The following is a 134,576-nucleotide window of genomic DNA, read 5'->3' as shown; positions in this document are numbered from 1 at the left end:
TTACCATTTGTATGCGTTTTAATGTCTCACTGTACGGTCTGCGTTTGAACATTAGAAAAACCTACAGTGTGAAGAGAATTTCATACAGAAAACAGTATTAAAAAATGCACCCAGGGAAGGTAAATGCGATAAATGACCACAGTTATTTACTATAAGTGAAATGTTTCATGAATGATAAAAGATTTCCGGAAGGAGGGTTAGATGAAAACAAGAAACATATATGTAGATTAGAAATCGCACGCGGGTGATCTGAGAGGTCTTTGATTCAGTGAAAAGTATAATGTAAGCGGAAAAATAGAACATTGTGAGTGGATAATAGCTCTGCCTCGTGTAGGTAACACACCTTGATCTACACACGATATTAGCAAACAGTTCAAATAATATAGTTATAGTGTGAATGATCCATACGTGGGGTAACACATGCTTATATGCCCCATACTATCACAATAAAGAAAATCCATGTACACATGCACAAATAATTATATCAGCCGAACATTCTGTCTCTTTCCGACCTGGCCGGATGAGTGTGATGGGAGTCGAAAACCACAGCTCACTTCTCATCCTAATTACAAATAATTGCGGGTTCTTACCTTCCGATAGGATTTTCTTCTGGTCTCTAGCACCCTGGTATAAGCTCCATGCACATACAGACGGGCAACTTGCACGCTCATAGCAGCTGCTGAGAAAAACGGATGCGGAAACACAATAACACGATAGTGATTTCAATAATGATGACATGAAAATGGCCCTAATTATTTGGTAAACATCTCTCGGCTCTGTCAAGTTTGACTAAAGGTATCGTGCGTTTGGCCACGTTCTGTTTGACAAACATCTAGATGTGATTGTGTACAGAGAATTTCCATCAATATTTGAATAGTAAACATGGAAGAAATCAGGAGTAAAATGCATCGCCCAAAAGTAAAACAGACAACCTGTGGTCCAATCATTAAATGCACATTTTCTCACTAAGGAATTATCTCCTAAAGGGGCATATTCACTAAAGCGCGATTTGGATGTGATGACGTAGCCTGGCCTAGGGCCGAAGGTCAAGTGATGGCAGTCCATCTTAGGGTGATCCAACGCCCCCCGGTGTCTAGATAATAGTTCTGGGAATTATGGGCCAAATTTACAGCTTACTATTCAGTTACCAAAATTTCTCTAATTCTCAAACCTTCTAGAGCAGGAAAGATGGGCAGAAAAAATAAAGCCAGAAAATGGATGATGCAGTCCTATCCAAATCCCACTTACGGACAGGGAATACATAAAAAGCCTATAATAAGATCGCAGGTCTTATGGGAAAGTCCAAAACTCTATATGTAGAATTGTAAGTAAAGCACTCTACAAGGCTTTGGACAGTGGCTGAAATCTTTAAAACAGGATGGTCCAGGGAGTAATTGATTAATCGGCACAGATCTCATTTACGGGTGTGGTACATATAACCGATCTTAATACATATACACTGCCCTTATAGACACATACTGTATACACTGCCCTTATACATGCCTGCTGATATACACACACATATACACTGCCCTTACACATGACTGCCCATATACACACATCTAAAATGCCCTTATACACACCTGCTGATACACACACATATACACATACATTGCCCCTACACACTCCTGCCCATACACACACATATACACTGCTTGTACACACACACCTGCCCATACACACACATATACACTGCCATTACACACACCTGGCCATCAATGCACATATACACTGCCCTGAGGATATGACGGCGCAAAGTGCTAGGGAGCATAGAAGCCGATGTCTAAGGTGACAGACCCCAAGAAACTGGTCCTGCTCATTGGACAGCAGGTGCCAGACCAGTCAGACCATTCCATGCCTCGGTGTGGCCCCAGGTGTGGCCCTCATGGAAAGAATTTAAATATCAACACTTCAAATACCCTGGGGTGGCTAACTTTCAAAATTATACAGTATGGTTTAATGGGGTAAATTAGCCGGCTTTAAAGATGTCACAAATAGGACATGGGGCAGTATGACCAGGTTTGTAAAAATGGTTTTAAACCAGTAATACGCTACTTGCTTTTAAGACTCTATAACAGGGGCGTCCAACATGCGGCCCGTGGGCCAAATGCGGCCCGCGAGACCTCGAGGTGCGGCCCGCGTAAGATCGGCAGCCAGGGCAACCGATCTTACGCGAGCCGCACCTCAAGCCCTGCTACTTACGTGTGGGAGGGTCTTCTGGACTGCACAGAGGAAGCGGAGTTCACGTGACATCCTACTTCCTTTGTGCTTTAGCAGAGAAGGCAGAGGGAGGCCGTGCCCCCTGCTGAAGTCTGTAAGCGGCATCGAGGAGCTGCAGTGCAGGTAAGGGGGTGGGGAGGGTGTTTGAATGAGTGTGTCTGATTGAGGGAATGAATCTGTGAATGAATGATTATATGAATAAATGAGTGTGTGTGTGTGTGATAGCATGGATGTGTAAGTGCTGGAACCTAGGCATGATGGGACTGTGATTGCTGTTAGCAATCACACTCCTATCATGCCAAGTCAGCCAGTACATGCTGAAACCTGGCCAGCTGCCCCCCTTGTGTATTGATGCTGCCAGCAGTATGAGGTCTGCACTTACAGCCACCCTGTACCAGCATGTACTGGCTGACTTGGCATGATAGGAGTGTGATTGCTAACAGCAATCACAGTCCCATAATGCCTAGGTTCCAGTATTTACTGGATGGATGTGTAAGTGCTGGAACCTAGGCATGATGGGACTGTGACTACTGTTAGCAATCACACTCCTATCATGCCAAGTCAGCCAGTACATGCTGAAACCTGGCTAGCTGCCCCCCTTGTGTATTGATGCTGCCAGCAGTATGGGGTCTGCACATCACTTACAGCCACCCTGTACCAGCGTGTATTGGCTGACTTGGCATGATAGGAGTGTGATTGCTAACAGCAATCACAGTCCCATCATGCCTAGGTTCCAGCATTTACTGGATGGATGTGTAAGTGCTGGAACCTAGGCATGATGGGACTGTGACTACTGTTAGCAATCACACTCCTATCATGCCAAGTCAGCCAGTACATGCTGAAACCTAGCTAGCTGCCCCCCTTGTGTAGTGATGCTGCCAGCAGTATGGGGTCTGCACATCACTTACAGCCACCCTGTACCAGCATGTACTGGCTGACTTGGCATGATAGGAGTGTGATTGCTAACAGCAATCACAGCGAGCACAGTCCCATCATGCCTAGGTACCATCATTTACTGGTTGCCTGGGTTGCCAGCATTTACTGGTTGCCAAGTCATATTGCTAATTTTGTCCAGTTGTGTGTTACCTACTTTTATTAAAAATGTGAGTTTTTATTATTATTTTTAAAGGTGGGGGTCATTTTCGGTTTTGGCTAAGTGAACCCTGAATGTTTTGGTCCAGAATTTTCATTTTAGTTCATCCCTAGAATAAATCTAGGGAATCCTGAATTTGTAGTCGCAAAACTTTCTAGGCCCAGAAATCAGTGAGAGGAAGAGTAAAGGTTTTGTGTCGTTTACTTTATTTTAATCTGCATATTTTATTAAAGGCCATATTTTTTGTCACAGTGAAAAATGAGTGCGGCCCGCGCACGTATACTATTCTGATGAAGTGGCCCCCTGCAGAAAAAACTTGGACACCCCTGCTCTATAACTTACAAAAAAAAAGCGAAAAACATACAAACACTGGGTATTTCTAAAATTAGGAAAAAAATTAGAATCTACATAGAAGGATTTTTCTATCAGCTTTTGTAGACAAGTAAAAGATTTTTCAAATAAAAATCAGAAAAGGTGTTTTTTATTTTTTGCCATATTTTATTATAGTAAATTAGATGATATGATAAAAACAATGGTATCTAAAGAAAGCCTTTGTTGTCCTGGAAAAACAATGTACAATTTATGTGAGTACATCAAATGTGAAAAAAGAAAATTACAGCTAAACACAAACACCGCAAAAATGTCAAAAGCCATTGTTACGTACAGGTACAAAAAAAAAAATGAAGTCTTGTCACAAAGGGGTTAATTAATATTTGTATATGATATAAGTATTTATATCTATATCATAGAAATATGATTATACTTGCAACCAGTCCATTTATATCTTTGTGTTAGGAAAGTACAGAATATGAATCGGTCGACAGTTCGTTTGAAGAACTCGCTGTGAAAACATTGTAAACACCTGGAAACAAAAAGAAAAATGTATGTTATACTCACTTCCAGAAATGTAGATAAATAAAGACAAACACAAAGGCAGACATATACATAAATACAGACAGATACACACAAACATACATTTTGTGGCCATTTTATAAGGTAATTCGGCATTTAGAACACCGTTATAACGAGTGGTTATTTCAGTATCTGTGGCCTTTCTGTCAGCTTTATAGAATCTAGCCATTCTACTCTGACCTGCCTCATTAACTATATGTTTTTAGCCACAGAACTGACAATCACTGGATTTTTTTTTTTTTAAAGCATAGTTCTCTTTAAACTCTAGAGACCGTAACGCAGGAAAATCAGGAAGTCATGAGTCTGAGATGCTGAGACTCCACATCTGGCACGAAGAATCGTACCATGGCCAAAGTCGCTGTATGTGTAAAGAAGCAGCTATACCTAATAAAGTGTCCAGTTGATGTATATGGATATGCTGATATAAACAAACACATACACAAACCTATGGACACACAAACATAAAACACTCACACAGATGTACAGTGGCAAGAAGTGAGTGACCCCTTTGGAATTACCAGCATTTGTTTATAAATTTGACTGAACATACAAATTAGTGTATTGCTCTTGCCTATATTGAATACATAATTCAAACATTCACAGTGTGGGTTGAAAAAAGTATGCGGGCCCCTAGGCTAATCACTTCAACAAAAGCTAATCGGAGTCAGGAGTTAGTAAACCTGGAGTCCAATCGATGAAACGGGATTGGTGTGTTTTAGAGCTACTTTGCCCAAAACACGTGTAAACTGTTGGCAGTATTTAATTATTTTGCTCACTAAACAGTGTATTAACTTTGAAAAGAGCAAGCATGTAGAAAAACACAAGTGCTACTTAGCTTATCTCCCTAGCACCCAGCCAGGACGACTCCAAGGGCACAACTCAGAATGATCAATGAGATAAAAAAGAACCCTACAGTAACAGTTAAAGGCATGAAGGAATCATTGGAACTAGTTAACATCTCTATTCATGAGACTACCATATGCAAAACACTTAACAGGCATAGACTCTGTGGCAGGACACCACGGAGGAAACCAGTGCGCTCCAATTTAAAATCAATGTTCGTCTAAAGTTTGCCAAAAAGCAAAATGTTTTGTGGACTGATGAAACTAAGCTTGAATTGTTTGGGAAGAACACACAGCACTATGTATGTCATAAAAGGGCACCACAAACCAACATGAAAACATCTTCTCAATGGCTTAGTATGGTGTTGGGAGCATCATGATTTAGGGCTGCCTTGGGGCCTGGACAGCTTGCCATCGCCATCATCGAAGGAACAATGAATTGCTAAATTGATCAAGATATCATACAGGATAATGACAGGGTGGCTGTCCACCATCTGGTGTGATGCAGCAGGACAATGACCCTGAACATCGAGGTAAATCTACTACAGAATGGTTTCACAATAAGAAAATCTGCCTTTTGAAGCGGCCCAGTCAGAACCCAGATCTTAACCCATTAGAGAATGACCTCACACCAGACATTCTAGGAATATGGTTGAGATTAAGCTATTCTGTAAGGAAGAATGGTCTAAAATTCCTTATGAACCTTGTGCAGGTCTGATCTGCAGCTACCGGAAGCACTTGTTTGAGGTTGTTTGTTTGAGGTTGTGTTGCCAAAGGAGGTTCGACCAGTTATTAAATCTCGGGTTCTCTTACTTTTTCCACCAGTACTTTGAATGTTTAATGGGTGCGTTCAATAAAGGCATAAAAGATTACCATTGTTTGTGTGTTATTAGCACAGCATTGTTTGTCTATACTTAGATGTAGATCAGATCCCATTTTATGAATAATTAATGCAGAAAACCAGGTAATTCTTGGTTTTCCGGGATCATTAACTTTTTCTTGTCACTGTACATCCTTTCTTTAAGGTTTTGTTTAACATTTTAGGATAGTGTGGCCAGGTTTCAAGGAAACACTCCTTCCCCCGTCTCGCCTTTCACTGCTCCAATCCATTGTGAAGACCTGTGCCAAACTATCTTTCTTATCCATCGCTCTTCATATGTTGCCTCACTGTGCTTCTCTCTACTGGTTCCCCATACTCTCTAGGATAACATTTTAGCTCCTGACCCCAAACCTACAGAGCAATTAGCAACACTGTGCCCCACATATATCTCCTCTTATCTCCAAATACTTTCCCAACTGCCTTCTTCACGCTTCACGTGACCTACATATCCCTTCAACTGTAATCACCTCTTCCCCCTTGCATATTCAGGACTTTATCTGTCATGTACCTATTCATTGGAATGCCCTACCTATTTCTATCAGACCTATCTATCTGCCAGCTTATCCTAATTTTAAATACTCAATAAAACCCTCCTCTTGTAGCTTTCCTGCACCATAACAAATAGCCTGCTAATTACCATCTCAAGCCAAGCTTCTGCTAAATAAATAACAGACCCAGCAACAGCGGCTGAGAGGTAAATCCCCCAAATGGGTGAATAACAGGTAACCCCACTGAGTGGACAAAGGGTAGGATGAAAAAAGGCTACATCCAAAGACTACTTTACAACATACCACGTTTTGGAAATAGATTTTTCTGTCTTGGTCTTGAAGGTGCAGAGGAATTTGTAGAGCTTGTCTGTTTGAAAACAGTTCAGAGATTTTAATACAGTGAAAAACAGTGAAAAACTGGCTTTCTAGACTAAAATAAGGAATCTTAAATTGGCTTTGTAGAAGGTTTCTGCACTATATGAACAAAAGTATTGGGACAGCTGACCATTACACCAACAGGGACATTTAGGACATTGCATTCTAAATACATAGACAATCATATGTAGTTGCCCCCTCCATAGCATTGTCCAAAATATCTTGGTATGTCCCCTTTAGCATACCAAGACATTTTGGACAATGCTATGCTTCCAACTTTGTGGGAACAGTTTGGGGAAGACCCTTTTATATTCTAGCATGACTGTCCCAGCGCACAAAGCGAGCTCCATAAAGACATGGTTGGATGAGTTTGGTGCAGAAGAACTTGACCGGCCGCACAGAGCCCTGACCTCAACCCCATCAAACACCTTTGGGATGAATTCATTCAACATCAGTGCCTGACCTCACAAACCCTTTACTGGATGAATGGGCGACAATTCTCACAGAAAATATCCAAAATCTTCTGGAAAGCCCTCCCGGAAGAGTGGAAGCTGTTATAGCTGCAAAGGGGGGACCAACTTCATATTAATGTAGCTAGAATGCAATGTCATAAAAGTCCCTGTTGATGTAATGGTCAGGTGTCCCAATACTTTTGCCCATATAGTGTGATATTTTAGGTAAAATGCCTTTTTGAAATTTACCAGCACTTTTGTTCGAAGAGTAGACCAGTAGGACCAAGACATTGAGCTTCCTACAGCCATTCGAACCTGGAAAAATAAATAAAATAATAAGTGAGAGGATCCAGGATATTTCCAGTAGGTTTCAATTTAACCAAATAACAAATTGTACAACAAGAATAGGTATCTTTGGCTGACTTTCATTTTAAATGGTAGCTTCAAACAAACTTATCAATTTGTTTTATTGGGTCCCTTTTCCTCCTACTGCAGGAGAGGAGCCCTGTGCGCCCTGACACAGGTAGTGTATTCTTACTGTGCAGACAAACACCATTTACACTGTAACATCAAGAGCCAAGGGGCAAATCCACCACTGTGTAAGTGTCTACATCTAAGGGGGCACCATCACTAACCTTTTGGTCCAGTATCACGGTGGAGATGAGAATGAATAAGCCCTGGAAAGGAGTGGACGATTTCAGTTCTCATTTAATCAGAATGTAACAGCTGGGTTTATAACATATTTTTACAGTGACGTTTTAAAAGAATTGTAAACTTAAAATAAACTAGTCTACAAATAATTTTTAACCCGAACCCTTTAACAATAACCTAAGCCCGGCTAACAACATATACTGGCTGTTTCTTTATCAGTGTTGGGTGTGATGGGCTGTGCTTGAACTATATGCCAAACCTACTGATAAGACTTTGGTAAATACTGATATTGGAATTTGTCGATCAACCTAACCACATCAGCAACCGAAAATTAGGACACTATTTTCCACTATGTATCAGTGGAGAATAAATTGTGTTTAATAATCTTACTTATGGTATGCTGAATGCGGTCTGTGCTTCAAAATCCCACATTATTGTTAAGAACCAGAAGCTAATTACAGACTTCTTAGATAAAATTTAAAATATACGATCTGAGTCATTATTATGTGGACAGTAAAACAGTGTTAAAAGGGTTTTGTTTTTACCTGGAATGAGTTGAGAGCTGCAAAGATTCCATGGAGTACGGTATTATACGGGTTCAGGACTACACCAAGACCGAATCCCCAAGTGATGCCTAAAAGAGGTGTGAGGACTGCAATACTTTTAGCAATCTGAATTAGGATTGACCTGTCATCTTTTCCTGGTCTTTCTCCAATGGAAGGCCGCAGGAGCTTAATGATTACCACTACCAAAATCATGAAGTTAATAAAAACAATGGTTAGCGCGGGAATAACAAAAGCAAGAAAAGTTTTGGTTGAGTTATAGTCCAGCCAGCAGAATTTCTTACTGGTAAACCCTTGACTTGGTGCTGTAGACGCCACAGTGATTACAGATATGACTAGGGGACACCCGTAACCCAACGTGAATGCAACAACGATCATCGTTTTCCTGCTCATGTCATGCAAGATGTAAATCATCCGATAAAAGACAAGAAGACCCATCGTGAGCATCCAGAAGAAAAGAGCCAAGTAAAAAAAAAAGCTGAAGAAGGCTGCGGTCAAGCAGGCATTGGATTCGGGATGCTTCTCTAGAAATGCCCCAATGATAAACCAGATATCTGCCACCAGGAGTGATACGGCTACATTTACCAAACAAATATGGCGCAAGTAGGACGTTTTGTTTTTGATCACTGACCTCCACACCATGGCTTCAATTACCAATGTAATGAATAAGCAGACAAGTGAAATGCCCACCCCTGCATACGTAATAATATCCAAAAAAAGCTCTGATTTTTCTGACATCAGTACGGAAAAGGAGGTCAGATGGTTGCTGGTGCAAATTACCAAGCCATTTTCTTCCACAGGGGGGGATATCTTATTCCAGCCTCCAGCTTGGCCCAAAGTAACATCCCAGAAGACACATTGTGGAGAGACCAGAGAAGAATTACTCTTTGTAAATGTCATTAAAATGCTAAAATCTTCAAAACTTGCTTCTTTTTTCCGTACTGTGGAAACAACCAACGCGTTAAGGAATGTGCCATTTTCTGGCGGCAAAATGTCTTTCATAGTTGAATAAGCCACACTGATAATGGTGACTGGCTCCGCGGATAGCGAGTCCTTTTTTATAAGAACCTCGCCTGTCATATTGCCGAGGGCAAAGTTGACCTCATAGTCGGTGGATGAATTTACTGAATTTCCTTTAAGCTGAATATTGCTGTTAGATCCATTGGTCTCAAAGCTGTTTATGTCTTCAAGTTTCTTAACAAATTCCTCCACTGACAAAAGAAGTCTGGAACTTTGTGTTTTTAAACTTTGCCAGGCGGTTGCATTGTCCACCACGACATTTACGGCGGTGATAAAATTCTGGAAGAGAATATTGATGGGATGATACACTGCCTCTCTAGACTGTGGGTTGGAATGTTTGGTGTGTTTGGTTCTACCCCCTCCCTTCCCACTACCCCTTAAATTACACCCCTTCCTGCCTTCCAGCCAGGAGACCCCAATAATACCTGCGTTCATCTTTCCATTGCGCAAGGACAAGCGGTTATCTATATTGTAATAGAAAAGATATATTGCGTTGCTTCCTTACCTCCATCACTGCTGTCTTGACTGTGGTGTTGATAGAGGACACTGTGGTTATTATGTTGACCATCAAATCTATGTTTCCGGCTGAACTTGAAATGTTTCCTTTCTCAACGGATGAGACATCAGAAAGACTTGCAATGAAAGCTGGCAGTGTAGTTTCAGGCTGTGGACTGTTTACTACGTTCTGTATTTAAAAACAAAAAAGAAACAGAAATAACCACATGGAATCCAACGGGCAAAAATACCACTTAATAGTCATAAAATAGAAAAGTATAGAAAAAGAATTGTGACATGAGTGATGCATACAATGACTAGTCTAACCCAGTCCCAGCTCATTTTGACCCTAGATGACCTGGATATGGGCTACATAAACACTGGGCCTTCACTCAGACTTAGATCTTGGTTCTGGTGATCATGTTTAACTCTTGGAATCCGACCTGGCTTGTTCAGTGACTTTGTTCTTGTATTCAGATTTGGTTCTTGACACTACAGACTCTTGGTATTTGACTCAGCCTCATGTGGCTACGTCTTGGTCTCCTGGGTGAGTATGCTGACTCTCAGACTTCAGTCTCTGACCCTGTCCATTAGTTCCCTATGTCAAGTCAGTCCTAGGGCGGAAGTTCTTGTTTCTGGGGCAATATTGTTACACTGTTGTGGTGGGGTTATGTAAAGGAAAAGGCTCCCTCAGGGCTTGTAGGCATGATGAAAGAGAATATATTTATAAGTTAATAATTAATTTTTTTCAGATTTCTAGTTTTTACCACTTGACATACAGTCTACAATAGTTTCTTTGTGTGGGGATACAGGATCTGCCTCGGGTGCCAAATACTCCTACCAAGGTACGCCCCTGCAAGACCAAGGACTTAAAACTAATTGGGTTTAATTGTTCTTATCTGCCATTTTTTAATCTAACTACCATGGGTCATGGCTCCCATAATGTGTTTACTGTTTTTTACCCATTTCTTTTTAATAACTGTATTTTTACATTTTGAATGTCATTTTCACCACTTACCTGAACATCCAGCAACTGACTATATAATCGGGCAGAATAACAGTCTTTTCTAGTTTCCAATTCTCCATTGTTACAGGTGTAGGTAATATTTCCCACCTGATTGGGGTCCTGGCGCATACATAAAACTGAGTAATTTGTACCATGAGGGATAGTAATTGCTTCGTTTATTATAGTACAGCTCTTTTTGTTTTCATTATCCCCTGTAATCACAATAGCAAACATTTAAATGCGGTTATCCAGAGATTTTTTCAACTTCCACAAATAAATAAAATAACGAGGGGGCGGACATAGAAAAAAGAAATCCGCGACTAAACAAAACGGAAAACAGAGTAAAAGGTAAATAATGATACTGGACAAAATGACACCGGTCAGGGGCGTACCTAGAGTATTTGGCACCCGGGGCGGATCCTGTATGTGGCACCCCCCCCCCACACACACTTTAAAACTACCTGGCCGAAACTGAATATGACCCCCCCCACACACCATAAAAAATATAACACTTTTATTTAAATTTAAAGTAAGTAACACACCAAAATAGGACAAAACAATTAAATAACAATATATATATATATATATATATATATATAATTGTTAACAGCAATCACATTCCTATCATGCCCAGGCATACCCAGATTCCAGGAGGCACTCGCAGACTTGGCATGATAGGAGTATGATTGCCCTATCTACCTCTTCTCGCTCCCTTCTGCCCTATCTACCCCTTCTCACTCCCTTCTCCCTATCTACCCCTCCTAACTATCTACCCTCTCCCTCTTTGAAGTTCACTTACCTTTCAGGAGTCCTGCGGTGGGGGTGCAAGGCCTCTGTCTCCCAGCTCTGCCACTGTATGGAACAGTATAGAGTGATGGGAGTTATGATGTACTTTAGAGCATAATTATATAATGAAAAATACATTGGAAATGGTACAGCATAACACCCATCACTCTCACACACTTACCAATCCACACGCATACCAATCCACAGGCATACCAATCCACAAACACATACCAATCCACACACATACCAATCCACACACATATACTAATCCACACACACATACCAATCCACACACATACCAATCCACACACATGCCAATCCACACACACATGCCAATCCACACACATACACCAATCCACACACATACACCAATCCACACACACATACCAATCCACACACATCCACACACACATACACCAATTCACACACACATACCAATCCACACACATCCACACACACATACACCAATCCACACACACATACACCAATCCACACACACATACCAATCCACACACACATACACCAATCCACACACACATACACCAATCCACACACATACACCAATCCACACATACCAATCCACACACATACCAATCCACACACATACCAATACACACACATACACCAATCCACACATACCAATCCACACACATACCAATCCACACATACACCAATCCACACACATACACTAATCCACATACTAATCCACACATACACCAATCCACACACACACACCAATCCACACACACATACCAATCCACACACATACACTAATCCACACACATACTAATCCACACATACACCAATCCACACACATACACCAATCCACACACATACACCAATCCACACACACACACCAATCCACACATATACACCAATCCACACACATACCAATCCACACACACATACCAATCCACACACATACACCAATCCACACACATATACTAATCCACACACATATACTAATCCACACACACATACCAATCCACACATATACTAATCCACACACATACACCAATCCACACACATACACCAATCCACACACATACACCAATCCACACACACATACCAATCCACACACACATACCAATCCACACACATACCAATCCACACACACACACCAATCCACACACACATACACTAATCCACACATACCAATCCACACACATACCAATCCACACACACACACCAATCCACACACACATACCAATCCACACACATACACTAATCCACACATACCAATCCACACACATACTAATCCACACTAATCCACACATACACCAATCCACACACATACACCAATCCACACACACACCAATCCACACATATACACCAATCCACACACATACCAATCCACACACACATACCAATCCACACACACATACCAATCCACACACATACACCAATCCACACACATACACCAATCCACACATATACACCAATCCACACACATACCAATCCACACACACACCAATCCACACACATACACCAATCCACACACATATACTAATCCACACACATACCAATCCACACACACATACCAATCCACACACATACACCAATCCACACACATACCAATCCACACACATACACCAATCCACACACACATACCAATCCACACACATCCACACACACATACACCAATTCACACACACATACCAATCCACACACATCCACACACACATACACCAATCCACACACACATACACCAATCCACACACACATACCAATCCACACACACATACACCAATCCACACACACATACACCAATCCACACACATACACCAATCCACACATACCAATCCACACACATACCAATCCACACACATACCAATACACACACATACACCAATCCACACATACCAATCCACACACATACCAATCCACACATACACCAATCCACACACACATACCAATCCACACACATACACTAATCCACATACTAATCCACACATACACCAATCCACACACACACACCAATCCACACACACATACCAATCCACACACATACACTAATCCACACACATACTAATCCACACATACACCAATCCACACACATACACCAATCCACACACATACACCAATCCACACACACACACCAATCCACACATATACACCAATCCACACACATACCAATCCACACACACATACCAATCCACACACATACACCAATCCACACACATATACTAATCCACACACATATACTAATCCACACACACATACCAATCCACACATATACTAATCCACACACATACACCAATCCACACACATACACTAATCCACACACATACACCAATCCACACACACATACCAATCCACACACACATACCAATCCACACACATACCAATCCACACACACACACCAATCCACACACACATACACTAATCCACACATACCAATCCACACACATACCAATCCACACACACACACCAATCCACACACACATACCAATCCACACACATACACTAATCCACACATACCAATCCACACACATACTAATCCACACATACACCAATCCACACACATACACCAATCCACACACATACACCAATCCACACACACACACCAATCCACACATATACACCAATCCACACACATACCAATCCACACACACATACCAATCCACACACACATACCAATCCACACACATACACCAATCCACACACATACACCAATCCACACATATACACCAATCCACACACATACCAATCCACACACACACCAATCCACACACATACACCAATCCACACACATATACTAATCCACACACATACCAATCCACACACACATACCAATCCACACACATACACCAATCCACACACATACACCAATCCACACACATACACCAATCCACACACACATACCAATCCACACACACATACCAATCCACACACACATACCAATCCACACACATACACCAATCCACTCTCACTGTATGCTTTCCTACCTTTCCTCTTTTCTCCTTACAGCCTCTTTTTCCTGCTCTTCTCTCCTCTTCTTCTTCAGTTCTTCTTCCGGGTCAGAGGGCACGGACAGCGGTGGGCGCGGCTTCAGTGTTGTGCGCCGGGATCTGACAACAAGCCCCGGCGCACAACAGCTGTTGCCGCGCAGATCGCAAGGGAGCGGTATCGGAGATCCTTGAACCGGCTTAAAATCACTCAAGGGAGCCGGTGGTCTGTTAAAGACCTCCGATACCGCTCCCTTGCGAGCCTGCTCCTCCAGCGGCGGACATTACTGTCCGTCTCTGGAGGGGTGCCGGGTGCCGGCAAGTTGGCACCCCCCTGATGAGCGGCACCCGGTGCGGACCGCCCCCCCCGCCCCCCGCTAGGTACGCTACTGACACCGGTCCAGGCAGGTTTGTCACCCTTGGGTCATGGATAGTCTTTGAGGCCTCTCCTCTGCCCTTGGAGCACAGGGAAACTAGCAATCTCTCTGATTGTGAGCCTTCAGAGAGTACGCAGCAGCTTTGGCACCAGGATTTTAAAGGTCTGTACGAGCAACTCTACCGGTCGCTGGCAGGGGCCTCCTCTGCCGTCAACCAATGAAGTGCAGAACTGCAGACGAGATTCATAGAGTCGCTCGTACACATTTTTAAAATCCTGGCACCAAAACTCGGCCTGGAGAGACCACTGGTCTCTCCGCTCCAGGAATTAAAGGTCCGTAGGAGCGACCAATAGAGCCTGAAACTAATGGTCTCCCCAGGCCGAAACTAGGAGGATAAAGGTCTGTACGAGCGACTTTATCGGTCACCTGCAGGGGCCTCATTTAGCTATTGCCAGAGGAGCTTCCTGCTGGCGACCAATAGAGTCGCTTGCACCGACCTTTAACTCCTGACGCCGAAACTATTCCCGGGAGACCATTGTTCTCCCCACTCCAGGAGTTAAAGTTTTGTACGAGCGACCAATAGAGTCTCTCGTACAGACCTTTAACTCCTTATGGGAAACTTGGCCTGGGGAGGTTCCAGGAGTTAAAGGTCTGTTCGAGGGACTCTATTGGTCGCCGGCAGGGAGCTCCCCTGTGCTCATTCCTGGGAACTATCCGAGTTTCGCCCAGAGACTCCGCGTGAAGTGCTGCTTCTCTGGGTCTCTAGGTCCCTAAGGGGAAACTCTGGTGTGCAGGAGCGGCATTGTGGTACGCTCCACTCCCCACCCAGTTCCCCATTAAAAATAGTGCGTGTCCCATGACTTTGGTGGGACCCTCGGCGACATCAACAAGACTGCCCACGACATTAATGGGAGCTCCTTCCCGTATCCTGCGAGGGGGATAGCTCTGGGGCAAATCATTGTTAATCCAGCCCTCAAAAGCTTTCAGGATCTCACAGGTCACTTTTTCAGATGGAAGGGACCCTTTAATGAAGAGATATTTGAGCTCCCAAAAGCTTACATGACTTTACATATTTTTCTACACTGGCGTAACAAAACACATTAACTTTGTTAGGGATATTAATGAGACAAAATTGGTAAAACCAATATTTTATCACACACGTAAAATAACGACGCTACCAAATATTGTAGTACCACATCCACAATATAATTTAAGGAGATACCCTATATTTTATCTCCGATCCTAAATCCTTTCAGATCGCCGAAAATTATAATTCAAATTAGATATATATCACAATGATAATCAATCAAAAATAATATTTATTGTGAATACAATTTATAAAATCTATATATGAGTCAAACAGTGCAGAATATAAAATACAAAGTTCTTAAACATGTCAAATTGCAGTATATCCAAATACGGTATATTATCGAAAGTTATCAATATGAATTAATACTTTATGAGTCCAACACACAATTAATTTCCATCCCACTCAGCAACCAAAAATGATAATCAGGGCGGTAATAAAAAGATCACTAACTCTATTATATTAGTTTAACTAATATGACAATTAAAAATAATTTAATAATGTCTAAGAGTGTTTAGTGAAATTCCTAATGGATGCAAATAATGTCAAACTTCATCTACAGGTAAAAATACCTTTTCATTATTGTCATTATCACGGGTTATAAGCTGCAGTCTCACAAGCCGTCATATACAATAATGCAATATACTACCTCCCAGAAACAGGGAATTCTATATGAAGAAGACAAAATTTATCTCTATTCAGAATAAGAAAACAATTATATTTACCACCACTTGTTGCTGTTGTCCTACTGGTCCTTGTAGAAGTTAATCCAGGTTCAGTGGCAAGAAATTAAGTGGAAAGAAATATAACTTACTAAAAGTTATATAGGTGGGGACTCAAAGTAATTCTAAGAGTAAGATTATGGTGCCAGGATCTTGAGATTCCAATTCTTTGGGGTAAATTAAATGAAATGAGTCCGTCAGGGTCTGTCTTCAGGGTGAATTCTTTAGGTCCGTTTTTAAGGTGAGTCTTTAAATTATTAAAGACATAAGCTTTTAAAGACATAGCTTATTATCATAGCCTCCACCTCTTGATTGGAATTATCCAATCATAACGGTGGGTTTTACCCATTATAATTAGGACTTCTACTCATTTTTACACGTTGTAATTTCTTAATTTACCAGCGAGAGACGCTCTGGTCTAAGAAATAATTTAAGACCATTACATATGTGTTAGGAATTCATTCATGATCACCCTTATCTTTAGATGTTACCTCCTCGATAGTAAATCAGGTCTTTGTAGTCACCCATATCTCCAGACATTGCCTCCTAGGTAGTAAATTAGGTTTTGGTGGTCTTACGACGTATCCCCCATTCCAATTTACATTCCTAAGGATATGCAGTGTCTACTCCTTAACTTTCTCATGGAAGATAACATTAATTGGATCATATATACTGAATACTTCTTTGTTCTCAATTATAGAGGGAACAAAGACACACAGAAATAACCGTTATATGATTAAATAAAATAAAAATGGCTCTGACTCCATTTTGTGCTCATGTAAATAAAGAATACATAGAATACATGTTTTCTAGCATAAAATATCTGACAACTTCGACTATAGAGTCTGGTATAGCATATGGTACACGTATATTTGGATTTGAGAAATAGTTTAGCTTTAACCCTTTATGTGACATTTTCTTACCGTTCCTGGATCTAATGATCATTTGACGACTCCTGGCGCTATCGTTCAGTCGGTTGGTTACCTCGCAAGTTATGAACGCCGTTTGCGGATTTCCATTATCACAGTTAACGTTATAGTTTGCTTTGTAGCAAACCTGATCTGCAACATCTTCTTTCTCCCCACCTAAAACAGTTAGTTATTATTATCATTAATGAAATTGATATGCTTGCAACTGAACGAGTGCTTTGTGTAGCATTTGCCAAATTCAATGCATCAGAGTGCAGACCCCCATTTTATATTTATTATGGAGTACGTTTTACATGGAAAGAGCATTGGATGAAGAAAAGAGAGACCAAATAAGCAGATATGAGGACTAAATCACAGTAGCTACAACTAGCAGGAAAAAAGGCTACACAGGCAAAGTCCAGAGCTTGGCAACAATATAGTAACAGAGTATTGTATCCTGACGCCTAGGGTTCCATCTGCTGGACACATGAACCGTCTCTATACAGAGCTGTTTTTTCCCTCCCTATTTCTTGCATGGAGAAAGAAGCTCATTGGGTTCACATGACACAACATCACGTGACTGATAATGGTCAACTTGCATACAAGTTTTGCCTTAATTTCTCGTGCAGTTTCATCGGCTACGAACTGGAAACGTCAAAGTGAGGCACTGCTATACCGGACTTATATTTATACGCAAAACAAGGAGTAGTCCTACAGTAAAGAACAGGCAATACCAAAGCGTTTCACGAAACCATCAACTTTGCTTCCATTTAGAATGCACAACCTCAGCAGACGACCTGAACCCCAGCTAGTCCATAATTCAGCTTTTTTCTTCCACTCCATTCACTGAGTTTAATCTCACATCGCCAGAATTCTTCATTGGTCTCCACAAATGGAACCTTGATGGCTTATCCTTCACTTCACCAAATCGTGCATAATTCACCTTCATATCAGTGCTAGAAGTGACCAGTTTCTTAATAAATCTGCTGCTGTCTTACCAGGTATGGCCGTGTTACCATGGATGAACCGAACGGTACAGTCCTGTTTCTTGAAACAGCATGTCAGTCTTTGCCAAGAGTTACACAGACGAGTTACGTCAAGCGGCTCAACCTGGATCTCCTCGAGTTTGGGTAATGGTACAACAGTCACGTTTGCGGACCCAATGCTCCTTAAGTGTTTTTGGTGGATGAAACAGAAGTACACGCCTAGATGGGATCAGAATGCAATACTTAATAGTGAAATATGCAGAAACAGTTCAAGAGTCACAGTACACCATTAGACAATGGACCTTGTAAATGGTACAAGCTGACCTTGTCAGATGTTATCCATTCACATTCAATGATGCTCAAGATCTTAGACTATGTTTGAAGTTACTCCTTGGCAGATAAAGTGGTTTCTAACTTTCTACGCGCTTTAAAAGTCACAACACTTATGGATGTTATGGAGTTATGGATGCACCCCGTAAAAACATTACACATTAGATACTTTTATACTGAACTGTTCGAACTGTCATTGCCAATCCGAACACAGTCGCAACAGGGAGACCATAAAAATTTACAGTAACACTGAAACTGATAAGAATATCAACACACATTAAGGAATATTTGTACAGATAGAGAAATTAGGCTTTCATATGAATCCAAATTCATGCAACATTTGGTCTCAAATCTAAAAAAACATATTTTTTTTAACTTATTATATTCCAGATGCCGCTGCTAAAAATAAACATTAATTCTCCCATGGGTTGTTATATTTTGAAGGATAAACATGCTTCCCAAACCCAGTACGCTAGTTTTATTTAGTTTTTTTTAATTATATTTATATTGATAGGCGGCAAATACTTTTCCTTTCCAGCCAGTTAAATTTGTTTTCTCACTTTTGAATTAATTTATTTTTTATGTGCTGTACTACTTTTTCTCTGTTGCTTTTTTTCAGAGAGCAGCGCAGTATGTATACTGTTTTCATCTACTGTGATTGTAGAAAAACATCTCTTCTCATAAATGATGAAGTACAATTATAAATATAATTTCAAAAGATAGCTTTACTTGGCGCAGAGTATAGTGAGCTTATATTTTGGCCAAAAGGGAACACTGATGTATAATATTGACGCTGGAGTGTCCCTTTAAGAGACAATGGCATTCTACCGTCATAATGGATGAACGGGTGGAGAATGCCGGCGGATTCTTTAAGTTCCATACTGGCGAATTGGCATGTTGTGGCATCAGGCCTTGAAAGATCAGTTTCTGTTTTAATTAATTTTGCACTTTTGACTCCAAATACATTTTACAACACAAAAAAGTAAAAAAAAAAAACCCTAATTGTGAAATGTCCCATTACAGTTATAGACAAATATTTAAAGGTGTATGGCACATACCTGACCAACTCATAGTAGCGTTTGCTTCGATAACTTTGTTGGAGAATCTGTCATCTAGATAGCTATCAATTCTGTCTTTTGCCCACATTATTTTTGTATAATCGGTATCACTCTCACAAGTTATTTTAAGCGTCTTCCCAACTGAAACCGGCTCCGCTCTTACCGTAACATTTGCTTTGGATTGAAACAGAAAGAACGTTGTTAAGTACTAATTGCATGATTGATGCAGCAGCTTTCTCTCCCAAACAGCACATACGGTAGAAGCAACCAGCCCATAATGGCGGAATTGAGGAACAGGAGGCTGTGAAAAAGGGACCTCTGACAGGGGACAGTCACTTTCAGAGTTTTACCTTAGCTACTTGATATGGTGTGCTTTTACAAACTTAAATATGTAAAAAGTTACAATTTATGTACAAACATTTTGGCCACTAAACGACTCCACTAACTTTACTATATATAAGCAAAAGAGAGGAGACAAAGTGAAAAGAGGGAGAGCGAGCCAAAAAAGGAGAAAAGCCATTTTTGCTACATTTTAGTGTAAAAAGACTTAAATGGATAACAACATTGATATATTCACCCCATAGCTTCTCAAATGCATGGCCAACACCTACCTATCCTTAGGTAGGTCACGGATATTACCCTCGTGCCCCTTGCCCCGTATATTCCTTGATAAACGCACGTATAATTCGTAGCGGAGCCAGACTTGACTGCACGGCACTGTGTCTCGCTGGCCGTTATAGTATAAATACCGCAAGATGAGTTGGAGCTTGAGGTTCCTGGCAAGAAATCAATCAGTAATCCAAAAATAAATAACCTCCAACAACAACAAAACCCCCATACATGTATATTAATCCACCAAGCATAACAACACTCTGTAAACACTAATATTTTTTCAGTGGTTTTTTTTTTGGAACGTCCACGCTCACAGCTACTGTTTCCAACAACTTCAAATTGCCCGGGGGCAATTATTATATAATTATTAAGGGGATGCGTGAGTTCAGACTGCACGTTTCGTGTTTTATTACCAAGTAAACAAAAATGTCCAAATACTCAAGGTTTACCAGTTTATTTCATGCCTATTCATTTTTTTATATATGTTATTTATGATATAATACAAAATACATACTTATTTATTAATAACATTTGGTTCGAACAGCAAAATACAGTATGTTACATTGTTCATCGATTAAGTGAAAATTAAAAAAAAAAGTAAAAATACACTGAAGGTTTATAGTAAAATTGTGCTAGGAAAAAACATCCTTACCAGCGATGCTTGATGATCCTGATATTTCCCACGTGATGCCGAACATGCGAATGTCTTCGCTGCAACAAGTCAGTTCAAGTTTTGTGTTATTACAAACGACATCAGCGTCGGCCGTAGTAATAATTTCTAACTTTGTAATTTTCACCGGAATTTTCTGGACTTGTGATTCTCCGCCGGCTGTAACATCACAGGTGTACGTACCTAGCAAAAGAAGCGCCATTCCAAGGTAACAGTACATGATTTCTTTCTTGGGAGTCACTTAAACTATCAAAGCTGCTCTGATTCCGAGTGCCAGACACGGAATTGTATTTTTTTTTTAAATGTTAATGTTAAATTGGCAACAGTTCCCATTTATATGTTTTTCTGACTAGGTTGAGTGAAAGTTGTCGCAGCTTCAGAACTTCATGTGAACTGACCGTATACTCTTCTCCAGCTGCTTCTGTTGTTTTTTTTCCCCTGTAAGTCCAGATTGTTATTTTATGCAGTACTTGTATAACGTTTACCCATTGCACAGTGCTGGGGAATATGGCAGCGTCATATAAACCAATAAATAATAATATTTACATCCCCTGGCAGGCGGAAATACCCTCACTGCGACCACTTGTTCCTGTCTCTTACCGGTACAAAATCATATCTCTGACCGGCCAGGGTAGCTATAAAATTAACGAAAGGTCTGTGCTGTTGTTAATATTCTATAGTATGTATGTACATACCATTTACATCTGCATTGTTAATTGATACACTGTCGGCTGTTATTATCATGCCGCACACTAGGTGGCGCATGTTGCAGGTAAACAGAATGTGCTGCCTGTATAACACATGATGTGTCAGGTGAGGGCTGGCACCTTCTGCCCTGGGGGGGGGCAGGTACTGCTAAGTAATGCCTGGCTCCTTACCCCACCTCAGTAACCTACGCACTAGCACACACACTCACAATAGCACACATAAACACACAAACATTAACACATACACACTCACTCTAAAACACACTTACACTAAAACATACTTACTCCATCACACCTCACTTTATCAATCACACCTGTCACACCACACCCTTACCTGGCTGTTCCTCAGAGCTGCAAGCAGCCGTGATATTACTGTGGGGTAATACCGCACTATCACCAGAGACTCAGACATGCCCTGTTTCAAGAATTGTGGACCGGTCCGGGGGGGAACTTGTTAACTCTGCCCCCCCCCCAAGCCCACCATGATCACTAGGTATTTGCATGAGAACACTTAACCGTTCTATACATAAACTTTCACAGACTTGAAACAACAGTTCTTTGTACTGAGTACATAGTTTGGATTGAGATGGGGGGCAGATGTGTTGTACTTGGTCACCTCTTGGCCAATGTCCCTTATATATACATCACGGATTCGGGTTCCTGAGTGCCTGTCAAGGAATACTAACATAATCAAATAATGATTCTACGGGGTCACTGAAAGAGCTGCACCTCTAGGGGAATGGGTATGAGATATCAATCCATTCCGTTTACAGAACTGCCAACTGTCCTGACTTAGTTAGGACGCTCATGGCTCCTCTGTCCAAATTCTCTGATGGGTGTTTATGTATTTGTTGTAAAGTATCTAACTACCGGTAATATGAGTTTCCTGATCTGGGAAGCTATTGGAGGAATTTGATTCCATAGGCCTCTTACTCTTGGCAGACAAAATAAAATACGACATAAAATGTTTTAATCTGATGTAAAAATACAATCTATGGACTCAGAAATGTGTTTTACCTGCATCATCCATGCTAACATTGTTGATTGTAAGGATGGTATTTTGTTCGTTGTTAATAATAAGGTTTCTCGAGCCATTCAGAAGTCTTGTAGACTCATGTAACCAAGAAACGCTTGTGGAGGTTCCACTAAACAGGCACATTAGGGTTATACTGTCCCCAACGAAAGGCTTCTCTGGGGATAATTTGATGTTTCTTATAGCTGAAAAACAAATAAAGTCCTTTAAAGTCCTAAATAATATCAGAAAAAAATAAAAGATGGGAACGGATACAATTTTCAGGGTTTCATGGTCTTAGAGTAGACGGTTATTAGAAAAACTTCGTTGCCACCGTTAGTGAATCACTGGAAAATAATCTTTTTAATGGACCATGTCAGAGTTAGCTAATGTAGAAAGCGCCCATCACATGTAATATGGAACTCTAAATGCATTAATATTTGTATTTCTTTAATTATATTAGGCTAGTGCTTTTATCAAGAAAAGTATGCATATTAAAACGAAGGTAGAGGTTCCCATATCAGATAAAAGAGTAAAATGTAAGTTTTATTCACAATAATTAACGACGACCCACTCAGAGTTGAAGTAATAAATATTCAATGTGCAAACCGAAGCTTGGTCTGGCAGAATGTGCGATCCTAAAATATTGCTTCTCGTTGATTTCTTATTGAAAATGCACATAGTTAGCAATCCGAAAATTACCGCCACCACAATGTTAAATGAAAGAGCCCTGGGGAGGAATTATTCTCTGAATTATTCTGCCCGCTGAGGATTCCTGTACCGGCATAGTTTTCCTCTGTTCTGTCGACGGCACTCACATGTTTTTCGGCTATTGCTGTGATAATAATAACTAGGGAGTTGTCATTTTTCATAAGGGCGGGTTGTTACGATTCTACAGAATAAATGTCAAACAAAATATGTGGAAAATGTGCAGAGAGACAACTCGCTGTTTGTGTGACATCTCAAACATAAAACGATCTTATCTGTTCAAAATGTCGGCAAATACTAATGTATATTACTGTGAATGGTCAACCCAACCTCTCCTACGATCATTGGACTTATTCCACACATCCCTAAAATTCAGGGGTGAGAGAAGACCTATCCGAGGGTTAGTGTCCTGCGTCTTTCATTCAGAAGCGGTGGTGGGATTTAGGACACAGAGTGGGTGGGAATAAGATGAGATTAACATGAACAAATTTAATGAAACACGATAATATAGTGATTATTAGGTCTCTGGGGCATTGCTTTATTTTAAGATGGGGATGTGTGGTGTAGCCCACTTACTACCTGGTTCTGTCTGCCCCACCACCCTTTCTGATAATATTTGGAGGTAACCCTGCCTCTACATCTTATTTCAATTCCATGTAGCACCAATATAGAGGAGAGGAATGCTCAGATAGGTCATCTTGAAAGGCTCAAATTTATGGGAGGGGGGTGTTAAGGTTAGAGAGGTAGAAATGAGGGTGGGGGGCAGCAGGGAAATCTTTAGGCTGGGGCTGCCCTAGGTCCAACCTTGAGCAGTTCCCCAGCTGCCCCCAGCGCTGATGGGGATGATGTCATAACGCCTCACCTTAATGACATGCATCACTCGTAACACATTCTATAGAGGCCGTGTATAACCATTAAGTGGCATCCTGGGGTACCTGATCTCTCAGTAGGGTGATTGGCCCCTGATTTCGGCCTAGGCCAAAACATGCCACTGGTTATCAGGCTACCTTCTTTTGACCTATCTATAACAATATATATATATATATATATATATACACAGTATATATATATATATATATATATATATATATACAGTATATTTTCTTTTTTACAAAGACATAATAAGAAACATTAGATTTATAAAAGCAGCTCCTAGTATGCTCAGCCATCTAATGAGCATTATGCAAGTTATATTTGAACACCATAATTACCCCCGCAAGATTTTCTTACCTCTGCAATATTCTTCCGTAGGGAATGGCGTGATACAGTCGCATTGCGAGTCTACACACGATGTGACGCCAACACATTCATAGTCCTTCTCACAACGGCAGATTGCGTTCGTCTCATTCACGCTGCAGCCTTGTAAACCGAAACCAAAAATGGGTATTATAACTCAATATGTCTATTAGCAAAAAAAATATATAGCAGCACTTAAAGGGTGTTTGTGTTGTATGTGTTTTCACCTGATGCGGCTGCTGCTTGTGTGACTGTAATGGAAGGAGCCAGTGAGTTGTAAATGCTTGTGTCCCCCAGGAGGTTCTGTAATTCCAACCTCAGTTTAGGATCCTCAAAACTTATGTCGATGACAGCTGCATACGTTCCTGTCACGTCATCAGCTGGAAACGTAAGAAGCTGAAATCAGTAAGACCTCACACACAATCTGTAACGAAGTATTAGACACCAAGATCGCCGATTCCTAGGGAAGTAGATTAAATGCAACCTAAAGTCCTATTTACTCCGCGGAACCTTGTAGCCATATATAGAATTGCTACAAAACACTTACAAAAGCTTCACAAAGTCACCCAAAATCTTAAAAAAACTTGAAAAGCCCCACTTTCTCCATCACCAGCCCTCCCCTGGTTGGAGCCCTATCCCGGTAGCATACCCTCCAACATTTCAGGTATCCATAGACCAGGAGGAGCAAGGCTGGGGCTGACGATTATCTACCCACCTACAGCACCTTTCTGAAGTGCATGGCCAGCCTGCGGTGGTTTGCCGTAGATTGGAAACCTGACAGGTCTTAGAGATTCTGTAACCTGATTTTTATTTACCGTATCTCTGTTTATTATATCGAGAAACCATGATCCATTTACCTGCACGCTTCTCACGGATAAAATAATCATCATGTCCAGCTTCATCTCTCCCGAGTGTCTGGAAAAATAATTGTTAATAATAATATTTTTAATAATATTTTCCTAGATAAATCTGATCCATTACCACATGTTATTGGGGGGTGCTACAGTATCTGCCGGCTCCATATATTAATAAATATAATGTTATGAGTAGAGAGGTGGTCTCAGTGGGTGTGGCTTCCGCAGCCACATGTCAATCCAACCCTGCCACATGGTTTATGACTTCACTTTCACTGAAATTACCTATTATATGCATACAATACTTACCACAATGCACTTTTTTCTATGTACTTTCCATCTCTATTATGTATTGGACTCATATCTGTTGTATTTTTATTAACATGTCATTATTCTAAAATTGAATGACATGAAAATAAGGGATTTGTCTCACACAACACACAGGGTCACACAGGGTTAATTCAGGGCTTAAGGCTTCCTATTATGGGGATTCTACATGAGGCTGCAAGACAGCTCAGCACTGAAACTGTTAAACAGGGTGCTGGAAATGTATACGTTCTTCAAACTGGTTTACCATAACTTCTGAGTGAGGAGAGGTCATGCGTTCCAGCAAGGCAATGAAGTCAGGTGCCAAATGGTCATCCCCGCCATCCGGGAGTAGCTGGAGACTCTCTAGGTATGACCCAAAGCCTCTGGGTAACGTATTGCTTCCCGGGGTCTCTGGGTCCTTTAATGCAGCTTACTCTGCTTTTATGTGTCTCATCCTGAGAAAACCGGGGGGGGGGGGGGGGGGGTGAGAGAAGAGAAGGGAGGGAAAGAGGAAAGAAAATGGAAAGGAGAGGAGGAAAATAGCCGAGAAAAAAAAGGGAAGTAAAAAAGAGCAAAAAGGAGAGAAGGGATAGAGAATGAAACAGATAGAGAAAGGATAATGGAAAAAAAGAAGAGCTAAAGGAGGAAAGAGTTGAGACATCTAGGAGACCCTCTATCTGAATCAAATGGACACCAGACGACTTTTTATTCCCGGAGTCGTGGTTTCATCTGGCCAACCCAGTTATGTCCTGTATTTGGCCAGCACAGTATGTTTGCATGTCAGAAAGGAATGTAGAACAGTTTCGACGACATTCCAATATCAAGAAGAGTATTTTCTAAATAAATGGCATTTTTTACAGTGAGATTCTGAGTTTGTTATATAAACAGGTGATAAGAAACCATCAAAGTGGCCGGAAATCTGAGCTGTAAAGTGGGCCTGTGGGTCACTTTTCATAACCTAACTGTCAGTGATTTGGCCCCATTTTCTCTATTCCTAGTTGACATTTAAGACCAGTGGTGGCCATTTATTGTAGTTATGCTCCCATATAAATAAATGTGGATGGTCTCTTAAGAACGTACGCCAGGGTATACATCCTCAGCGATGACTATACCAACTAAAGTGAACAAGCTTGTAAAAGTAACTCCGACTTCTTTAAAAGAGCTGCTTTATAAGGACCAGCATCTCCTGCAGCACATGAATCCCTTACTGTTAAATAGTAAATATTTTTCTAAATGCATTAGAAATTAACACTTTTTAGGGGGAGCCCGTTTTGAATTTCACTTTCTGTAAAATGCGCCATTAAAGTATTTACGGAATGCGATTTTGATAACTTACATTTGGAAGGAACTGATCTTGTTGACTTATCGTTCTGATTTCAGACAAAAGGAAGCATAGAAGGACATACTTTATCCTTGGCAGCGCTGTCATAGTGCTGTGAGTACCTGCAACGAGATACACGATATTAATAGCGTAACATGATGGGGCTTCATTTGGTGAATAAAGGTGGAATTTGCCAGGTATCTCCATCATCTTGTCCATAGATGAGTGTCTTGGGAGTGTCATACCAAAACATGTTTTTTTTATTTATTAAGCGCTAACAGTGTTACAACATAACATATACCAACCCCCAGCATTCCAGGACACCAGTGTGTGTGTGTGGGGGGGGCAAGAGGCAGGGGCACGACCATACCAGAAACTGGCCATGATATCTTACCCATACATATGCCAATAAACTATCCTTTACCCATACACACACACTAATCTGCCTCCTGCTTTCTCATCCACGTAATGCCCCTTGCAGCCAGATGCTTACTTCTCTCTCCTTTTCTGTCCTTTTATGTTCCTTCAGACATCAATGCTCCCTCATGATGCAAGTAGCTTCAGTATTGAGTGTCGAGATATGACATTATATCCCAGTGCTCTTCATCAATCACTGGCACTCAGCTCGGGGGGGAACTCCAGACCTTGCGTTCCCTACATTATAGAGAAAAATCTGTGACCTCCCCAACACCATACTGTGGCATAATGCCTCAAAAAACCCTAATATTAGTTTTATGTTGAGAAAATCACTCCTTTAAGGTTTTAACCTACATTGGTACTTCAATAGATAAATAAAGTGATCAGTCAGACATCTTTAGTACCCTTTAATGTAGAAGTGTTTTCCAGTCCGGGGATGTGTGCACCCCCCCCCCTTCCATGATACTGTTACAAAGTTTATGTGATAATATAAGAAACGTTCCAAATACAGGTGTAACAGAAGGTTTCTGCTCAGCTCTTACCAAATAAAAAAGTAGGGTCACTCACAATATGATCAACCCTCAATAATATAGGGGATAGAATGCTTCTATATTTCACATAACAGGCTATTGGTGTCAGTGCACTTGATGTAGATGTCAGTCATTGACCCGATTGGATATTCATTGTATTTAAAGTGTAATGTTAGGTAGATAAGTGCCCTGAGTAAATGACACGTTGATAAATGGGTAGGAGATAAATAAATACGTGTGACAGGAGTTCACTGATGGAATGAAGGTATGGAGAGGGTGTGTTGTTAAAAAGGACTGAGGAATGACGGCTCAGTTACTAAACATTGCAACCTATGGATACAAATCTGATGTAGAACAGTGTCATGTTCTATACCGTATTTTTGTTTTGTGTAGTTTTCTTTAGAAGGTTGGTGTCCTATTTATTTAACAGCAAATGACCTATTTGCCAAGCCACCGCTGGCTACCAGATTTAGATCATTTTCTTTTGGGCAAATTCAATAAAATTTAGATGTGGTGCAAGAAGAGACTCGGCCAATTAACTTTTCATATGCAGGAGACTAATAAATGAAACTAAGAATTGTTATACTAAAAACATTATTTATTATTATTATTATTATTATTATTCTTTGGTTTTTTTTGTAATGTCGTTAACATGGTTTCTGCGAGTTCAACATAGTTTAGGGTGACCTTAAACATTGTATCTCACCATCCAATTAGCCGAGTTGGCCCAGTTTAATGCATTATTGAAAACCTAACTACACACCATATATGAAATATTCTTCTTCACAAAGAACAGAAACATTAATTTGTTTCATGTCACCTGCCATTCACAGTCAGTAATCGCCAAAGTATTTTCATTTCGAAATGATTGAACATGACTTTATCTAATAATAATTATTTCTCTTTCCCACATAAACAATCTATTTCATTTTTAACCCTTTTAGAGACATGGCGTTGTACAGGTATTATATTGTTGTGCTGGTATAAGTAATATATAAAATAAGACAGTACTTACTTTTTAGGCAAGAATTGTTTTAATTAGCGCTACGTCTGGAAGTCTCCCATTAGTTAGTTGGTACAATTTCCCATCTACAATCCCTGTACCGTCTACAGATGATAACCTGTGATATTCAGAAGTATTTTGTGTTCGGAGAACCTCCGGTCAGCCAGCATACAATCTGCTATTTTAAAGAACATTTCCTGATTCCACCTACATCTGCAGTCATTTTAACTGAAGATGTTTTGTATTTTAAGCTTGTGCATAGAAACCTAGAATCTGCTGGCAGCAGGGGTGTAACTAGAAACCACGAAAATTGCCCCGGGGTCCCACAACTAGCAACATGTCCCACAGTGCTATCTTTGACCCCCACACACTCTGCCTGTGCCATCTTTGCCCCTAACAGCTGGTCTGTGTCATTATTGTCCCTAAATAGCTACACATCCATGCTCACACACACACAATTCCACAGCCATGTTCACACACACATGCATTAGACATGCATGCTCACAGGCTTAGATTTTCATGCTCACATACATACAAAAAAAAAAATACATACCACTTTCCTCCCGCTCCTGTGCCCGCCGCTATTACCTCTCACCGTTCCTGCAGCTTTCTGTCTGACTTTGGTTTCAAATTATGGGGAAACAGCTTCTTGATCCAAAGAGAGATCTGACTGCCATTCTGGGATCAAGTAGGATTTTTTCCCCTAGTTTTTTTCCAAACGCACAAAAAAAATTAATCTTTGCATGAATATTGTAAACTGTATGTCAGCTGAAAAAAATAGAAATCTGAAATAGATTTGCTCATACGGACCTGGAGCGGTTATCTTCAAAGGCAGAGTTTCCCGTCATGAGCTAAAGATCTGTACGATCGACTCAGAGGAGCTCCCTACAGCGACCAATAGAGTTGCACGCACAGACCTTTAACTCCTGGAGCCTCCCCAGGCCTAGTTTCGGCATCAGAAGTTAAAGGTCCGTAAAAGCGACTCTATTGGAGCTCCTTCATTGGTTAATGCCAGAGGAGCTCCCTACAGCGACCAATAGAGTTGCACGCACAGACCTTTAACTCCTGGAACCTCCCCAAACCGAGTTTCGGTGCCAGGATTTTAAAAGTCCGTACTAGCGACTCTATTGGTCGCTGGCAGGGGGCTCGTCTGAAATCAACCAAATGAAGATGAACATGAAGAGTTGGCCAGCGCCCAAGTCTACTAGATAGCTAGCCAGACATTGACATGGTAGGCCTCTGCCCCTTAAGCATCATGCCTGTGCCACCTCTGCCCCTAGTACAGCCTTCTCTCTGCTGCCGGTCACATTCTTCCACACCAACATCCAACAATGTCTTTATGGAGCTTGCGCTGCGGCCCAGTCATGCTGGAATAGAAAAGGGCCTCACACTGTTCCCACAAAGCTGGGAGCATAGTGTTCGCCAAATGTCTCTGTATGCTGCAGCATTAACATTACCCTTCACTGAACTAAGGGGTCCAAACCCTGAAAAACAACCCCAGACCATTATCCCTCCTCCACCAAACATTGGCTCTATACATTCCGGTCGGCAGCGTTCTCCCAGCATCTGTCAAACCCAGATTCCTCCATCAGACCTCCGGATAGTGAAGTGTGATTCATCACTCCAGGGAACACGTTGACAGATCAACTTTAACCAGAATTTTCTTTTTGTGTTTTTGTTTTTGCCGGTTTTTGCTGCACTTTTTTTTCAGGGGGGGGGGGCAGGATTTCACCCTTTGCCCCAGGCAGCACGATGTCTTGGGCCGGGCCTGTAGAGGACGTGCCATTTTACACGTTACACGCTTCAGCACTCCATGACCTCGCTCTGTGAGTAGTCTACCTCCTTATGGCTGAGCTGTTACTCCTAGATGCTTCCACTTCACAATAATAGCGCTTCCAGCGGACCGGGGCAGGTTTATCAGGGCAGACATTTCAAAAACTGACTTGGGGCATTCTATGACAGCGCCATGTTTAAAGTCACTGAGCTCTTCAGTACGACCCGTTCTACCGCCGGTGTCTATAGAGATGGCTGCTTTTATAGTGCGGCTGAAACACAGAATTAGGGTTCAATAATCAATAATTAGGGGTGTGTGCATACTTTTGGTTATATGGTGTATGTACTCCTCTGTCATATTCTGTATATTGATATATCTCATGTGCAATTTTTAGTTCCATTCACTTGCCTGCCTGTCCTGTGTCACCTATATGACATTTAGTTAAATGACTTTCACACAGCCCTCTGCTGCCCCTAATGGCAACATGGGGTAAAACAAGCTCAGAATTTCAGATTAAAAAGAATCACCGGTGCAGCTCCACTGGGGTAAGATAGAACAGATTCATACAAGTTTCCCCGCCCACTTCCTCTCCTACCATGTTTTTTTAAATGAGCGAACTGCCCAATGACATCTGCGGATCACCCACCAGTATACCCTCAGTAGAAGGAGGGCTCCAGGTAGCCATAGCCTGGATGTTCCCTGGGATGCACATGGAAGCAGTGCTATAGGTGCTTTCCATAATTTACCCAGGTGGTGTGATCGACAGGCTTCATTTTCCATGTTAAGCGGCATATCACTACTATGCGGTGACATATTTATTGTTGGCCCTGGCCTAGGCCTGTCCAATGGCAGAGCCCCCAGTCTGCGTGCGTGGATATGACATCATATCCTGGCGATGCTATGCTATGGAGGACTCCATGGGGTAAATGGGCTGTTTAGGGTGATCAGAGATCTCCATTGTAAATAACCCATTGAGCACTGAGGAACCGGATCACCCAACGGGGCTATTAACCCTATGTGTACTTGAGGGGTAAGAGAGATAACATAACCTAATATAACTGACATAGCACTTTGTGTAGATCAACTTATATACCTTTTGATCATTAGTATTGTTTGGATGGCAGAGCAAGGATATCCAACAGAAAGCCTTTAAAAATTGTTGTGAAATATAAAATCTGACAACAAAGGCTAATGAACTGCTTACAATAAAAAACTTATTATTAAAAAACTGTATCAACCCCATCATATCCAAACATATCAGTTCTTAAATGATAATAAGTGATACTGGAAAAAAAAAAACATTTTTTTTTTAAAATATTTTTTTATATAAGATACCAAAACAGTTTGTAACGGAAAATGTATGTTACATTTAAAAGACAGCATATACATTTTTGAAACTGAGGAACAAAAACATAATAAATAGTATTATTCAGCAATTTCTGTGTGTAACAGTGCACAGAAGTTTGTTCGTTATAGCTCCATATACAAGCGACTTAGTCGTCTCAACAGCAAGCATTTGTATAGATCAAAAGTAAACTGGGTATTTGTTGGCTCTACTCCACATGCGCGTGGAAAATCTATTCTGCGGGGATAGATAAAAAATCATTGCGGTCCAAAATAATCAATTTTTTCACGTTAGCTAATTTGCATAACACATCTGGAAGTGATTTTGTGGAGCCAATCATTTTAAGTCCCATACAAGTCGCTTGCAATTCTACATATGTTTATGCAAAGCACACACTGCATTTACATAAAGGGAGACATAGTATCGCACACATCAGCGGTTAAAGAGCACAGAAACCATGTGTAAATAAATTATTGATATACTCATTTAAAGAGCTTTTGAGAAAATAGTATGAAATTTATAGTATTTGGTTATCAAATTACACTGAAATAAATATTTAATACAAACTGTTGCATAATTGTATAACTTTTGTTCGATAAAATACAGATAAATCCTCAAGAACCACCAACAAGCTGAATATTTTATTTCTTTTTCTTAAAAAAACCCAAACCTATATCTGAGAATGTCTGTATTTTAACCCCTTACGCTTTGTACTCCCGCTGGTTCTCTCATGGTTAAAATACAGCTTTGACCTCATGTCTATGTATAAAAAAAAACTGTCTCTGTACATTGTCGGCAAAAGCTGGCGTTCATATCCCCCTACACTTACTTCTCGTTCAAAAAGAAAAAAGGCATTAAAAATTGTTCAAAATAAGTTCTTGTTTCTAGTGGTCTTTATTCTTCTAGAGTCTTGAGAACCTGGCATCGTCCTGCTCTTATCTTGGAACTGTTATATGAAGTTCATGATGTCATAAGATGTGTAGTATTATACATGTAATTAGATAGCCGGATCAAACACTGATGTCATTGTAGAAGAGAAGTCCGGATATTCCATGTTAAGTTTATACAAACTTCTCATCTTGATCCAGAAAACGGCAGAAGACTTGAGGCAGGAACTCTGGATCTCCTATGATCCTCCGAGCTTGTAGAGCACCAAAACACTTTGCTTACAGAGCGGCACACGGGCCCCTGGGGATTATGTGAATTGTGGCAGTCGACGGCTGGACTGCCGGCACTTTTATCACTGGGCTACACCAGCTGGCGATGAATGCAATGACTATCAACACTGAACTTGGAGCGTGAGCCCAGTTATTGCCGCACCTAAAAGTTATTCAACCGTTGACGTCATTCTTCTGTAACACGGTGTAGTGGAGGGTTGATAGAGGCATTAAAAATATGCAAATAAAGTGCATTCAGTATATTTTACACAATGTCCGGACACACGCTGATCCGTGACACAGATATTCAACGTCAGTTGAGTATAGAATAGGAGTTTGACGCCATGTCACTCGAAGAACTCAGCTGTGCAGAAGAAATGTTGTAAGCTCCTGTTGACAACAAAACAAGAACAACCGTTAAGTTACTGGATCCATTAATGTAGCACTTCCGTAGTCTGTGTTTGCCCTCGAGCCTTGGGTCTAAAGCTCCGTCTTGTTTTGAGTGGTAATTAGTATCGGAGGAAGAGAGGCTTGTCTACAGGCAAGCCAATACCGGCTGTACACATGAAGCAGTATGCCGATAATTGCACCAAATACCCATAAGTTCACGCTTCAGTCATTTAAAACAAATCTAGGGAAATCGATTCCTGTTAAACCACGTTGAAAACCTTTTGTAACGTTGGACTCGGAGTCTCCAAGAAGGACTGATGTTTCCCAGCATCTCCGGGAAACTTTCCCAGTGGAAGGAGGAGCAGCGTTTAGCCATGCCCACTCCCCACCCACTTTTCTGCCAACTCAAGACCATCTGGGGGCTAGCCCTGCCCCACGCAGGACTAACCCCACCCACATGGCTTATTAGCCACACCTCTCAGTAAGTTCCTGGGTATACCTACCACTGACCTTCACTGTTAAAACTACCTGCAGTGTGAGATTTTCACTTTTTGAATCAATGCCTTTTTGGAGATAAGTAATGGACTATTTTACACAATATAAAAAATGTCCCAAACTCATCGGTATAAATATATACAGAAAAAAACTGTCAGGACTCACCAGGGTTACCAAGACCTGAAAAATATAAAGGGGGGGGGAATAATGAGTACCAAAATTAGTTAAAAACAAAGGTTGTGTGCGCACTGTGTTATGACGCAGAAATATCCCTTGGCAATTAATTAATTTTAGAATCAATTGTTGATATAGTTTGATTTGTTGGAAAATATTGATTTTATTGTTTTCTTGTATTCATCAGCAGGGTAGGATTTTCGTGGAAGAGACGTATAGATTCTCGAATTGCAAGGGCAGAGAATGCCGTAAAACGTACGATGAACCAGCCGATAGGTGCGCGAAAGCAAGTAGCGTTAACAATATATAAAAAGGGGCTATGTTTACACAAAGACAAAGTGCTCATCTTGTCAGGTACTGGGTCCATACAGACGACTGTAATGACCCAGAGCGCCTAAAGATGGAGTTCAGGAGGTCTTGCGCAGTAGCGGAGATGGACAGGGCCTGGTGTGTTGAGCACCTAGGGTTGTGCGGCATAGCATAGAACAAAACAAAGTGATATCCTGCAGGCACCCTGGAGCAGGCTTGAGACATAGCTTTCCAGACGAATATGCAGAATGTAAGCAAGGGGGCAGAGCAAGGAACAGCAGGAAACATAACCAGACAAGACATACATGGTACAGGACTCAACAGAGGACAGGGAAACAAGGAACGCAACGGATGGAGTGAGGAGCCGGGATCCTCAGACGCTTCTCCTTTAAGCAAGGATGGGATATCTTAACTGGGACATGGGGAGAGGAGAGAGGAACCGAAATCCTCAGATGATTCAGGAAAAAGAAGGCAAATGGAACTGTAGCGAGACAGGGGAACTATAGCGAGAAAGGGGAACCGAGAGACGAGCAGCTCCGCAGGCTGAATGGGGCGTGACAGAAAGCGGATTTATTTTGTTTATATTTCTACTGATGCGTTTGAGACTTGGATATTTTTGTTCTTTCCCTTTAGCGGTAACGCTTTTTGTTGGGAATCAACGGAAAAGATGAGACTGCTGCACGCTTTGTAACGTTTCCTTGGCTGTAATTTTCACAGGTGTCTTAATTAGCATACCTGGATTGGCCATAGAGGTGTATGGGTCTAGGGGCTACTCTACTTGTTGAGTAGTTAGTATTGTGCCCCCCTCTGAACCGCCTGGTATGCTAATTGAGCCCAGCATCATAAATAAAGTTGCCCAGTGTTAACACTTCCTATTTGCAATATCAAGATATATACCGGCCCCTTCAGAAGAGAGAGAAAGTGAGAAATCTCCACCGTAAATCTAGAACAGGGGTCTCCAACGTTCTTATGATTACAGGAAAGTTACCTGGGCTATCTGGAGAAAGGTATGGAAGCCAAAAGGAAACTTTTTAAATCTTTCACGAATGTAATATTTAGTATTTTCAATTTGTTCTTTGATGCTTAGTTCCATCGGATTAAATTGATCTACTCATTGGCCGCCATGAAGCTACCTGTTGGAGACTCCTGATCTAGATGACATTCCAGATTAAATCATTCCCAGAATAGTATCCTTAATTAGTTTATTCACTTTGCGATCAAGAGGTCAAAGTTGTCAGTTGATCCCAGCAAGAGCTCAATGACAAGCAGAGAGCATCATGGGAAACCAAACAATACATGCACAAACATTCTAAAGCATCGATTACTTGAATAAAACGGCTATTGTTCCAGTACCGCGCCGCTATATTACGGTTTTGTATAAAGTTTGTAAAGAAGATAATCCGGTGCATTAAAGCTTTTTTTTGCACGCTGTTGTATTTAGGTTAGTGCTGTTGAAAGTATCAAGTGCCCTAAAATGCGCTAAATTAACAGAGGCAACTTAAGGTGGGAATCTAACTAGAGGTGCATAGCTGCCGACACGCCAGAGTTTGCAATCATATCCTAACAAGCAGGCTAATGTCCTAACTATTGGAAGTCATTGCAGTTTTTCTAATTATCCGGACTGTTCCTGTCTTTTCCGCGTGTGATAAATTGGCACTGTCCATGCTAAAAGAGAAAGTGATGTGAGCAGACTGCAATGTCACATCACCCTTTGATGTCACAACCCTGCCCTGACAGTATAGGAGAGCTGTAATGCCTTAAGGTTTTGGATGGGCCTGTCATGTCACATGCTCTCAGGCGCCCAGTAAGTACGACAGAGCCGTTCCGCAAAGAAGGGGCCACAGTAACATTTTGAACGCCCATAAGAAGACTGTTTTTAAGCCCCTCTCCTTTTGATTCCCATGGTCCACCTTAAAGTAGAACACCACCTATGCTTGGCCTCTCTACCTCCGTATTATACAGCGCTGTGAACATGGTGATATCTAAATAAATAATAAAAATAATAAATATAACACAAGATTTTTTTTTATTTTTTTTAGTACATACCTTTTTTACCAAACGGGTTGATGATTCCTTTGCGGCTGCCCACTTTGGTAACGTTTCCTTTAGAGAACGGTGAATCTGATGAATTGGTATTGGTGCTCTGCAGAAGGTAAAAATTATTACATTTATGACTTGTGGGCTTATAATATATTACGTATATAAAAAAAAACAAAAAAAACTGCATACCCTGGTCTGTTGTGAAACCCATCTGGTCAGTGAGAATTTGTTCAGTAGGGCCTCTCGTACCTGTGTTGTTATAAAGAGACATAAGAGATACATTTATGACGGCTTATTGCGTTTCTCCATTGAGAAATTAGAGGTTGATGTGCGCTGTATGAATGACACCTACCTTTTTGTCCAACAAACATCCAAACAGCAGAATAAATAGACCCTGAAAAACATGGATAATTTAGGAATATTATTAAAAAGGTTCTAATTTAAATTTATTTAAAGATACATTTAATTGAGTTGTCTGCATTCGAGTAGGCATAGTAACCAAACACAACGGCGGTTAAAGCAGCCATTGGGAGTCTTATATATGATCACAGCAGTGCAGAATAAGGAGTCAGCTTCATATTGTGTGACCCTGAGAATCTGCCCCCACACCATGAGATTGGGGCATTATCCTGAAACTTTGGGTTCTCAGGTATGTAATATTTTAGCTCCATGTATACACCATGCATTGAAATTACACCCCACTCCCCAACGTCAGCCACCTGTAGAAGCACCGAAAGAAGGAAGATGGCCGGATAATCAGTGTGGGAAGCTCGAGTACATGGACCACACGGAATCCAATTTCTAAAAACCAAAGGGATTTAAGAATGCATGGGGCAGGCAAGAGGCAGGGCCTGGACAAGACTAGACTTTGGACCAAGGAACATTTGTGTTGTGTTGTGGAGACAGCGATGGTAACACTTTATCCGCTTTCCAACAGAACAGTTATTCATACATATTTCAAACACGCATGGGATAGGCGTGTGAGACGAGACCCACGACTGACTAAGGGCTGAGTCTTTACAGCAGGAACAATGGCTGACCAGATGGGCCGAATGCGTCTGATCGGCTGTCAAATTCTGTAACACTCGGTAAATGGTATTTTAAAAATCCTTAATCAGGGCTTGTGAGCTGGGCATTGTAATTAATAATAATAACAATAATAACAATACAATATAATAATAGATAATAATATAATATTAACATTGGAATATTAGTTTTGCTTACCTGAAGGGAGTTCAATCCAGCAAAAATGCCATGGATCCAAGCCTTGTTAACGCTCAATGTTCCGATGCCAAAGCCCCATGTAAGCCCCAGCAGAGGCGTTAAGATGACTATGCATTTTAGAATGTTATTTAACGCGCTCTTCTCCTCCTTTTTCGGTTTGTCTCCTATGGAAGGTCTTAGAATTTTAACGACAACCACAAGAACAATGAGGGTGTTCACAAGCAGTATGATTAAAGCGGGTACGACAAACGCAATGAACGCATTGCTCGTCTTGGTGTTGAGCCAACATGCTTCGTCTGCAGTATATGTTTTAAAGGGTTGGGTACTTGCCACCGTGATCACTGAAATAACGAGAGGGCAACCGTAGCCCAGAACAAAAGAGATGGTCATCATGATGGTTTTGCTCATGTCGTGTAAAACGTAGACAAGGCGGTAAAAGAGAATGAGTCCCATTGTTAGCATCCAGAAAAACAAAGACAGGTAAAAAAAGTGGGTAAAGAAAGTTACAGCCACGCAGGCATCTGAGACCTCCTTTGGCACTTTAGGAGCTAACGCAGCACCGATGATAAACCAAATATCCGCGACCAATAGCGAAACGGCGATGTTCACCAAGCACACGTGGCGCATGTACGACGTTTTGTTCTTAGTCACTGACTTCCATACTGTGACTTCAACGAAGATGCAAATAACCAAGCTCAACATGGAAATCCCAACGCCAATGTAAGTAATATAATCCAAAATGTCACGTTCGGTCTTGGTAAATTGCGTTTCGTAGGACATGAGGATGGAAAAGGAGGTCAGGTGGTCGCATTCGCATATCACATCGTCTTCGCGGGTCGTAGGACGGCACCCGTTACTATCCCAATTATTGGTTGTAAGATTCCAGAAAACACAGCTTGCCTTGTTTAGAGTTACGTTGCTTTTTCGGAAGGTCATGGAGATATTAAACGCTTCCATATTGGTTATATTAGCAACCGTCGTCATGACCAGGCCGTTCACGGTATTATTATCCTCCAAGGGTAAAACGTCCTTTAGCGTAGCGTACGCAATGCTGACGATTCTTGAGTTTTCCGCAATGGCGTTGAGGTTCCCAATTGCAACTTTTCCTGTTAAATTATTGATATTGTTAAAACTGAAGTCTTTTTTATATTCGGGGGTGGATTCCGTCCGAATGACACCTGCTAATTGGACGTTTGAGTTGTTCCTTATGGAAATACTTCCATTGAAATCTAATTTGCGTGCAAACTCTTCTACAGATTTAAGGAGCTCTGAACTTTGCCTTGTTTGGTTTTCGGCCTTTGACCAAGCCGCTGCGGACGAGCGATCGACAACAACGTTGACGCCCGTAAGGAAATTCTACCAAGGAAACAAAAAAAAGATATATATTATTTTTAAAAAAATACAATATATTGTCAAAATTAGTAAGTAATAGTACTGAAAATCTATTTTACGATATCAGGACCAGAATTAGTATAAGAAAAGGTAAATTCTGGCCCAGAGTTTTCCATTACTGATTTTTTTAAATTAAATTAAGAATCATTCGCATCAATGATGACGATGATTATTATTTATTGTTTTTGCATAGAACAATATAAAGTAATTTTACATTAATATTAATTCCTCTTTTTTTAATGATATTTTGGTTTCGTAGAGTAGTTCAGCATATTACATGTTTTGTTTCATGTTGTTCCAAACACATCTGCCATTGTAGTGACATTCGAGGGGCATTCTCAGTGGTAAGGGGTAGTTAGAGACTCAATGGATTGGGGCATTAATATTGTAGAAATAGTTAAAATAATGAGCGACCTTACTACTTTCTTGGTGGGTGTTCAGGGATATTTTATTAGGGGTAATACATTTTTTTTGGTAGAAATGGCCAATAGAAATTGTTGTTTGAAAGTATTATAGTTTTTTGTTCTGTTAAAAATGTTTTTTTTTTTCGTTTTTTTTTAAAACTTGCTATAGTTTTACCATCTGTTTTTATCAGACGCACCCAATTTACGATAAACTCTTACCTGCATCATTGCTTCTTCTACTGTGTTAGAAAGACGTGCAGACGCAGACAATATATTTAATACAAGTTGGATATTCCTTGGTGAAGATGTCACTTCGGTCTGTTCGCTTGTTACCGTACTACTCAGTCGTACAAGCAAATTTGGTATGTTTGCTTCAGATCCTGGGCTTGTAAGCGCCTAAAAAAACAAAAATAGAAGGAATTCTATTACATTACATACAGCGTAAAATTACTAACATCACATTGAGCTACAAAACCAATAATAACAAGTAATTGCTTTACTGCTACTGATTGGCTGCTTCAAGCTTCAGACCACAGAGGGGGCGTTGTGCTGCAGCTCTGCAGCTTCTCCCTAAGTATTTGAATTGTTTATTTATTTTTTATTGCACGTCATGACTTTAAACAGGTGAAGAAAGCAGTGTTGCTGTAATGCCTCGATGTCTGGCCCCTTGCTGGGGCATCAACGTCAAAGGTTATTTTTCTGAGCAAATCCTAAAATTAACGCTTTATCTTCACAAAAAATTCTTGTATAAAAAGAGATAAAATACCGGTATGTTAAATGCCCGTGGGGTGTCTAGTTTTACAAAAAATGTATGATTTGACGGGGTAAATTAAATTCACCGGGTTTAACAATGGCCCAATTAACACGGGGGGGGGGGGAAGGATGACCACATGTCTAATTTCCAATTTGAAAAATGCATCCCAAATGTGGCCTTTTAGCCCCCAAACAACCCAACAAACCCATGCATGGGGGATATCACTGTATTCACAAGATGTTGCTGGACACATGATATTAGGGTGTTGTGTGACCGTAAGCTGTATATACCAAGAGCTGTACATTAATATCTAACATAGAATGTGTGTGGGAAAAAAACACAAAAATACTAGTGCAAACTTTGACAAACGCTGGTGGTAAAATGTGTGCATGCAAAGAGTTAAAATACCAGCATTTGAAATACCCTGGGGTGTCTAGTTTTTAAACATATATGGTTTGATGGGGTAAATTGTATTGGCCGATTTCAAAGATGTTCAAAATAGCACATGGGGGCAGAATAACCAGATTTGGAAAACATGGACCTGAAATAGCAAAACGTTACTTGTACTTCATTGCCCCATAACATGCAGAAAAAAGCAAAAAAACATAAAAACTTAGGACAAATTTAGCAGTTTTTATCTATTACCTTTAACAGGGGCGTCCAACATGCGGCCCGCGAGACCTCAAGGTGCGGCCCACATAAGCTCGGCAGCCAGGGCAACCGATCTTACGCGGGCCGCACCTCGAGCCCTGCTACTTACCTGTGGGAGGGTCTTCTGTACTGCATAGAGGAAGCGGAACCTAGCAGAGTTCACGTGACATCACATGACTCTGCTCCAGTCCTGCTTCCTCTGTGCAGTACCAGAGAACGCAGAGGGAGGCCGCGCCCTCTGCTGAAGTCTGTGAGCAGCATCGAGGAGCTGCAGTGCAGGTAAGGGGGTGGGGAGGGTGTTTGAATGAGTATGCGTGATTGAGGGAATTAATCTGTGAATGAATTAATATATGAATGAATGAGTGTGTGTGTGATAGCATGGATGTGTAAGTGCTGGAACCTAGGCATGATGGGACTGTGATTGCTGTTAGCAATCACACTCCTATCATGCCAAGTCATATTGCTATTTTTGTTTGTCCAATTGTGGTGTGTTTCCTACTTTTATTAAAAATGTGAGTTTTTATTATTATTTATAAAGGTGGGGGGTCATTTTTGGTTTTGGCTAAGTGAACTGTGAATGTTTTGATCCAGAATTTTTATTTTGGTGCATCCCTAGAATAAATAGAAATATTTCCTTTTTAATTATCCTGAATTTGTAGTCACAAACCTTTCTAGGCCCAGAAATCAGTAAAGGTTTTGTGTCATTTACTTTATTTTAATCTGCATATTTTATTAAAGGCCATATTTTCTCACAGTGAAAAATGAGTGCGGCCCTTGCACCTATACAATTCTGATGAAGTGGCCCACTGCAGAAAAAACTTGGACACCCCTGACCTTTAATATGCAAGATGGTTGTTGCTAATGACCCAGTCTCACCCGCTGCCCTATGTCGGCTGCCGTTGGTACATAAGCCCCTGCACTGTGGCGGATCCCACCACCTTAACCATATTGGTCTTGATATTTTTAATGCTGGGTGTCAGGGTGCTATTGACAGGGCGCTGTCTTTGGGTGGGGGGCGCAGACTCGGGCCTGATGGGTGGTCCGGGTCTGCGATAGCGGTGTTGTCCCCCCCCCAGCCAGCGCTTATGAGTTTGTGATCCAGGAGTTTGTGTAGGCATGTCCTGAAGATACCTGATGGAGTCGGACGGACCCAGACTCATGGTGCACGTGGTACTGGAACTACCTACTGGGCCCAAAAGGTTTGGTAGCTGGCGGGTCGTTAAAGTTACGTGTTATTATTATATGATGTTATGTGAATGTTAATAAAGCTCGTGTTGGGTCTTTTATTCGGGGTATTGTGTGGGGTTACTCTTTGGGCTATAGGCATGTGTATTCAGGGCTTCTGTAAATTTGGATTTACAGAAACAAAAAACAACAATACATAAAAACTGTTTTTATTACCTGAAAATCCAGATCAAGTCCATTAAGGCTTGCCGAAAAACAGGTTATTGTTCCGTTCTTTGGGTTCCAAGCACCGTTTTGAGAGCACTCATATGTTTGATTCCCTGTCAGAGTCGCATTAATTGTCTCACATGAAACCGTTATCGCGTCTCCAATGCTTCCAATGCCCAGAGTAGTATTGCATGTAATATCTGCAAAGGTTTTAACAAGAGGTTAATCAATCAATGCTACTTTGAATTGTAATCATGATCTACAAACAAACACCCGAAATGCATTCTAATACCATTATCTTTCTATCGTACATTTCTCATATTTTTACAGTAACAAGGAGGCCAATACAAACTTAACCCCTTAGTCCTGAAAAATATATTTCTATGGCTGGATGGTAGAAAATGACAGATCTGCTTTACTTGTATTAGGCTGGAATGCGCCTCGTAGGATCGTGACTTTTAGCAAATAGTATTAATGACTACCAGTCTCATGTGAGGGGATTTAAACATGCAAGGGATAGACATATGGCCCCTGAATCTCAGACGAGACCAACGACTGATTCAGGTTTAAGACTTTACAGGAGGAGAAACGGGCGACGAGACGGGGAGAATGGGTCAGATCTGCCGTCACATTCTGCTTCAATGTCAAATAGAATGGAAGATACCGGACATAAATATACGGATTTAAGACAATTGGAAATGTACTATACTCGAGAAAATACTATTCATGGTAGTAACAATAAAGTATTCTTACCCGCAACATTTCTTGGGCTTAATGTCATTCTCCCGCTGGTAACGGTATCATTTATGCGATTAGAAATAGTGCTGAAAGCCTCTATAGGGCCAGTGCCAGCGCAGTCGGTAGGAGTGTACGTGTACACAAAGCAATTCCCGCTCTTGGCCATAGCTAAAAAAGATGCAACACGTTACCGTTGTCACGACATTTAATAACATATGATGTAGACACATATTTAGTTGTAGAATACTATCTGTAAGACGCTCTTCTGTCTCAGACACAGCTTGCGATCTCAGAACCAGCAAGTTCGGTGTGAAACGCGCAGGAAAATTCTGCTTAATAGCTCAACTCGGGACGCCAGCAGACACTCGGGGACAAACATCAAACAATAAGTACTTCACATATATTTCATTGTCATTTTTCCCGTATAAGTTCCTTTTTTTGGCACATGCTTTTGCATAGTTACATAGTTAATAAGGTTTTAAAAAAAGTCTAACAAATTAAACCCTTCCAAAATCTCTGATAAAGGAAAAGCCCTAATAAAGCTCTTAAGGACAGCGGGGGTAATGTTATACCCCCCCCCCCGCCTTGCAAAACCGGCATTTAAAGCCGAGAATGTCATCCGTTACTTTAGGGGCCTTTGGGTAATTCCGGGCTACCTGAAGACCTTGGCAGACCAGTAATGAGGTATTATGACATCATATCCTGGCATTCCGTACTATAAAAGTTGTGTTTGGGGGTCGCTGCCCTAAGTCACCCCTAGGGGAGCTCCAAAATACAACTTGAGGAGCCGTTCTGACAAACGGGAAAGGCTTAGCAGCCGTCCAGAGTGTTTCTTATAGCGAACAGGGAATCCGGGGCTTCTTTCTTAAAACAATGGATAAAATGAGGGGGGAAACCAAACTGGGGTAACACGTAAGCGAGTGTACATAGCGGGTACAAGATACCGTACTGAAAGGACCTCTACTGTAGGACCACTACACATAAAATACAATAAGATATGAAACGCAGAACGAGGTCTTCTGCATTAAAAACCACCGCTTACAAATGTTTCATACTGATGATCGCTAGTACCTTGGACAGAGCAAATATTTTCTTACCTTGTGAATTTTTTCCTGAAATGTTTATTGTTGCAGATGCGTACGCTGCAATGTCATCCACGCAGCACGTAAAAGTTATAGGAAAATTACAAACGTAAAAGGATCCCACCGGATTAACGTTAATTTGATCTGATGAAGTCAGACTGTACACAATAACGGATTTATTTACAGATATTGGGTTATTTTCTGCCGCACAAATAATAGTACCTGTTAGGGAAAAAAAAGAGAAAAAGACACGTATTATTTAATTGTAATTATTCTGGCATTTTTCACAGTTTTACTACATTAACGAGAGTAACCTAACAAAGAGGTATCAAGCAATTAAAAGGGACGCTCCAGCCATCATATTCATCTGGATTTACGTGATAGCTGAGAGGTTCCTTTAAATTATCCTGCTGTCCCCCAAAAATTCTTTTACTTTTATTGTGTAGTTTTTTTTTCTATTTATATTCTTCTTTACGTATAAGAAAAAGTAAGAGGGTTAATTAGTATGGGAGCTATTAAACTATTAAAATATTGCATATTTTAGACTATTACTGTAGTTGGGGTATTATCCATATATTCTAATAGTGAGCGCTGCTGAGGTTATTTTTAGTCTCTTTTACTATTATTTAGTGTTACAGGGGGCAGCACCCATGACACTGACCTCCAGTGCTAGGTTATTAGTTCTTGTATTTAAAAACCCCTATTTAAAATGAGAAAACCCCCCACAGGAATCCATCGATACATGTGTTACCTACCATTCCAGAATTTGGTTATCCTAGGTACATGGAGTATGGAACTGCGATTGGTTCTCTGGTTGTATAAGTTAGTTTGAACGGCTTCATCGATACCACCACTGCTAAACCTCCACGATATCTTGGTGTCCACATTACTTGAGCATTCCAAGAACAGTGGCTTCCCTTCCGACACATGTTTGCTGTCAGCCGTAGAATTTATTTGTAGAACAGCTATTTAAAATAAAAGGAGTGCAATGAAGTGAGATACGGCTATATTCAATTCATTCTGTTGCTTTCCTAAATCTTCGGTTTCACGCTTCAATATATTATGCAAGGGTGTTAGTAAAATAAGCAAAATGTATACATTGAAATCCTACCTTTTTCATGAAGCATGGAAGAAGCCATTCTCACCTGTTTTTAGAGGTCTACATGATTACCTGTTCCTATTAAGTTGTTGCTCCCTTATCGTTGTTAGGTTTTTCCGTTGATGGCAGGCTTTGTAAGTGCAGGCTCAAGAAAAAAAGAGGGCGCCTTCTTCACAGAAAACTAATTAACGTGCCCGGGAACTCTCCAGGTTTGGCCTGGATTCTCCAGGTGGAGACCTACTTCCCCGGGTCTGTAGACCACCTTCATCTGCTCTGGGCAGGGGAGCAGCATTTGATCGTTCCCACCTTTCTTACCACTTCACCCCCTAGTCCTCCTTAATGTCAATCTAACTATGCTAGCCACACCTTTATGTATGGATAACCCCGCCCCCACACAGGCCACTCCCCAGAAGAGTGAGAGCTCCAGGTGGCCCAGCGTGGGACGTTCTCCTGGGTAAGTTAATAGGCTAATTTTGCCACAGATCTCAGATCCCTTGTGGTAAGCGAGTGTTTCCCATTTAGATATAGTTTATAGCTAATACATTTAGTGACATGAGAATGTGACAGCACCCATTTTATTCACAAGCCCCCCTAATGTATTTTACTTACGGGTTTGCTGAAGGGTCACAGTGATGTCTTTGTTTTGGCTGGCACCGTTTGCAGAGGTGCACGCACATTGGTAAGTGGCCGTATTGCCATACAAGCACTGGTCTGGGCTTGCAGTGATGTTATACGTACGACATTTATCTATGGGCCCACCGGAAACTCCTGTAAAACAGACGTTCATAATGACAACAGTGCCATCGATGCCAGGTTTTCTTATTATAGAGCTCACAATTTAAATACATCTTCAAGTCTTTAAAAATACTCATAACTCATATATATTTCCCCCTCTCCCTGTTAATAGAGGGACCTTCTTGGGAAGGTAAATATTTTGCGAGATTCAGGTGAGGACATGCGAGATGACTTGCATGATTTCAGTCTGAGTACTTTTACTTATATCTGCTTAAAGCAGCCAATCAGTTACAGGCCAGAATATGTTGCTGGTTAACCCTTAACCGGACTGACCACTTAACTGAGTGAGACAAGCAACTAAAAAAAATTGTGTTGTCATCAAAAGAAGTGGTTTTTAGCATCATTATGGAGGAATATATGACATTCTGATTGGTAATTTGTATATTCTATAGAACTTACTGTCTACATATTTATTTCCGCTAGTATTATAGCACGTCAGCGAAAGCAAGTCAATTCCTTCATCGGTGCAGCAACTCAGCACGGGCACGCCGGTACTGTTACACCGAACCGTTCCGGTTATTATGCTCACGGTTATGGGGAGCACTTTTAAGTTCATTTCGGCTACGAAGCTATCAGAATTTTGGTGGACAATGCATTTGTAGGTTCCTGAAATGACAGAAGGGAGAGAAGACGGCAGAGACGATTCATTAGAGATTAGCGGTTATGCCACTTTCTTCAGCAAATATCTGCTTTTAACTAAACATTTCCAAAATTACACCGACTGACACAAAGCTATAGGCAGATATACTTTATTAACTCATCCTATGGATAACTATAATGGTACCAATGGTAAACAGGTCCGGGTTTAACCCCTTAATGACAAAATGCATTGTTTTCAATGGGTTTAGGGACCGCCCATTGTCCTTAAGGGGTTAAGGGACATTGTAAAGGGACATTGGATGTACTTTCATGCATAAAAAGGTGTGTTGTCCCTTTAATGTCATTTGGTCCCACTTGCCAATGCAGAATCCCCTATTCTGTATAAATTTGCCTCATTCCACCCCTCTCTTTTCCTCTCTTTCCGTCTACTTGGCTACTTGTCCCTGCTAAAAAGGCTACCAGCTGTTTCTTGATGGTGTCTGTTGCACCACCTCTTGGAAGCGAATTCCACATCTTTACTGCCATCATCAACGTTCCTCCAATCTCACGAAAAGCCATATGCCCTCTACGCTAGGACTCTTGGAAAGCGGTAAGACCCCCAGATCCCAGCGATAGCTCTAACATTGCTATAAACAAAATCACAATCATAGTAAAACGTCTCTTATAAAAGAGTCCTGCACGTACCTGAATTGGTGGCAGCCAGTGAATTTATGGTTAAGAACGACATCACCGAGCCATTGATCACTGTAACATTATACGAATATTGAGTGTCATTTTGGAGCTTTTCCGTGCCGTTAATGAACCAATCAACGCTGGTGTAGGAGCTGACATTCACTTTACATAATATTATCGAACGATCGCCAACGAACATGTAGGTGTGGGATGTAGAGACAGTACTCTGTCCTGTAAAGAAAACATTTCAAATAAATGGTTGATGAGCCAAAAGTGGAACGTTTTGGAAGACGTGCGTCCCGTTCCATCTGGCGTAAGGCTAACACAGCATTCCGCTATAAGAACCATACCAATAGTCACACACGCTGTGATGGTCTGGGGCTGCCTGGCTGCTTCAGGACCTGAGCGACTTGTCATAATTGATGGAACCATGAATTCCACTCCCTACCAGAAAATCCTGGAGGGGAACGTCCGGCATCCGTCCCAGACCTAAAGCTCAAGCGTGGTTGGGTAATGCAGCAGGACAATGATCCGAAGCACACAAGTAAGTCCACCTCTGAATGGCTCAAATGAACAAAATGATGGTTTTGGAGGCTTGAATCTGATTGAGATGCTGTGATGTGACCTTAAAATGGCAGTTCCTGCTCAAAAACCCTCCCCGGATGAATTAAAGCAATTCTTCCAAGAAGAGCACCCACAATTCCTCCACAAGGGTGGAAAGACAATTATCACAAATGCTTTATTGCTGCCCAAGGGTGACACAACCAGTTATTAGGTTTAGGGGCGATGATTACTTTTTCACATGGGTATTGATTAGCGTCAATAAATAAAATAATCATTTCAAAGCTGCATTTTGTGTTTACTCGCGCTATCTTTGTCTTATATTAGAATTAGTGGAATGCCCCTTTAAATATATGAGGACAAAAAAGGCCAGGGGGATACTGTTATGTTTTGAGCCAAGGGAGGTGTTGGAATTAACACTATAAAAACATATCTCACTATTGAATATTGTTAGGAAAGAAAGTATTTAGCATTGCATTGAATAACGGAGTGCTTTCTATGGGTGTGGATCAAACACATTCTTTTTGTTTAAGTTTGTTAAGTTTAAGGATAAAATCAATGCATTAAGGTCCAAAGACGTAAAGCTCTTACCGGTTATAGTGTTGCGCACAGCTGGGTTGCCCAGAGTGTAATTGGCGCCCAAGCTAGTAACTAAGTTATTGTTTGCATCCTGAATTGTGGAAGCGTTGACCGGCTCGGCGACGATCGTGTAATCAGCGACAATACTTCCCGGCCTGAAATCAAGATGCTGCGTTACTTCTCCAAGGAAGACAATAACAGATGGAGCAAAAATAGTTCTAAGAGCAGATCGGTGTAAGGGTCCACCGTAGGTAAGTAGCCTCCAGCACACGGATATACAAAAAGACGTATTCCTTCCTGGAGCTTGGAACGGTGGACTGGCTTGGAAGCCTGGACATGCATGCGTAGCCCACCCAGGGGCTCCCTGTCTATCCTGCCGTGTCACGGATTGCGTTGGGGGCACATGACAGCTACTTTGCTTCTGTGATAACTCTATAACGGTTAGAAAGAAGGGTGCGGAAGCCTACATAATGCAATGTTTCCTGAAACGTTCCATGGGGCGGGTATAGAGCACTCGAGAGAGAGTTTCTACGGGGTGGAAGCAAAAGTGATACTTTTTTTTTTAACATAACAGGAGAGTGTCTCGCGGCATCAGCGAGAAAGCCCACCGATGTCAGCCAGAACACCCACTGATTCAGCGTTATTGCCCACCAACGTCAGCGAGACCTCCCACCGATGTCAGTGGGACCACTCACTGATTGTAGTAAGACCTCCTGCCCGCATCCCACACGGGGGTCTTGGGGTAGCCTGAGGCATAAAGTCCCCAGTTATGATAATGGGGCACCAAGTAAATTATTATTTATTAGTGTTTCAATTATTTGTAGAATAAATAGAGCATGAAAATGGTTGGTTATCGGCTAAAAGGCTCGTATAGTCATTGTAGGAGCCGCGGTGATGTAGGAGAAGTTAAAGTCATCTCCCGCGCAGTCTTACAAACAGGAGATCACAGCAGTCGGGTCTCACCTGAACATTATAACTTCCGCTTTCTCAAAACCAGGCAGTGACTTATAACTGTTAGAAAACTGGAAACGAGAGAACATTGACAGTCATTAATTAACAGCAATTAATTAGTAACACCTAGATCGACGTTTAAATCTACGTCATACCAATGGAAAGGCTCCGGAGCCACGTCTAATGAATCAATAATGTGGAATTAAACCTGTGAGTTCCATATACATGATTGGGTATGGGCTAAAATCAAGCTTTCTCCCCAGCAGGGGCTCTTAAAAGCATCATGCACTCAACCTAGCCAATAAGAAAACTCGTCCAAAATGCATGGACCAATTATTTAATAAGATGATGCCATTACTGGCTACCTGAAGTACCGTATAATAGATTGCAAGCTTTCAGGACCATCTAGGTCTCTTCTCCGGGCATATTACAAGAAGAGACCTAAATAGTCTCAAAATCTCACAATCTGTTAGACTTCATTTAAATCTTTTTCTTAATTTTTCTAATATGGCTAATTATTTCTGTGTACGGAACACATGCTATACTTACCGCAGTTTCCAAAGCAGCCTTAAGCTCTTTATATTCTTTGTTAGAGGGGTCCTTAAAAGCAGGCGTGAACTCTTTAATAATGCTAAGGCTCAAGGTAATGTTCACTGTGGCTACAGGAGGGATAAGAGAATGACAATGTATGAAACAGGCATTACAGACTAATACATATGCACATATACACTATATATACCGTATTGGCCCGAATATAGGCCGCACTTTTTCCCCCCACTTTAAGACTTTAAAGTGGGGGTGCGGCCTATATTCGGGGTCTAGCGCCCGACGCCCGGGACTGCCGGGCAGGCAGCGGGGTTAGGATACAGATCCCCCGCAGCGGTGCAGGGGACCTGTATCCTACTGTCTGATACGCTCAGACAGCCTCCCCTGCCAGCACTTCCCACGGGGGGAGTACCGGCACGGGAGGTTGTCTAAGCGCGTCGCACGGACGTTCACCGGCAGCGGCGATGCGCCGTTGCCAGTGAACGTCCACACGATGCATTTTAACCCCCCCGACTTACCAGGGCAGACTCCCGGGTGTATACGCGTATACAACTTCCGGTGCCGGTACTTCCGCTGAGTGCCGGCGCCAGGAGTTGTATACACGATGTGCATAGATGTCCCCCTCCGGCCCCGTAAGACACCCGGGAGTCTACTCTGGTAAGTTGGGGGGGGGACAGAGTGGCAGCATATCTCGGGGGGGGAGAGGACAGAGTGGCAACGTATCTCGAGGGGGGGGGAGGACAGAGTGGCAGCGTATCTCGGGGGGGGACAGAGTGGCAGCATATCTCGGGGGGGGGGAGAGGACAGAGTGGCAGCATATCTTTTGGTGCTTTTTTTAAAGAAAAAAACTTTTTCTTTAAAAAAGCACCAAACTTTTAGGGTGCGGCCTATATACGGGGGTGGCCTATATCCGAGCCAATACGGTATATATACACTATATATATATATATACACACTATATATATATATATACACTATATATATATATATATATAAATATACACATATACATATACACTATATATATATATATACACTATATATATATATATATATATATATATATATATATATACGTATACACATACACATATACACTATATATACCGTATATATATATATATATATAATATATATATATATACATACACATATACACTATATATATACATACACATATACACTATATATATATATATATATACACACTATATATATATATATATATACATATATACATATACACTATATATACCATATATATATATATATATATATATATATATATATATATATATACATATACACATTAACACTATGAAAAATGGCACCCATACTATAAAATGTCACATGCTGTTCATCTGTTTCTAGATTGCAAGCTCCTTTGAGCACCTCTTGTTTCTGTAAGTCAAATTGTTATGTGATGCACTACTTGTTATGTCCTGTTCACCCATTGTACAGCGCTGTGGAATATGATGGTGCTATAAAAACCTATTATAGCATAATAATAACATAGCTCCCTGGGGTTACAGGTCTGGAGGGGGAACCTAAAATCTGTTGTTAAAGAACTGGCCCTTTAAATGATGGCACTAATAACATCTGTAATTCTGTATGAATGAGCACATATCCCCCTCCAAACATTTCCAGCCCATGACATGTTGGTGGTGGGAAGGGATGGGACCCTAGGTGTGTGTGGGGGGGCAGGGTCATATGCAGGAGGGGTAGACTGGAAGCACAGCTGGGATAGATAAATGGAACAGTCTCCCAGTAGAAGGGGTAAATGCCAATACATTGAGAGAATCTGATGCAAGGCAAGATCAATGCCTGATTAAGGTCTAAGTCTTTAGTTCTATGTTCAGGCAGCATTTACACCATTGTCTGATCCATTCTGTGCTCATTGTATGTTTTTTTTCTATGCAGTTTCTGGGGAATGTGCCAGGGTGGTGTCCTCTGCCACCCGGGTTTTGTCCGTTTTGCTTAGTGAGTCTCGGCGATGCCGGGCCTTTTCTGTTGGTTTCTTACCGAGTTTTAGCTGACAGTATAATCCATTGTATTGCTGCACTGTGATACAGCTGCAGGGCTTAGTTGACCCAACGCAGGCCGTGTATTTTTGGCAGATTGCACTGGGCCATACGTAACCGTCTTCGCAAGTACACTGCAGGCTCCCGTTCGCTTGACTGCAGGCTAAAAAAAAAACAACAACAACAACACACCATAATCCTTTGTATAATTTCAACAAATGCCTTAATTCGCTACTTTCAGAATATTGAAAAAAAAGAATAATAATTATATGATCCTGGAAGGTTTTCTATAAAAAAAAAAATCAGAAATTTCTATGACGCACGACTTTTTAACCCCTTCTCACAATGCATTGTTTCTAATGGGTTTAAGGACAACCCGTTCTCCTTAAGGGGTTAAAAAATATTTTCAGATTTCCAGAAATGTACCTGTTGTTACGTTGATGCTTTTTATGTTGGACGTAGAGTCGTTGAGCGCTATGGGAAACGTCAGGGTGTTTATAAAGGTCCTGATTTCGTTTTGTAATACCGGATCCTGGAAACTGATTTCAATATCCACGGAATATTCTGCGTCTCCGGCTAGAAATATAATAGAAATCGATCAATTATATGCAGTAACGAATCTTATTCAATTCAACAAATCGACACAATTCACTTCACTAGACTTAAAGGGACCCCATACTATGTATAGACTATATGCCTGCAGTGTGTTGCCGAAAGGCGGGAGGGTTATATTATATTACTACTTTTGGGGTTCACGGCCCTATCATTTATATATTCAAAGCCAGATCTATTTCAGAGCACCCCTTTCTTTTAGCTTGTGTCCCACCAACAATAATGGATTTAAGGCTGTCTCTTATGTACCTAGAAATTCATGCAAAAGTAACTAGACAACTTTACATCTAGATTTTTTTCTTAAAAAAATATTTTTTCTTAACAATTACATTTCCAAAAGTAATCCCTAAAACTTTCCATATTCCCGATATCCGGCTGTAGCATTCTGCCATTGCAAAGCAGCTTTAATCAGAATATAACACATATACTTACTATGTAAAATGTGTTTTTATATTTTTAATTGTTTAAAAAAAACATTTTCAGAAAATGCTATAATCCATAATATCTAAAAAAAAAAAAAATCAGATATTCCTATCATCCGTGATGCATTTTTTTAATAAATATATATTTAGAAATTACTATGATCCAGGAAATGATTGCGGTCCGAGACATTCATGAATGGGGTGAAACTTGATTAATAATCGTTGAGAATTAAATGAATATTGCGTTTAAAATTATCTCTCATTTATTTACTGGCAGAATTAGTCCTTTTTTTGTTCTGATCGCCTATAAATGACACTACCTGGCCAGTAGATGGCAGCGCAGACACCTGATAATTTCTGCACTGTTATCAAGGTAAATTTATCAGGGACAGCAGAAAAGATACACGCCGGGGGTCATCTAGCAATGTGGATATTTGCCTTACATTTGCTACACCCATTATGTTATGACTAAAAGTAAATTGTAACAAAAAAGGCAAAATAGATTGTAAGCTCACTAGACCAGGGCCTTTCTCATGTTGTAATTTTATTTGTAAGCTTTAATTCTAATCTCCTCCAGCTGCCAGAACTGTAAGTATGTAACTTCATGTATGCATATATGTGTGTGTGTAAGTATGTTACTGTGTGTGAGTATGTTTGTGTAAATGTGTTATATGGGTGTATAAGTAAGTATTATGCTGTGTGTGTTATGTTATTTTAAGTATGCTTCTGGATCCCCTTTTCTCGGCCAACAAAGGTAGAGGTGTGTGTGTGTTACTATGTATGTGTAAGTATAGCTGTGTGTGTTACTCTGTTTGTGTTAGTATAGCTGTGTGTGTTACTATGTATATGTATAGCTGTGTGTGTGTGTGTTACTATGTATGTGTAAGTATAGCTTTGTGTGTTAGTGTGTAATGTTTGTGTGCATTAGTGTCTGTATGTTAGCATGTTACTGTGTGTGTCACTTTGTGTGTGTAAGCATGCTACTGTGTGTGAGTGTGTGTAGGGGGGGGCTTAGAGCCCCCCAATGTCTGTCTCGCAGGGGGCTCCCAGCATGTTTTGTTATGCCACTGAAGTGATTTTTGTTGATTATTTTCTTATTAATTTAGAATACGGATTGTGGGTTGGAACACCGCACCTTTATCAATCGCATTGTTAATTTGTTTTTTTTTAGTAAAAATGCAGTCCCCTTTGCTTGCATCAGCTTTGCTGCGTGGCGTGGAAGGCCAGCACGCATTGGCACGGCATACAGAAAATCCAACATTTATATCTGATCCTGTGTCTGCCGAAGGGGGACTTTTTCAAAGAGGGATCGTTTTGAAAGAAATAGATGCTCGTTTCCTTATACGGTCTGTAAATGTAACAAAAATGTGCTTTTATGATATATTTTTGTTTTTTTAATTAAAGCTGTGGTCTGATGGACAGAGCAACAAACCTATTGGTTAAAGGGGACCCAGACATGAATGGAAACAGGTCATTAGTGCTCTGCATGTAACCCCCAGGTGAGGTTTTGGGAGAAGCCCTACTTCGATGGGTCTCAGGCTCGGACCGGCCATCTGGCGCATCAGGTGGGCCGGTGGCCGATAAAGCCCCACATCTGCAACGACAGATCCCGTGGGGCAGCGCTTGGCCACCAGCTGAATATACCCGGTCACATGCTGAATGAGATTAAAACACATGTAACGTGTAGATCCAGCCCGCAGACACGCTTACATCGCTTGGCGTCATTATCTACGCATCTATGTAAATTCCTGAGAGTTTAATCCGGCCCCGTAAATAAAAGCTCCCAGAACATACCCTGATGTTTAGTCACTAGAAACAAACGCTTGCTTCACCTTGTAAAACAGCAGCGAGACGTCTTTAAAGTCATATTACTTAAAAGTGTGAGCTGTGCGTCCGGCGGGGCCGGCGGAGCCCGCTCCAGAGCTGTCCCTTTAAATGCACGGAGAAGCTGAGGATTCTCCCTATAAGCAGGAGCCGTAAGCGATACGGATCTGTTTGTTTTCCCTCTCTCACTATTTATATTGCTGGATTAGTCGAGAGAGGTTGTACCAGCTCCGCTGTCTGTACTGAGCGAGACCAGGGGCAGAAGTAAAAATTTGGGATGAAGATTCAGTGGAAGCGATAAACAAACCTAATAAATGTCCACATGCCGGTGCTTCAAAAGACTGTTGGAAACGTCTAAGTTGCCCACCGTACCTGGGAACTCTGATTAGGGGTAGTGTTTAGACTCTGGGTAGGGTAGGGAGAGGGACCTGCGCCATCTTGGTGAATCTCCCCCATAGAATTTATCACGAATATCCCATGTTTCCTTAAATTTCCATTCTAGGTTAAACTCAACCACTTCTGCTGGAAGACTGTCCTACGTCTCCTCGGCCCTTTTAGTGAAGAAATACGTCACACCTTAGCTCACTTGAACTTCCACCTAAACTCAGTGGCATCCATACTTCAGCTATTGTATCTCCACTCCGCCATGACGTATAACTACAACCCAGTAGCTCCTCTATAGGACTCAACTCCATATAGACAGACTAAACACTTGATTTCATTCTGTTTTGTAGGGGTATCAGAAGGATTGTCCTCAGTAGTCAACTCAACGCGTTTTCCATATTTAGTCTATATTACCCTAGCTCACCCTCGATCTGCGCATGTAAAGCCCACAAAGGGGTGGCAAGGGGTAGTAGGACTAGGTGTCAGTGCCCCGGGGAAGTTACCTACGAGGATCAGATATGAAAAGAACTAAAATTAATAAAAAATGTCTTATTACGGAGACGTGATTGCACAGACGGGGCTGCTTATCTAAGTGAGTTACTCGATCCTTCTTATTTCACTGCCGTGCAGAACATACTGCAATAAAGATAAATAACAGTAATAATGCAGCCGTCACGCAGCATATATCAAACGTAACGGCTTATAAGCAAAATTCAGCCCTTTCACATAAATTAGACCTTTAATGGAGATACGTACCGCTTACCGCCAGAGAGGGAATATTTCAACTATGCAAAATTATAAACATATATATATTATATTATATTATATATTATATATATTATTACATGAGGTTCAAACATTTAAAAGTGCCAAGTATTCAGCTAAATGCAGCACTAAAAATGTAATTATCTTTAATCATGTAAAAATTTGCTTCATTCATGATTTTTGCAGGGAATAATTGTCATGTGACATACGAGCAGGCACTCATAGGCTGTTGCCATAGAGACTTTAAAAAAATGTTTATAGTAAGTGATTAAACAGCAGCTCTGATAGGGCTAAACACACTAGGGAATTTGGTTAATGTTTTTTTCTGTTTTTATGCATATTTTATTGTATATTTGTATTGCTTATTTTTTTATCATATAAAACCAGCTGAATAAATGCAGGAATTACAAAGAGTTGGTCTTATTACAAAAGAACCTTGGAATGAATTCCTACAAACTGACATGTTCTCCGTTACAAGACGCTGTCTGGCTGCTGAGTAAAATGTTCTGTCTGTCAGAACGCTTGACTTGAGAGACTCGCGAAGATTAATTTGTGTTCTTATTCCTACTTTTCCAGGGAGTGTGAACCGATCCTCGTGTTTTATGATCCCGGCCTCTGTGCCAGGCGGTCTGTGTGCCAGGTGGTCCCTGTGCCAGGTGGTCTCTGTGTTGTTAGCAACTGTAACATCACTGTGAAGTTATTCATCACAGAAAGGTTCTGGACTGGCCGATGCGTGAAATACCGGTATATATATATATATACTCACATAATATAAAAAGATATATAAATATTTTACATTTAATAATAATATAATACACTATTTTATTAGTGATACAGATTAACAGGGAACGCCTACCATTTTTCTACTAGTATCAGATTAACGTTTTCAAAATATTCAGTTGTTTGTTTTAAAACTGCTCTGTATACAGGTCTGGGGGTTATATTACTGTATACAGGTCTGGGGGTTATATTACTGTATACAGGTCTGGGGGTTATATTACTGTATACAGCGCTGGGGGTTATATTACTGTATACAGCACTGGGGGGTTATATTACTGTATACAGTGCTGGGGGTTATATTACTGTATACAGCACTGGGGGTTATATCACTGTATACAGCACTGGGGGGGTTATATTACTGTATACAGGTCTGGGGGTTATATTACTGTATACAGTGCTGGGGGTTATATTACTGTATACAGCGCTGGGGGTTATTACTGTATACAGGACTGGGGGTTATATTATTGTATACAGCACTGGGGGGTTATATTACTGTATACAGCACTGGGGGGTTATTACTGTATACAGCGCTGGGGGGTTATATTACTGTATACAGCGCTGGGGGTTATATTACTGTACACAGCGCTGGGGGGGTTATTACTGTATACAGCGCTGGGGGTTATATTACTGTATACACCTCTGGGGGTTATTACTGTATGCAACTCGGGGTTATATTACTGTATACAGCACTGGGGAGGGGGTTATTATTGTATACAGCGCTGGGGGTTATATTACTGTATACAGCACTGGGGGGGTTATTACTGTATACACCTCTGAGGGTTATTACTGTATGCAACTCGGGGTTATATTACTGTATACAGCACTGGGGGGGGTTATTATTGGATACAGCGCTGGGGGTTATATTACTGTATACAGCACTGGGGGGGTTATTACTGTATATACCTCTGAGGGTTATTATTGTATGCAACTCGGGGTTATATTACTGTATACAGCGCTGGGGGGGGTTATTATTGGATACAGCGCTGGGGGTTATATTACTGTATACAGCACTGGGGGGGTTATTACTGTATATACCTCTGAGGGTTATTATTGTATGCAACTCGGGGTTATATTACTGTATACAGCACTGGGGGGGTATTACTGTATACAGCGCTGGGGGTTGTGCTAGTTCTCCAAGCACAGCTTTGATGGATGTTCTTTACACGCCAGAGCCACGTACGTTTCGTGTTCACGGGTCGTTTAATGCATAGCGCTGATCACATGCACATATTCTTTGTGTTATTTCCACACCCTTAGCATTTTTAACAAACTCCCCTTAAAGGTCAGTCTGTGTCAGTTATAACAACAGCACACCCCCCCCGATTCTATTGTCAGAATATTTAAAGAAACTTTATAAAGCAAATGTAACAGTCTAATAACCAAGAATACTGCTAACCCCGCAAACAAACGCGCGTTTACGCACGCAGCGAGACGGGAGCTTACCGCCGTCAGATCGTCTTATTCCTCGAGACAAAAGCAAGAGCGCAAAGAATTTCACACATACATGACCTTTAAAGACGTGTTTCCAAACTATTTCTAGCCATAAGCCACCAAAATCAAAGAAAATGGATGGTTTCTCACCATGTTATTAACTGCAGGCCATTGTCATAGTGACTCCGTAAGCGTTATGTATCGCAGGAGGGGAATCCTTACCCTGAAAGTAACTGGCATACCCGGTCTTTATATATGAACGGTGGCAACCAAACAGGCCTGGACTGGTCATGTCACCCACGGGCAAATGTCCCGGGGCATACGTGAGAACTCTCTGAATTTGGCCCCGGAGGCTCTGGGTGAAGCGACACTTCCCTGGGTCTCCGGGTAACCGTGGAGAGACTCTGGGTCCCGAAAGCTGTGTTAAGCCACGCCCACTCCCCGCCTACATCCTCTTCAAAAAATGTTGGACTGCCCACTAATGTCAGTGGGACTCGCATTATGAGAATGGAGAGCTGCAGGTAGCTGGAGGGGCTGCCTCGTCATCCCCAGCCCGGCCATGGAACCAAACGGTTCTACTGATGGTTGCTATGGAAACCATGACTTGACAGGAGCTAGAGATATCCTGAATAAAGTTATCTGTATTCAAGCTGGAATTTTCCCGGCGATATAGCAGAGAGTAAACCACCAAATGAGAAGCCCAGGTGTTAATAAGTCAGAGTAGAAAGTGAAGGGCCTGTGATCCAAACGTATTTCTATTTAAATGGCCGTCTGTATATTTGAATCATTGAGGCGCGGTACCCCGAGGAAGAGTCACCAAGATGTTACCAAGTGCAGATAACCATCGATAGATTGGTTAGTCATGGCTCAAACCTGTCCGCCGTCAAACATTAACAATGAAAAACGTCAGCCTGCGGAGGAGGAAAAAGACACGTGCCATGTGCGTAGGAGAATTAAATTCACGTGAATGGCATGATTTAAATGCACTCAGATCACTTATCAAGTGAATTTACCAATAGGGGTTATTCTTATTGTACAAAGAGATTTACCCTGCTTCTTGCTCTACATTTACCCCTCTGCTCTCTATACATAACTATACATAAGAACTTCCTAGGGATGCTGCCTCAGTTGCTATGGCAACAGTGTAACTTTTGGCACTGCACTAGAATTACATTTTATCCCCATATTATCCCCTTATTATTTTTGTCTCAGTGATTCCAAATGTGTCTATTGTAATTACGTTGCTTGGTATTAGAGTTATAACGCATTCCGTGAGTCGCTATATAGAGTCTGCATGGTGGGCCATTAAAGGGTTAAAACCTAGAGTCTCAGGGTCCGCTCATTTAGTTCCCAGCTATGCGCTCAACGCACGCGTTATCCGTATAAATATAATTTAAGAATTCTAACGATCACAAGGATTGAAGATAAACGGTGAGATTCCATAACCCCCCCCAAAAAAAGCCCCTCTTAAATACAGATTAGTTCTGAGGGGCTCCATGCGCTCGCTAAGCATAGGGTACCCTGCAGAGGGAGAGCTTCTCTTTAAGGACATATATTTAAGGATATATCATAACCCGTGCAAACACAAGTCATCTGTTCCTGAGCGCTAATCCTCTCATAGATCTCTGAATGCCGACGTAAAGCTGGCCGCAGATAATTCAGCAGAAGGAATCTCTTCCCCGCCGCACCCTGCGCGGCTCTGCTTTCAAAGCAGGATCATCTACGAAGACAAAGGCGGTGACCTGCAAACATCAAATCGCTCTGCCATGAATGAAAAGAACCCCGGGACCTGTATATATATACATATATATATCTATATATATATATATATACTACAGCGACTGTATAGGTGAAACGCACCGCATCATATACACTATACACATAGCAGATTCCTCGTGTGATAAGCATGGAGCCAGACATCTGCTTCTTTGAACACAAGGATATAGAACACACATATATATATATATATATATACTGTATATACTGTATATAGGAGTACATTGTAACATAGTATAACGGAAGCTCCATTACTTGCACGCTTGTGTCTTGATAAACCTCTCTCCATGAAGTTTTCAGATCCGGTCCCATTGCTGCCTCTTTGATACTGGAAGAGATACAGATAGATACATTAGATACATTGGATTTGGATGATTTATCAGACTCCATTCATTTATTTTTTTTAGCTGATCCCTCCTTATATATTTTCTAGTTATTATAACACGATACCTGCACCCAATAAAGTCCATACAGAGTTGTGTAGCGTGGAGGCCACCTTGTTATAATATGGTAGAGATAATAAGCGCACTGCTCCTGCTCTACGGTTACCTTACGCTCGCCATCCTTTGCTATATTCTCCAATGTTTCCCCCATATGTTTTTTTTGGGGGGGGCATATCCCAAACTGTATCCACTAAACTGGAGACAAAGGGGAAATCCAGATGTGATGTCATATCCCAGTTAAAGGGTTAACTTGGCTCAGTCCTCCATAGTTTTGACGGGCCAAGTTATGGCGCTCCCATTCCCGACCTCATGGTGCTCCCATTGCCTTTAGATCGTAAGCTCTTGTGAGCAGAGCGCTCTTTACCTAATGTATCAGTTTTGTCAGACCCTTTCAATGTAGGGACTGTTAGAAGAGCTGTGGGAAATGTTGGAGCTATATAAATAGAAGATAATAATGCAGGGAATGAGACTGTTATGCCGCTGTTTACCCCCCAAATCAGAATCCTTCTTTATACCCCCCCCATATTTTGCCGGAATTTCATCGTAGCTTAACCCTTTGACTGCCAGAGAGGGTGCGAAAGAATTCAAAAGCAAAGCGTCACCCCAAAAAGGGTTAAAGATCCATTCACATCCCAGTCTCTCGGTGCAGGGAACTGGGATTGAACAGGGGCTGACACCAGGCCAAGCGCAGAGAGAGATTAGGTTCAGTGGGAGTGCTGTGTACGAGAATTAAAGAGAAGTTAATCTTGGTCCTGACAGAAAGGTTAATTCCTGCAAACAGAAAGACGGGGATCACATGCCAGCATCCAGTAACCGCATCTTCCGATCGCGAAGGCCGGCTCTGGGTTTAATCAGAGTTCTAATTGTTCCAGCGTGTTTTACGGTCACCGTAGACAAAATAGCGTGAACGCGAAAAATTCCCCGTATCACCGCGCCGCGGCCTTATATAGAGATAGCGAACCATGCCAAACAGATCAGGGAATTTAATGAAATTAGCCACTTTCAGAGGGGGGGGGCGCCGAAATCAAAAAAGGTCAACTTCACCATATGAGGAAATGTTAGAGTTTTTATTGAAAGTGCCGTGGGGTGTATATTTTGTATAAACACGCTTCGAACGCACGCAGCAGAGAGCGAGCTGTACCCGCTGGCGAAGAATGGCATCGGGTGGCAGGTCCAGGGGGCAAAACTCAAGGCAGATAGCCCTGTTAAGGTGTTGGGATTCCCAGTGGCCTCAATGGGCCAGTTACATGGGAGATCTCTGCGCTAACCCACCGGCCCATTTACATTATGGATGGCCATGCCGAGCCTCCATAGCTCGCTGTCAGTGTGTTGGCACATGCCATACCCTAGCACTCGGCAGCAAGTATGGCGGCTGCGGAAACACTTAATTGTCATGTGACACAGAAAGCAGATATAGAAACCGAAATTAATTCTAAACCCCCCCCCACAGTGTTATTGTGTAAATAAACCTTCAGATTAAAGAGTAAATGAGAGATCTGCTAAAGTTATTTGCCCGCTTTATATTTAGAACACAGACTTTTTTGTTTGTTTTGTTTCCTGCACAGAACGTACGGCATCTTAGAGCTTTCACTGTCGTGTGGGGCTTTGACTTTACCCCAAGTGTTATATTTTCAGTATAAGATATGGGGAGTAGAGACATCGTCGCCGTAGAGTGAGTAAGACATCTCCAATGTGCCCTCGGAGGGTTAATAAGGGTTTGTGTGTAAAGAAGTCATGTATGTTAAGCATGTGGTTCGTAAAGCTTCAGGTTATAGGATCGTATAAGTGAAAACCGCATTTCATATATTATTACAAAGAGCAAAAGGTAAAGAGTGTAAAGGCAATGTCATCTCAATGAGAGAACAGGACGTGCATACGATCACAGCCAGATAGACAGTACGCTTCACTCATTCAAACTGTGCAAGCAGAGGAAAATATATACCGTATAGTAACAAAAAACAAACTTTTCATTTCCAAATTCAAGATTGCAAAGTCGCAAACTCATAAGTGATTAGTGATGTGTATTTTTTTTAAAAGGTGGTAGATAAATGGAACAGCCTCCAGCAGAAATGGTAGAGGGTAATACAGTGAGGGTATTAAACATGCATGGGATAGACATACAGCTCCTGAATGTAAGACGAGACCAACGACTGATTAAGGGCCGAGTCTTTACAGCAGGAGAAACGGGCGACTAGACGGGGGCCGACTGGGGCCGATCTGCCATCAAGGTCTATGCCTATGATGTATTAGCATGTATGCACTAAGGTGAGAGAAACGTACCAATTTTATATATCTATATATATATAATAAATTAAAGTTTACGTGCTGCATTCTCTATGGTCTGTGTTCAGTTACCACATTATGTGGCCAAACTTTTCTCGGAACCCAGCAGGTTCTCTTTGTAGAACCCGGCAGCTGGCGCCGAACTCAGCACTGATTTTATTTGTCATTTATTTATTGAGAAAGTCCAAAAATACGATCTGTCAAATATGTATACTCAGCAGTATTATTACATACATAAAGTAAAGAAAAAAACAATACATTGTTTACAGCTAACATATAAGCAACAGAGAAAAAAGAAGATAGAGAGAGAAAAAAGGAACATCAAGAAAATAATGTCCCCTAGGAGAATCGCTAGGACACGAATCTGATTTACTTCTCTTGATTTCTCTTCTGTTTAGGAATATTTGATATAGTTCCATTTTTTTACCATTTATTAGAATGTACAGTGTAGGGTGACATCCAATCCAACGATCTCATCTATTATCTTTCGAAGCTGTTGGAGCTTCGGACGTTTGGAGCCTTCATAGTCCTCGTTCCATTTTCATTTGGAATATTACTTGTTTTTTTTTTATCAACTCCCATGATGTCATTTGTTTCGTTTTCCAGTATCTTTTGTGCTGATTTTAACGGGTTCCCAGCTCATCATCACCCCCCCCCCACAGGGCAAAGATCTCCAGACTTCACACTAAACCTTCCTGGGTTAAACCTTGGAAGGAAACTTGATTTCTAATTCTGCTTATTCAGCCGGCCATTTAGAACTATTCTCTGAAAAATGTTTATGTACGAGTTCCTGAGGAATGAGGGGCTACGTTCTGAGTGTAAACGTTCTCCTTCCATAGCTCCGATGCACTGTTTTGCCTGTTCGGGTTTACGGAAGCGCGTAAAGGCCGATCAGGATAATGTGCTGTAAATACAGTCATCTGGCTGGCGGGTGATAGCAGAGCCTAATCCGTAATAACCCAGGGGAAAAGAACACTGTCATCTAGGAGAAATCATGTACCTGTCTCTGACAAACATGATAAACAACGAGCGTAGCGTAAACTTTTTAACAGACGCAAAGAAAAGCGTGAATAATGGTACTAGTAATAAAATACTATATTAAAAAGACTAACAAAGGGCATTGGGTAATAAAGGGATACTCCAGCCATCATGTGCCGTTCAATACATGTAATAGCTGAGTGGCCCCTTTAAATTTTCATGTGGTCCCCGTTTTGGAAAGAGGGATTCTGCAACAAACCCCCCCCCCCCCACACACACACATGCATTATTCGCTCCTTTCCCAAGTAGCCGTTTGGCTACATGTTTCCGGTTACAATCAGCAGCCGTGGCTTGGAAAGGGTACGGCGTGAGCAGAAAGTGCTCCCACTCATTGGAATAGCAGCACTTTCCTGCCGCTGATTGGCAGCTTTACGCGATATTCACCAAACGGAACTCACCATGGCTGGAAGCGAAGACGGGAGATCCCAAAGGAGAGAAGCTTCGGCGGGCATCATGATGGAAGGCAGCACAAGCAGAATACGTAACAGCAGAGACATCTCGGAGTTTCTTCCAGGGATCTGGAACATCAAATGAAATCAATCGTTAATCAAGACAGAGCCTGATACAGTCATCACGTAACAGTGAAGAGTTAATGTCTTCAGGGGAGGAATTACTGTACAGCTACTGTTGATTGACAGTAGCATATACAATCTAACCGTCTCAATAATCTGCTAGGATAAGATAGAAAGGGCCAGGTCTGTTTCATTATGTACTTTCCTAATCCCGTACCGCCATAAAAAGGAGATCCGACGGCTTCTCTACAACTGAACAAACATGAAAAGCACTAAAGAAGCCTGTTTGTTTCTCTGTCACTGTGACAAAAGTCAGGATTAATACAAAGAGACATCTCATGAGGTTATTAGACCTGTCCGGGAGCCACACGCCGCTCCAACAGGTAAATACTCCTCATAAGTAAGCACATTCCTGCTATTAGTACGGGGGGGGGGGCGGCTGTGATGCAACACTAGACAGACTGCAATGCTCATCATCCACAAGCAGCCACATGGTGACTTTCTCTTATAGGATTGTACTGAGCTGGGGTCATCTTTTTTTTTTGGTCGAAATGGTGAGGATGATGTGAGTTGTAGTTAAAGCTGGGAGAATGCCACAATGCAATATTAAAACTCAGCAGGTTCAGTTAAAGAAGGGCAGAGGGGTCAGAGATGGCAGCCATCTGATGACATCACTGTGATGACGTCACTGTGGCAGACGGCTGGGTGTGTGCAGCCTCACATTATATTTTAGGCACCTGATCTGCCGCCGAAGTGGCAGACTGGGTGAGTATGGAGGGCTGCCAGCCACTGGCCCAGCGGGAATTGCTCGGTGCCCCAGATGGCCAGTCTGGACCTGATGTGGGTCAAAAAATAAGACAAAACAGGGACACTTGCATGGGCATCCGCAGACAAAATACTAATACTTAACTAATACTTAATATCATGCCTTTAAAGGAGAAACTCCGAACATTCCTAATAATAACCCCAATGCTAAAAAAAACTTCTATCAAATTCTAACGTAATAAAAAGAACGTGACAGATACAAAACGACCCACATCAGAGCAGACGTGTCAGTCCTTGCGCTCTGTAGGTATTTATAAGCCCTGAAGGCAATAAAAAATTCAGATTAAGTGTTAATTAAAAAATAAATTCCTCCCTTATTATTATTATTATTAGATTATATTTATTAGATGGCAGCAGATCCCGTAGCGCTATAACAATGACAATACACATATAACATGAACAGATGTGAGAAATACTGCGACGAGGGCTCTGCTCTTTCATTCCTCCATCTCTCTCTACTTCATTCCTCCTTTCCTTCATTCCCCCATTTATAGCATGGCTATACTTTACTTTAACTTGCTCTTTAGGGCTTTTAGAAACCCATGATACCCCCCATACCCAGCTAATATTCTGAGCTCCTAGAAAAAAGGAACATCGGGGGAGGAAAAAGAGGACATAGGGTGTCAAAGTGGGACTGTCCTTTGGGACACTTGAAAGGCATGTATAATGTTAATAATAATGATAATCCCGTACATACTTTTTGTATTAATTGCCCCAAGCTATCCGTTGTTGCCATAGCAGCAGGGAATCCTATGATTTAATGATAGTACGCAATTTATATTATGAAAATAATAGTGAAGCCCAAGTCGAAGAAGCTGTGAGATCCATGTCTGTTATCCATGGCTGCACCGATCGCCACCCCGTGTCTGTAGAGACACGTCTTATATATATACATTATATATAAATGAGCAAAATTAGATTTATGAGACAAAAACGCCAATAAACAAACCCAAGCATGTAACTGGTGGAGCCGGCCCAGAACGAGAGCCAACGGTTGCAGCTAAAGACGATAAAAGAAAAAGGAATCGGCTTTTAATTAGAACGCATGCAGAGCTTGTGGCCGCGGGGCCGCCTCGCAAGAACAATGGAATTACGTGAAGAAATATCTTTATGAAACTTTTCCACATTCCATTTTTGTCATAAACTCCCCATAAAATGGAATATTCCGTTAATCACAGCCATTACACTGCAGAAACCAATTACCCCCAACGAGAGACTTCCCAGCGCCGACGGGCCAGGTCCCGAAACCTCCGCGATCACGCTAATCCCGACAAAGTCTAATTACATGCCATTTCAAGTGGGGTTTTTTACAAAAAACTTCCTTCGTAAATCCAACGGCACTCGGAGTAATCCCGGCGTTAGCCGCTATTTATGTTAAAAGGTTGTCCTGTCTCTCTGGCCAAAAGAGAAGAAAAGTCTCGTGAAAGCCGGGGCAGCTGGGAGGGATGCGGTCATCGATGACCCAAAAAGAAGACTTTGAAGAAAATATCGCACATTAAAGTCTCTCCTTCACACAGACGCACTCTGTAGGAAACATACGATCCGCACTCTCAGCTTAATGGCTCATTCCTTACCCAAGCAGGGGCACCCCCCCCACCCGGGTACCCCTCCACCCCACCTAGGGTGACCACCATTTTTTTCCTGCACTTTAAGGCCAGCAGCCACCGGATAGCGTAAGTGTAGCTAGCGGTTGAATATGCGCGGCTGCGTTTTTACGCTCGCATAGCATGCGGCCTGTCATGCGGCACGCTGCAGCCACCGATCTACCCCATTTGCCCCGTGAGCCGGATGACCGCACTGGACCCGGTGGGGTGTATAACGCGATTGATTCCTCCCACATACTGCAGGGGGCAGCGCTTTACACGTGATGGTCAGCCACATGTGAAACGTATGCGTGTCCCGGAAAAACTATCCGATGCGGTCACCCCAACCCCGCCGCGGTGTAACATATCACACGGGGGTGTTGCTTATATAGCGGAAGGCTGACTACTATATCACAGAGATGATTCCCCTAACCCTGCTTATTAAATAACATAAATCATGGGTTAAATGGGTTCTCACCTTCTAAATTGTGTCCACCCTCTTAATTAGATGTCGTCGCGAAACCAAATACATTTTTTAATTTAAATTTTTTAAATGTTTTTCTAGGAACTTAAAATTCAATTTTTCGGACCAAATTTACTTGGGTCGGCCAAACAAATGTTTGGTAAAAAAAAAAGTTATTGCCTGTGTCGGTCACCAAGATGATGTTTCAAACGTTGTTAACATAGGACCCTTTAAAACCTCTTAATTGCCCCCTATACCCCACGGTACTTTTAGTCAGTATTTTCCTGGAATAAAGCGAAGCCCTGGGAGAAAAGCCGGAAAAATCTATTCTTAAAAAGATTTTTAGAGCAATAACAACGTGCGCGGCCCGACCCTCACATCCACTTCTAATGTGTCTTCAATCAACAATCAACCCAACGGGGCAACCAATACATGGAACTCTGTGATTCTAATGCAAAATGACACATTCTTCTCCGGGGAGAAAAAACGGGACTTTAATCATTCAACATGCCGTGGGAGCTTCAGGGACGCGCAAAACTACTAGGAATATGACATTCTGTAGCATTACTGAAGTAACTGAGAGGGTGGTAGGTAAATAGAGCAGCCTCCCAGCAGAAGTGGTAGAGGGTAATACAGTCAGGGTATTAAACATGCATGGGATAGACACACGGCTCCTGAATCTACCAACGACTGATGAATGGGAAAGATCTGATGCAGACATAGTTCCAGGAGCTGGAGGAAGGGCAATGTCTGTGATTAGTGGGAGTCTGGGGTCCGGATGGACATTAAACCCCCCCCCCCCGATGCCCATCTCTGCCCGGAGGACCAACTGCTTATTGCTGAGATCATTAGGGGTGATCTAAGCCTCTGACCCCCTAGGTTTAGATTTAAGCTGCTTATTGTAACATTTCTCCTCCGGTGAAATAATCCCCCCCCCTGTACTTTGTTAGATATAATGTATGTAAATGTTTCTGTCATGTAATATTAATATTATTATATAATGTGTTTATTGTAGGACTCTATCACATAATCAGCGAAGCGTTTCTTAACACGCAGGCACGCCGATCCACAAAGTCACTCGCCAGCAGACATATAATCAAAGACTTTGCACATACGTGTGATATGCACGCGGCTGGCGTGACATATGAACGTGGAAGCTCATGAAATAAAGAGCAGATGAGACGGGTCCTCACTGAGTGATTCCAATGATTTCCCAATGGCCTGTTATAACAGCGCTACGGAATCTGTTAGCGCTATATATATATATATATATCTAATGGAATAAAACTCTTATAGGCCTGAGCTTACCATATTTATTCCGCCCCATCCGCCATATTTAACACATTTATTTATAACAGGTGTATGCTCTCTACTCCTATTGGACCATAATTTATGCTGGATTCTACCCGTCTCATCCCCGGTATAACCCGTCCTATACAGACGCACAGAATCTGGTGGCAGGTAAGACCCGTATAGATTCAGGAGCCGTACCTCTATCCCGTGCATGTTTACATTCCTTCATTGTATTAACCTCTACCACCTCTGTTAGGAGGCTGTTCCACTTATTTACCACCCTCTAAGTAAGGTAAACCATGCAGATTCCTAGAAACACATGGAATCCCTTATATATATATATAACATGTCGTGATGGATACCAAATAGTACAGAAAGGTGATGAGTCTGATGCGACTCTCTGCACCCTGCCACTACACCATCGCAACACAATGCACCTGCAACTTACAGCGTGAATAGGAAACGTGCTCTGAACGTGCTCTGCTGTGATCAAAAAAACGTACATCCCGCGTAGGAATAATTCCCCCAGAAATAATACAGAACGACCCCAAGCGAATATACAGAGTCTTCCGTTAAGCCGGGGTAAAACTGCTTTGTTAAGATGATAATCATTATATACACCGCTGCAGACGCTGGTTGGGTTGCAATTGGATTAGAACAGATTTGCCCCCTTTTAACACTTTTGCAGCCAAATGTCTCTGTTTCACCCGTATTCATACGATTAGTTATTTCAGAACGCAACATTCAACACTAACACAAAGTCATTCATACATATTTGGTTTCATCCCGTTGTACAGCGCTGCGGAATATGATGGCGCTATATAAACGATGAGGAGCATAGAAACGTAGACTTTCACGGCCGGTAAAACCCATTTCATTTCTCCTGCTGTAAACACTCAGTCGCTGGTCTCGTCTTATATTCAGGAGCCGTATGCCTGTCCCATGTGTGTTTAAACCACTTCAGCTGGGATGCTGTTCCACGTATCTACTACACTCCCGGTAAAGTTAATAATAACGGTAGCTTTAGACATACATTTTACGGACGTACCACTCACCTCAGCGCTCTGACAATCCGGCCGTTGATCTGACGGCGCTGACGCTTGGACTATCCGATATTTTTTAGGTGGATTCCATTATAAATCACGCATCGTTCATGGTAATTCAGTAGAAAAAGTCAGTTTGTTTTTTTTTCCGCCCCGGTTTTTTCTTGCAGGTTGTTGGGGGATCGGCGTCCCGGCGTGAGGTTTGCGGTGCGATGCGTTGGACTGAATGGAGGATAATCCAGAAGCAGCGTTGGGGTTTTGCTGGGGCGACTTCCTGGTGACGTCGGGGAGGAATGCGTCTCTCTGTCGGGCTCTGTGAAAGCCGTCGGACTCGTTCTGCGCTCGTCTCTCCGTGTGACAGTTATGCAGAAATTCTGGTCTTGCGGGTTTCACCTGGATAAGACGGGGGGGGGGTATTTGTTTTGTTCTTGGCTCTTGAAGACCCCGGCGTGTGACTCAAAGAAAGTTTCCCAACAGAAATGCCGCTTCGACCCATCTGGCCCCCGTCTAGCCGCCCGTCTCTCAGACTGTAAAGACGTCGTTCGCCTAGTCTTAGATTCAGGAGCCATATACCCATCCCATGCATGTTTAATACCCTCACTGTATTACCCTTTACCACATCTGCTGGGAGGCTGTTCCACTTATCTACTACTCTATATCACAGCACTTCCTTACCAGCCTCTGACCCGCTAGTGTTAGATTATGGACTCTCCCTTCATTAAAATAAACTTCCCTCCTGTTTAACCCTTTTAACCCTTTCTATAGCATCTCCTTCAAGCCGTCCGTACTGAGATCCTTCTATCTCTCCAGATCATTTTTATCTATTTTTATGCCGTTTTATTTCCTCCTTTTCGTAACTTAAAAGTTTTTTCCAGCATAGATGCAAAAAAAACCAGGGAGAATGACAAAAAAAGCAACAAAGGGGAAGAAAATAGAATGGATCGTGATCCATAGCTGCCAACAGTCCCGCAGCAGTCTTTTACTTTACTGAGAAGGTGGTAGATAAGCGGAACAGCCTCCCAGCAGAAGCGGTAGAGGTTAATACAGTGAGACAATTTAAACATGGGACTGATGTGCCGTTTCTGGGATCGTTTCCCGATTTCCAGCTGTTTTTAAACATGCCTTTTCGGCTTCCGGGTGACGTTGAGGGCTTTTGCTACTTTTTTGATTTTTACCGCTTCTGGTCTGAAACATTAATTTTGGAATAAATTCTAAAGCCGCGATTAGATCTCACCCCAGATCTAACGTGGGAGTCACGTGGGGGGATCTGGTCGGGGCTTTGTTTGGGATCCAGTCTCGTTCTGGGGTTCTGCCAATACTGTGGGGTCTTCAGGGGAAGTCGATACATTTCTATTGTCCCATCAGACAATACTCTAAAGACCCCCAAACCCAATGAAACCCCCTTCTTTCTTCCCAACACAATAGAAGAAAGCGTCATTCTGAAACCATGCGCTGCAATCATGCGGCTTTGAACCTGATCGAGTAAATAATGCCTCAGGCGCAAATCGGCAGGGGAGCGAGCGGGACGGGGATTCACCGAGAACGTCCCCAACTCAATGGAATGAAGGAAGGGAATGTAGAGAAGTAGAAAGACGAGAATGCTGGTTTTGTTGTAGAGCGCGGCCCTCCTGGAGGGAGATTCCGTAACACGAACCCCGTTCATTAGCCATTAATAACCCCCGGGGCGACCCTCATCACGGGGAGAGATTCAGCGGAGCTTTTCTCCTTCGAGGAAATGACCGATGCCTTCCCAAAAACATATCCCGCCCGGCGATATATTATGCAATATGCCTGTGATATTATAAATCCATTGTGCAGGGCGATATAGAAACCAAACCACCTGCTTCACGCGTTCCAACAATATCTACGAGCGAGACCTGAGATGTAACGGAAGCGGGTTTAGTGAGTCAGGCCCTTTTCCCACGGCCTTCCTGCAGTAATTATTATTAATTATTAGATTTGCAGGTGGATTTTTAGGAGAGTAACACTTATTATTATTATTATTATTATTATAATTACTTTAGTAATGTGAAGGCGAACTCTGGCAAGTTTCTCTCGTATACAATGTAGAGTTTTATACATAGTTTCCATTATAAGCACTTTTTTTTTTTTTTTTTTTTTTTATACATAATATTGGGACTTTCAGGGCACTGACGTTCACAGAAAACACAGACCTTCTGAGCTCCTAGAAAACAAAAGTGGAACATCGGGGTAGATGCAAGATTCCAAAAAGAACCCAAGAAAGGACGGTTTGGAGGAACGGTTGAAACTTTTCCTCTTAAACATGAAGATCTCTTTATCATCAAGGCCTGTCCTCGGGAGCCCAGTGTAGACGCCATTTTCTTTGTGTCTGTGGCACCCTCTATAAAAAGTTCTACGACAGTTCTAGGTTAGGAACGGGATGGACGGAGCTCCAGTCCTGCTAGAAACCCTCGACTTTGTGTGACTGAAACCTGTGAAGATCAAAGCTCTGTAGATACTGTCTGAAAAAGCAGACGTGAAAACAAAGAGCCCAAATCCCATTAGACTTTTCGTATCGGGGGTTTGTTTCAATCTCCCCACTACCTGAGCCTGGAGAACTTCTACTGGAGAACACCCGTTCCGTGCCATAAAACCATGCTATGGGCAAAGCCAAGGGTTCCCCGGTATGCAGGCTACCCATCTGCCGCTGCTATGGGGCGACACACAACAACGTATCCTGGGGTCTAGTTGTGGTTTTAACTCTCTCACGTCACTATTCAATATGCAGGGGCCAACACTGGCAAGTTTCTCCAGCAAGAAAGGCTGACCTGGCCCTGTATAATGTATAACCCCTTAAGGACAATGGGCGGTCCCTAAACCCATTGAAAACAATGCATTTTGAGCCCGTACATGTACGGACTTTGTCATTAAGGGGATAATTCAGTGGGTGAGGAGCCTTTGGAATACAGGGCCAGCCAAGCTCTTCCTGCAGCAGAAGTGAAGTCAAAGAGCTGAAACTCTCAGCTCTCCCTTTAGTGAATAGACCCCACTCTGTGTCTCTTCACTCTGTGTATCCTTCTAGTCCAGAGGATCCAGCAATCGAACCTGATTACCGGGCCAGAGTTTGACCTACGCTGCTTTTGTAAAACTAAATCCAACTCTCGTACTTTGTACTGCTAAATGCCGAGACCCGTCCCAGAAATGCTTCTTAAATCGTGTAAAGTGATGTCTCGGTCACACTGCTGGGAACAATGAGTTCTCGTGTGATACTACAGAGCCCGTTGATAGGCGGCCGTGAAACCATTGACAGATTCAGCATAGAGAGAGTACAAGCAGGGCTCTGCCTCGTCGGAAGAAGTGCCCAGTGCAGGAGAACGTCTGTCCTTAGTCCTGCTTCCTAGAGAATGACGGCCACAGTGTCCACCCGGCCCGGAGCAGCGAGACGATATCCAGCTTATGCAGGGGATCATGGCTTGTTACATGCGTGGAAACGGCACCTGATTGATGATGATACCCGGGACCTTCCAGGGCTTGACCCGGAGTCTCAGGGTCTCGGGGTGAAGGCCCAGATTCTCATAGTCCAGAACTGACTACTACCTGTTCCACACTGCTGTGATGTAACACTTCCAGATGATGCTTTTGCTACCAGTCTTTCATGGTTGGTATCCCTGCTTGAATGCAGGTGACTTAATTAAGCAAATCTTTGAATACACTGTAAAAAATGTCTGTGAAAATAACTGTAAAATGCTGTAAAATCACGACATCAAAATTGTGTAAATTGAAAAACAATACAACTGTGTCAAATTTACCGGAATATTCTGAAAAACCAAAAATACAACTGTAAAATATAGAATCAAATACAAAAAAAAGGAAGAAATTTGACGACGCGTCCTGCGGCGAAGGCCTAATATTGGCGGTTTTGATAATTCAGCAGAAAACTTATATTGGATTTACCAGTTTAAAATGTTTTTTTTTTTGTAAATTAGAACAGCTTCAAACTGTAAAAATGTACTGTTTAAAACTATAAAACAACAGAAATTTTTTGGGGGGATTTACCAGTTTAAAATGTATTTTTTTTGTAAATGACAACAGTTTTAAACTGTAAAACTGTTAAAAAACAGGAAAAAAAATTTTTTTGTTCCACCGAGGGCCGTAGCAGTGCTGTAGTGGCGGAAGCTGCAGACAATTATTTTATTTATTATTTTTATTTTTGTGGGATTATATTTTAGAAGCGCGCAGGAATATTATTAATCAATCCAGTCCTACTAATAACTCATATGTCCGTTTGTTAGCATACTTCCCAAGTGTCCCATTTTTTAGTAGCCAGTCCCAATTTCCGCGCACCCTCCCGTTGTACTGGTCTGTTTCCATTTGAATCTTTTAAGCTATTATGTAAAGACAGATCTGTCAGTTATCTTTAGCTTTCTGGATCTCTCCTGTAGTGAACCAAAGGAAACTGAAGTGCGGATGAAGCAGGTTTCCTTCCTGATTCAAAAAAATAAAAAATTCATACAAAATATCCATTTTCCAACAGATATTTGGAACAGATTTACACATATACTCGTCATAAAGATGTTCCGACAATAAAAGACAAAAACTCTGATTCTGGAAAAGAGGCAAACCCACGCCATGGGCCCGGTCATACAGCGCCATAGATCACGTGGCAAACGATGGCAAGGATAACAGCACTCAATTTACACAATCCAGTCCTGCGCAGCGCAACTTTACCAAAACACTGCGCAGAACGGGTAGAGCTCGGGGGTAAATGCTGTAAAAAATCCCTATTGCCCCCGGTGGCTGTTTGAGGAACTGCAAGCAATACACAGAAAATCTTCAAATCTGAGCAGCCCAGGGGAAAACTGCCTCTTGTTCCCCCCTGCCGACCCCTCTTATAAGTAGATTCCCTAATTGGGACGGCAATTTAATAAAGTTGGAAAAGTAGTTAATCGTTTAAGTTATTAAGTTTCAGGGATCCCATTCAGAAACGAGATAGGGAAACCCTCCATTTATAGAAATGAACTTGCTATTTTTTTAACGACATGTTATGCTTTCGGTGTAAACCCCATTGGGGCAAACAGTCCAAGTTTTTCCAGGACAGTCTCAAGAACAAGGTTTATGAAGAGTTAATTCACCTCTACCGCTTCTGCTTGGAAGCTGCTCTATTTATCCACCCTCCGTTTTTATAGCGTGTTTGTATTACATGTACAATGAAATCAGCGCTGTAAAGACATAATAAGTGAAGGGATATTCTAAAAACAATAAATGATGTTAATGGAGTAATAGAGCATGCCGGCTATTGAGCGGTTTCCTAATTCCTGGTTTATTGGTGCCAGGAAGACTCCGAGATGCCAGATTAGTGCATCGGAGAGAATGAGGCTCCTTCGGATCTGTTTACAAAGGGCAGAGCTGGGTAATAATGGGTTTCTTGTAAGTATTAAGTGCTTGTACACTGAAGAAATAAAACAGTATAATAGTTACGTTCTAAGCTAGATCTGGACCGGTCCCTGCGCCTTTGCTCTTAGCTTCGGCATGAGAGGGTATTTTGCATACAAGGACCATTCGTGGGAAGCCACCGGATCCACCAGTTGGCTCCAGAGGCAGACTGTTGGGCCTCTGGGGCAGTTTCTTGGTCTACAGACCCCCTGCCTCTTTATAACCCAATGTGTGCCTGCTTGCTGATTGCCCCTGGCCGGCTTCCAGAGACCCACCTGCAATGCAGTCAGCCACTATACAGGGGTTTATTCCATAAGAGGGAGTTGCAGTTTCATCACTATACATGATGGAGGGCTGAATCCAATAAGATTACAATAAGATCACGTGTAATACCTGTGACAGAGGAGAACACCGGGTCCTCTGGCCCTGAGGGCAGGAAGGCTGTGAAGCCCAATGTCTGCTTGCAGCCCCCTGGTTAGGTCCGCTGGGGTGAGCAACACATAATTGTATTTCTGTTTGGGGTGCTGGTACCCCAAAGCAGCAGTGAAGGGTTATGTTTTTATAACACACCCATGAGATGGGGTTGAGTACACGCACTCACACTTTATTGTTGTTTTTTTTTGGGGGGGGCACTAGAAATATCGCAGCAGAGCCAGGTCCCTGGAGTTGTTTGGTGAGGGGTGCAGGTCGAGACCCCTTCTTGAAGACTTCAGTGAGGTGAGGTCCTACGAGGTCCAGTCTTCTTTTAGGCTTTGGACCTGGAATGGAAGAGACGCCTGAGTGCAGCCCGATAAGAGGCTGTGGCTCTACTGTGGGCCTAATACTTCGGCGAATGGACACTCATCTTTATGTTACGATTCCACTACAGACAAAAAAAATATATTATCCGATGGAACTTCCTTTATCCGGACTAATTTATGTTTTATTCCAACCGAATACAGTATATACTTCCTTCTCCTTGAAATCAGATAAATATAGGGCATTTCAAAAAAAATGTTGGTGGATTTCTTTTAAAAAACCCCCATCACCTTCTCCCCAGTTCTGTGTAAATTATCACAATGCGGGTAGGTGAAGGAAGTTCCGTCAAGGCGTTCCAAAGTGATTCTTGATTTAAGAAAGATGGTTTAAGTCAGACGACGGAGCTGAGTATCCGAAACCATGTGATGTGGGGGCGAGCGTGAGCTCTGGAGTGCCTATGGGGGGAGGTGTTATTAGAACTATATTCTCTTCTGAATGTAACACTCTTGTAACTAAAAGCAACGTCGCAAACGCCATCGATAGCACTCAATGCCCCCTAACCCACGTGAAAGCGGCATCTTAAAAGGCTCCTGTGTTGTTCTTGGTCATGGAACCCTCATGTAATAACGTTGCAGATCTACAAAGGTTTATTTGCTTAACATGCGCGAGAGCCAGATGGATGCTTTGCCTGACTGCAGCCGCGCTATTCACAATGAAAAGGAAAGTCCGTGAGTCTAACTCGCCCGCAGACACTCAGGTTAGTGAATGCTAAATGGGAGTCTGTTCAGTGTGACCCTGAAACCACATCTGAGGGGCTCCCCTTACCCACAGCCAGAGACGGGCTGGCCATTAAGAGGCAGGCTTGGCACTTTAAGGCCAGCGGCCGCCTGATGATGTAATCACGTTACGGCAAAGGTCTCATAAAGGTAAATATTGGGGAAATCAGGTATCCTTTTTCAGGTTGCTGCCATAAACCATTCAGTTGAGAGTAGATGCCGCTGCTGGTCAGATAAACGCACTTCAGCTTGTAAGCTGCAACCGGCAAACTCTCCAAGGGCTGCAATTCCATATTATTAATAGAACACCACCAGAACTCCGATACAGAGTCAGGAAAAGCCAGGTGGAAAAAAAACAGACCCAGACCAGTTCTCAGGCCTCTCAAACTAGAAACTTATCTGTCATCTCTGTCATTCCCCATAACGCTACCAATTAACCCCTTAAGGACAATGGGCGGTCCCTAAACCCATTGAAAACAATGCATTTTGAGCCCATACATGTACGGGCTTTGTCATTAAGGGGTTAAACCAGCCCAAGCAATATTTACTGCTCACCATAATGAACTACAAACTCCTGGTTTAGTAAATAAACCCCATAGATTGTTTGAATGTGATTGTACGGTCGAGCAAGGGTATGTTCTCCTGGAATAGGGAGTGGATGTGAAACTGCCCCCAAGGGATATTCTGTGGGACAATATTAAAAACCATGTGACCTCCAGTAACAATTCCAATAACCGCTCAGGTATTCAACCAGAAACGGAAGGAAAGACAGACGGATCAAGGAGGAGCATCCATATAACACGACGGCAGTCCCCGAGCGCATCCAAATGAAAACCGCACAAAAGAAATAACATCACAACGCAAAATAACAAACAAAAGGGAGCAAATTACATTCCGACTAACGCCATATATACATATATATATATATTTATACACTGACATATACAGTATATATATATGTTTAAAATCAATATGCTACTGACTATAGATATATATTTCGATCTTTGCTTATCTCTTCGTATGTAAATGTCTGACTTCATACCGGAACTTTCTAACCACTTAAAAAAAAGAAAAGAGAAATAAAATAGCGTCAGGGATAGCGTCGTCCTACATGATGCTACTTACACGGCACCCTCACCGCTCTCCTTGCCAGCAGCCACTCTCAGCTGCTTTAGTTCTATTACCCCTAACGAGGTTTCTGATGCCCTCTTGTCCTCCTACCCCACTAGCTGCCCACCGGACACCATTCTCCTGCGCTCTCGTTCCAGCGTCTCCTACCCTAATCCATATATTTCCATATATTTCACTTCTCCCTTCTTGCTGGTTTATTCCCATATCCCATTCACTGTGTTGGCGTTGCCCCTGATTTTGCCCTCTCACCCATCACATCCAATCACCAGCCAAATCTCACACTACTAATTCCTTCCCTTATGATTACCCATCTGGATTATTGTAACCTTCTACTAACTTCCCCTCTGCGGTTGGCGTCTTGCCTGCATTAAAAGGCATGCTGTGCCTTTAAGACACAGAGTGGTGAGATATGATGTCATATCTTGGGGATCCGTGATGTAAAGGTGCGCAGCGCCTTCTTCTACAGTCTATGGAGGCTGTCCTGAGTGGGCCGGTTGGGGAGATCTGTAACTGTGTATTTGAAACATTTGGTGCACAATTTCCAGACAGATGTATTCAGCCCCTGGATTCCCATCCAGTAAATTGTCCTACTGCTTGCACTGCCGCCATATATCCACTACTCTTGTACCCTTTATCCATCTAACTACTCACTAATGACCTTGGACTGTCTGACCGCTGTTACTTTCGGGATTTCCCGGATGGATCTTCCATCTCGTCTGACCTCTGTATAATGCTAAACTCTAATTATTGAGCCCTGGCTTGCTAACATGTGTTCCATACGCACTCAACTAACAGTATGGTAGCTATGTGGAACAGGCTCCCAGCAGAAATGGCAGGGGCTAACACAACGAGAGATTTAAAACATGCATGGGACAGGCATACGGCTCCTGAATCTTAAACGACACCAACGACTGATTAAGGTCTGATCTTTACAGCAGGAGGCACGGGTGACTAGACGGGGGCCGAATGGGGCCGATCAGATCCTATGTTTTTATGAACAGGATTTTTCCTTGAATTAAAGCAAGTGTAATCTTTTAGGTATCTTGCACTTTGTCATTTTTTAAATAATTTCACCTCAAGTGTAAATGATCTAACGAGAGATTACTTTTAAAGCCTAATAACACTTGCTGTATTTAGAAATTTGTCAAATATCACTCCAAAATGTAAATATTTTAAAAACGCGCTTTGGAGGCCATTCACAGAACACGGCCTAATATAGGCAGCGGCTTTTTAATGCCGAGGAAACGGATGAAACAGGATCCCCGGCGTGTGGATGAATGAAGAGTTCTGGAAATAATGTTCCGTATAGAACTGAAAAGTGAGGCTCGGTGAAAACATCAAAACATAAAAGCACTTTTTTGAGCTCTTTCTCTAACGGGAGGCAATGCAGACACTTTGCACAGGTTTAGGGTTTCTACCATTCTGGCAAATTCTGGATTTTGGGAACAAGGCTACAGAATGAGATCATAGAGGAGAAAGTGAAATGGTCCAGAAAGACGTGCAGCTAAAAGTCAAAAGAAAGTGGCCTGAATTCTTTAAATCAGGGCGCAATCAGGGCCGGCCCGACAATGGAAGAGAGAGAGAAAGAGAGGGGCGCCGGGTGGTTTTCGCTTACCAAGTTGTCAGTACCCGCTTGGCACCCCTCTCTCTCCTCTGCGAGCCCTCTAGCTCGGTCTCGGTGCCGGCTTGTAATGCCGAGCGCCGGAAGATGATGTCATTTCCGGCGCTCAGCATTACAAGCCGTCACCGAGACCGAGCAGGGAGACTCGCCGCAGTACCTTAATACGCATTCAATACGAAAAAAAAAATAAAAGACTTATCTGACCTAGAAGCTGCAGCCCTGTTGCTGCAGCTGTCCTCCTCGTTCGTGGTTCAGGTGGGAGCTCTTGCCGCAGATGCGCACAGGGGTCTGAATAGTCCCTCATTTGCAGCATTCATCAAGCCAACACTGGATCTTATTGGTAGTAAGTTTATTTGGTCGATCTTTATAATAGCATATAAATAAAATATAATGTGATTACATCTGCATTCATCACAAATACGCTGCTGTTTAAAAGTTTGGGGTCACTCAGCTGTTTTCATGGAAAATGAGGACATTTCTGGCTGTAACAATAATTACAAAAGGGTTTCTAACGATCAATTAGCCTTTTAAACGTAAGCTTGGGTCAGCGAACACAACGTGCCATTGGAACACAGGAGTGATGGGAGTGATAAAGGAGTGATGAGAGTGAAAAAAGGAGTGATGGGAGTGATAAAGGAGTGATGAGAGTGATAAAGGAGTGATGAGAGTGAAAAAAGGAGTGATGGGAGTGATAAAGGAGCGATGGGAGTGATAAAGGAGTGATGGGAGTGATAGAGGAGTGATGGGAGTGATAAAGGAGCGATGGGAGTGATAAAGGAGTGATGGGAGTGATAGAGGAGTGATGGGAGTGATAAAGGGCCTTTGTACGCCTATTAAGATATTCCATAAAAAAATCTGATGTTTCCAGCTACAATAGTCATTTACAAAATTAACCCCGCTGGATTTCTCATCCATTTCATGTAATTTTAATGGACAAAATATCCTTTTCTTTATGAGGTAAAAGTTCCTTTCCTTTACATTATAAGGGATGTGGAGTGACATGCTGTGGGGTACGTATGCAGACGCGGGGGATTCTGTCCCTTGGAATGTATAGTGTACATCGTGATCAGAGCAGACAGAGGACCTTCTCAATGTTCTGCTACATGCAGAGTATCCACGGGTATTTCCAATACATAGGAAGGGGAAGACGTGTTTTCCCGCACCCGCTGAGCGCTCTTCCCGAGCAGATGTTTGATCCTCTGTATCGAGCTCACGAGATCTGCCAGTCACTCATTAGCTGGGATTTCTTATTGGAGATTGTGATTGAAAGATGGATGTTATCGGCAAAGCCGTCTCCCGGCAGTCAGAGAGCGCCCCGCTTCCTCTATCCTCCCAACAGAACGTAACGCGTTGCTTCATAGCGTACAGAAAAGTAACAAAGACAACGTCAGGAAACTTCATAGAAACATAGAATGCGATGGCAGATCAGACTCATTCTGTAAAGACTCAGACCTTAGATTGAGGAGTCATATGCCATACCTGCCAACAGTCCCGAATTTCCCAGGACAGTCCCGTTTTTAAGGTCCGGTCCCGGCTTAAAAACATTGTGCTTTAACTGTGTATGTCTAAGACACACACAGCCTAAATGCTTGAAAATGAGCTCCAAACTACCCAGTATCCTTTGTACCAGGATCCAGGAAGAAAACGTTGGTGACGTATGATATCCCTGTCCCATGCATGTTTAAATTGTCCCACTGTATTAACCGCTACCACTTCTGCTGCTATTCATATTAAATATTTTTATTAATAATAATGATATAAAACTATATATATATATATAATTTTCCATTGAAGCATTTTGAGATCTAGGTAACCTTTTATAGATATATATGTGAATCAGTGAATCAGTGAAAACAAATTAAGTGAAAAAAATAATCTCCGGTGCTTTTGCGAAGTCCATGATTATCTCCGAGGAGCGGGAATATACGGCGTTACATACGTCGACATGTTCCTATCAGTTATTGGCTATCATTCCCTGCCAGTGAAGCATGTCGGAATCATACATTACAGACTCTGTTTATCTAAAAACCCTCAAAAATTCACGTTAACTGCTGTATAGCATCGACATGCATCCACACACATCACATCATAAAGATAAGCGTTACTATCAGTGTTCCAGCTCCAACATACACATCAGTATCGTTTACATTATGTTTATGGGGTACATTATTAGAATTCCGAGCCCTCCTTAATGTGAATCTTACGCGTATATTTTGTGATCTTGTAACCGCCATGATCGGCGTTGCCAACGGTTTATCCAATGGAAGCTCGGCTGAGAAAAAGGTGAGTTGCTACATTTATTATCAATTTGTATCTATAAAAATATATGTATCGTGAGCAGTAAGGGGTAAAAAGCGGTAAGTGGAGTTCCTCGGGGTTCTATCCTAGGTCCACTCTTGTTCAATGTTCCGTTCTTCCAAGGAGGTTTGGTCAAATTGGAGGACTGGGCAACCAAGTGACAGAAGAGATTCAATGTCGACAAATGTAAAGTTATGCATTTTGGGAAAATAAATACATGTGTAAATTACACCTTAGATGGGTTTGTGTTATGGAAATCATTAAATGAATAGGACTTAAGAATCTACAACAAACTTAACAACAGTGCTCAATGTCAGTCAGCTCCTGCAAGAGCCTGTACGATATTGTCATGTATAAAAAGGGGAACTGATTCTGTATAAGTCAGTGGTGAGACCTCGCCTTGAATATGTAGTACGAGTCTGGACACCTGTTCTCAAACAGGAGGTTATAACCCGGCTCTCTAAAGACCTGCTCATTAATAGGAAAGCACGAGAGGTCATCCATTCAGACTCGAAGAAAGGAGTTTTCACTTAAAGCAGCAAGAAGAACAATAAAGATGTGGAATTCACCATCTATAGAAGTAATGCGTCAATAGATTCTGTTAAATATGGGCTGGGTGGTTTTTAGTAAAGAAGGATATACAGGGATATAATCAGTTATAAGGACCGGATCAGTTATAGTTTGTTGATCCAGTAAGATTTGGAATCAAGAAGGAATTTTCCCAACTGTTAATCGCTTCAACGGGGAATTTTTTGTTACTTCTTCTGGATCAACAGCAAGCTAGAAATGAATGGACTTGTGTGTTCTTTCGAACCTAAATCGCTACGTTACTATGTTATGGTTGGTGATTCAATGGCTGGTTTAATATAAAATCCTAGGGGCAATAATAAAAAAAAAAATACATAAATAAAAATAAAATAAATACATGAATAAATAAATGTAAAAAAATAAGTAAAATATGAATTAATTAAATATGAAAAATAATTTACTTATAGCCTGCACTTTGATCTGTTAATAAGCTTAATTATTTGGACAAACTTTCTGATTGGGTTTTGGATCAATAATCCATGTTCACATTTTTTGTCATTTTTTTTTTAACATTAACAATTCACGAACACGGTCTTACATAAGATACCTAGAGAGCCATTGATGTCCAGCCAGATTTCATAGAGAAATTCAATCGAACAGGAACCTTTGCGAAGATGAATTTAATTTTTTAACAAAGACAGGAAATTCTGGATTGTTTTGGTGAAAAGGAAGTTCCCAAGCTGCGCTCCTGCGCTGGAGATGTTCAGCTCCGAGGACTTACAACAAAGGTTTGTTTATCCGAAAAATCCAAAGCAAACATATTGCATAGAACATGAGCCTTCCATTGACAACGCGCTCCAAATATTGAGACAAACGAGTCATTTTTACAACAAATTCAGCGTTTTGGAAATTGCACAACTCCTAACTGAACTAAAATGTTTGCGCTGTAATCCAGGACAGCATTGCGCTGCCGAGGATTATAAAATAACATAATAAGGGAAATCTCCTGAATCTCCATTTTCCAAGCTCTAATTGAACGCTACATGCCGGGGTCTGTTTAGACTTTATGGTCACTTTGCTGTTTTCATGGAAAACAAGTAACTTTCTGGATGTAACATAATTACAAAATGGTTTACTAACGATCAAATAGCCTTTTTAAACTTAAACTTGAATCAGCGAACACAACGTGCCATCGGAACGCAGGAGCGATGGGAGTGATAAAGGGCCATTGGAACACAGGAGTGATGGGAGTCATAAAGGAGTGATGGGAGTGATAAAGGAGTGATGGGAGTGATAAAGGGCCTCTGTACGCCTATGAAGAGATTCCATTAAAAATCAGTCGTTTCCAGCTACAGTAGTCATTTACAGCATTAACCCCGTCTGCGCTGGATTTCTGATCCGTTTCATGTTATTTTAATAGACAAAATTTCCTTTTCTTTATAAAACGAGGACACTTCTAAGTGACCCCAAACTTTTGAACAATAGTGTATATCGGAGGCGTGATGCTTCCTGCACTCATGATCTCCATGATCATCGTTATCTCTGCGGGCTGTTACGTTCCTGACGGTTGTTGCCCGGATCAGGCAGCCTCTGTAAGGGTTGAGGGTGGAGGTCGGAGAGAACTTCCGCTATCGATCAGATAATGCCGGCTCTGCTGATCTCAGGTTTTTAAAATTCCCTCGGATTTTCATTATATTCTTCGAGTTTAAAGTAAAGAGCCAGATTATCGACGTTAAAAGTTTGTTAAACCCATCTCAAAATTTGCCAGATCTCACATAAAAACCGTCGGTGATTTATAAAGCCTGGATTTGGGTTTTTCCTTAATATGCTTTACCGTGCAATCATCCTTTAATTATAGGTTTAAACGCCGCCTAAAATGTTTCCTATTACTGATAATCCTCTGTAATCCTCGTAAAGCTTCCATAAACGCTCCTCAATGGGCTAATTGTGGTTTAGATCACAGACTCACCGCCGTTTACCATTATCAGATTAGCACCTGAAAATTTAATTTCCGACCGTAATTTAATTTGGCACAGAAAAAAAAATCACTTCCACTCCTGGTTACATTTGGTTCCGGTTTCTAATAATTCAAATTAATCCCATCTATCCAGCAGAGTCACAGACAGAGATTTTAATATCACATCTATCCAACAGAGCATTTCATACTAATGTCCTTCTTTTCCCAAGACCTTTCATGAGTCAGGCTGGGACATTAAGACTGAGCCATTCTTCCGTTTACCAAAGACGTATGATAAGGAGTCGGGGGGTTTGTGATTTTTTATATTAATATTTTAGTAAAAGAAAAAAAAAAGAAAAAAACATCCAAAATCTGGCCCTTTAACAACATGAATAGGATATTCAAACTGTACAGATTTGTAGGAAATGGAAGTGCTTTTCTGCCACTGGCTGCTTCAAGCGGCCAATCAGTGCGCAAAAGATGGGGGGAGCTGCAGTGCTGGAGCTGTAGGTTCCAGTAAATGTAAATGCCTTGCACTCTTTGTTTAATAGACTACCTGGAACACTAGAGCGTCCTTTGCATTTGTTCTATTCAAGGCAGAATTAAATAGGGAGAGTTTTTCTTTTTGCAGAAAAGTTACAATTCAGACACCAAAATAACACCTTGTATCATTCTTTCCTGATGGGATGCTGCACATATTCCCTACACTACATCAGCATGAGGTTCATGGATGCCTTCTTTCATCACAAAGGGTTAATATATATATATATATATATATATATATATATATATATATATATATATATATATATATATATATATATATATATATATGCGTTCCAGGAAAGCTTCCGTAACACCCGGCTCCGCGCGGAACCCCTTTTCATGATGAAACACGTTAAGCGCGGAGCTTTTCGGCCGCTGTAGATGAAGTCTTGTATGGTCGGTGTCAGACCCGTACTTAACCGCGTTTGTGAATCATCGTCATCATCATCATCATCGTGACTCACGGTGGAGATAAGACAAAGATTTACTGCTCTCGGGTGGGGGAGGCAGAGCCAAGAAATGTCAGGACTCTGCGTTTATTTACTATTAGGGAATATTCACCCCGCATCATCAAACGACCCGGGTACCAGCGTGAGATAAATGATACGGGAAAAGCTCAATGCCCGGATTCCGGACCGGTCTCCAGACTATGGGCAGCGGGACGGGTGCTCTGTAAGATATTCATGTATCAAGTGCACAGACAGAAAGGGGTTAAAGCATCGCCCTGAAATGTTTATTTCTTTATTTTTTTACATTCAAATGGTATCATTTTACTTAAATACGCTGACCATCAGGCATCTCGAAACATTAACCCCTTAATGGCCCATCACAAAGATTTACCTACAGTGATTCATTCTAATGACGATCCTTACGAAGACCATGACCTCTGAATTAAGTAACCTGTTTTCAAGCAGGGATTTCGTAGAAAAGCACTGAACATGATCCTCATATCATATCAGAGTAAGATATGAAGGAGTCCGATCCAGACCCTGGGACCTGAGACTGGCTGTACCCAGACATGGGAACCAGTAAAGCAAACCCTTTGTTTACATTGCTTGTTTGTTTACATTGTTTGTTTACATTGTTTGTTTGTTTACAAGCTGCCCTTTTTTTCTATATTGGTTTTTATATGAGGTTCTGAGCGCGGGATTCTCCCCCCCCCCGAGCACTGTGTATTGTGTATCCTCGTATACAATGGAAGCCAAAATCAGGGGCTAAAAATAGGGCATTGATTTAAAAAGGAACTGCAGACAATGCGTTTCCAATCTTTGCGTAACATTTAAAGCCCACTATGTGGAACACAAAAGTAACAGCGTTTCACATAACTGTGCCGAACCTGCCTGCGGGAGATAAGGAGCCGCTGACGCCCCTTCCCAGTTATCACCAGTAATCCAGTTCACGCTCCTGCACTGGCGGCCCAGAAACCGGCCGTGCGGACGAGGGGCCGCTAGGCACCCAGGGGCCGTCTGCATGGCTTACTGGAGACCGGCAGATCAAACCGGACAGGGCTATCCGAAGAGATCTGGTCCAACCGCGAAGCCCATCCAGCGCCCGCTCGCTCCTAATCCAACCAGGCGTTTCATACCTCCCAAGAGTCCCTGTTTCGGAGGGACAGTCCCTCTTTGCCTTGGTGGAACCAGACTCTGTCATGTAATTTTGATAAATTTGTAGATTTTTGCCAGTTTTATAAAACGCACACATTTTTCGTCTTCGCCGTTTAAAATAAACGGGAAAGAATGTCGGCACCCGTGTGATTTTAGCGATTTTCATTGGTTGGTGACATCAGGTGACGTTAATAAGTTGTGTGTTATTTACACACACTGTGTTATCCTTCTCCTTACGCCTATAGCTGCGCTGTTAGTGTGAAACGTTAGATGTCTGTGGGTCCCCGGCACATAGCTCCCGACTCATAGCGCCGAGCCCTTCTGGGAGACCCAAACCCATGTTTTCTTTTTTCCTCCCCTGATGCCGCTCTTTCCTCAGAGCTCAGAATGTTTGCTGGGTATGAGGGTATCGCACGGTTCTACTGCCCTAAAAGCCCCGATAATGTGTATAGAAACAGTAGAAATGTGATCATGTATTAAATTGTCTAAATAAAATGCATTCAACATCATATAAACAGAGACCAATAAGTCACGATGTAAAGCAGCTCGGGGTAGGCCCGTTCTCGTCCCGGGAAAAGCTGCGGACGTGGCCCACAGTTAGCTTTATCGCTGTTGATGTACTACAACTCCTATAATTCTCAGCCACCTCTTGGTTACCATTTTTATGAGAACATAATCCCTGAATATTTTTTGGGGGGACTTTGTGTATAACAGAGCATTCACTGTCAGTATAATTAACCCTTGTAGCATGTGGCTGTCCAACACAGGTACATTTATCACAGGAAGAGTTAAGCAGAAACAACGGCAATAACGCAGAGAAGCGTAACGGTAACGCCGAATGCGGGAGTTAAAAAAGCAAACGAAAAGGAGGAGAGGTGAACGGATCTGAAAGGAATGTGCAGACCGCTGGCCTTAATGCTGTTCTTTAACCCTTTAAGGACCAGAGCGCTGTGCGATGAGCTACGGGATACAAGAGTAGGGCTGCAACTAACGATTATTTTAATAATCGATTAGTTGGCCAATTATTTTTTCGATTAATCGATTAATCGGATAAAAAAAACAATATGCAAATTTTTCGTTTATTTAAAATAATTTAATGAACTGGATGTTAAAAAACAACTTAAAATTTACATTAACATTCTTATTTTGTTATGATGTAATAAAAAACAATATTTTCAAAGTACAAGAACCCAAACACAATATTTATGAAACAAAATAACCCCAAACATTCTGAAAAGAGGTGGACTATTACTGTTCAAGAAACTTTGCCCCAGCCCTGGCACTTTGCACCCAGCACTTTGCCCCAGAACTTTGCACCCAGCACTTTGCCCCAGCCCTGGCACTTTGCACCCAGCAAGCACTTTGCACCCAGCACTTTGCACCCAGCCCTGGCACTTTGCACCCAGCACTTTGTACCCAGCACTCAGCACTTTGCACCCAGCACTTTGCCCCAGCCCTGGCACTTTGCACCCAGCAAGCACTTTGCACCCAGCACTTTGCACCCAGCACTTTGCACCAGCACTTTGCACCCAGCCCTGGCACTTTGTACCCAGCACTGGCACTTTGCACCCAGCACTTTGCACTGTGCCCCTGCACCCAGTCTCCAACTCTGCCCTGCACCCAGCCCTGCCCCCACATTCTGCCCTGCCCCCACACTCACACTCTGCCCTGCACCCACTCTGCCCTGCACCCACTCTGCCCTGCACCCACACTCACACCCTGCCCTGCATCCCCACCCCCACTCTGCCCTGCACCCAGTCTCCCACTCTGCCCTGCACCCACACTCACACCCTGCATCCCCACCCCCACTCTGCCCTGCACCCAGTCTCCTGCCCTGCACCCCCCACCCCCACTCTGCCCTGCACCCCCCACCCCCACTCTGCCCTGCACCCCCACCCCCACTCTGCCCTGCACCCACACTCACACCCTGCATCCCCTGAAACCCCACCCCCACCCCACCGTGGACCCCCACCCCACCGTGGACCCCCACCCCCGCGAATCGCTCTGTGCGAATGGCTCTGTGCGATCTGTGCACATAGACATGAAGAATACTTACCTCCGGAACGCGTCACATCCGTCACGTAGCTAGAAGGCGGAGACTGCAGAGCGTGTAGCAGAAGCGGGGAACGCTCGCGGAGGTAAGTAAAAGGAGCCGAGTGCTCCAACAACGAATCGATCACTCGATTAATCGATAACGGAAATCGTCGACAACGATTTCCGTTATCGATTATTATCGATTTTATCGATTCGTTGTTTCAGCCCTATACAAGAGAACGTATTTATTTACTAAAAAAAACGGTAATTCCGGTTTTTGTTCCGCTATAATTAATACATTTTTACGCATCATTTTTTATGGCTCGATGTACTTTTTGCTAACTTCTGACACAAACCGGTTCATAATCGCATTTTTTATTTTTCCCATGTGTACAGAACCCGCATTGTCGATCATGCGCGTTTCTGCGTAAAGAAGATACCGGGGAAGAACGTGGAAACAGGTGCGTGCGTTCGAACATTCCTTTAACCCACTGAGTGCCAGAGGAAGTGGAACAGGAAATGTTTACGTGGCTATTTAAATATCCAGAAGACCTCTTTAGATTGTAAGCTCTTGAGATCAGGGCCCTTTTTACCTAACGTATCGGTTCGTCTTGGTCTGTCAGTCCTAGTTTTGTCAGACTCCTTAAACGTATGGACCGTAAGAAATTCTATGTAAAACAGAATAATAATAATAATAATAATAATAATAATAATAATAATAATTAAATATAAGGAAAAATGCATTTTTTGGTACATGGTTGTGTCCCTTTAAGGAGATGTGCTGCACTGCCAAAGATGAGATGATTTCCCACACGGTCCTAGCGGAGAGGTCAGTGAGGATATGAAGGCACATCCTCGCTTCCTGAGCTGCAGGGTGGTCAGTCGTCATTTCCTATTTCCTGATAATTGCCTTTTTTTTTTAACAAAAATAAAAAAAAAAAGTTCTGTGTGCATTTTAACCTAAAACTCATGCGCACTTCATACGCTTATCAATGACACGTGCCAAATATCAGTAGTTTTATTTTGTATCAAATCTGAAACGTTTTTCAATAATACGGTAATAATTATAGTTAAAAATAGTAATTATATTACTATAATACTATAATAAAGAACATTTACTATAATTACTATTTTTTAACTATAATTATACATGTTTTTAGTTTCATTAAGCCTCACGGATATAGATTGTCCACAGTATGTTGTAATATTGGGTGACTAAAAGCTATGTATAATCTTTAGTTGCATATTATTTAAATATATCCCATAGCTGGATAAAACTAGGATAGAGGAGTGCTGCTTGCCAACCATGCCAACCATATTATGGACGCTCACGTAATTCTGAACAGGTGGGAAATGCTAAAGTGGCATGATGTTATCATGTGATGACATAACAACAAGACCAATGTTGGAGCCATTGAGTTGGTCACACATCAGTCTGACATACCCCCCCCCCAACATTTATGGTGCTCATATGGGGACTCCCGTGTTGAGGGGTGTGGCTAGAGAAAAGGGGTGGGGCTGAAGCCAGGAGGGGGCGTCGGTAGGGCAGAACCGCCCACCATACCTGGAGATCCACCTGGCGGAGCTCAGCTTGAGAGCATTGCGTGGTCACCAAGAAGTAGCGGCAGGGGTGGTCTGTATTGCAACACCCCTGACCCAACAAACCGACCCATGATCAGAAAAAGTGTTTGTGGGGGGGCTAGGACTGAGCTGTTAAAAAATGGACACTTAGGTGGTATGCTATGAAAAGGTTTACATTGGAAATGTCTCGGGGCAGCTCATTTGGAAACCTCCCAGGTGAGCTGACAACAGACCAATAACCGCATGTTATTGGGGGGTATATTCTGTAATTAGTGAGGGCATTTCCTTCTCGTACAATACATTGTAGCTTCCGCGATGGGCTCGACTGGAACAGTTTGTAGCAACGAGTCTCGGCGTGGCGGCCGTGCCAGACGCTCTCCAATGTTTACCGTACGCTTTCCCCGTCGCCTGCCAGGAATCTGTCCCGGAGCTTTACATGTATTTGCAAACACTCAGGCCCGCTGAGAGGAACGCATCCTTGTGTTCTGCTGATGCGTTGAATGTCACTTGTTAAGAAAATAAACATGGCCCTTGCTGGATAAGGCAACATGTCTGTGTCCCCCAGGACCATACCGAGCGGCTAAGGTCCTAGATTGCAGAACTACAACTCCCATGATAGACTAACCAAGCATTGTGGGAGTTGTAGTTTAATAGCGCCGGGAGGGCTATTTGTTAGCCCTTCTTTCATTAGGTTGACCGGTCCTTGTGTCATCCCTATGGTCAGGCCAGCCTTACGAGGCCCCCTAGCCATTCTGAGCAGATACTGACTAATTGCATAACAAAGGATTCCGCATCAAGCGACATCCCACCAATCTTCCATCGAACTATTTACAAACATGAAACACAGAAAATAACGTGGACGCTCGAGCCGTTCCATCTGAGGAAGAGACATCTAAGGGACCAAAAGCGACCCGACGGCCCAATAAGAGGTATCAGTTGCGGCTAAAGACCCCATCTCCTCTTCATTTGCTTTAATCTGGGACAGGAATAAAAAACGTACACGTTTCGGCGACGCATTCTGTAAAAATGTAGATTTGTTATGTTTTGCCCCAAAGCAAAATCCTTAAAACCTGTTCCTAAATTTAAACAGTGAAGTCTTCTGTGTCATCACAAAGTAGAAGAGCAGAAAACTTTCCCCGCACCAGGAAACCGAAACCAAAAAAATAAAAGGTTTTGGTGGAAAATTTGCGCAGCGTTCCATACCTTGGAACTTCCCAGGGTAGATACTCGGAGCTCTCCCTCTCCTGAGGGGGCACGGTCACCCATCCAACGGGCGAGACTAGCCACGGATAAGGGCAGGCTAGCCCCCCATGACATTGAATTGTTTGGGAGTGAAATCGGGTGGGGGTTGGTCACGGCTAAAGAGACCAGAGTGACCCAGAAACTCGGGGAAGCAGTACCTCACCCCAGGAGACCCCGGTCAAACTCAGAGAGTTCCCAGGTGTGCGTGTGACCAGTTGTGACATCATGATGCACATGTCATGACATCACCAAACCTGCAAACTCTCAATTTCCCTTCCACTTTAACTTAAATGTGTCTCCGTTCCAATGGGGGGGGGACAAAAGTTCATCTTTTATTAGTCCTACAATATAGCGTTGATGCCATAGGGTCACTCCATCTCGGTGACCCAATTCCTTGAATGAAGGACAGCTCTCCAAGGTCTCCGTACGCATCTCATGTGCCGGTGCGAGGCGTTCATTTACACAACACACAAAGCAGGGGGCACACAACCCCCCGAGTGACAGCCGAGACCGAGGAGCGTCGATGCCACCTGCTACTCTCTTCATCAGAAAACGATTCCTGTGACTCTTTATTTTCTTTCCTGCACGAGATAAAAACTTAAAGAAGAGCCCAAGGAAAAACGGAAACAACAGCATTTCACTGCCATTTACTATCCTATGTAACAGGAAAATGCTGATTTTCTTTTATCGCATGATCTGCAATTTACTGATTCTAAAGGCAATAAATGACTTGGATTTTATTGCTTTATTGGGGTTTTGGAAAGTGAAAGCACGGCCTAGATGGGCTACTGGTTAGCGTGACAAAGTCCAACCCGAGCAAGGAAACGTGTGATTACTGTGCTCTAAATGAAGTGTCACATTCACTACTGTCACGTAGCCCGTAGCCCGGGGGCAAGTGTGTTACATGACCCTGCACTACGGCCTGTGTGCCTGCGTTTATGCTTAGGGGCCGCAGAGGGTCTTCATATGGCACTGGATGTCTTGGTGGGAAAATAGGCAATTTCTTTATAAAAGGAGAATTTTGCAGGCTTGGAGGGGGAGTTCAACTAACCCGTTCAACTATGCATTAAGAAGGGCCAACCCCAAAAATCTGGCCCTGTATGATGCATGGGCTAACCAGTAGCCCTTCTATGCATTTAGTGAATAATTGCCACAGACATCATATTAAAATAGTATATCACCGAGCTTGCAGACGGTGGAGCGTCGGCCTCCGCTGTGTATTTTTGAGAATTTTGCTTTATTATATCAGCTGAAAAGCTGAAGTTTGATCAGAGAATTTATCAGCGCAAAATGCGGTCCGGCTTATAAATACGCCGATTGTATATAAAAGATCAGACGTACAGCCGTTTAAATAAAACACATAATATTCAAACATGTCTATAAAGTCTATGCAAATGCCGGCGATGTCTTTTATTGCACCAATAAAAGCTCGTTAGCTTTCTGCCTCCAGCAATTTTTGGAATTCTCAATTATATTATGATTGGCTGGGGGGAGAAAAACCCCCCAGGGGCAATTAAACTATAGCTGCGATTGAAAATATAATTACAGATCTCATGGACCAAAAATAGGTGAATTTCAAAACTTTTTTTAAACGCATTTTCGGCAATTGTAATTTGGCAACTGAGAAAACCCCAACAGAGGGACAGCACGCAGGAGCCACTCAGCTAGACGTACTCGATCCCTAGGATCACACCAAGGAACTAGAGACGATGTGGAAATACAGCATAAAAAACAACATTTCAGGGTTCCAAATCGGATTTCACAGCTCCCTGGTTCAGTCATGAGAGGTTGAAGGATCTTCCAACTGGTCAATGATCCTGCTGCCCACAAACGCAGGACAGTTAGGGCGGCCAGCTGGGACGTCGAGACAGTTCCCGAAAATTGGGACTGTCAGGCGAAAACCAGGAGTGTTTTGGCAACTCCGATGACGACCTACTGGTCTTAGGCTCACCAAGCACTATGAGAGTCCAGTAATGTCCAGAACCTTCACCCCGATGTCTACCATCATCGACTATAATGCCCATGCAAAGATTTCTGTTTACAGCATGAAGACAGAAGGCGGTAACAAAATTAACGCCCAGGAATATATACGTAAAGAATATATAATGGGGGGGGGGCATTATTTTCTTTATATAAACATTGGTGAACATATTCATACCACCCAGCGAATGCCGCATGATTGCCCTAATGAATTATTGACATTATATACTCATCAAATAACAGAATTCCAATATAAAGGCCACGTTACGGAATCCGGACTTTTAGAACATCGCCAGAACATTTATCAGACAACAGTTTTTTGGTGTCTATCAGGCAGACCCCCCAAAAATACGACTAATCAATAAAGCATCCAAATGATCTCAACAGCATGTTACACACCGCTCACATTACGCACCTCTTATTCTTAGCACGGATTTTATCTCCTGAAAATGAAGCCGTTTCTTCAAGTTTCAGAGTTAAAAACGTTGGCGTCATTTACTGCCAATAACATCGCACCTGCTCTCCTCCTACCAAACGGCTCACTTTACATTTACCATGAACCACAGGGTATATCATTTCAGATTATTTTAAAGGCTTAACTCATTTTTTTTTCTTCTGTGAAATTTAAAAAAAAGCAAGCGACCCCCCCCCCACCAAAAATATGCAAAAAAATAAGTAAATAATTCCCTTTATTGGAATGCACCAACATTTTCTTTCTTTGTATTGCATGGAGTAACACATAACTTTGATTACAATGCATAAATCTGTGCATTTATTAACCCCTTCACGACAAAGCCACGTACATGTACGGGCTCACAATGCATTGTCATTAATGGGTGTAAGGAAAACCCGTCGTCCTTAAGGGGTTAATAGAAGCTTATGAATGATTTCAAAAATGCCATCATATTTGTTAATCAGTTTAAGTTCCTAATTTTAACCAAATTTCAAAATTCTCACCTACTTTCCACACTATTTAAAATCTATAACCCTGGAATTTGACTTTTTATATAACCTTTTGTGCTTAAATTCAGCAAAGTAAGTATTTTTTTATACTTCATTTAATGCATTTTTAAATGAAACTTGAGAATATCAGTGCTCGCTACAGAGTTAGATTTAGAGTTTAGAGCTGCGGAATCTGTAGGCACTTTATAAATAAAGTATAATAATAATAATAATAATAATAATAATGTAATTAGAAGTAGCTGATTATTTTTTAAACAGTGTAAAAAGTTATTAAAAGAAACTTTCCTAAACAATAAATATTCCCCCAAGGCTATCTTCCCGTTAAAATAACGCATGAAACGAGCCGGGCGCCCCTTAATATTATTCTATACAGAAGACTGCAGTCAGGAAACTGAATTATTTATCATTCGCATTTCCTACCTCCTCGCTCCTTAATATCTCCGGTTTTCCTCCTCTCATTCCTAAACTCCGGTGCTTTTTTCAGGGAGTTCTGATCATCTCTGAAAGATTTCAGCCAAATCTGCTTTGTGGATAACACCGGCTCCAAAGACCACACCTCCCCGGGAGAAAAACATTGTTCCCGAAACCCAGGGGAAAAGGAGGGTTTTTTCATACGCAAGAAACATAGAATTTTTTCTGCAGATAAGAGCCTAACGCTTCTTCTGACTATTTCTCCTGCCGTAAAGACTCAGACCTTAATCAGTCATTGGTCTCGTCTTAGATTCAGGAGCCGTATGCCTATCCCATGCCTGTTTAAATCCCCTCGCTGTATTACCCTCTACCACTTCTGCTGGGAGGCTGTTCCACTTATCCACCACCCTCTTAGTAAAGTAAAACTTCCTTACATTACATCGCCGCCTCTAACCCTCTAGTTTTAGATTATGACCTCTTGTTCTAACGTTTCCCCTTCTTTATAAATAAAACAGAATAGAACCACAAACCGAGATGTATGAAATCAGGTAATAGTTTTTTCATTCTATGGCTTCCCTTTTTCTAATATTATCTAAAACACCTAAAAGTCACAATAAAAATAATTTACATTGCGCCATTTAGGGGACGAGCATTTACCGAATAGGTGGGCCCCCGCTGCCCCCGGCACAATGCCCGTCTCTGATCATCAATGTTTTGTCTCTTCTCTGCCCCGCTCCATTTCTCTCCTGCCTCTTTCATCCTTTACTCTGTCTTCTCCATCTAGCTTTTCTCCCGCACCCCTCATCAGGCTTATCTCATTCCCTCCATCTAGCCTTTTTCACCCCTCTTTCCAACACTAATATAGACGTGCGCAGGTATTTTGTTACCCCAGGAGAGGGAGATTAATAGGGCGGCTTTATTGTCCCCGGCGCCTTATGAAAGAAGAATGAAAATGAAAGTTCTTTAGGAGTTAACCAGAAAAAATAAGCACTCGCCTTTCAGTAGAAGCTGCAGCTCCAGCGCCTTATCTGTGATCTGGTGACTGGCGGCACTGGTTGGGAAAGGGGATCGCTTTCCGTGCGTCGGAGGAAAGGTGTCACATGAGACCCCCACTGAGATGTTTGCCAGCATCGCAAATAGCTAGGGGCAAATGTGCATGGGGGGGGATTCTGCAAAGTCCCCCCCACGCATTCACAAGGGGGGGCACCATGGACATTTTAAGGGGACTTCTCAGCTATCATACGCATTATAGTGGAGTCTCGCTTTAAGATAATCAGACTAGGCAGATCGATAATGTTTTCTGTATTACACCAAAGAATGAATTAACAGCAGCGTTCCAAATGAGATGTTTTTATATAAATACTTGATTGTCTTCCTTTAATGAACTTCTTCGAAAATCTTTTTTTTTTTCTAGGAATCATTCAGCCTAATTTATGGTCTGCTGTTCCAAATCATTTTCCCCAAAAGAGTTTGTCTGGGAATGCAACCATGATCCCAGGGACACATCGCTCCAATTACTCTAATGTTCTTCAATGAACATGCAGAACGGCCCCAGAATTCGGCACTTACGGAGCGGTCATTAAATATAACTTTCCAAGTAGTCTTTAATAAAATTCTCAGTGCACATAGGGATAGACGGAGTGTCGGGCTGTTGGTAGGGGGTCTGGGCTGCCCCCCACTGTATGGTAACGGATTTCCAGGTACATTTAATGCCCCGGGGTAGTTTTGCTAGTTGAGGAGGTAGGTTTCTAAGGAGATAGAATTACCAGGTCAGCTTGAGTGACAGCGTCTTAGGTTCTGGATAGGAATGCTAGATAACAACCCATGGTTCAGCATAACAAATGAAAGGGCTACCTCGGCTATCATTAACATACATAGGGCCCAGGGTTCAGGTCTGCATGGTTTGGGGCAGGAGACTTTAGTGATGTAAGGAAAGGGGAGGCTGTTCATGGAAGGGCTTTGCTGCACTGAGACCTATTTGGAGGAATCTGCCCCAAGTGTTTGTTTTCATTCCTCCATTTTTCTTTGTTCCAGATAAAGATGATTAAATGGGGGTCCCTGAGGTCGGAATGTAGCTGTCTGGTTAATTTCGGTGAGTGGCAAGCAGTGTCTCCACAATGCAGGCGATGTTACGTTGGTGCTACGCCAATGCCTTTGTCTGTGACTTTATTTTAAGATATTTTAATGACCGTTTGATGTTACAAATGTCATGACCGATCCCACGTCATGTGATAATAGTTACTTATAAAAGGCGATCGCTGTAAATATGGAAATATCACATAGCACTGCTGTCGCTTAGGAAAGCTTAAGCATTGCTAATAAATGAAACCGATTATGGATTATCTGGAAGGTGTTAAAATAGGTGCTAACACGAGAGTGAATAGGATTTTTAGCAGGAACATTCCATTGATTAAACTCCTTTCTCTCCTCTGTCTCACTTTTCTTTCCCTTTTTTCCATCCTTTGTATCCTTCCTCTCCTTTCTCTATCTTCTTATATCTCCCTCCCCTTTATTTCCTGTCCTTTCTCTTTTGTCTCTCTATTCTCTCTCCTCTCCTTTCTCTCTTTTCACCGTTCATCTCTCTTCCCTCTCTCATCTGTATCTTTTCTTCCATCTCTTTATTCTCATGTAGAGACAGAGACATTAGATACATTCTCTCATCTCACCTGTCTTTTTCTCCCCTCTTTTTTCTTTTCTCTCCTCCCCTTCTCTATTTTTTCCTCCTATCCTTTCTCTTTGCTTAACCAAATATTTTAGCTGTCCCTAGTAAACTCATGTACATAATCTCACCCCTGATCACTCCCCAGATGCAATCTCTCCCAAAAAGTCTTCGGTGTCCTCCAAGACCCCAGAGTATCATATGTGGTGTCCTTAGAGAGAACTAGAGAGTTCATAATAAGAACGGGTTTAAGAAGGTGACCTGTAGACCACCAGTGTGTAATCTTCATGGTGCTTTCTGAGGTCATTCAGTGTAGATTTAATAGTCTGAGGGATTAAACGTGGAACAAGAAAACAAGCAATGATGGCTTTCTCAATTTTATTTTTAATACATAGGACATTAAAAGCTTTTTTCCTTTGTTTACGCTGAAGACCACAAATATGTTTTTAGGTGGCCTTTGGGGACCAACATCCACAGACCTACTATAAAATGTTTGGGAACCAATGCTGGATTAAGGCCGCTAAAATAATAGTTTCTTCTGAAATCATACATCTGCCAGTTCTGTGGTCGTTCTGGGGAATTTTTCCAATAAATGGATGGGACCAGAGGATATTATAAACAATGCTCTTTGAGACATGCGCTTTGTATTGGTTGGCCAATTTTGCAGCTGGATTACAGATATGTAACTATATGGTAGAATATATTACTAAAATAATGCTGTTATGGACTGTGCCGTGTAATGGATATAATAGTATTCATATACCTAGGAACGATTTAGGTTTGCCCCATTAACTGTGGCGGTAGGGGTCCCAGTCTGGTTCTGCCCAATCCCTGCCCACTTGCTGGTGTAATATGGGTTGGAACCCTGTAAAAAGCCAGGTCTATCCCAATCATCCATCTGCCCCCCCCCCCCGGCTCCCATATGGAGATGAGACAACAGGAGACATTCCCAATTGTGAATACCGATAATTTTAGGTGGTACTGGGAATTTTCCAAACTTATGTATATTTTATTGCTACAGGCCAGCATATTGATTACAATATAAGTATGCGTTGGAAGCCCACCTTACTTGTGTAGGCATCTGTCACAGGTTTTCACTGTTATTCCTTCCCGTTAAATTGCTGCTCCCATTGTAGCCATGTTTAAGTCAAACTTGGCTCCACTAGGGTGATCTTGGCCGTCTTAGCTTTTTCCCATCACCATCCTTTTTTATGATTTTTTCCCCCTTTTGTTTTGTCTCTTATCTCAAGGAATCTAATGCTTGTCTTACTAAAAATATAAACTATTTCTGTACAATTCATCAGCCAGCTCTGTAGCCCAATGACGCATCGTAGCAACCACAACTTAAGTTGGATGTTGTTGTGTACTCGGTGTCAGAAATAAACTTAATTCACACAAATAAAAGGGATTTGCTAACTGAAAAGGTACAAAACACAAAAGCATTTTCCATGATAGCTTTCCTCGTGCAGTAGTTCCAATAACCGCCCAAAGAAAACGTATCCTGTAGCTGAGAAACGGTAACGTCTATCATGGGAACATCTCCAGTGTCCTTTACCGGATATATCGTTGTGTTTTGGGTAAAAACAAGGAATCAAAGTTCTAAGGAATTATCAGAAAGCCACCGAATCGAAGCTAAAAAATGAGGGATCTCGATATTTACCAAGGAGGTTCCATGGATGGTAGGGAAAAGCTTGATGTCCTTACACATCTTTCTCTGAGCATTGAGCAGGAACGCCTGCCACGTCAGTGAGAGTTCCTGCCCGCATCCCACAAGGGAGAGCTCAGAGCAGCCGGAGCCATAAAGTTCCCAGGTAGGTGTATTATTAGCCTTTACCACTTTTGTAGGGAGGCTTTTCCAATTATGTACCTCTCAGTAAATTAAAACTTGCTTATATTATATCTCCCTCTGGTCTGGCTCATCAACATACCTGGGAACTTCTGGGCTCCGGCTACCCGGAGCTTTCCCTTGCGGGAAGCGACCAGGACTGCACACTGACGTCAGCGAGAGGTCCCGGTGACGTTGGGGGCGTTCCTGCTGATGTCGGGGGCGGTCCCGCTGATGTCGGTGGGAGGTCCTGCTGTCGTCGGTGGGAGGTCCCGCTGACGTTGAGTGAGTTCCCGCTGATGGCAGCGGAAAACACCCCCATTTGCAGGAAAAATGGGCGGGGAGCAGGGCATGGCAAGACCCCGCGACCCGGAGGATTCGGGTCTTGACCCGGAGAACCAGAGAAGCAGAGTTCCCAGGTATGCTCATCAACGTCCTGGCTAAAGAACAGGGAGGGAGAGAGACCATCACACCAGTGTACCTCTAGAGTTCATAGGTATGTCAATATAAGCCCACAAAAACAGCAACAGAAGTCTCATCACGGTTATATTTTATCCCCATGGCACAATGCTTCCGTGCTTTGCTCTAATTATCGGGCGCAATGTTTAGAATGCGCTAAATAAATGAACATGTTCACAATTATACTTTGTCAATATTTGCTCCAATAAACTTCTTCAATCTGCGCATGTGGAGGCTGCCTGTAGCAGTAGGAGAGAATCCATGAGTAGGCCAGGTAGCTGGAGCCAAATAACCAAAATGGGCTGAAGTCAAGGACCAAAGTCCTCGAATGCGGAATCGTAGTCAAGCCATCCAGCTGGGAACCAGAAGAACACTGAAATCAGCTAAATCAGGAGTCCCTCAGCTAGGTCAGAACAAGGATGGGTCACAACGGGTTAAATCAATCCAAGGTATAGCAGGAGCAACACCACAGTCTTACTAAAACCAAGGGTACTTGAATAACGAAGATCTTGTGTTAATGTAGGCTGTAGGCACCAAAAATGAGGAACTAGCGGTCAGAAGGGGCGACCCAAGGTCATACATGTGCTTCACTTGTGCGCGGGTAGGCACGGAGTCAAGTGATATATAGAGCCGGTCGGTCGAGAAGACTGCAGGGTAGCGGGTCCGCAGGGGGTGCTGCTACCTCAGAAGAGTCACTGCCGGTGGGTGAAGCATCGAGTGGGTGCCATCGCAGTAGCAGGAGCCGTGCGAGACGCAGAGGTGGGTAAGTCTGCGTTGCGTAAATGGTTGGCACTACATAAATAAAAGGTAATAATAATAATAATAAGTCTTTAGACTTAGACCTCCGAGGGGCTTGAAATCCTATCGGATCTTTTTTGGTCCTTTGCTGGTCCAACCTTCCACTACAGACTCCTTCCGATCGTAAATCTGTGGGAAAATAATGAATACTTCTCAAGATGGGACCGCAGGATCTCAATCATTTGCTGCATACTGGTTTTAAATGCGTCTTTTTCTCCATGGACCGGGAGGATTGTGTTCTGGTCGGGTTAGGCTTGTTCCTGAAGGAAGTGCAGGTCGGTGACACTGGGGGATTTTCAATGGTTCTCCTTTGGCTTTTGCAAAGTTTATTTTATTGGCAGGGAACCATCTTCCTGTGGTTCGCTAATAACACGTCATACCGTATTGTCTAACCTGCAAGGTTTCACATAAATCTCACCATTAGCAAGTAAGCTGAAATTAATTAAAATAAACAAATCTGTATTTTTTTTTTATACACAGTGATGGGTCCGGCTCCGGTTCTGATAACTCTCTGTGTTTCAGAGAAACAAGTGACTTATAGTAGACCTGTCACTCCCAGGCCCTGTTACAGTTCAGTAAATTAAGTTGTTTAAAGGTGTTTACTGATAAAAATAAAATAGATTTATTTTTTAGCAGATTTTGCCCGTTTCATGCGTTCGTGTGAATCTCCAATGACAAGGGGGCCCCCAACGAAACAAAGATTATGAATGGCAAAACCTCTGAAATTTCTCGTGCGTTTTCTGGGAGGGTTGCCAGTTCATTAAAAGATGTTACTTTTGTTTGGGTCAGACATGTATAAACAAGCTGTGAAGCTGTGATTAGCATTTTGGCAATGTTCCCAGAAAATGTGGTTAAGGTTCAAAGTGAGTACCTGTGTTAAGCATTCAGAGTCCAATAAATCTAACAGGTGCTGCTTATTAAGCATTAGCAAATCTAAACTCCACAGGAAATAATCAAGGACAAAAAGTTAAATACAGCAAAAGAAAAAAAAAACTAAAGTTAACTATTGCAATGCCAAATATATCTCTTTCATGTTTTTTGAATGGTCAAAATTTGCTTTTCTTTTTAAAACAAGGAAATTACTGGGTGACCCCAAACTTTTGGAGGACAGCGTTGTGTGTATATATAAATACATATTATTGTGTCCTCCATAAAGTCATTTATTTCTCATTTTTATACATTTGAACAATATTATCCCTGAAATATCCTTCCCACACTCACAAAAATGGCCATTGTTTGAATAAACAAAAGTGTCTATTTATAAAAAAAATATTTATCTTTTAGAGTCTAGTCCACTACGCACAGCTGCTGTGATGTTCCCAAAGTTGTGAATGTTTGTGAATGTTATTCCCGAAAGGCACATTAAATAGTTTTTATGTGCTTGCTTATCAGCAAAATGCAGAGTAATTAATATGCCAGAAAATGGCACTTACAGAACTTAACTGCTTTTACGTCCATCGGAATGTTCTGCAGGGAGATAAGGAAAAGAGGGGAGTATTGGGTTGGGGTCTCCTTAAAAGGGTCACGTGGGTCAGTGAGAGGCAGTCTGTGTATCAGTCATTCATAATCCACTCTGATTTAATCATATCCGAGACTCCTGATTGGTGCTTTTCTCCGTGCTACATCACAGCTGAAATTCCTGCTTGAATACAGGTGACTTCATTAAAAATATATTTTTCTCTGGACAATTCATGGTTTCTTTATACATACCGTTCATTCATTCATAATCCACTCTGATTTAATTATATCTGAGACTCCTGATTGGTGCTTTTCTCGGTGCTACATCACAGCTAAAATTCCTGCTTGAATACAGGTGACTTCATTAAAAATATATTTTTCTCTGGACAATTCATGTTTGTTTTTTTTATATACCGTTCTTAGCAGGGGCGTACCTAGAGTATTTGGCACCTGGGGCGGATCCTGTATGTGGCACCCCCCCACACACACACTTTAAAACTGCATAGCTTCTACTGTTATATACCGGCGCAGACACTGAAGGTGGTACAGCATTACTGTTATCATTATATACTGAGGCAGACATTGATGGTGGTACAGCATAACACGTATCACTATATATATATATATATATATATATATATATATATATATATATATGATTGTTAACAGCAATCACATTCCTATCATGCCCAGGCATACCCAGATTCCAGGATGTACTTGCAGACTTGGCATGATAGGAGTATGATTGCCCTATCTACCCCGTCTCACTCCCTTCTCCCTATCTACCCTCTATCCCCCGTCTCACTCCCTTCTCCCTATCTACCCCTCCTAACTATCTACCCTCTCCCTCTTTGAAGTTCACTTACCTTTCAAGAGTCCTGCGGTGGGGGTGCAAGGCCTCTGCCTCCCAGCTCTCCCACTGTATGGAACAGTATAGAGTGATGGGAGTTATGATGTACTTTAGAGCATAATTATATAATGAAAAATACATTGGAAATGGTACAGCATAACACCCATCACTCTCACACACTTACCAATCCACACGCATACCAATCCACACACATACCAATCCACACACATATACTAATCCACACATATACCAATCCACACGTATACCAATCCACACGTATACCAATCCACACACATACCAATCCACACATACTAATCCACACATATACCAATCCACACATACTAATCCACACATATACCAATCCACACATATACCAATCCACACACATACCAATCCACACACATACCAATCCACACATATACCCATCCACACACATACCAATCCACACATATACCAATCCACACATATATACTAATCCACACATATACACTAATCCACACATTCAGCAATCCACATATATACTAATCCACACATATACCAATCCACTCACACTGTCACTCTCACTCTATGCTTTCCTACCTTTCCTCTTTTCTTCTTTCAGCTTCTTTGCCTCCTCTCCGCTCCTCTTCTTCAGTTCTTCTGTCTTCTCTGTCTTCTTCCGGGTCAGAGGGCACGGACAGCGGTGGGCGCGGCTTCAGTGCTGTGCGCCGGGATCTGACAACAAACCTCGGCGCACAGCAGCTGTTGCTGCGCGGATCACAAGGGGGCGGTATCGGAGGTCTTTAACAGACCTCCGTCTCCCTTGAGTGATTTTAAGCCGGGTTCAAGGGAGAAAATCACTCAAGGGAGCCGGAGGTCTGTTAAAGACCTCCGATACCGCTCCCTTGCGAGACTGCTCCTCCAGCGGCGGACATTACTGTCCGTCTCTGGAGGGGTGCCGGGTGCCGGCAAGTTGGCACCCCCCTGATGAGTGGCACCCGGTGCGGACCGCCCCCCCCGCCCCCCGCTAGGTACGCTACTGGTTCTTAGAACTTCTTGGTTGGCACCATGATGTGCAATTGCATCATGAGTGGCGCTAATAGGCTTGTGCAAACAAGTTCATACAAATTAAAATTGTAATGAAATTTACCAATTTTATTTATTCGTAGAAATGTCCGACAACGAGAAGGGGGCCCCAACAAAATAAACGAAAGTGAAGCTGAAAGCCCCAAATTGTCTTTTGAATTTAGTTTTCCGCACTCATTGTCACCCTCGATCATGCTCTCACACTCTCTCTCATTGTTCGCATTTTGTTGTCCCTTCTCCTCCTTCCTGTTCTCTGCGCCTTCATTCTTTCTTCTTTGGTGATCCGCTTCTTCTGGTGATCCACTGCGTAACTCTGGCTTACTGGAGCACTTCCGCATCAGGGGGCGGATCCTCAGCATGCACCGTGGGGACAACCTCCAATCAGGGGACAGGTTGTCCTCGTGATGTGCGCAGAGGCTCCGCCGTGATGCGGAAGTGCTCCAGAAGCCCAGTGCAACGCAGTGGATCACTTGGAGAAGAAGATCACCAAAGAAGAAAGAAGACGCGGAGAACATGAAGTAGGAGTAGAAGGCCGAGAAGAATCAGAGCCAACTCGGCTAATGGGCCAGTTATCTCCCTTTTAACTGGCCAATTGACACGAAGCTTGATCGCCTGATAGACTCCCTATTATGGAGGTGAGGACCAACCCCGGACCTGCCACCCTAGGCCAGAGCCGGAATATGCGACTGTATTCACTTCTTTTATAGTTAATGTCCCTGGGAACTCAAACACTGATATCCCTTCAAATACACTTGAATTCATCTAATAGGATAAGTATTCAGCTTTTCCAAGCACGTTATGAATATATAAACGAGCAATGTGCTATCAATTTAAATTATTACGGCGACCAGAAATAACAACATTTGTGACAGTGGAACAAAAAAGACGTTCTGAGCAGAAAATAGAAAGTATATAAATAAACATTAAGAATTCATTAAAATATATGAAACAAATACCTTCAGGACATGATCCGTGTTTGATCCAAATAATTTAATAAAATCTGGAAAAGGTGCATTAAGGACGATTCCAATGCGATGGCAGATAATTAGCATACATGGCTAATATATGCAAGTATATATCGTCACTGTTTTCCTCCCAATGGGGCACCAATTAAATAGATTTATTAAAATTGTCTCTAGCGCTATTTGGTTTTCAGAACTTTAAGCTTTTGCCCGACGAAAGCTGAGATCAGTAGCAGCCTGTGGCAGAGCCAGCATCATCTAATCAAGTTCACTTCCCCCATCCAATCAGCAACAGTCAGCAACTTCACAATAAGGGGAGAAACAAATGAGTGGGGAAGAATAATCACGTGGCACAGGTCGGTAAAGTTTAGGATTGGTGCAAAGTGTCACTTTAGAACCTTCATGCTTTCTTTCTCTACCTATAATCCCATGAGATGTATGAAAATCTCAGCAGGTCTGACACCTCTGACCTAAAAGGTTCAAATGCCCTGCTTAGCTTCAGGGCTTGCTTGCTAATCTGATTATTACCGGTCATTTCAAGTCTCCCTACAGCCTTCGTCACAGGTTGCGTCAGGAGGCGTCTGGAAAACGCAGGCTAACGTGGAATGCTCTGATCTGTTTATTGTTCTTTAACCGAGTTTTGTTCACTCTTGAACATGACTTTAATTGATTACCAAAGGAAGGAATTTAACCTTTGACATCCCGTAGACCTGCAAAGTGTCCGGCCGTGTAAGCAGCACTCCAACTGGCACCAGGGCAAGGATTTGGGGTAGTAAAGAGATGAACGTATCCTTTGGCTTCATCTCCCAAGTTTTATTTATTGATAAGAAGAATGGATTTGGCCTTATAAGCCCAAGAGAAAAACACCTCTTTAGTTGGGGTTCATTCTCTTTATTGGGCAAATAAAACACAATCTTCCATATTTGTCTTCTTTAAAATGACATTAAGGAACTTGGAAAAGTGCAGAGACTGGCCACAAAATTAATAAGGCCTATGGGACACCTTAGAGAGCTTAGAGAATTTACATTATTTTTAAAGTAGGAAGACGGCATCTTAGAGGACATATGATGAATACATACGGGGGGGGGGGATAAAAACTGTTGCCTCATTACCGGTTCGTTACGAGGACTGTACAAACAACAAGACGTCATCTATTCAGACTTAAGGAAACTATTCTTTGCCTAAAAAGAACAGAAACGGCTCTTTACAGTAAGAACAATAAAGATGTGGAATCCACTACCTATAGACAGATTCCCTGGATGCCTTCAAATATGGGCTGGGTGATTTTTTTAGTAAAGAAGAATATATATATAATATGTAGACTTTGGCATTCGGATTCATATGAACTCTAATTAAATTCGCCAATTCCGTTAATTTGTAAGAATCTCCAACACCGAGCAGAGGCCCCAATAAAACAAACGACAATGAAGCAGAAAGCTCTGTATATTTATTTGCTTTTCGTTGTTTTTTTTTTTTCACTCTCTCACTCGCACTCAACGTCTCCCAACCTTCTTCTCCAACCGCTTCCATGTCCCCGTCTCCTTCCCCGCAGCTCAGCTTCTTTCCTTTCCTCTTCTGTTTTCTGTATTCGTTGTTCCGTCTTCTTTCTTGATCTTTTTTCTCCCCGTTATCCGCTCCGTTAAGCTGCCCCCCCCCCGGATCGCTTCACCAAAAGCCCTTTTTTGCGGAGGTACTCCAAGAAGCCAAAATAATGCAGATAATAATGAGATACAGGATAGTGAAAAGTTTCAGGACTCAATGTTTTTTTTTCACCTAAATTACTATTTTTCCCTATGTTGGGGAAGATGGGAGGAATCAAAATCTAAAATCTAAATAATTAACACATTGACGTGCTTAATTCCCCTAATCGTTGAGACGTCTGATCATTTTCATCAGTGGGTCGACGGCCTATCAATCTTTTATAAAAAGGTTAATGTTTATTCTTTAATCGCGCTCTCTCGCATTCCACCGAAAAATATTCAGCTATCTTAAATAAACACGCTGAAAATGTCTGAATTTCTTTATCCTTTAATGTGTATTTTTCACACATTTTTCTCTCTCTGAAGTGCATTGCTCACTTTATTTATTGGCTTGGGCCTGGACTTAGTCAGATCTTTTTTCTTTATCTAGAACGGTATTTACTTTTTTCAAAGTGTAGAAATCTGGATCCATTAAGCTCGTAATCTCATTCCCGGACTATTTTATATATTAAACCCTTTAGATGCCATTGGGATGAGCAGAACAATGTTTTGCTGTCATGGAAATAATTGAAGTGTTTTGGGTAGAAGGTTTAATGTATCCTGGTTTATTTTGGTTATACAAAAACAAAAACTGTCTGCGCTTCTCACCCTAATAAAGTTGGCAACAAATATATAAACATAATATAAATGAGAGGTTTTGGTTATATGAATTGGCCAAAGCATAATTAAGCTCCCCCGCCACGTCAAGGCACACTCTCAATAGGGCGAGAATATATATATTTGGTTATATGCAGTTTTTATAATACATACGACATATTGGTAGTCCAAAGATATAATAATTAGCACTTGGAATGACAGAATATGGAGGGTTGTTTTTAAGAGGCCTGCAGTGGTAGGAAATACATATTTTTGTAATTGTATATTTTCGACATAGATTTTACTAATTCAGGGTTTTAGGGTCAGTTTCCCTCACCCCATCACCTTCACAGTATGGGATGTGGATTTTAAATTAATGTTAAAGCATCCCTACCCCTCCCTGCCCCGGGTAGATGCCCCATTGCCCCGCTTTGACGGAGAGTTGGGACCTTGGGCTGGTTGGGGAGATCCAAGGATCCATACCTTCTGCCCACTTACAGGGCCAGCCCTGCCCCTCACCTTATACTTACATAACACAGCCCAACTCAAAATCTTGTGGGCTCTATAACCCAGTGCTGTTAATATTATTACTTTATAGGTTTTGTATGGACATTTGTAGAACATTTATCCTCTTTTTTAGACTTCAGGAGTAATACGTTGCTTTGCGGTACGTTACCCATGGATCTGGCACTGAAAAGTTTGGAGGTTTAAATGGCTGTTTGATCCTTAACAGTGCTGTGCAAGCCACAACTGCGCTGGAAACAATGTTACGCTCGTAATACCAGACATTTACCAAGAACAAAGGGCAGTATTGGGTGTGGAGGTAGTGTGCTGGGGCAAGATAAAAAGGGAACAATTATCTCAAAAGTCTAGCAGGTTTGCAGACAAAAATATAAATATTCGCTCCGTAGAACAATGAATTCTGGGAAATGCTAGGCAGGGTTAACTGGGGAATACCCGACCAAGGAAAACAACATATCTGCTCTTTCTAACACTAATGGGTTTCTGTGCAGTCGTAGTGACATGCAAAAATGTAATTCACTAACTCCAGCATCCATTATGGAGGGCCAAACCCAGCTAATATTCACTAAAATGCGAGTTGTTTGCGAGAGCATGTGATGCTAAATGTTGCTAATTTTGTGAATTCAGTAGAGTGTGTTACTGGGTGTGTTAGTGTGTTACAGTGTGTGTGTATGTTACTGTGTGTATCTGTATGTAAGTATCTAGCTTTGACTGTGTTGTGTGTGTCTGTGTGTGTGTTACTGTGTGTAAGTATGTGTTACGGTGTGTGTATGGGTATGTGTGTGTAAGTAAGGTATTGTGTGCTGAAGGAGACATACCAAGACACCTACTTAACATTCACTTACATGACACTTACAGGGAAAGAAGCTGTTGCCGTTCCCCTTGTTTCCTAAAAACCCTAACAGGAAGCAAAACTAATAAAAAAACCATATGACGGCTCTTAAAATCCTAGAAAAGCTTTGCAGATTATTGCGAAGTTCTTGTTAAGATGATATCGTTGGGTTAAAATGTCAAAAACTGTTTTGCGTTCAATCGTCAAAAATGATTGACAAAATATTGCATTCGAATGGCTAAACTGGTTTGGTTTGCAAGTCTTACCTTTCCTGCTTTCTGCCAGGAAAATGATGATTAAATAACCTCAGCCTTCGCAAACAGGTATATCCGTCACATCACGTTACATTCTTCACTGGTTATATTCCTTTCCTGCTAACTTCACAACGAGACTTAACAACACACCATGCGATGAGTCCGACAGACCCGAAGACCAAGATCAAGGTTACATGTTCCTCCCGCTAGCACCCGACCCAGACAGTTTATCTCTGTACTGTGGGGCAATAGTTTTAATATAAAATATTCATTATTCGAATCATTACATCTTCATTAATGCTGGAAAGGCAATGGATCGAGTCCCATCAGCCCAAGAAAAAGATTTAAAGTTACTTTTCAGACCTCACAGGTACCAACGTTAATGGTGAGGGTTAAGCAAACATACCCACACATGCCTTCATTTGCATATCTGTGAGTAAATTTCATATATCTGTTAAGGGATACAAATCTTAGTACTAGTGCCCAAAGCCTTCCCAGAAATAATTGTTTAGTGGTGTAAAACATTGCCTTATCTATTTTTCTGGGAATGCTTAATTATCATGTGGCATAAAAGCAACCACTGATAGGCTGTTGCCATACCCCACCCATATAAGAGGGTTATTGTGGGTGTTAAACCTTCCGATGAAATAATAAAATAACAGATCTGTTTATTTGCTTAACATACTAGATTTTTGTCTGTTAGGCTATCAGTTCCGTTTTTTCTTTCTGGATCTCACGTCATGTTTTGATTTATTGCGTTCCCCGGATAAAGAAATAGCATTCGTGATCTGGACCTTTGTGAATCCATCAAAAAGCTAGCTGTGTGAAATGGCTTACTGGGCTCTCGTGTCAAGATTAATGGGTCATCTTGGTGGAAGGTCAGCGTTGTTTGGCCAAGCCTTGCCTTGTCTCACATCCAGCATGAATCCAATAGGCTCTTATGCTTAAAGCAACAAAATCTCCAAAAATCTCCCAAATAATTACACAGTGAAAAATAAAACAAGAAAAAGAAAAGACACAAGAAACAGGAAGTCTTAATAAATTATATTACATATATCTTCAGAAACGCAGTCCCCACAAGCGTCGCTAAGATTTTCAGGCGCTATCCGCTGAAGATCTCCAGCATAGACCTCAATCACAGCTCTCACATGGACAACTTGTCATGTGTCGAAGAAGAGTATTGTGATATGACATCATACCCCGGTTCCAGAGTTCTGCTTTAAGACACAGCAAGGTAGCTGGACAGGTCAGCTGGTCCTGTCCACAGCTCAACCTCTAACGGTGCCAAGAATTCTGTTCATAAGCAAATAATTTAATGGATTTTTTATTGAACTGCTGGGAGTTCAAGCTGGGATATCAGTAAATTATGACCTGTTTGTGGACTTCTTCATCACTAGTCTAAATATTTTATAATTTATTTAAATGCAAATAAAGAACTTGGTTCGACGATAAAGAGAAAGGTGTGCGTTTGGGGGGCAGCCACGTATCTTCTCAAGTTGTCTTTGAGCTCAGAATTTTTGTTGTGCATCACAAGACAAGAGTATATATATAATATAATTTCAAAAGGTTGTTAAATAAATTGTGTGAGTGTGTGAGCATGGAGCTGTAGTTGTGTGTGTTTGTGTGTGAGCATTGATATCTGATTGTGTGTGTGAGCATGGAAGTGTAATTGTGTATCTGTGTATGTGTGCATGTATGAATGTAATTGTGTGTGCATGGATGTGTAATTGTGTGTGTGTGTTGATGTGTAATTGTGTTTGTGAGCATGTATGTGTAGGTGTGTGTGTGTGTGTGTGTGAGCATGGGTGTGTCATTGTGTATGTGTGTGTGAGCATGAATGTGTAATTGTGTGTGTGTGCATGGAAGTGTAATTGTGTATGTATGTGTGTGCGTGCATGAATGTAATTGTGTGTGTGTGCATGGATGTGTAATTGTGTGTTGATGTGTAGTTGTGTGTGTGAGCATGTATGTGTAAGTGAAGTGAGATGGAGTGTGTGTTAGTGGGTATGAATAAGTGTGTGTAATTTGTGTAAATGTGTTTACATATGTGTGTCAGAGTGTTGGAGGGGGGTAAAGAAGGCACAGACAAGTTGTTTGGGGGAAATCATGGCACAGACCAGCTGTTGGGGGGCACTGGGGAAATGTTGGCCCCAGGGCCCTGTGGCTTCTAGTTACGCCCCTGCGTATATATATCTATATATATGTTAATGTCACAGAAAACTCAGTAACATTTTCCACAATTCTGTAACCTAATTTTCCACTTTAAACATAATGCAGATTCTCTACGTTCCTGGAAGGTGAGCAGCTTCTCACAGCACTCACCTCTCCTGTCATGAAAAGGTTATCGTCAGCGGACCTGTCAGCAAAAGAAGAAAAATAGTTAACAATAACCCTCGAGGCAAAAGAACCTGCGGTATCCACATAGAAACTTAGATGGTCCAGTAAGATTGTTTTAAAAGCTTTAAACTCACCTGCCCCAGAGTTCATAAATCTCCTGCCGTTTTTTATCTTAATATCTATAAACAAGCTATAGAGTAAATACCGTAGTTACAGAAAAAACAGCAGCCAAGAAATTTTATTTTTTTAAAACAGAAACAAACTTATTCAAGTTGGTGAAATCTAGAATTCCTTTTGCTGACATAGCGATTTCCCGTCCCTACCTGTATGTTGGCCTCTTCCAAGAAGTCATCATAAGCATGGAACATGATATTTTTTAGAGGTTCTTAAACATTTTCCATAATAATTATTTAAAAATAATCATTAGAATGATGGCCCCCCTTAAACGCTGTTCAAATAATTTCAATATTTTCTTTCATTTCCAGAAACCAATATAAAATATTGAGCTTCTTTCATTGTTTGACGTTTTATATATGTATATATATATATGTGTGTATATATATATATATATATATATATATATATTATTAATTGGTGTATATATATATATATATATATATATATATATATATATATATATGTATATATTATGTTATATTTATATATATGTATGCATATATACTTATGTATAAATAGAAATATATACACACACACACATATATATATATATATATATATTAATAAGATTAATAAGATCTGGTGTTTTTTTATATATATATATATATGCACACACACACACACACACACACACACACACACACACACATATATATATATACCGGTATACACTCCGATGAATAAGATCTGGTGTTTTTATATATATATATACACACACACACGCACACACATATATATATATATATATATATATATATATATATATATATATATATATATATACTCCGATGAATAAGATCTGGTGTTTTTAGTATGGTTAATGTGCTATCAGACATCAAACACTGTTGAAGAAGCGTTCACACATGATATGAAACATTTGTTCTTACAAAGTTCCTTAGTTCTAAAATATATTCTGAGAACATTCCAGTTTTCAAGAAATTATGCATTTTGGTCCCCAGGGGAATTTTGCCAATGATGGGAAAACTGTAGGCTTTGAGTTAACCCATTAATGGGGGGGGGGTATGCTGCATGTCACTGGGACTGATCCCATAGGGGTATTTTACTATAGGGTCTCCAGGGTACTTAATTGGTGTGAAAAGGGGCAGAGCTCACACCGCTCGGTTATACGCTAACCTTTTGTAGGCGCTACTGGAAGTTAATGGCTCTTAATGAGATAGCAAAAGTATAATTGGAAAAATTAGCTATGGATCTAAATAAAACGTATAGTTATGTTTGGGGACCTTAACCTTTTAAGTTCAGGGCTATTTTACATCATAGGACCAGGGTAATTATATTGCTATGTATATAACCCCTGATATCCTCCTTTTTTATAGTGTACCCACGAAAATGATGTATAGTATAATTGGGAATTTCATTTCAAATCATATTTATACCTATAAAATGTAATATTCATAATAAAATTATAACAAAAAAGGCGGGCAGTAGGAAAAAACTAAATATGTAAGTGCATGGTATAAAAATGTGCTTTATTTACCTAGAGAAACATCCCCGGATTGCGGTAATAGCCGACATGCATAGGTTTTTTTTTATGCTTAGAGGGCCAAAATGGCTCGCATACTGACTAAACTTTACATTTTTGTTATTACTATTTGGTTGGAGGGCAGCAATTTTTGTGAAGAGTGTGTAGTGTTTGGATACATTTGCACAAATATATATTTTTTGCACTTGCATGGGGGGGTGTTAGCGTGAGTGTGTCTGTATAAGTGTGTCTGTTAGTATGGGGATGTGTGTTAGCGTGAGTGTGTCTGTATAAGTGTGTCTGTTAGTATGGGGATGTGTGTTAGCGTGAGTGTGTCTGTATAAGTGTGTGTTAGTATGGGGATGTGTGTTAGCGTGAGTGTGTCTGTATAAGTGTGTCTGTTAGTATGGGGGGGTGTTAGCGTGAGTGTGTCTGTATAAGTGTGGCTGTTAGTATGGGGGTGTGTGTTAGCGTGAGTGTGTCTGCATAAGTGTGTCTGTTAGTATGGGGATGTGTGTTAGCGTGAGTGTGTCTGTATAAGTGTGTCTGTTAGTATGGAGGGGTGTTAGTGTGAGTGTGTCTGTATAAGTGTGTGTTAGTATGGTGGTGTGTGTTAGCGTGAGTGTGTCTGTATAAGTGTGTCTGTTAGTATGGGGATGTGTGTTAGCGTGAGTGTGTCTGTATAAGTGTGTGTTAGTATGGGGATGTGTGTTAGCGTGAGTGTGTCTGTATAAGTGTGTGTTAGTATGGGGATGTGTGTTAGCGTGAGTGTGTCTGTATAAGTGTGTGTTAGTATGGGGATGTGTGTTTTTTAATATGCATTCTTGAAAGAGTAAAAATAATTTATTAGCATGACGTTAGAAGTCTGTGGGCACCGTCACGATGCCAATCTGCCGAAGTCCTTCATTAATATTTGTTAAATAATGTAACTGCGCTCTGATCCTTTCTTGGTGGTCTTCTTATCGTTTCAGAAGCTCATAGCTCTGGCCCAGCCGGCCCGGTTGCTTCATACTTTGTCCTGGCAGCTGGAAATTATGGTAGACAAAGTATCCAACTCCAAGGGCCATCATATGCACTTTAATGTGTGGTGCCATTAACCTTTTGTGTAGCCCCCAACGCATTGCCTCTTTCCCTGCCCCCCAACCCCTAGGCTCGCTGGAGAAATGTTCGGCCAAATAAAAGCTTTTCGAATGCATATTAAATCTCTTACAAAGAAGATACTAACGGGACCCGAACGTTCATTAACCATTCCGAGAATTCCGATCCGGGTCTTTTACCTGCTTCTGGAGTTCAGTAATAAAGAAAATGATGTTAGAAATGTATAAACTGGACACAACTCGCTTATTTTGTGCCGAGAACGAAATGCATGGGAACATCTAATATTACACCGAATTTTGAGGTTTATTCAATTTCTTAAGAAAACAACATGTTGGAGAAAAAATGTTTGGGAACGTAAGGAGTTCGGCAGCATGTTAACCGCGTGAAGCCTGAGGAAGGCATTAATGATGCCGGGGGATCTATTCACGAGCCTGTGGGACGGGGATATTGAAGACATAATGATTGTTTCTGTAAGTCTGAATCGTTACGTTACCTGTTATGTCCCGTGTAGACCCGCTTACGTAGGATCCGTAACAACTGTAGTGAAGCCAGCATTCTTAAACGAATTGTGCTTTTGATACAGATCGAGGATTCTTAAACTCGTCTCCTGGAATTAGAAACAGACCTGCAGAGATTAAGGTAAAGCAGGTAGAGCTCATACAGGTTATCTGGCACATCATACACGTTACGACCCTCGTTAATGGTGTCCACAGAAGGCTTTAGATTGCTTGAGAGTCTCTTTTGGGTTGAAATGCGGTGCAGTCCCACTGATTCAGCTCCTTGGTTAGCAATATAGCCGCGATAATGGACATATAGGGTGACAGAATCCCCAATATTCATGCATATGCTGGCTCTTGTGTGTACATGTTAGTAATTTCAGCAGCACCCCTGAATCTGAATGTGTATGCTTTTTTAGGGTGCGCTATCTGCATTATTCAGATATCACAAGCTATATGTGCTTTCAGCGCATGTTCAATTGATATCTCCTTCCGTAGTGTGCTGGCTTTTCGCGTCTCCTCCTAATCTCCTTTCATCGCGTGTTCGCCGTTAGTCTGTATCACGTCTCCTCGCTATGTACTAAGCGCACTGAACATTTCCTTTCTCCCCGATGTCCTCTGATGATTGTTTATACCTGATTTCCAAGTTCAAAGGGTTTATCCATCAAACATCTGCGTGTTCTTTAACCTCTTAATCTGCCTTTCCTTCCAACATGAATTCAGCCTGCCATTTATCCAGCGAGGGTTATGTGAGCTGCTATGGAATTTAAGGGAACTTTTAGGCCTGCTCAGCACCACCTTAAATAGATTATGGAAAAGAAAAAATGTCGGTGCGCTAATTGCACCTCCCCCAGCACATTAATAAGGTTTTGGTAGCCGTATAAACTGCTTTGTGTGCCCACTATGTAGGAGGTGAGTCGGTTCTCACCCTATTGAGAGTGTGCCTTGACGTGGCGGGTGAGCTTAATTATGCTTTGGCCAATTCATATAACCAAAACCTCTCATTTATATTATGTTTATATATTTGTTGCCAACTTTATTAGGGTGAGAAGCGCAGACAGTTTTTGTTTTTTTTAAATAGATTATCGCCTATAGACACCCCGCCAGTCAACTGCATGGATCCGCTGCAATTAGCTATGTGTCCCATCAGTCCTAGCAGTACGTGCTATCTATAGATCACATCCAGTCAGCTATAGCGGAGTCCTATAGGTTCATATTTTGAACCTTTTGCACCCATACGGTTCTGCAGAATTCCCTACATCTCAGGTTTCCGAATCTGGAGGCAGGATTGGGACGGACCAGGGGTAGTACCGCCAACCCACGCCTTTTGAAGGGCCACCCCATTAACTGTACTGGCCATCTGGCACATTGGGAAAATACCCAACGGGCCACTGGCCCCATTCCCACCTGATCTGCCATTACAGCCGTGGATTGGGTGGAGTGTGTGGCCAATGCCACAGGTCACCTGGCCGGGCATATCCAACACTCAGCCCTACTTATGTCATCAGGCGGCCGCCGGCCTTAAAGTTCTACAGCGTTTAGCGTGAAGACAATGGGGTGGCTCTGCTGGTGTTTGTAGGCATATAATTCTGTGAAAACAACACGCTCAATTTATATACAAAAAGGACATTTTATGGGAGGATGTACCCACCAACTGATAAGGAACACCATACATGACGCCTGGAACTGCTCAGGCTTCCTGTTTTTACCATCACGCCTTTGTTCTTTGTTAACTTTGGAAACCTATGTACTATATCATCACCACAGTATACATGTAGCCGTTCTTTATTTCAGCACTTGCATAGAATAATATACCTTATTATCTCGCGGGGGTGAAAATGTTCCTGCGTCCTGTTGATCATTCCAAGTGAAGCTCCATCATATAGAATATCACATAATCACATAGCTATGGTATATATTATAATACGTCGGCTACCGGCTCTATAGTCTATAGCGACCATGCGCGAATGACTACAGGATAATATTATTAGCAGCCTGTAACACATGGTGTTGGTCACTCACCTTTGCTGCTGCTTGTGTGTTTGATAGTTTGATGTGAAGCTGGGATCTCCCCAAGATCTCCACTGCCTTGAAAAAAAAAAAACGGGACAGTGCCCAAAAACAGGACAGTTGGGAGTTATGGGTCCCCAGCCTACTCGGTTCTCCTATTCTTGTGAATAAAGGCTTTTTTGATCACTGGTAAAAATAAAAATTGAAGCTGTCCTAAAAGTAGACATTTTTGATTGTGGTCTTAAACTATGTTTTTTGCTCTAAACAGAAGACGTTTTACTCCATGGTCAGTTCCCATAGTCACAGAAAGTTCACATTGATTTGGTTTTTTCCATCAAGTGTACTTCCGACTGTTTGTTTTATCTTTAATTAGAAACGTTTGCGGACAAAGGGTAGTTTATTTATCTGTCCTACACATTTATTTTTCCCTAGGAATGTTTGCACTTTCACATAGTCCTGTAAAATCATGACTGAAACCAAAATATCCAATAAAATATACACCGATCAGCCATGACGTTATGACCGCCTGCCCAATATTGTGTAGGTCCTCCTTTTGCCCTTGCCCTGGCATGGACTCCACTGGACCTCAGAAGGTGAGCTGTGGTATCCGGCACCGAGACGTTCGCAACTTACAGGAGTTAAAGGATCTGCTGCTAAGTGCGGCGTCCATAGATGGATCCAAGTGCCGCGTGTTCTCCAGGTGAAGTGACGCACCCGGCCATCCACGTGATGATTCACTTGACATTAGTTTCCCAAGGGTCGCCTTTGAAGGTTTGACCCTCATTGCAGCTCCAACATGGCCACATAGTGGCACTCAGAAGCTCAGCTCTGTAAAGTAGGTGGTCGGTCATTTTTACCGTCATGGATTCCCATCTGGGGGAATGTATCCAATCCCATGACACCTGATCCATTAATCGGAAGTCAGAGGAATACAAACAGTCTGTTCAAACCCAGCGTTCCCATCAACGAGGACAATAATCATTTTACCGTTTATCTCATAGAAAATCCTATTATTACAAATAAATTGTTCTCGTTATTGTATCTGTAAAAAAAATGTAATTTCACATATTTTTCATGATGTCTTATAATTCATCAATGGGGGTGGCTGCTGGGTTAGAACTTAGAACCAGATCAGGAGCCAAAGCGTACTAAGGATCCAAAACGGAATATTTGCTTCTTATTTCGTTAGTTGCGCAATCATTCATTTAATGTTTGTTTCGTGAATCTGGGCACGTTTTTAATAACAAATACCATCTTTCTTTGCACATACGTTTGAAAGCGTCCATAACACGTTCACAACTAAAAGAAACATAAAAGCGAAAGTCTGGAAACTAACGTTAAATAATATTAAAGGTGCCGTCCCACTTAGACAAACCATCGAAGCCACTAAACCTGAGAAGATCTGTCATCTTATTCTTTCTTCTGAAGCTTTAATCTCATAAATCTAACATCGAGGCACCTTGGGGGTTCTATGGAAACGCAGACATAAAGACGAAGTTGTCCTAGAGGTTTGCACATATAGTTGGTCATCTAATTTGTCATGAAACTCGTAGACAGGAGATCAGTTACAAGAAAGTCGGCGACTATTGATGACCAAGTATATTGGGGAACAGAGACACCTCCTGGTGCAAAATTAAAACGCTCCATTTTTAGAGCTTCTAGTAAAATGTCAACATGTCAGTGTGCAGATTTGGGGCTGTGCACAGGAAGTGTACCCAGGTATGCTTCCTGTCGTCGGTAGATTAAGCAGGGTGGGGATGAGACAGAGAAGTTACGTAATGTCGGCACTAATGCCACATTCAAGGCAACTTTAAAAAGAATAATTTAGAAGACTGGACTGTCCCTTAAAAATATTTTACTTTATAGAATTGTTCTTGGGGTTTTTGATTATATAACCCCTAAATCACCAGAAGGGAATAGGACAAAAAACCGTTAAAGCAACATATTTTGCGTTCAATCCAAAATCAGAACAATTCGGTGAGTTATGTTCTAAGAATGCTTCACAGACATTGGGGGCAGGAATGTTTGGGGGGCATCATGGAGGATGGGTGGTGTAGTTTGTGACATAGAAACAGATGGTTTTAATCCGGATATATGATTTTCTTTAAGGTTATAATCTTCAGGGGGAGAAATCCCTGATGAAGCACACATTGGACTGCGTGTGCCGGGGGGGGGGGGATGATATTATATTGCCGGACAGGGGAGGAAATATTATATTGCCGCAGAGTGCAGGTAGGAGAGTTGTGTATTCCTAAAATGGTCATCTTATATTGAAATATTTGAATGTTTTTTTGGGGGGGAAGATTACATTATATGTAAACGTTCTTCACAATGCAGGACCTCATCTAGTCTGCATTCTCTTACTGTTTTAACCTCTACCACCTCTGCTGGGAGGCTGTTCCGCTTATCTACCATGAAGCAAACCTTCCTTCCATCACATCTAAGTCTCTAGCCCGTTAGTTTTAGACTGTTGTCCCATCATTCCTCCTCCTTTAAACTGTTCTGTGATGAATACTTGATGTATTTAGGGCTCTCTAACATATCGCCCCTCTCTCTCTTCTCTGATTGAAAGACAATGATATCGGAATTGTTTCCAAATAAAGCAACGCTGGATCTCAAAAACATCGTGAAAAGTGTTAGTGGACGGACAGCGATCATTAATGACAATGAGTAAAGTTAAACATTATTAATTATTATATAAATATTAATTAATGGCACGATGAAATTCAAATTAATTTTTATTTCAATTATTGCTATAAAAAATTTCAATTGTTTCTGAATAAGCCATAAACTTCTAAGCAGCTTTATGGGCATGAAAGCTAACGGCGGCGTATCTGTGTATCTCTATAGAATACCAGGAACATGGATAAATGTCAGGACTGTCCCAGGAAGCACAGGACTGTTAATTTCTATTGGAACAATGAAAGAATTTAGACAAGGCATGTGACACGGTGTGAGCCGCAGAGCCGAGAGAGGAAGAAAGCACAATGGGATAGTTTAAAACAGGCTGTTCCTTCTAAGGGTATCGGAATTCTGCTGTCAGTTATTATGATTAGTTATTGTTTTATATAGCGCCATCATATTCCGTAGCGCTGTACAACGGGTAGGACAGTAAAAGGACAAGAAAATGCTCTTTTTGAAACATAATTTATATTAAATAAATCATATAAAGAGTATAGAAAAGTATCTTTTGCACGATTTCTGTTGGGGGGGCTGTCTCGCTTTTCACGTGGCCAGCGGATCTGTGATGTGCACTCAAAGGAAGCTTCACGTTAAGGAGGAACGGATGGATTGACAATGGCAGGAAATAGCTTCCCGAGATACGGCAATCAATTAAACGCAGATAGAATTCCCAGGGGACGGGCCGTGTCAGCGGAACGTGTCCGAAAGGGAGAGCTCAGCATACCTTAACGGTACAAAGAGGACAAAACCCGCACAAGAGGCGACCGACGGTCCAAAACTGGAGCGTACGCGACCCGGCGGAGCTGTGTGCCACGTATCCATACATAGCACGGGGCTAGCCCAAAGTCACCTTGAAGGGGACGGGGAACGGGTGCAACCCGGGTGAGGAATGGGACTTCTGCGATCTACCCAACAGCCCAAGTTCTCTGCCGTGGCATTACCCATAATCCCTCTCTTTCGCTCCTCACATCACGTTCTGCCCCCTGCGAAATATCCCGAAGCGTCGGTCCCTTCCTCGCACAAGAGACTAAACGGCTTCAGTGTCGTTGTTACGTGGCTGATACGCGGCTGAGAAGTCATTTCGAAGAGTAATAGTGCATTTTGTAGGTTACAATTTAATTAATAGATGTTTCCTGCTCGTTACCTGCACATTAGTAATAATTAACGGCATTAATAGTGACATTGATCTGGACTATACTCATACCGGCAAACATTCTAAGCTAAAGGATAAGAAGGATAAGCGTCCCAAAGCGAGACTGGCCCTTTTAAGCAGGGACACTTGGGAAGTATGGATAGCACCTTGCATTATGGCAGCATCCTGGCACGCTTCATCTGGCTAGGAGACATTATTTGAGAGTTTGGCTGATGAAGAACTAGAGATCCTCTGTTTATTTATTTCCTGTTTCTTTTATGTTAACGATAAGCCAGGGCCACGCGTTCTTAAAGGGCTAGCGACGAGTGCCATCTATATAAGCATACCTGGGGATTGGGGGAGTGGCTTTTGTGAGGGGTGGGACTGATGTGGTATAAGTGGGCGGGGCTTGCCCCAAACACTATAAATTGTTTGTGGAAGGGAAGAGAATCGGGCAGGGAGTGGGTACGCCTGCAACCCGGGGGTTAATGAGTACGGCGCTGTACCTGGCAACGTGTGCCCCGTAGGTTTGTGCTCCTTGATGCAGAAGAGCAGGGAAACGTATCCAAAAAGCGTTTCACTGCATGCAAATAGGTGTAAATAATATCCTTATGTAAATATTCCAAAGCTGCACGCAATGAAAGCAGAGAGCATACCGAGGTATGCCCGTGCACATGCGCAGTCGAACCCCAATTCTAGCCAATGGGAGCTCAGTCAATCACATGTTTTAGGAATGAAGTGTTAGCGCTACTGAGCATGTGCAAAAAGTTTACAAACTAGAGCTCCCTGCGTTCAGTAGAGGCAGCCGAGGAGGAATAAAATTCCTGGGACCAGATGATTTTATAAAAAATAATTAAAATCGGATATGGTCACATTAAGGGACGGGTTTTATTTTGGGACGAGAGAATAAAATGTAATAATAATCATTTCAAGCAAGCAGTAAAATAATGTTCATATCACATTGAGACCAGAACTAGCATTTTGTAGAAACTGTATATTTCTAACTTAGCTTTTTGTGCCGTTATTTAATTTTTTATGTCCTGCCCTGACGTATTCTGCCAGCTTTGCATGATTAATGGAGTCATTTCCAAAAAAAGCAGATAACAGTAATAGAGAAATTCATCATTTGCCTGGCGTTTGCAGAAGACAATAATCCATATTGTCCGCTGATGAATAGCGCACTGTCCGTCCCTTTAGCATCTGACAGCAGGCAGGTACCCGGCCCTTCTATTAAGGAAATATTAGACACTTCAATTGTAAATGACTTTCTTCCAGGGAAAGGGTGGAGAGCAGCATGCAGGACTCCAGCGCCTTCCACCGGAAAGGGTAAAGGATCTATGATCTGAACATCGTCATATCGGTCAACTTTATTTTAGGTCTTTTATTTGATAATAAAATGGAAATTTTAATCTAAAAACCATTTATTTCATTAAAAAAACCCTTCGGCATTTTTATTTTCTGATCCAAGCTATCCAGACCATAATATTACTTGTCAGGTGGACTTTTTTGTCCCACTATGTAACACTTTATGTTGTTAACATGTATCAGGAGGTCTTGTTTGGTAACATATTATTTGTTTATATATTGGAATTGTGCAGATTATCACAGATAAGGGATGACATTTCATTCTTCCATATATATAAATTGTATAGTTGGGTGAGCCAGCAAACAGCTCGGCAGAATAGGAAGAGCGTGAGCTAAAGTCAAATCAATCGTCTCCTCTTTAGTGTTTGGCTCCTCGGGGGCGGGCACACATGCACTATGACTTCCTGTACTGGGTAACATAGAAACATAGATCAGACGCATTTGGCCCATCTTTGCCTGTTTAACCTTCAGTAAAGACTCAGACCTTGATCAGTTGTTGGTCTCGTTTTTAGATTCATGAGCTACATGCCGACCCCATGCATGTTTAAATACCTTGCTGTATTAACCCCTACCACCTCTGCTGGGAGGCTGTTTCACTTATCTACCAACCTATTAGTAAAGTGAAAAAAAACATAGTTTGCACGGTTCAAACCAGCATCAGGAGACCCCAATGGATTTCGTGTCCATCGTTTTAACCGCTTGGCCACGACTACATTGGTAAAAGGAACGTATATAATCACAACTTTCTTCATCACAGTACTGTTTATTTTTTACAGATCCACAAAATGTTTTGCCGCGCTGATTGGGACATCCCTTCCACTCCGAGATAAGCGGGAACTGGTTGCCATAGAACAGAGGTTGGTGGTTTCTATGAATGTAAAATGATGAAAGGTTTCCCCCTACTGCTAAATTTCCCACATTGCCATAAATGATCCACGCGCTAGAGCTTTACATACAGGGGTTCCTATGGCCCCCTGTGACATCTGTACTGGCAGGGAGGACAGACAGGGGGGCTTGTCTCTGGGCCGCTCTGATTTGGAGACCCCCGGATATACATCAGCATCCTGGTGAGTCGAAACATTGCCACCTGTGCAATAAACACCTCCTTTTTACACTGGAGAACGTTTATTTGGAGAGTTTATTGCACTGAGGATTGACCCTTCAGCAATTAATTTAGGCAGGTTTTACTCCCTGACTATATCCTTTCTGTGCTCGCCTATGCAGCAGTCTCTAGCTTAAAAGTGTATCTCACCTGCTGTTTTGCTTTATGGCAAGTAGCCCTTTAAGCTGTCAGTGTGGGTTACCTGGTAGTCCAGCAGTATAAATGACAAATAAAATACATATATTGCGTTGCCACAAAGAACATGATCAGTTTACTTGGACCGACGCATCTCCCGTTAGCATCCAGGTAAATGGATCTATTCTTTGCTACAGGGTAACAATTCCATTGCTTCCACCAAAAAAAGACCCTTGAGGCTTTAGGTCCAATCTTGGAACCTTCTTTACCATCTCCCATAGACACTGATACATATTCAACTGGAAGAAGCTACTTGATTTAACTGTTTGAGAGCCATGGGTTGGAGCACATTTCATTTTTTCAGAGGCGGGGCACATTTACGAGTTACTATAGTATACGCTCTTATACACTGCTTATATTGTAACGAAGGAAATCAATATATTATGTTTCTCAGCGCAAGCTACGCTATTCATAGATACATAGTCTAGGGTAAACCGCAGGGGGGGGGCTGGCACCTTCTGGCTCTGGAGGCAGGTAAAGCACTATCATACAGATTGAGATTTACATACTGTCACACTAACACACACGCTACACATACTTACATTAACACACAGTTAATTAGCCCTCGCCACCCTGTCTATCTGGTTGTAAGCCTACAGCCTCACTCCCATACACATAAACTGCCCTTATACATGCCTGTCCATACATACAGTGCACATATATATATATATATATATATATATATATATATATATATATTTATACATGCACTGCCCAAATACACAACCCATATACACACATATACACATAAACTGCCCTTATACATGCCTGTCCATTCATACAGTTCACATATATACTGCCCTTACACACACATACACTGTCTATATATATATATATATACATGCACTGTCCAAATACACAACCCATATACACATACACTGCCCTTACACACGCCTGCCCATACATACATATATATATACTGCCCTTACACGCACCTGCTAAAACACGCACATATATACATAGACTGCCCTTACACACGCCTGCCCATTTATACACATACATACTGCCCGTATGCAGGTTTGCCCGTACACACAAATATACAGCACCCGTTTCTCTCCATCATCTCTTTTCTTACTATCCCCTAACCCCTTTCTCCATCACGGTGGAAAGGACTTGATGACGTAGGTGCGGCAAGGGCTGGATATGCGTGGCAACATGCTATGTTTCTATTCTTGCCTGATACTCTTTGGCTTTGTTGGCCAGCGGCCCACCGGACTGGGTGGCATTCTAAGGGCTAAAATTATTTTTTTTTCACATGCCACTTGGAATTCGAGTTTCTCTCCACCAGATGGCAGTAGCGCCTGCTGCTAGAGATCAGCTCTGGAAACGTTAACACTCTGTAATAAGACTGGACGAGTTCCTCAACATTCTGCACACATAATTATTGGGGTTTTTTTTGTTATTGTCGTTATTATTAAACTACCTTGTCTCAACATATTATACGGTAACACACAACGGGGAGCCGTGAAAAACAACAAAGTAGGTGGTGATTCATCTGTTCCAGCTGTAACAACTTCATGTCACGTTCTTTCGTCTGCCATACGTGACACTTAAATGCTAATAAAAAATGTTTATGTGTGTAATATTACACGGGTCATTGGTTTCATCGAATGCAAAAGCATTACACCCACGTTTCCATTTTATTTTAATTTTTATTTAAAAATTCTATGGCGGAGAACAGATACTGGGAAAAAATAATATTTTATTAATTACGCATCTTATTAATTAAATTTTTTTTGCTTAAAATGTATTTATTATCATTTAAATTAATTCAATTTAAATGACAATATAATTTATATATTTCTTCATAATGCCCACCATGCTTTGAACACTAATTAAAAAATCGCCTAAATATTTGCTTGCTTTGAATGTTCATGTCGGGACCGTGACCATGGGGGGCTGGAGGAACTAGGCGGGTGATGACGAGACGGCCCTGGCACTTTAAGGCCAGCAGATGACGTAAGCATGTCCGACGGCTGGATATGTACAGTGGCCCATCTGGGTATAGATAGTTTCCATGCAAAGGAATTCTGAAAAAGAATGTTCCTCCTGAGGAGATGCTTCCAATTCTTTTTCAAACGTCAAGAGAGAGGAAAGAATTTGAGACCCTTGGGGATGCCCTGCTACCCGCTTGGTTTGATATTCCGCTATGATTATTAAATGAATTTATTCCCATGATAATGCCATGACTACGGCATGCGGGTAAGATTGCTGGCCACAGCTTTATAATCCCAGCGATAAAAACATACAGATATATAACCAACCATAAAAGACCCGCCAGCTGCTGGGCCATCTTTGGTTGAAAATGGTGGTCATGTTTAAACCAGCATCGGCGCCCATAAACTTTGCTTCTTTAGATTTGATTTCACAAACTTCTCGCACATATTCCCTGCAAATGACATTGCCCTGTCCACTGACTCCTTGTCCGGTTGGTCTAAGGTGAGGACATCCGCAGAGTTCCCTCTCTGAGGTGATGGACACACCACTGTTTCCCCTGTAGAGGTTAATTCTCTGATTCGGTCTCGACTACTACATCCACTACATAAGTCCCTCTACCTTCTCCCTCTGTGCTCCTATCCTCAGCTACTCCTTATTTGCCCCTTCCGAGCCCTGTACCCCAGGACACCATTCAGCTGGTGTCCTCTGACTTGTAGAGATCTGTCCTGGGTGCTGGTACCATCAGGCTTATCTCATGAAGCAAAGTTACCATACCTGGGAACTCTCTGGCTCCGACTACCCGAAGCCTCCTTTCAGGATGCAAGTAGGTGGTCCCACTGACAACGTGGGACATGCGCCATTTTTGGAAGGGAAGTGGGTGAGGAGTGTGCCACAACGCCGGCTACTCAACCCGGACATTCCCCGCAGTGACCTCCAGAAGCAGCGCTTTACACTGAGTCTCCCTGCGAAAGCCCGGAGAGTTCCTAGGTATGGATGCACACAAGGCGAGTGGCATTGGGAACTTCACCCTATCTCTGGTGCTGCGCTGTAGCGATGGGTTGCCTTGGTCTGCTAATTGTCCAGCCAGCTCTGGAAGAAGAAGGCCTTATCCCTTCAGGTAAAGCCATGGAGGTCACTGGATGTCTGTTAGATTATTCTTTGTCTTGAATATCTAAACTTCTCCAGTGACCAAACAGCAATCAAGACCACAGCTTCAAAGTCTCAATGCATACAGTACTGGTGGATGGACCGTAGGCTCCGTATTCTTGGTGAGTTGAAGGTGAAAGATGGAAGATGTTAGAGACCTTGCCAGTGGTGGCATATATATTTATACCCTTTTACATACCGTTAGTGCACAAGTTCTTTATTATATTTGGGCAATGTATACTTTTAGGAACTCCTAACGAAGCAGTCATAGGATACAGAAATATACCAGAGGATCCTGTAAATAGCTCCATTACGTGTTCAAAATAAACATATGTTCCCAATCCTCAAATCGCAGTCAAGCCTAAAAGTATAAAAATGATTTCTTACACTTCCCCCTGTTTATGGTTATGTACCATAAATAAATATGTTTGCTATCCATTCATACCACATCCGTATCACACTCAGTGAGTGCAGGAAGATATGTACACGATAGGAATATTATAAAAAAGGATCTGTGGAAGACTGATGCATCCTACGTCTTAAAGTTTCCCTTAAAACCGTCTCTCCCTGCTTTATCTTTTTTATCTAAAAGATACAAATAAAACAAAAACATGTTGTCCACCTCTCGGCCTGCAGTACAGCAACAGGCCCGATCCAGGAGGTCTCCTGCCGCGCCACCCAACTTCTGCTGCGAGCTACAAGGGTAGGACTGGAGCTTAGAGGTGAAGGAGGCCTCAATCTCCGGGCCCTCTTCATGCTTCTTCCAGAGACTTCAGCAGTCTCAGGGGCCGGGGGTCACACCACAGGAGCCTGTCCCCTCCCCAGGATCTCCAGCAGGGAGGCACTGCCATTTTTAGCAGGGACTCAATCTGAGCATCCATTGCTGAAGTACAGGTCCCCTTCATCAACCACCTTTTAACCACCTACATATCTGCACCCACCGGTGTCAGGACTGCTGGCATGCCTATCCTCCAGGCCTAGGAGAGCAGTCGGGGGGGGGGGGGCTTTCAATAAAATGACATTTTGTTTCTGCTTTCTGCGGCATAACTGGTTTGTGCTTAACAAGCCTGCCTGGACCACTCACCAGCTGCAAAACATGGGAGGGATAACCTAATGGGGAGGAATAATCATGTAGATCCACAGGAAGTTAAGGTGGCTGCTCTCGTTGTATACTGGTTGCTTATTTTAATCTGTAATCACCCAGTCAGGCATGACTACGGCGCTCACCCTGTCACCATCTACACAGCATGCGCGTGCCGGCAGACACATGCTCCCAAAAGTACAAACATTCCATTAGCGCTCTCGGGTTTAACTGCAACAATGTCTCATCTCTCAATATTATTTTTTAATAACCTTTTTTTTTATTTATTTTTCAGCTTGATTAATCACACAAACGCAGGTGGATGCTGATGCCGGTGACATCACGGCATACCTACAGCACAAATGACAAATGATGTCATTAATTAATACCGACAATATGACGGCAGGGAACCCGGCCGACGTGCGATCGCAGGGAATTACGGCCAGCGTGCTGAGTCACGGACAAGAGGACTTTCCTCTTACGATCTGCTTACGCGGCTGGAGTAAATGACTCCTAAATTATACATGAAAAGTTACCTTGCGCCGACGTCCTCATCTGAACCCGCCGCAGATCTCCCCGCCAGCTCCATCTTAAAAGCTTTTTTAATTATTAAGTAAATTCCATATCACTGCGGCCATCATAATGCGCTTTATAAATCCACCTTCGCCCGTTGTGCTTTCCAACGGCAAATTATTCTGAAGTGTAAATTAATTACATTTTTAGTCCTTTTCTATCTTTTTTTTGCAACAAATCTCAGTTGGCTAAAAAAATTGTGTTAATATTTACTTTTTCTAGAGGTGAAAAAAAAGAAGGGTAAATTCCCACCCCATTTCCTCCTTTTTCTGGTACTTGGGAGAGAGGAAGGTTTCTTCTAATTATACAGAACATCACCCATAGAAACAGTAAACCTGATGGACAGTTTTTCTTTGTAACGGCACCGCTGAAATTTGCCATTTTTCTGAGAAGAAACTCAATGTATAAATAATATATATTAATATACATGTTCAAAGATATTGGGCCATCTTCCTTTTTTAAACATTTCTAAACCCCCCGACTCCTTATCATACTGCCTCTGGGAAACAATAGAATGGCTCGGTCTTAATCACCCACCTGCGCACTCTAACTAATGAAAATCTATGGAGAAACAGACTTCATTAGCATCGTCATAAAGCACAAGCTCAGTGTGGTGTTTGAGCCAGGAAAGTCACCAAAAATATCAAGTCTGCAGATAAAGGAAGGTCTCTTTTTGAGATGAAAACAGGTTTTTTTTTAATCAATGTTGACCGAGATTACTGTATACAGTAGGGGGTTATTACTTTATACAGGGCTGGAGGTTATTACTGTATACAGCACTGGGGGTTATTACTGTATACAGCGCTGGTGGTTATTACTGTTTTCAGCTCTGGGGGTTATTACTGTATTCAGCTCTGGGGGTTATTACTGTATTCAGCTCTGGGGCTTATATTACTATATACAGCGCTGGGGCTTATATTACTGTATACAGCGCTGGGGGTTATATTACTGTATACAGCGCTGGGGGTTATATTACTGTATTCAGCGCTGGGGGTTATATTACTGTATACAGCGCTGGGGGTTATATTACTGTATTCAGCGCTGGGGGTTATATTGCTGTATACAGCGCTGGGGGTTATATTACTGTATTCAGCGCTGGGGGTTATTACTGTACACAGCACTGGGGGATATATTACTGTATACAGCACTGGGGGTTATATTGCTGTATACAGCGCTGGAGGTTATTACTGTATTCAGCTCTGGGGGTTATTACTGTATACAGCGCTGGGGGTTATATTACTGTATACAGCGCTGGGGGTTATTATTGTATACAGCGCTGGGGGGTTATTACTGTATACAGTGCTGGGGGTTATATTACTGTATACAGCGCTGGGGGGTTATTACTGTATACAGCGCTGGGGGGTTATATTACTGTATACAGTGCTGGGGGGTTATTACTGTATACAGCGCTGGGGGGTTATATTACTGTATACAGCACTGGGGGTTATATTACTGTATACAGCTCTGGGTTATATTACTGTATACAGTGCTGGGGGTTATTACTGTATACAGTGCTGGGGGGTTATTACTGTATACAGCACTGGGGGGTTATATAACTGTATACAGCACTGGGTTATATTACTGTATACAGTGCTGGGGGTTATTACTGTATACAGCGCTGGGGGTTATATTACTGTATACAGCTCTTGGGGGTTATATTACTGTATACAGTGCTGGGGGTTATATTACTGTATACAGCGCTGGGGTTATATTACTGTATACAGCACTGGGGGTTATATTACTGTATACAGTGCTGGGGGGTTATTACTGTATACAGCACTGGGGGTTATATTACTGTATACAGCTCTGGGGGTTATTACTGTATACAGTGCTGGGGGGTTATTACTGTATACAGCACTGGGGGGTTATATAACTGTATACAGCACTGGGTTATATTACTGTATACAGTGCTGGGGGTTATTACTGTATACAGTGCTGGGGGTTTTATTACTGTATACAGTGCTGGGGGGTTATTACTGTACACAGCGCTGGGGGTTATATTACTGTATACAGCGCTGGGGGGTTATATTACTGTATACAGCGCTGGGGGGTTATATTAATATATACAGTGCTGGGGGGTTATATTACTGTATACAGCACTAGGGGTTATATTACTGTATACAGCGCTGGGGGTTATATTACTGTATACAGCGCTGGGGGTTATATTACTGTATACAGCGCTGGGGGTTATATTACTGTATACGGCGCTGGGGGTTATATTACTGTATACAGCGCTGGGTGTTATATTACTGTATACAGCGCTGGGGGTTATATTACTGTATACAGCGCTGGGGGTTATATTACTGTATACAGCGCTAGGGGTTATTACTGTACACAGCGCTGGGGGGTTATATTACTGTATACAGCCCTGGGGGGTTATATTACTGTATACAGTGCTGTGGGTTATTACTGTATACAGCGCTGGGGGTTATATTACTGTATACAGTGCTGGGGGGTTATTACTGTACACAGCGCTGGGGGTTATATTACTGTATACAGCGCTGGGGGGTTATATTACTGTATACAGCGCTGGGGGTTATATTACTGCATACGGCACTGGGGGTTATTACTGTATACAGCGCTGGGGGGTTATAACTGTATACAACGCTAAGGGGTTATTACTGTATACAGCGCTGGGGGTTATATTACTGTATACAGCGCTGGGGGTTATATTACTGTATACAGCACTGGGGGTTATATTACTGTATACAGCGCTGGGGGTTATATTACTATATACAGCGCTGGGGGGTTATATTACTGTATACAGCGCTGGGGGTTATATTACTGTATACAGCACTGGGGGTTATATTACTGTATACAGTGCTGGGGGTTATATTACTGTATACAGCGCTGGGGGTTATATTACTGTATACAGCGCTGGGGGTTATATTACTATATACAGCGCTGGGGGGTTGTTACTGTATAGAGAGCGCTGGGGTTATTATCAAGCACTAAAATGTAGGTTTTTCATTTTTTTCTTTAAAGGGTTGTCTGTTCTTGGCTGAGCCCAGCACTTTTCACATATTAACTCTTTAAAAGCCAATGATTTTTTATAGTGACTCTGAAATCATAGCAACCAAATGGTTCTGTATTTAAGCAGGGATTTCAGCTGTGAGCCAGGTTAGGACGATGTGACCTGAGAATCTGCCCATACACACTGACAGGGCAAAAAGGGGGAACTGCTCAGGACCCTAACGTTATAACACCCCATTTCTCTGTCTAAAGTCAGGTAAGTAATCTGTTTTCTGCCTCTCTTCTTCTCACTGTGATCGTGAGCTGGAGAGAAACAGAAGAAAAAGTGAATCCCTGGGGTTAAACAAAGTAATATATGTTCCTTTTAATTTTTCTAAATTGTTATTATTATTATCTTTTATTTATATAGCGCCAACAATTTATGCAGCGCTTCATACAATACATATATTCAAGGGGTCTGACAAGACGATAATTGTCGGACTAAGACAAACCGATACATTAGGTGGAGAGAGCCCTGCTCGCAAGCTTACAATCTTGAGATAAGATTAACAAAATGTAATTATTTAGACACATGTAAATATATGCATATACTTCAGAAATAAATGCATGCATCACAAAATATTCTTATTGTGAGTTAAAAAAAACCCCAATAATAAATAAATAAAAAACAATTATCCACATATTTTTAGGATCCAAAGTCAGGACTCATCAGAATGAAAAAAAATCCAGCCTATTTTAAGAAAAAAAAACTGGATTCATTAATTTGATTATTTGTTGATTAAAAATAATTAACCAATTACATTAACTGGTGACATGGTCCCTCTCTGACCACTAGATGGTGCTATCACTCACCTAAAGAATGAACAGCAACAACACTGCTGGAAACATGACATCATTTTATTAAAACAATATAGTATTTTTTATTACTTAAACTCGTGAACCGTTTTCCATTCTGATGACGATGAATTAGAATTTATTAGAACTCAGCGTTTTTAACGTAAACGTGACGTGTTAAGACGTTACGGAAGCTAACCTGGAAACAATGAACATGATATCTTCGCCTACGTGTTTCTCGAAGAGTATTTGCACTTGAGATGAATGGAATGCAGGGAAGGCTGATAAAATACAATGTCAGCTATTCATAGGAATGCTATGTTATTTACATTAGACGGAACATTTCCATTGTACTTGCTACACGCTAAGTAATTGCTGTAATAACATGCCCCTGTAGCCTCAGTGTTTAAACTAGGAATAATAACCAATTGAATCTGCATTATATAAGATCTATACATTGTGTAGCTGGGTGAACCAGCATAGGACCAAGCCGGCTTGGCGGAATGGGCAGAGCGAGAGCTGCGGCCAAATCAGTTAGAACCTCTGCTCCCCTTGGTGTTTGGATCCTCGGGGGTGGGCATACATGCATTAAGACATTCTGTATAGGGTAACATAGAAACATAGAATCTGACGGCAGATCCAATTGGACCATCTGGTCTGCCCGTTTTTCCTGCTGTAAAGACTCAGAATTTAATCAGTCGTTGGTCTCGTCTTAGAGTGAGGAGCCGTATGCCGATCCCATGCATGTTTACATTCCTTACTGTATTCATTTCTACCACTTCTGCTGGGGGTTTGGGTTCGGCTCATGCGCTCCCAGCTTTGACTTTTGAACCTCTGCCAAGTTGCTTTGAGAAAATAAAATAACAAGGTATATTCATGCTCTTTTCCATATATGCTTGTTTTTGGTCTAAATAAGAAAAATGGATATAGCCGGTTTAGTCCAAGAGAGAATGGAGTCTTTAATCTGAGAACTCTGAGATCTGAAAAGCTCAGGTAACAATACAAAATAAATAATTTACTCATTAAAGCAAGGGTGCGCTGTATTGTTATGCCCTAAATACAGTGAAAACAACCCGTTGGAATTGCTATATGATGAGTTCTAGAGACTTGGTGGGAGTGGATCCAGTCACAGGGTAATGGTTACCTTAAGATACAAACACTCAAGTGCTGTCCTTCTCGCTGCCTCCGCTAGAGGAAGGCTTTGGTGCTTTCCTTCCCCAAAGAAAGGTCGGAACACACAAACCTTTCCAACGGCTTTAGGTATGAAGTAGCTGATGAGAATATGTGATCCCCTACACTAGGTCCGGATTAGGGACCCAAGATCAGCCCTGCAGCTTTAAGGCCGGTGATCGATAAAATGAGATGCTTGCAGCCACCTGCTGGATACATGCGGCCCACAGTACGCATAGAGTGTGTATCCACCAGGGGCCACACGAAAGGACGGAATCTGACAAACGAGCAGCAGTAAAGGTACGTCGGAGGTGCCATTGGGCGCAGACCCACCGGGCATATGAAGGGCCTAAAAGATCCACAGGATCTATCCAAAAGATCCATTCTTTGGCTGTGGACTTGAGCGCCATAGTAACTGGCGTATCTCAGCGGGAACGTATTCAGCATCAGCGGTGTCTCAGACAGGGGTCTAGTTATTTTCTGGGCAAAATTATTCAACTGGAAGAACCACTAATTTGGTGGATTTTTACTCCACATTTTTCATTTAAATGTATTTTTTATATTCTTTATTTACCTTTTTTTATCATTTTATGCTGTTACATGAACCAAACAGAAACAAACTAACATTACAGTATAATATATCACGAATGCTTCATCTTGATACAAGTGGCCCCCATGACACCCAGGCAAATATACAAATGGCACAAGAGCATCTTAACTTCTTGTTCTTGGGATCTGCGTATTTATTCCTACCCATTACGTTATTTCTATTATCTGGTTCTGCCATCTTTTGCAGGTTCTCCGAGAATAAAATCCTTTTTTACGTATAAACAAAATATCTAAAAGAATAATTACACCGACAAAAGTGCAAAATATGGGTAATTTTAATAAATTACGCTAAGAGGTATAGCAGAGCGAGGTTAGTAAATTGATGGCTACCCCCCCCCCCCTTATTGTCTGCCACCTCAATGACTTGCTGCAGAACCTTACATGCCCTCGGGATTCCGATAACCTTGTTGAAGCATCGGCTCGCTGATATCTGCTTGGACAACCAGTGACATTGAAACTGTACAAGTGATAAATGGGCTTTGAGACAAAGCGGAAACAGAAGGGCCATTAAAATTATTATTTCCAGAAAAAAAAAGCAAGTAGAACAAGATAAGGACATGTTTTTAACAGACGGCGTGGGTGGAAGATGTACGGTGAAAGAGAATGTGGCAATAGCAGGTATTCTGAGTTGCTCAGCTATAATGGTATTTTATATATTTTTTTCACTAAAAATAGTCCCAGCCATACATTAAAGGGCCGGATCTGCTGAATGAGCTTCAGTAAAGGTAGAAGAATATCTAAAAATAAAGAGATCCTGTAATAGCACTAGCTGGGCCTTCATTGTTTGGGAACAGACCACCACCATCTCATTACGGATCTGAGAAAGAAGAATAAAAATATATTTTTTTATTACAAACACAAGGTGCGGAACAAAAAGAAAGGTTTACTGTTAGTGAATATACAGGGTATTCACAAGCATTCATCAATGCAGTTTACGTTCCTGTGTATCCCCATCAACAAAGTGCTTAGTAAGTACTAATGGGGGTGTTTTCTGTACATGAGCATAGGGGGTCTTAATAGACCCCCTGAAGCTTTTGATGAAGCCACCGCTGGAGCTGACTTGTGGTGAACGGTAAGGAGAGACGTTCTCAGTTGAATGCATGTCCTTCAAGCCAAGGAGCTGGGGATAGACACATTATTCATTTAAATGAGT

At 41.9% G+C, this 134,576-nt stretch overlaps 2 protein-coding genes across 4 annotated transcripts; both read right to left on the bottom strand.

The window, feature by feature from the left end:
* Positions 1–3,790: 3,790 nt before the first annotated feature.
* On the bottom strand, positions 3,791–26,093 carry LOC128484723 (adhesion G protein-coupled receptor F5-like). Its single transcript, XM_053461232.1, has 16 exons — positions 26,002–26,093; positions 25,372–25,524; positions 25,139–25,267; positions 23,206–23,406; positions 21,464–21,664; positions 20,811–20,975; positions 20,200–20,373; positions 18,824–19,030; positions 17,841–18,002; positions 11,010–11,209; positions 10,002–10,181; positions 8,459–9,775; positions 7,898–7,939; positions 7,512–7,577; positions 6,739–6,802; positions 3,791–4,175 (listed from the first exon to the last, which is right to left on the bottom strand). The coding sequence occupies exons 4-16, from the start codon at positions 23,345–23,347 to the stop codon at positions 4,105–4,107; spliced, it is 2,991 nt and encodes a 996-aa protein (XP_053317207.1). The 5' UTR covers positions 23,348–23,406; positions 25,139–25,267; positions 25,372–25,524; positions 26,002–26,093; the 3' UTR covers positions 3,791–4,104.
* An 8,073-nt stretch (positions 26,094–34,166) lies between these two features.
* LOC128484756 (adhesion G protein-coupled receptor F5-like) lies at positions 34,167–95,069 on the bottom strand. 3 transcript variants are annotated; one of them, XM_053461288.1, is made up of 21 exons: positions 95,014–95,069; positions 64,880–64,999; positions 60,973–61,045; positions 53,150–53,299; positions 52,725–52,886; positions 50,706–50,815; positions 50,169–50,227; positions 49,218–49,360; positions 48,078–48,296; positions 47,193–47,399; positions 46,608–46,766; positions 45,655–45,864; positions 44,915–45,121; positions 43,833–43,985; positions 43,089–43,279; positions 40,502–40,678; positions 38,487–39,842; positions 37,615–37,656; positions 37,452–37,511; positions 37,269–37,365; positions 34,167–34,244 (listed from the first exon to the last, which is right to left on the bottom strand). In XM_053461288.1, exons 1-21 carry the CDS (start codon positions 95,050–95,052, stop codon positions 34,168–34,170), a joined length of 4,011 nt encoding a protein of 1,336 aa, XP_053317263.1. In that variant the 5' UTR covers positions 95,053–95,069; the 3' UTR covers position 34,167. The 3 variants fall into 3 exon arrangements, with proteins under 3 accessions (XP_053317263.1, XP_053317265.1, XP_053317264.1); XM_053461290.1 differs by lacking the exon at positions 95,014–95,069 and adding an exon at positions 70,206–70,480; XM_053461289.1 differs by lacking the exon at positions 95,014–95,069 and adding an exon at positions 70,213–70,480.
* Between the last annotated feature and the right edge of the window lie 39,507 nt (positions 95,070–134,576).

The sequence above is a fragment of the Spea bombifrons genome, chromosome 3, assembly GCF_027358695.1.
Source record: "Spea bombifrons isolate aSpeBom1 chromosome 3, aSpeBom1.2.pri, whole genome shotgun sequence".
NCBI classification, from domain to species: domain Eukaryota; kingdom Metazoa; phylum Chordata; class Amphibia; order Anura; family Pelobatidae; genus Spea; species Spea bombifrons.
The sequence above is the reverse complement of the archived record's forward strand: the minus strand, read 5'-3'. Positions and strand labels throughout refer to the sequence as shown.

Bases quoted from the DNA above. Each gene is read 5' to 3' on its own strand.
- LOC128484723 (XM_053461232.1), bottom strand. From the start codon at position 23,347: ATGTGCCTGTTTAGTGGAACCTCCACAAGCGTTTCTTGGTTACATGAG. The intron at 19,031-20,199 runs GTATGTGCCATA...GATCCCATCTAG, and splicing joins CGCTACTATGAGTTGGTCAG to GCGTGTACTTCTGTTTCATC. The intron at 6,803-7,511 runs GTAAATTTCAAA...GTTTTCAAACAG, and splicing joins CTCTTCGAACAAAAGTGCTG to ACAAGCTCTACAAATTCCTC.
- LOC128484756 (XM_053461288.1), bottom strand. From the start codon at position 95,052: ATGAGAGGAGGAAAACCGGAGATATTAAGGAGCGAGGAG. The intron at 61,046-64,879 runs GTGAGTTCCGTT...TATCTCTTCCAG, and splicing joins CGTCTTCGCTTCCAGCCATG to TATCAAAGAGGCAGCAATGG. The intron at 34,245-37,268 runs GTATGTACTAAA...TGTTGTCAACAG, and splicing joins CAACCCGTTTGGTAAAAAAG to GAGCTTACAACATTTCTTCT.